General features: G+C 39.5%; 7 protein-coding genes across 8 annotated transcripts in view; 5 read left to right on the top strand and 2 right to left on the bottom strand.

Annotated features, from left to right (window-relative positions):
• Window positions 1-3,454: 3,454 nt before the first annotated feature.
• Window positions 3,455-8,853, top strand: LOC127356490 (uncharacterized). The gene is made up of 2 exons (XM_051388263.1): window positions 3,455-3,522; window positions 8,015-8,853. The coding sequence occupies exons 1-2, from the start codon at window positions 3,495-3,497 to the stop codon at window positions 8,833-8,835; spliced, it is 849 nt and encodes a 282-aa protein (XP_051244223.1). The 5' UTR covers window positions 3,455-3,494; the 3' UTR covers window positions 8,836-8,853.
• An 11,217-nt stretch (window positions 8,854-20,070) lies between these two features.
• LOC127356942 (GTPase IMAP family member 9-like) lies at window positions 20,071-24,414 on the bottom strand. Of its 2 annotated transcripts, none has more exons than XM_051389036.1 (2): window positions 24,320-24,414; window positions 20,071-21,016 (listed from the first exon to the last, which is right to left on the bottom strand). In XM_051389036.1, exons 1-2 carry the CDS (start codon window positions 24,342-24,344, stop codon window positions 20,151-20,153), a joined length of 891 nt encoding a protein of 296 aa, XP_051244996.1. In that variant the 5' UTR covers window positions 24,345-24,414; the 3' UTR covers window positions 20,071-20,150. The 2 variants fall into 2 exon arrangements, with proteins under 2 accessions (XP_051244996.1, XP_051244997.1); XM_051389037.1 differs by having other exon boundaries at window positions 20,071-21,013.
• Window positions 24,415-28,875: 4,461 nt separating this feature from the next.
• LOC127356943 (GTPase IMAP family member 9-like) lies at window positions 28,876-32,517 on the top strand. Its single transcript, XM_051389038.1, has 2 exons — window positions 28,876-28,943; window positions 30,968-32,517. Exons 1-2 carry the CDS (start codon window positions 28,916-28,918, stop codon window positions 31,813-31,815), a joined length of 876 nt encoding a protein of 291 aa, XP_051244998.1. The 5' UTR covers window positions 28,876-28,915; the 3' UTR covers window positions 31,816-32,517.
• A 15,463-nt stretch (window positions 32,518-47,980) lies between these two features.
• doc2a (double C2-like domains, alpha) lies at window positions 47,981-106,540 on the top strand. The gene is made up of 11 exons (XM_051388815.1): window positions 47,981-48,294; window positions 59,713-60,042; window positions 65,690-65,769; window positions 70,767-70,841; window positions 72,277-72,386; window positions 78,586-78,712; window positions 79,381-79,440; window positions 95,786-96,006; window positions 98,882-98,963; window positions 100,446-100,542; window positions 103,090-106,540. Exons 2-11 carry the CDS (start codon window positions 59,718-59,720, stop codon window positions 103,224-103,226), a joined length of 1,314 nt encoding a protein of 437 aa, XP_051244775.1. The 5' UTR covers window positions 47,981-48,294; window positions 59,713-59,717; the 3' UTR covers window positions 103,227-106,540.
• Window positions 106,541-108,811: 2,271 nt separating this feature from the next.
• On the bottom strand, window positions 108,812-113,928 carry LOC127356586 (chorion transcription factor Cf2-like). Its single transcript, XM_051388446.1, has 2 exons — window positions 113,689-113,928; window positions 108,812-113,051 (listed from the first exon to the last, which is right to left on the bottom strand). The coding sequence occupies exons 1-2, from the start codon at window positions 113,879-113,881 to the stop codon at window positions 112,021-112,023; spliced, it is 1,224 nt and encodes a 407-aa protein (XP_051244406.1). The 5' UTR covers window positions 113,882-113,928; the 3' UTR covers window positions 108,812-112,020.
• Window positions 113,929-116,508: 2,580 nt separating this feature from the next.
• On the top strand, window positions 116,509-130,266 carry LOC127356587 (trafficking regulator of GLUT4 1). Its single transcript, XM_051388447.1, has 5 exons — window positions 116,509-116,831; window positions 123,405-123,690; window positions 127,270-127,559; window positions 128,368-128,500; window positions 129,006-130,266. Exons 2-5 carry the CDS (start codon window positions 123,459-123,461, stop codon window positions 129,020-129,022), a joined length of 672 nt encoding a protein of 223 aa, XP_051244407.1. The 5' UTR covers window positions 116,509-116,831; window positions 123,405-123,458; the 3' UTR covers window positions 129,023-130,266.
• Window positions 130,267-141,925: 11,659 nt separating this feature from the next.
• LOC127356792 (glutathione hydrolase 5 proenzyme-like) overlaps window positions 141,926-144,179 on the top strand; it is a 6,916-nt gene continuing 4,662 nt past the window's right edge. The window contains exons 1-3 of the mRNA XM_051388814.1: window positions 141,926-141,932; window positions 143,589-143,717; window positions 143,800-143,895. Coding sequence (XP_051244774.1) covers window positions 141,926-141,932; window positions 143,589-143,717; window positions 143,800-143,895 — 232 coding nt within the window. The remainder of the gene's footprint in view (window positions 141,933-143,588; window positions 143,718-143,799; window positions 143,896-144,179) is intronic.

Here is a 144,179-nt window from a genome sequence, read left to right as displayed (position 1 = left end):
ATCTGGGGGGGGGGGTTACCATCTGTGGTTTATCTATCGATTAGACCACTTAAAATGTTTACCATCTGGAACCCTTGAAGTGATAGATTTTTTGATCGATTTGACCTTTTGACCTGGGACTGGAAAGGGGGCGTGGTACCTGTCACTTTTACAGTTTGACAAGAAGTGCATAGATCCTTCTCTCTCTGCTCCATCAGGAGACCTTGATCTGAAGGATCTCTACCGGAGTCAGTGGAAGCAGGTCCAGGGACTCGCTGATCCATTCTGGAAGCGATGGCGTCAAGAGTACCTGACGACACTCCAGCCAAGAAGGAAATGGCAAGGAGACCAACCTAACCTGCAAGTTGGAGACATCGTGCTCTTAAAGGACAGCCAAGCCAAACGAAATGAATGGCCTATGGGACTTATAGTTAACACCTTTCCTGGCCAGGACAACAGAGTCCGTAAAGTGGAAGTCAGAGTTGTTAAAGGTGGTTCCCCCAAGGCATATTCGAGACCCGCTACAGATGTAGTGTTACTACTTAAAGGTGCATAGTGGTATAGCATTATACCAGGCTGGGAGTGTGCTGCCCCTTTAAGGGTGTCGGGGAATGTTTAGGCTGCTGCACCGTTTGTTCCTGCAAGCTTACGGTAGTTCGTTCCAGCCTTCATGAAAGTTGTTATCTCCACTCACATTTCATTTTTCTTCCTGCTGTACTTAGAAGGGACATAAGTCTGTAAGTATATCGTTAGTGTGTGAAGTACATATGTGACTTACCTGGTGTCCCGTTTTGGTTTACTATCATTTGTGTGTAAAGTAGATATCGCGACCGATGCTAATGCGCTAGCCCGTCAATGGGTTTTTTTCATATTATGTTAGCACTGAGCTAAGCGCTACTCATTACCACTTCTGTTGTGTGGAGTAAATTATAACTTTGGTGTGTATCTATGTATGCGTGTGGTATTTATGAGTGTATAAGAAACAGACAAAACGAAGTCTGACATGCTTTTTTATTTTTTGTATTACAGTTTCACAGATATTCTCAAGTAAAACATCAAAAACCTACCTGAAGACTCTGCAGTGTTTTATCGAGAAACTGTTTAACTATCTGCCAAGCTAGAAGTCAGCCGCATTCTTGCAAGGGCAGAATAGAGTGTAGTCGAAGTAGATTTGAATGAATATGGATTGAGGAAAATGCAACAATATGAAAGATTGGAGTATTAAAGTCCTTAAAGAGTCTGATAGAAGTATATACTTATTAAATTGATAAAAGTAGCAGATGAGTCGCATCTTTAGCACAGCTAATGATTTAGAAAAAATCTTATTGAGATAGGTGGAACATTTTATAACCCAAATAGCATGCCAATAGCAATAAGTTTCATGTGAAGCAACAACACATGTATCCTAGCAAATAACAGAGATAGTAAAGTTTTGCAGACTTTAGATGAGTCATGAGTAAATAACAGGACCATACTAGATGTTTTTGATGACACCAACTGCTGTTGAGATAGCTGAGACGGAAATGTGGATCCATGCATCCGAGTGCAAATCTTTTCCCAATAAAGAGATTACCTAATTTATGCGAAATGGATAAGGAAGTGGGGTGTAAACCCTTAGATGCAAATTTTCATCTTTGGATTGGTTTCCCAATCCTGGACACCAATTCAGCAACAAGATAAGTGTTCCCACTAATCCAAAAGCCTGCAACAAATGGGGTCCAAAAGTTCCCATACGGGTTCCAACACCCAGTTGTGGTAATAAAAGAACTGTTAACATCGAGGGCACAAGAAGACACGGAGGGCAGAAGTGGCATTGGCATGTTACCTACGCAGGGTCAGGAGACCCCAGAAGAAGATGACATCACAACAACCATAATAGAGCAGTTGATCAGAGAAAAGGACAAATTCAATATATGATCAAATACCTCTAACATGAAGATTGTTAAACATTAACTTGAAAAGTCTTACCAAGTAACTGCGTACCCACTAATACATCATTAACTGAGTATTATGTGATTTTCCTAAATATATTGTGTTGACACGTTGTGTCAAAAGAGGGGAAAGACCGTACTCCTTATAAAACTATTTAAAAAGACCCAGCAGTTCCCTTGCACTTCAAAATAAAAGCATTTCCTGTTAACATGATTCGTAGTAGTAGTAAATGAATTACCATTAACACGTAAACATATTTTACTCACATATTTACTGTATATAGCCTAGTGTAAATAGTATGTTTTTAGCATTACTTTTAAACTAGTTAATCTAAACAACATGAATTAAATTATTTAATCAAAAAAATGATGACACAAGTTATATTTTTATGTTAAATAAAACACTTTTTTATTAAATAAACATTTAAAATATTTAAAACATTTTAAAATAAAAGTTTAATAAAATTATACCTAAAAGAAGACATAGAAAATGAGGCTGGCTTTGAACGACAACGATCTGAACACAAACCGCAAAAATCGGCGTTGCATTCCCACTTTTTATTCCGCGTTTAGACAAGCGTCTTTGGGGGGTAAATCTGCGTGCACACGGTGACTCAAAAGTGTGTGAAATTTGATGTAGTACGCATGCCAGGTGGCTAGGTGGTACGGTGAAGCACTGCCACACAACACCATCATGAGCGCGTGCATGCGTTGAAACTTCCTCTTACTTCTCTCCTTAGTAGCGCGAAATAGCCTACAGTCGAAAACCAACACAAACAATTGCCCTAATGCGCCTTCTCTGTTCTGTTATATTATCTGTGATTACTCGGCTTTACTGCTGAAATGACCCTGGATAGATATCAGAGCAGCTAGGGCAACTTGAATGTCCGACTGATGGAAATAATCCGACATGTTTGTTGTTGTTTGCCTGTACTGCACATGGATGTGACGTCAACACGTACGCGACGAGAGCCAGCGTGAGCAGATCAGAGCACACTTTTGCGTTGTTAACCCTTTAGAACGGTGGAGCGTTTTTAAGATTTCCACTCTGGAAGGTGGGTTCATTTTTTTGCGTTTTTAAGCGCCGAAAACGCCGTCGCCGTCTAAACATCTGATAAAATATTTTGGCGGTTTCACCCGGGAGCGTTGTCGTGTAAAGCCAGCCTGAGACACAAAGGCAAAATTTACTGCATTGTTTCTGTATTAAATTGTATTCCTGTTTTTCGTTTTACATGCCACATATTGAATTCTTCAGTCATTACTGTTGGAAAGAATAATGATGCTCTAAAATGCAGGTCCATGTGTGAATGCACTGACAAATGTATCTAGATAAACAGTTCTCAATAAATGTGGAAATATACTAAAACGTAATGTATTTGTGCTCAGCCCTCTGATTTGTTGCTTGTAGCTACAGTTTTAATCTGATCTGTGACTGGTCAGATTTTGGTTAGGAACAGGTGATGTGTAATCCAGGGGAGGGAACTAGAAGCAACCTAAACTATATAATGATAAGATGGAAATTACAATACTCAGAGCAAGACATCCACAGTGATATTAGAGTTGAGCTGACTTTACAGGGCAAAGATGATAAGTGAAGAACCTTACCTTCTTGGTAAGTATATTTCTTTAACAGTACTTATACTCAGGTTAGTGTTTGGGTTTGATATATGGTACAATAATCCTTTTTCTATAATATAAAGTTCAGATCCATGATGCGGGATCTTTTTCAGCTGTCAGTTGCCATAAATATTCAACACTACTACTACTACTACTACTTCTGTTAATTTGACTAAAAGTCAGTTTACCAATGCTTATACACTGATAAAAAAAAAACATTTATTCAACCTTTTTGTTGTGAAAACTTCCATAATTATACAAGATATCTGTCAGTTAACAAATTAACAAATCCATTAAAATTACACAAAAAATACTTTTTTTCACTAATTTTACATAATTTCAGAAATATATTAACACTATTAAACTTGAATTCAACAGTTTCCTCTATTAAATGAACAGCAAATTTCTGTAATTTGCAAATGTATTTTAATCTTCTTGTGTGAAAAACTGGAAATTTTCTTTAAATAAGCAGTAATTTTATGATTATTTACATTTACACATTTTTATGCTATTTTACATTAGACATGTAAATTCACAGGCTATCTTTACAATTTTATTAATATTTCCAGGAATTTAGACAACACAAAAAAAGAATCTGTCAAATAAAGGGGAATCTAAATTAAAAAACTTGTGTTTATTCAATGCAAGTATATTTAAATAGTACATTACACAGGCAATTTAAAGTGCTTTCCACAATGCATAAGATAATTTTAAAGGAAATTAAAAAGCTAAGAACTGAGATATAAATAAAATAAAATAACAATAAAAAATGAAAGATTTATAGACAAGCAGCAGCAACTTTATCCTGTGACACACTGCAAACCAGTGCAGAGACCTGAGAACTGGTGTGATGTGTTCACTGTTCTTGGTTTTTGTTAGGACTCTAGGTGCAGCTGAATGAATTGTCTGAAGATTTTTTGTCCTAAAAAGCTTTGTGGTAGAGCAAGTTACATTTTGGTTTTATTGTTTTTATCTAACGTGTTCTATAATGTAAGCATATTAAATAAAAGAGGAACAAACCACGGATTGAGCCTTGGGGAACTCCACACATAATTTTGGTCTGCCCAGATTTATCATTACCAAATGAGACCAAATAGTATCTGACCTAAACATAGGATTTGTTAACTGCACTTAAATCTAATAAGAGCTGAAATCTTGCCTGAATCAGTTTCTAAACACACAATCTTCAATTAAAGCTGCAAGCAGTGCTGAACGTGGCCTTGCATGTCGCCTGGATCTGATCAACCGGCTGGGTAGTAAAACATGTAATTTCCTGTTGCCAGTAGATGGCACTAAGAATATGACAGGAATATTGGTGTGTATGTGTTTAGCCTGGGACATGCCCCTTTAAAAACTCACACATAACAGAAATTTGAATCATGATCGTGTTTACATTAAATTCTCGAGGAGGAGTTTGTTAAAGTACATCGTAGCATTCCCTTGAATGGGCATGATCACGTACAAAGGTGTGGAGATGCAAGGTCTTTTGCCTTACCACTGGGAACCTCAGCGCTTTCACTACATTTTCAAGAATGAAGCTTATTTGGCTGCCTCCATCTAACAGACAGCATAAGATTTCTCTCCCTGCTAGGCCCACTGTCCAGGCTTTTACTGTGCTGGATACAGACCTTGTCTTCCCGTTCCTGGTTGTGTGGCATGTCTTGTTTTCTGTGCAGGTAGGGTGGCAAATTGGTCGTTAGCAAATTGGATACGCCTGAGGCCTGTGTGCCATGTGCCTTTAAAAACCCTCTGGGAGCTCAGTACTCTCTCTCTTTCCTCCCTGAGACAACTAACTGGTTGTTGGGTTTGATGGTTTGGATTGTATTGCTGCATCTTATTAAAACACAGCACTCATACACTCACTTACACCCCTGATCCTACTGATTTCACATACTACTGTTAGTTTAGTTCAAGTATTCTTTCCTTAATAAATCATTTTTTAATTGGATTTGTTGTGTGCGTCTTCCTCCTTTTTGTCATAGCCGTATGGCTCAATTTGTGACAAGTGGGGCTCGCCGGTTCAAATTTGAATTGTTTGTGGCCGTTATTTGGTTACCTGATTGATGTAGGGTATTTGTTTGCAACTGCATTGGTTTTTGCTGAGGCGTATGTTAAATTTGGCACATTCTTTGTTTGGGGAGATTTGGTTGACTTGTTTCAGTCAGGGGGAGTTTGGTCCTGCAGTTAGCAGGTGTTGCCATGAGTAGGCAGTTAGGAGCTAGCAGAAGTGATTGTTTGGTCCCCTAGTGTGGTATGCTTTGGCTTCTCTGGTTTCCCTGTTCAAGTATTAGCAACATGGTCCATTTCGGCTTGTTTTATTTTTTTTAGTTGTTTTCTGTGTGGTGTGCGGTCAGAGCAGTTGTCTCGGGGACACATCCATAGCTTTCAGGTGAATAACCAGCTTGCTGCCTGCCTGACCGGGCTATTGGTTTAAGTGTTTACATAGCCCACCGCTAATCTTCATGAAGACTAGGGTTTAGTGAGGTAGCTTAGTCTGTGGATAGGCAGTTTAGGTAGAGGGGGACTTCCACATTAGTTTTGGGGACACCATTAGTGTCTTGTTTGTGCATTAGTTGACTTATGCAATGCTTTCTGTTGGTTCTTGTGTTTTCTTCTGCTGGGGTCCATTGTCTGTGTTTAAGGATGAGTTAAAGCAATCAGATCCGCCCATCAATATTATTGACTATGTCAATGGGTTTAGGCATCGTCTATATGCTGCAGGGGAGTTGTCAAAACAAATGCTAGCTGTGTCCCAGGCTAGGATGAAGAAAAGGTATTACCGCTCTTTCTGTAAGAATATTTCTACAGTGGTGGCACCACTTAGAAGAAGAAGAAGAAGAAGAAGAAGAAGATATACTTTATTGATCCCCAGGGGAAACTGTTCTTTTCACATTTTTTTTTTTTTTTTACTGACTTGCTGAAGGCCAGGGCTCAGTTTGTGGCCAACCAAGTGCCAGGAAGCTTTTGATAATGTGAAGTCTCTTTTGTGTTCAGCACCAGTGCTGGCTGCACCCTCTTTTGACCATCCCTTTTTCTTACAGGTAGATGCGAGCAATGTAGGAGCAGGAGGAATGTTAATGTAGGCAGATGAGCAGGGAGTGGACAGGGCAGTAAGTTTGTTTTCTAATTCAATCGGTATCAGTTAAACTACTCAGTGATTGAAAAGGAGGCCCTTGCGTTAATCTGGGCCCTTCAGCATTTTGCAGTCTATGTGTGGTCTGGGGTGACACCAGTGGTGGTCTACACACAACCCACTCACCTTTCTGCACATTGCGATGCCCTAACCAAAGACTGATTAGGTGGTCACTGTTCCTGCAGTCTCATGATCTACACATTCGACAAATAAAAGGCTGTGATAACGTAGTTGCGGATGCACTGTCTCAGGCTCCCATTTTAGAGTAGTGGATAGAAAGTTGTTTATCTCCTGTGATTCCTCTTCCTCTACATTCCTTTAAGTTTGCTCCCTAAAGGTTGAGTGGTTGCTGGGGGGAATGGTTTTGGGACTGGAAGTTTATAGGACGTAAGTTTTGTTATTTACTTGAGTAAATTTTGGTGTTTTTGTTGTGTTGACAGAGATCCTGTGGGACCCCTGTCTAATGGGGGGGGTACTTTAAGTGGGCGTGGCAGAGGGTTGTCAGCAAATTGGACACACCTGAGGCCTGTGTGCCATGCGCCTTTAAAACACCAATGATCTTACTGATTTCACATACTACTGTTAGTTTAGTTTAAGTATTCTTTCCTTAATAAATAATTTCATTGGCTTTGTGTGCATCTCCCTCCATTTTGTCATGGCTGTATGGCCCGGTTTGTGACAACAGGGAACTGCAGGTTTTTACTTCCACGTTTACTTCATTTGAAGCCAGAGGTTGCTTCTTGTGCAGAATGACAAGAGAGCCAAAGAGAGCACATAACAGAGTCTCAGTTGGCTTCCAAACATCCGACTGCCACCTACTGACCCTTTTGGGTTTTGCACTAAAATAACAAAACTGAATAAACATCCTTCAAAACTTCAAAAATACCAACAACAAAAGCTGGGATACAAGTCCTACAAAATAAAATCAAAACAACAAAATATCTTGCTTGTCCATGCACTCAAGAAAAACAACACAAATTGTGACATCAATAAATACATTCTGTTCTGAATATTAACATGAATCAAATAAATGATCTGAGGGGAAATTGACGAGCTACTCAGCAATATATAAAATAATTAAAATTAGCTTCACCTTTATCAGCTGCAACATTAATGTGATGAACACGCGTCAATAACTATAAACCAAAAGTGTAAGACAGTGGGAACTGTTGGGTCTCAAAATTATTTTACAAAGGAGTACAGTCCAGCCCTGCTCTATTTGAGGGGTCCTTTTTTCAAATTTTATGTTTATTTTGATGCCTTTGCTTTGTACTTTTACTTAAGTAAATTTGCTACTTCGACTGCATTAAGAGATGTGAGTATCCACTGATGTCTTTATTATTTTTTCAAACAGATCCTTCAGAGCTGAGGATTGTGCTCGTTGGCAGGGGAAAAAATCGGATTACTTCAGTGAGGAAGATTCTCCTCGGGAGCTCAGAGGAAAATGAGAAATGTTCCTCTGGGACAAAAAAGTGTCAGAGGAAAGAAGTAAAGATCGGACAACAAAATGTTGTCATTGTTGAAACTGATCTGTGCAATTTGGAAAGAGTGAGTGGGGAGGAGGAGAAAGAGGAGGTGTTGTCCCATGCTGCTCCTGGTCCTCATGTCTTCCTCTTTGTGCTTTCCTGTAAAGACAGATTTACAACCCCGGAACAGAACGCAGTGGAAATGTTTAAGGAGACTTTCAGCAAAAACGTTACACTTTACACGATGGTTCTGTTCACCGGTGGAGAGGAACTGGAGGGAACCATAGAAGAGTTTGTTGGAGAAAGTGAACTCAAAAGCTTTGTTGATGACTGTAAAGGAAACTGCCATGTCATTAAGAACAATGATGAGAGTCCATCTCAACGCACTGAGCTTCTGCAGCACATCAACAATATGGTTCAGAAAAATGGAGAAAAGTTCTACACCAAGGAAATGCTCCAAGAGGCTGAGAAAGAGGGAAAAGGTTGGGGAGTTAGGAGGAAAGTCGCATTCTGTGTTGGTGCCTCTGCTCTAGGTGGAGCCACTCTTGGAGGAACAGCATTTCCTATGTTGAAGGTCCCATTTGCAGCTGCAATAGGTGTTCCAGTTGGAGCAGTAGCTGGAGGTCTGCTAGGAGGTGCAGGGATACTTGCAGTAGCACACATTAAGGCTAAGTTGCATAGGGCACAACAAACAAACACATCACCATGAGAATGCTTTGTCTGTCAAGTCACTACATTCACTTGCTGAGAGCCAATGTAATCAGTTCTATACCAAAAACAAAAAAGCCAATACTGATCAGTATTAACCCAAATACCAATCTCTGTGATCAGATATTAGCATGCTCTCTTTTATACACACAGTTATAAACAGTTACACGTGGCAGGTAGAAGGTGTTAATATTTAAAAACCAAATCTCTACGTAAAAACTAGTGTGTCAGCTGGAACCTGCTTTAATGTAGTGATGATAAAAATAAACTTGGAAAGTTAGAAACTGACGTTAGCACAAGGCTAGGTTTGACTGTGTCCTGATACTTTATGACAAATATATATTGTATTTACTTCTTTAATAAAAAAAGCACAGGCTTATCACTGACTACAGTTCAGTAACCTTTTTTTTTAACTAAATATAACATGCATTCAATTCTTTATGTTGATTTATTATGACTGACAGTGACCTAGATGAGAATCAACAGTAGTCGTGTGATGGACAACTACTGAAAAATGAGCTGGAACTTACTGTTGCAGATTAGTCTTGTCTATCACTACAATGACCAAACATTTTTTAATGAACAATGACCCTGAATGTATCGCATAACGTTCATCAACAACATATTTCTTTTTCCCTTCAATGTCCACTAATGGCAAAAAGCACTATCAACATTTCCTTAGGTTCCAGAAAGATCCTGTTCTTTATGAACTTCTTACTTTACCAATATTTCACCATGTTTCGCAAACGACACTATGGACTATATATGATTGTAAATGGATATTAGTAACAGTTTGTTTAATATTGGTAATGTGTGACAGTTTTTTCATTGCATTGCTTGTTTAAGAAAATGTTTTATAGGCTAGTATTTCACATTATTTTGATCCAGGTGGTTTTCAGAGCTTTATAGCCGACAACAGCTGCCTGCTGTGTCTGGAAACGATGCTAATCAGAGCGGTGAGAGTGAACCAAAACAGTAAAGTTGTGGACCATCAAACCAAAACAATAAGCTGAAAGATGCTAAAATGCTCCGTAGAGTTGAGGAGAGCTCAGGAGTCGACCCGAGTGGCCCTTTTCACATACAAGTAATCATTTGATTCATCGTAAATCTAAAATGATTGAATATAGCCGCTTTAAGTCATTTATCAAGCAGAAAATACCAAACATGTTACTGCTTTTAAAATCTGAGGATTTCTTTTTCTGTGTTTTACCTTTTAAAAGTATAATGTGAACTTTTAGGTTTCAGTTGGTCTCACCATTTGGGCTGTTCCCCCTCATCATCATATTGATTAACCCTCAAGGTTTTTTATTGAGTTTGAAGTCAGATTGGATTAAAGACAGTCGATTCTTTTATTATTGAATTATCTCATTAATTTGCTTTTCATCTCATCCCATGTAGTTCGTAGTAGTAGTAGAAGTAGTAGAAGTACTGTTGTTATTGTGTACTCTTTGATAGAGTTACAGTTTTATAGAAAAACTCATGGTTGTACTTTGTGATCAGTTCTTTGTATGAATAGATTAGAAACACAGTAATTATTTCACTTGTATAATCACCCTTTCGACATTGTATTTGTGTTTTTACATGTATATTCATTAACATTAAGTAACATCATAATCCTGTGGACATCATGTGTTACTGATCGGATTTCATTAAATATTACATTGTGTTTTTTTTAAACGGTGGTGGTTTAATCAACGAGGCCTTTCATTATGTTTGATTTCAGTACGACTTATATCCCAATAATAAAGACCTGTAACCCTCCACCAGACTGTGTCATCATTCAGATTAATGTCAGCATTACTGACTGGAACCAGATTCACTTTAGATCGATCTAGTTTATAACAGTCAGCGGATCCACCTCCAGTATCGACCTGCTGACTCCCTCAAACGCTCAGGTGGATCAGAACATCAGGTGTGTTAAAGTGCTGATAATGGAAGCTACTGTTTGTTGTGATAAGTAGTGTATATAGTATATAATGGTACAATAGAAGGCTATATAATCCACATTATAACATTACTACTGTCATCATTTTACTGTTCTGGAAGTCCAGTTTGATTCACAGATTAATAACTTTAAAGTGTTTTTTAATTCTCTGAATGTAACGCTAACTAGCTTAGCACGAGCCTGCCATCCATGAGGAGATGCACGCTTCCTTTTGGAAAGTGTGGTTTGATAAAAAGAAATTGTGTAATCATTGTCTCAGGAACATGATAACAGAAAAAACTCTCCCTTTATGAGTGTGTTGGCTACAGCTGTTTGCTTTTATGCCTCCACTATTGTTCAAATAAAACCTATGTCTGTCTGACCTGGTTTACTTTGATTGTTTGTTGATGTTGAACGCTGTTTATTAGTTTATGAGGAGTTTCTGGTGTTTTTATCTTCAGGTCTGTACCTGGCACTGACTCATAAAAACACAACATGCTTCACAAAGATCAATAATCAAACAGTGTTAGTGTGCTCACTACAGTATGTTCCTTGCACTGTAGCCTGTGTTGGTGGTGGTGTACATTTACTCACTCCTCCACTCAAAAATATACTTTGCTTCTCGTTCCTTTTTGTAGGTGTTGGATAAAGTTGAACTGTTGTCAGCATCCTGTTTCACACACTCTATACACAGTCCATAGGCCCGTCATGGCCAACAGTGACAAACACTGAACGCTGTAAAATAACTGACAGTGATATTTAGAATAATGTTCCTATCTGCAATGTTCCTATATTTCATTTGGACCATTAGCTCCATGCTACTGGCTAGCTCGCCATTTACAACCAACACCACGAAGCAACCAACGCCAGACCCACGCCGCGCAGCCAAGACACAGCCAGCCCGATTAGCTGGGGAAGCTAATGTTAGCCAACTAATATATCCATTCAGATAGTATTTTTGCTTAAGTTGGGAGGTCGTATCAAAGTGTAGCTCTCTAGCTCAGTTTGTTTCATTTGTCAGAGAATATTGTTTGGTTTTTTTTTCTCAATATTGCACCCTGTTTGTCCTTTTCAAGAATCATTATTTTGATTTTAATGGAAAATCCGAGCCTACAAACACATATAAATCAGTCAACAGGCAACAGAGGAAGTCTGGGGACGGTCTCATTATATATATATATATTATATATCATACACTAAAACACTCTGAAAGGAGGTTTTCTACATGATGTGTACTTTTACTTTCAGAAACTAAAGTATGAACAGGAAGGCAATCCAAACATTAAAAGGTCACTTTGTTTGATGAGAGGTTTTGTAAAGTGCAACAGATGTTGATTATCTTCTGACAGGAGAGTCTTTACCAGTTTGTTGCAGCCACAAATGACATCCACACAGCAAACCCATTTAGACACAATAACAGCAGCACTGTAAAACTGTGTGGGGCTGTGTAATGAAAGGCTGCCCTCCGGTGGCCAGAGGAGAAAATACATAGTGCATCTCAAATGGATCACACACACAAACACACACACACACACACTGCTTGCAGACATGTAAATGTTGAGAGATGGAGTGAAGGGCTGCAGCGGTGCCTCAGGAGCAGTTAGGGGTTTGGTGCCTTGCTCTTTGTTGGATTGTGAGTTTACATGTTGACTGTTCTCATCTTCACTGATACCTTAAAGATTAACTGTATTTTCTCCTGTGACCACCAGAGGGCAGAATCTCATTAAACAACCGCAGTGGAGCAGTCATCCTCAACTAGAATGTGAAGACACAAGTGTTTCTATTTAGTTCAAATAACATTAATATAAAATCAGATATAAACCCCTTTCTTTGTAAATTTGCTTTTGTTGAAGAAATCCTAAAAAGGCCCAAATGAAATGTCTGCATGGTTTGCATGTTGGATGTAATTTGTGGAAAATATTATCCCAATAAAGAACACAAACAATTTCTTATTTTAAATAAACCTCAGGTCCTTTTCTTCATTCATAATCTCATGTGCAATCTAAGTTTAACATTTAGTGAAAGAGATGAACCATCTTGTTTTCAAGGGAGGATACAGTACATAAAACAACTAAACAACACAGATACACTCAAACATACACAGACAACAACTGGCCCAGGTCTAGCCACTCCCACACACACTGACCATACACATACAGTAAATGTACCCATCCCATACAAATCTATATAGACATGAGGTAAAATTAGCAGGTTGTTTGAAGATCAGTCAAAATGGATGACTTATTGAATGAATAGATAATGAATTAGATAATAGATCAAACTGAACTGAGCAGGTTGTTCCAATCAGATAGAGCTTTGAATTTAAAGGCTCATTGCCCAATATATTTAAACAAAGAGAAAGGGAAGCTCAGTGTATCTTAAACTACAGGATGTCCTATATGGAATAAAAAGTTCAAGTAAGAAAGAAAGTTAAAGAAAATATATTTAGAAATTAAATCTGCAAGCAGCAATGAACGGGCCCTCGCACTCCAAGCAACTTGGGGTGTGCTGCGGCTGCGTCACGTGCCGTCGTAACACGTGTGGACCGCAACATGAAACTTTCACGTAAATCAGATCAAAATCGCCACGCAGCGCTTACTTCCTGTTCCTGTTGCCACTAGGTGGTGCTCTCTTTATTACTGTATATTATCACAGACGTGTTCAGAGTGGGACTCTTATGAAACGTGAAGTTTCATTGAGATCAGATCATGTATGCCACATTCATTACAGAATGTCGTAAATCGCACAACTTTAAATGGTGAATGACTTTAGATGGCTTTGTCCACGGTCAGTGCTCGAGCCCTATTAAATTGCAACCAGTGAAAATGTCTTAAGGATTTTGGTGTTAACCAATTTAACGACTCACACATAAGACAGTGATACAGGCCCGGCCCTAACCAATTTGGCGCCCCAGGCAAGATTTTAGGTGGCGCCCCCCTTGCGTCGCAATAAATTCCACTGGCGGTTATATACATACATATACTCACGCAAGAAACTGAATAGCTTTGTCTTTGACATTTTATTTTATTTTTAGAGAAACAAGTTGCTCAATTAAAACAGTTAACAAGAAAATAATAAATTCTTGCAGCAAAGTCATCTACAACATCATCATATGACAACTGATTTGAGACCACATGATTGATGTCCACTGAGTTCTTGCATCATAGTAGCTCTCAGGTAAGGTTTAATGAGTTTGAGCTTGGAGAAGCTTCTTTCAGCAGCAACCACTGTAACAGGAAGAGTTGGGTGTTACCTAAACCTAAGAGATGCATAACTTTCACTGTAATGTACATGAATGATATACAGTGAAATTTTTTCTGATATGCAAATTGGATTAGATTTAATGTTATTGTCATTACAGTGAAATGTTGATTAGCAGAATGCAAAGAAGCAGTAAACTGCAGTATAATATAACATATGGGAATGTATTAACATTAATGATGTGCACTTTAACATGGATGTAAAGTTTAACACTATAAACACACGTTAGACAATGCTGAACTGTAACACAACAAACAACAAGGCTTACAACTCTAATATATAAAGGTGTGTGAAAGGAATAGCATCTGACTGACTGTTACAAGCAGAGCAAACGTTAACTAATGCAGTTAAATTAATGTGGGCTTATTTTTTTCCATACTAAGAAATAATAGCAATAGTTTTTGTATAAAAATATTGAAAGTTGCACCTTTTTTTTTTTCTTCCCCCATTGTGGCGCCCCCTGTATGGACGGCGCCCTTAGCATTTGCCTATACTGCCTATGCCACGGGCCAGCATTGAAGCACCCTAATCTGAGAGAGGTAGTAAAAAAAACTCACACTGCAACTGAAAAACATTCAGACAAAACACAAGTAAATCAGGCAAGCATCTTCCCCAATTTGACAACACATGCTGCAGCATTTAGAAAAAGTGCTGAGAAGCAGAAAAACACAAATTAACTTATTGTTTTGAGGGCAGAAGCTTGCTGAGTGGCTGCCATGTGAAAAACTGACTGCCTATCTTGTGAGAATAAACTTTTGTCCTGCTGAGAGAAGACAGACATGATTATCGCAACACTGAATTAGTGTATGCAGCAACCGGTCAAAATCATGCATAGAAAAGAGACTTGGCTGTGAGAAAGATTGATAAGAGGCCGGACATATCGGAGGGTTTTTGTAATTTAGGAATAAAGAGGGATTTGTTGGAAGACAGGACAACTCAAAATGTCTCTGTACACATTTGAAACTTTTATTCACAGTTGAGTTCAGCTTTATTTCTAGAATTTCTCTACTAACTACTACAGGCTGCAACAGCTCAAAGTAGCTCAAAGTAGTCCTAATATCTCAGAATACACATCTGAACTTCTGCTGTAGGGGCTGAAGAGTCCAGCAGTGTCTCTGTGGTGGGTCGGTCCAACAAACACAATCTCTTGTTGCAGCTCACTGAAGTGATGTGTTGTTCTGTATCCAGGGAACAGTTAAAGGTTACCAACTTCATCAAATGTGTAGTTATGTCAACAGCTACACACAGTGCTATAATGATAACACATTTATTTAATCAATGATTGACAAAAGAATGATTACACTGTAACTATAACTGTAACTTATCTTGTGACATACCAAAAGCTTCCATATAAGTTCCTGGTGCAAACAGCCTAAGCTTCCAAGTGAGCCTTGGTGTTGGTTATAATACAATACAAGACGATACAACTAGGACATGTGACACAACTGCACCAATAGCATCAGTAATACTAGTATTGCAGTAATGCTTAACGTGTGTATCAGAAAGGTTTTATCAGCCTCAGCTTCACTTCACACACACTGCCTAGAGAGCCAGTACAACAGCTGGGTAATAATCAAATCAAAGTTACACAATGTCATCAGTTAAATAAATTAATATTTCTTTTTCACATCTAGCTATATTGATTCCTTCAGTGCACACCTATTAAATGAAGTTCAGCATAAAGACTGAGCTAATGTTAGCGCTGCAGTATAAAGTAACACAAAAAGCAATGTGTAAAAATAGTGACCGGTATCCAACCTACTACTCGTTATGATGGGAGGACGTTCAGACTTTGTGCCGGTCTGTGCAGCCAACTTCAGAGCAGTTGCAGTGTTTGGCTCCAGGCTTGTGGAGGGAAAATGGTGGACCTTTGTGAATGTGGTTCTCAGGCCGTGAGCGGAGGTTACTTAAATGGGGGGTGGTGGTACAATTCTCATGGGCACCAAGTACACGGACCAGTGTGCTTCTCCTTACCTTTGCTAGTCATCTGCCCACCTGGTTCTGACTTTCGTCTGTTTTTTGGTAGAAACATGAACTGTCATGCATCTGGGTTCAAACCTGTCTCCTTACTGAGACATTACAACAATCCTTTTATAGTAACGTATCCCTCCGACACTGACGCACTCATTTGTCTCCACTTTGTCTGCAGAAAACGTTACAGCTAGAAAACTTAAGTATGCTGCAGAGAAGTCAGAGGCTGTGTTTGTGTTTGTGTAGTCAGTGTCACTGTGGTGCTGATGACTAAAGAATGACACTGCATCTCAAAATTAAATTATTTGATTTGAGGGTAAGTCACACAATAAGGTGGAGGGTAGAGTCAATGGGTAAACAATCTTTACACACCCATTAGTTCACCAGAGAAGAAAATCGCTCCACTCCACATGGCTGCATATTATACATTCATCATTATATTTAAACAGAGGCTTGCAGATATACATGAAAGTGCCAAAACGCTGCATGTGAGCGCACTGAGATGTCATTATTTTTCTCAACCAGGAATTATCTGTATCCAATACAACTTTATTTGTTAAGCACTTTAAAACAACCAAAGATGACCAAAGTGCTGTACAGGAGAATAAATAAGACATTATAAATAAAAGACATAACAGCTCACATGAGTTAAAATTACATATAAAATACAACAATAAAATGCAAAGGCACGGTCCCCTCTGAGCTTCCACTTAGTTTTAGGCACGCTCAGGAGCAGCTGATCACCTGACCTGACGGGGCGGACGGGTATATAGGGGTGTAGAAGCTCAGAGAGGTAGGGCGGGGCAAGACCATTCAGGGACTTAAAAGCAAATAAAAGAATTTTAAAATGGATCCTAAATTGAATAGGCAGCCAGTGGAGTGAGGCTAAAATGGGGGAAATGTGCTCATGTTTACGTGTGCCAGTTAAAAGACGTGCAGCAGCATTCTGTACCATCTGGAGACGGGCGATGGAGGACCCACTAACCCCCACATACAGTGCATTACAGTAATCCAGCCGAGTGGTAACAAAGGCGTGGGTTACCGTCTCAAAGTGCTGCCTTGATAGAATTGGCTTTATTTTGGCCAGCTGCCTCAAATGGAAAAAGCTTGATTTGACAACAGCCTTGATCTGACTGTCAAACTTAAGCTCAGGGTCCACTTTAACCCCTAGGTTTGTGATGCTAGGTTTAATATACTGGGCCAAGGAACCCAGATCTACAGGGGGGGTCCCAGTGGTGGATTCACCAACACTCAGCCATGTCTCAGTCACACAGAGGAAATCCAATCCTCGGGACGTGAAGAAGTCCTTTAAGACAAAAGTCTTGTTCACTAGTGATCTAGCATTTACCAGGCCAATCCTGGCAGGAACCGGCGGGGCCGCGGCGTTGGCTGTCCGCATTGAGTCTAGTGTTTTATGTAACACGAGTGTTTGTGTTTGTGTTCAGCACTCTGACAGATGGCGATCACTGTTCAACGCTACGCTACATGCAAACATTGTGATAAACCTACCAGATATTCAGATCTTCACTGAGGTCGATGACGAGGCTTCCCATGATGCACTTCCCTCGGTGCTGATGTTGTCACATTAAACAGAAGTTAAAAATCAAGACAGAATTTAGACAATGTTGGGTTATTCTTAATTGATATGAATTTCTACTAACCGAGTATTTGATCACCAGGATGTCCATCCTTCACTCCTCCTCTGTTCTTGAAGATCTGAAGTGGTCCAGTGACTTTAACTGGAAAATATTAAATATTTACTTATTAGTTTTAGCAGATATGGATACAGGATTGGTGACAAATTCAAATTGCAGTTGTAAAGCTTTTAATCATCATGGACACTAATAATAACCACAACCACATTACTTACTTACCCCACTCTGCTGGAACGGGGCAGTTAACTTCAGCCTTCCTCGGTTTCTAGGTGTTGGCGTTAGTGAATATAACAGAGGAAACATTTAGAAAACAATCATTTTACAGCAACACTGACGTTACACATAACGGAGGTCAAATCATGAAAGCAAAAACATTTTACTCTCTAATTTTATATCAAAATCATAAATATCAGGTGATCATCTTGGTTAACAAGAATACTAACAACAATAATTTCATCTTAGCGTTTAAGTTTGCATCATGTTGGATTTACATTATAGAAAAAATATATTATAATGTGTTTATATACTGACACTTTGTTATTACAATATAATTATGCAGGTGTTTGTACAGGTTCAACTGTAATTCTCTGTGGTGGTGACATTGTTTGAATTAGATCAGGTCTGTTTCTGTTTGCATTGAACACAATGTGCAAGTAATATATAATGATATCAGTAAAACAATGTGCACATTTGAAATGCTTTATAAAAGAAACTAAATAAGTGCATTTAGCAGGAGGAAGAAATTCTGACAATTAGTTTGTCAACCAAATAAAATCTCCTTTGACACACATTTGGGGATAAATCCTCCTGGTTATTTATTACTTCACTATTTTAATTCTACTACTCTACCCAGCTGATCGGCGTTTACACAGAGCGCCGAAAACCCCCTGATATTGATCAGTGATCAATCAGTGTCCTGTTACCATGGTAACTCACTGCCGCGCCGGAGGAGAGAGCGCGGTCTTTAACGGGCATTAACGGTCTTTAACGGGCTTTACTCCCCGATGCTCTGAATAAGTCGGCAGACATGTTGTTAGTCGCCTCTCAGCTTCTCCACACTCCGGGGTTACACTTGATGTTAGCTGTAGCATTACGCTAGCGTGATGCAGCAATCATTTTAACAAACGCCCAAAAGTTTGTCTGTTAACAGAAAGTAAACTTGTTTTACAGCTGAAGAAACAAAAGCAGATTCTCACCTTATTCACTCTCTCACTCACACAGAGGAGTTAATAAACGCTCCCCAGATAGCGCTAACCGGCGGTCGCTGTCTGACGCTGCCGGACACGAGCAAAGCTGCTTTTGTACAGAAATAAAATCCCTAAGAGGGTCTGAGACATCTTATAGTCCGGGTCCACATCATAACCAGCCCAACTGAACTCCCACTCCTGTGGCGCCTGCCTCGGCACAGCTAGCTCGTTAGCCTGCTAACCCACTGACGGAGAAAGGTCCTACACCTGTTAGCCAATAGGAGTGCAGCATGACCACACTCCTGTGGCCCCAGCCAATGGGAGAGCAGCATGAGTTGTTCTGTCAGTACCTGTGCAGCCAATTTAAAGTTAAAGTTTGTACAGAGAGGGCGCTGCTGCACGTCAGCTGGTGTTTCACTTTAAAGCTGCAATAGGTCATTTTTATCAAAATAAAAAAAATATTTTTTTATTTGCATTATAGATAGTAGTACATGAGACATGAGCAACACAACTTTTATCACTGTACAAACAGACAACTTTACTAACACACACTCTCTCTCTCTCTCTCTCTCTCTCCCCACCCACCTAGGTTTCTGCCTTTTAACAGGCAGTGTTTCCTTGCCCTTGTCTCCAAGGTCTTGCTCATGGTGGGATTTCCCATGGTGCACTGGCTCCTCTCTTCCTCTCTCTTTCTGCACTCATTCATGTCCCATTACTGCATGTTACTAACTTCACTTCTTCCCCGGGGTTTTTTTGGTTTTTCTTCTGCAGGTTCTCATGGATCGGTGGGCCTCCTGCCATGGTCTGCTTGACGGCCATTGCAATAGTGTTGCTGTGCACCCGTATGTCTGTCTGTCTCTCTCTCTCTCTCTCTCTCTCTCTCTCTCTCTCTCTCTCTCTCTCTCTCTCACCCCAACTGGTCGAGACAGACGACCACCCACCTGGCCGGAGGATCTGTCCTGGTTTCTCTTTAAAGGCAGTGTCTCCCCCCCTGTCGCCAAGGTCTTGCTCATGGTGGTACTGTTGGGTCTCTGTAAATAATGTTTTAAAGAGTTCGGTCTAGACCTGCTCTATTTGAAAAGTGTCCTGAGATAACTTCTGTTATGAATTGGAGCTATACAAATAAAATTGAATTGAATTGAATTGTACAAACACACAACTTTAATATCACTGTACAGAGAAACAATTTTATTATATATATAGTATTATATATATTAGTAAAGCTTAGTCTACACATTTTAATCATTTTGAAAACAATGTATTGTTTAAGGTGCTTTCTGTGAAAATGACATGACATTAAATTTACACATTTTAACCACTAGTCATTTTTCGGTCTCATATGTTTTTTGGTTTGATGAGCTCCGACTACCCCAAAAGCTTCAGGTGGCATGCATTCATACGCCACCTGTTTCACTTTTTCAAGGAAACATGTCGCGCCTCTAAACAGACCTGGAGCTTGTCCCCCCATTAGAAATACACCCTTAGAGAGCAAGGCCTCCAAATATACTGTTGCTGCCTCTTTGGGATCAGTTGCCAGTTTTATCTCAGGACATTGCATCAATTCTTCTAAAGCAATCACAGCTTTTTTGAACATGTCATTGCTGTAGTAGCTTCTTTGATTTTTCCTGAGCATGCTGTTGATCGTCTGCAGCAGGCCGGTTACTTGAGTCTCATCCTTGACTTTGTTGTTGAATACGTGGTAAGCCTCACAGGACTCATTGATGAACATGTTCAGATATTTTTTGCTTTTGATAAAAGCTTTGCATTGCTCTTCAACCTCACATTGATCCCCATGGGTGAACAAGACAATAGTATGGCATTTTGCGTCTTGAAAGACTTTCTGGAAGGCCTCCAGCGTTTCTTTATCTTGTCTTGAGAAGGTACCTTGCCTCAGCACCAACAGGAACACATGAGGACCGGGCATAATCAGAGTGATGCTTTCTAGGATCTCTTTCATCACCTCGTCCTGACTTTTGTTAGTGTGAAACAGACCTGGAGTATCAACAATAGCAACAGTTTGTCCATCAAACTGTCTCGTCTTCCGGTCGCACTTTCCTGTCTCAGATGAAGAAGACAGTTTAGTCCTGAAGTCATCCCTCCCAAGGATGGTGTTTCCTGACGCACTCTTCCCGACTCCGGTCTTTCCCAAGAGCACAATCCTCACCTCCGACTCCTCTGACTCTGCTGGAAAGTTTTAAACAGATTTATTAATGTTGCATCAGCCATAACTACACACTCACCAGGCTAGTTTAAAATTCAAATACCAACCAGTCAATTATAGTATAATATAAACTAATTAATTTCACTTTTTGCACGTTGAGGAAAGGACAATTCAAAACTAGAAAATTCCTAAAGCAATTTTGATTGTGCCTTGCTCTGGCCCATATGTTAATACCATGTCTACGTGCTAACCGCTAATCGCTAGCTGTGCGCTAATCGCTAGCTAAGTGCTAACCGCTAGCTAAGTGCTAGCTTTGGTTAATGTTTGTTTGTTTGTTTGTTGCCTAATTATTTTGCTTTATTAATGCATTATAAAAAAAATGTGTTTAATTGTATTATGCTCCTGAAGGAGTGCTAATGTAAATTAAGGAATAGCTCATGGTAGGGTAGAATATTTAAGGTGTATTGAACTTATTTTGTGTTAATATTAAAATCATTCAGCTTTAAATTGTTTGCTTGTTAGCCACCTGATAATTATCTTTAGCTAGCCAGCTAGCGCTAGATTATTAATGCCATGTAATCCTCCCTATAGCATATTGATAACCTGTCATCCTCCTTAGCTAGCGCTAGCATATTAATATCATGTCATTCTCTTTAGCTAGCTAGCTAGAGCTAGCACACATAAACACATAAACCAAAGGTAGCGTTTAGCTACGTGCTAATCGCTAGCTACATGCTAATCGCTAGCTAAGCGCTAATCGCTAGCTAAGTGCTACCTTTGGTTAATGTGTTTAATTGTATTATGCTCCTGAAGGAGAGCTAATGTAAATTAAGGAACAGCTCATAGTAGGGTAAAATATTTAAGGTGTATTGTTCTTATTTTGTGTTAATATTAAAATCATTCAGCTTTAAATTGTTTGTTTGTTAGCCACCTGCTAATTATCTTTAGCTAGCCAGCTAGCGCTAGCTTATTAATGCCATATCATTCTCTTTAGCTAGCTAGCTAGAGCTAGCAAACATAAACACATAAACCAAAGCTAGCGCTTAGCTACGTGCTAATCGCTAGCTAAGCGCTAATCGCTAGCTAATCGCTAATCGCTAGCTAAGTGCTAGCTGTGGTCAATGTGTTTAATTGTATTATGCTCCTGAAGGAGTGCTAATGTAAATTAAGGAACAGCTCATAGTAGGGTAAAATATTTAAGGTGTATTGTTCTTATTTTGTGTTAATATTAAAATCATTCAGCTTTAAATTGTTTGCTTGTTAGCCGCCTGCTAATTATCTTTAGCTAGCCAGCTAGCGCTAGCTTATTAATGTCTTGTCATTCTCTGTAGCTAGCTGTGTGTGTGTGTGTGTGTGTGTGTGTGTGTGTGTGTGTGTGTGTGAGCAGGCTTTGGTTGTCATGGCAATCAGGGGAGCCCACAGCAGCTGCGCACGTTTCTCTGTCTCTAACTCCTCAGAGAGACAGAAAACAATTAAAATGAATCCCCTCAAAAGCATGGCCAGGAACGACCGAAATGAAAACCGAAAACACCGTGGGCGTCGTCATCTTGTTGACTATAGCGCTGCCGAGTTTCAGTGGCTAAAGTTAAAAAATGTGACCTGGGGAGATTGAGAGAGAAGAGGTTCAACGAGCGTTTTTCAAGATTTGTCCTCTAAAATTAACATGGGAGTAGATGGGGCTGTGAGAGGGAGTTGCTGGCGCATCAGTGCGTTTCTCGCCAAAACTATTTGTCTGACAGCTTCAGCAGTGGTATCACTGCGACCCCAACGAATTTACCTACGTTTCTATCTATAAATTATTTCTGTAGAGTGAAATTTGTGGCCGTGACAGCAGTTTACAAATTTATTTTTCGACAAATTTTTCTCTCTCCCCACACTCTAGCGATGATGTCACGCACTCTGGCAGTTTTTTTCAGTTGGAGGTTCTCGCAATACACACCCATTCATTTTTTGGACCGGTTTTTGGCGATTTACCGGCAAACCGTTTGGCGAAATTCTTAGAAAAGTCATAGCACACCATTCCCGGCCGAGCCGCACGTTTTGATACCTTTTTTGTGTATGTGCGACAAAAGCTGCGGGAGAAGAAGCGCGCCGAAAAACGTACGGAAGAATAATAATAAGTATGGGGAAGAGTAGTATTGTGCTTGCTTATGCAAGGCACAATAATAAGATATCTTCTTTGTCCACCTCACTTTCACATCAAAAGCATAATGAAGGATGTTTGATGATGTCCTAAAGTAGCTTGGGATCATGGGCGTTGTTGTTTTCATATTTTAGCAACCATCATTGCTGTTTGATCTGTCTGATGAGACTCAGGGAGAAATCATTTAGTTAGTTAACCCTGTGAAAAGAATTGAGGTACCCATTTAACATATAGGACTCTGCTAGCTTAAAGATTATCAGAATCACTTAGTGGAACTTTGTCTAGTATAAAGTATTACTAGTTAATGAGGCTTATCTTTCATTTTTTCTTTAGTTCAGATATTTTTCAGCTCTTTAAGTTCTCGTGGTTATATTTATTTTTAGTTCCAAACAGTACCCATAAACCCTTTTCCTTTGTGGGCTTTGCCTCAACTTTTTCAGTTTGTAAAAGATATCTGATTTCCTTAAAATAAATAACTTTGATTTACCATTAAACACTTAGTTTTATGTTGCTTCCCTTGCCCTTTAAGAGTTGGATCATAATATTGCTCACGGACAAGATCGTTGTATTATTCACATTTATTAATTCACATAATGGTTAATCATGTTTATTGACTTCCTTACTCGCTCTCTGACGTATCCGACGTATCCTGTGTTTGTCCTGAAGTTAAAGGCAGTTATAGTCATAGGCAAGAAGGAAACGCAGCGTTACCTGAATAAAATGACATATTTCTCTAAGTTTGAACATTGTTGTAAACTTTTGGTATAATGTAAGAACACAACTCAATTACATATAGAACCAAGAATAGTTTTTATTTAAACATTTTTTATTTTAAATCAAGTAAATTAGACATATTATTCTGGCAAACCCTATTTTCACCCGTTCTTTAGTCAAATACACAGAAGAAAAAACATTTAGACAGATTTCTCTTACTTGCCTCTCAGGGCTTCCATAGACGTCAAGACATATATATTATAAATACAATTTGTGAATTTTGTTATGAAGCCAAATGACTGTAGGAGACTGTAAAATTAACCAAAAGTGAAGCCTTATATGTGTTTATTGAGAGATTTCTTTGGAGCATAATTGATGTAAAAGATACATGAAAACAATAATAAGAAGAATAACATAAGTTTGATCAAACACTACCTGACTAAGAGTACTGTATATGAAATATACTTACCATGCTGAAGATGTGTGCAGGCCATCTTTGTCCTGTAAAAACAAACTGAGATGTCTTGTTGCTGAATAGTTGGTCATTTCAGCTGCGATCGGCTCAGGCTCTCTGCGACCCTGCAAAGGATAAGCAGTTATAGATCATGGATGGATAAAGTCTGTGTAGTTCCCTCCCCTCAAACACATGTCATCTGTTACCTAGAGAGTTTAAGGACAGAAAGCACAGCCAACCAGTCACAGATCAGAAACCAGAATGAAGCTGCAAGCAGCAAATCTGGAGTTGTGGTGATGTCATTGTTTACTATTTGTCTGTGCTTATGTTTTATTTTTAATGGTTCTTACATGTCATCAACCTGCCAGACACTGCTGATGGAAATGAGCCTTTAGGTCTAATTGCCCATGTTAATTAATGTGCAGCCTCCATTCTTACATAAAATACACATAAATCAGAGTCCACAGTTTAAGTGAATCAACAAAGTACACTTTATGGTTGGTTTGACCACTAGTTTAGTTTTATTTATTTATTTATTTATTTATTTATTTATTTATTTATTTATTTATTTATTCAGATTGCTTTAATAGTGGATTTGGTATTTATACTACTGTTTCCTTGCATGTAACTATTCACATAGTCTATGTGTGCGATGGCATTTTATTTAGGCCTACATAGAATCCAGCCAGACTAACAAAGGGTTCTGGGAAATGGGCTCTCGTAGAGAATATGTCTGGAGTTAGAAAGGCGACATAGATGTAGATAGGAAGATAAGGCAGCCTTTCTCAGCCACCACAGAGCGAGACTATTTTCTGGGCCTAAGTCATAGTAAACAATAATGGGAGATAAACAGCTGCTTAAATGGCTGGACATACCATCACCTATTATGCTCCAGTTCTATATTCTTAGTCTGAGACTCCACTAGAGTAGCATTGCATGATTCACTCACAAAACATCCTTATCTAATACTGGCCCTTCATGCAGCCCCTCAGTTCATCCTGTGTCTGAAACAAGCCACCCCCTTTCTTCTGATTGGCCAACTGGTGAACACGTAAGGGACAATGCCCTTCGAAATGTCCATTATCAAGAATTAATGGACAATGTGGAGGCAACCGTGGCCTAATTCCTAATAAATGGACACCTCAAGGGGCATTATCGAGCTTATACCATGGTAAAAAAGATTATTATTTTAAAGCATTTTTAATCAACAACATTTTTTTTTGTGTTTTTTACAAGCCAAAAGTCTGTTTCCCTGACAATACATTACCTTTTATACACTTTCAAATATATATAAAGAAATCCACAATGAGCTGATGTCGACTAGACACGTCATCTGGATAAAGACGTTTTGTCAACATTTGTCATTGTAACATTATATATATAACAGAAACTAAAGGAAACCATAATCCCGCCCCTTTTACGGTTCACTTCTTGGCCACACCTGAGTTGAAGGTAACCTAAAAAAACTGTCATGGAGAGGACTGAGAAGCATATCAAATCTGATGTATTTTGGAGGCTCGTCTATCAGTTTTTCCACACTGTTTTTGTAAACCTGTTTGCGGGTAAGTGCTGATGGCTTATTGTTTTTTTTTCCTCAGAGGACATGCTGGGAATTGTGTTTGTGATTGCACACTGTGTCATAGTAACTTTTATTTCTCTCCACATGTTCTTTGATGTTGACATTGCTGATGTGTTCTCCACACATGCGTGGTAAATGCCATGAATGGCCACTGGGCGGATCAGTATCTACCTGTAGCTGACTTTGAAACAGTATATTTGATGGGCTTCTACAGGGTCTTGATCTGCTTATTTTTCTTCTGCCATACTGGTTCACTGTGTGTTAATTAGCATGCATTCATCCATCCATTATTATGTCTCTCTCGCCAGAAACGGCTGGGAGATCGTGAGGTGTTCCCAGGCCAGATGATATCAATTATCCTGTGTGTGTGGGACAGGGTGGAACTGAGCCCACCAGCAGCGCACAACTGACAATGCTACGCCTGGAGCTAGCTGCACTGCACAGCTGTTACAGCTAGGCTGAGAAGAACTAACTGACATTTGGATCCACTTCAAATAGAATTATGGAGTTTCCTGAGAGGTATCTCCTGGTGATGTTGAAGTCTAGCGTAGCTATTGACTCCCAGGAACAAACTGAGTGACAACTACGAACAGGTATGTGACGACTAGAGAGACAGTTGGCAGCTTGGAAAGATGGAATCTGGGGCAGACAGGGTTATCAGCCCTCCGACTTTCATACAGTATTGCCTAAAAGAGACGGCAGAGTAAACAGAAATACTTTGGTAGACACAACGTATCGAGGGCAAGGTCTGCAAGAACTCGTTACGAACGAAGGACCTGATGCTTGGAGCAGGACAATAACAGATCATCCAAGACAATAAAAGAGTGCCAGAGAATTCTGCCCCAAGTGGAGTAGTAGAACATTGTTAGGTTACATCCAGACAACAAGCATGAGGCATGGCTGCAGTATGAGGAGGAGGCATTGGAGATTGTCATGCTGGAGGTCATGGGGGTAAGTGGACAGGCAGATCAAGACATACAAGTATGTGCGCACTATGTGGCTATGAGCTGTAGCAAGAGCTTAGAACCCTTACACTCCTGTATAAGGAAGCAAGGAAAGACAAGAAACCACCTTTAGCCATATTTTAAAACATCTTAAAGGAACAAAATCATCACCTGCGTGGATCAGAATGCCTCAGTAGATGAGCAAGGAAGCAAGCTGCCTTTATTGGGAATCCCTTCCAGTTCACTACAAAACTGCTAGGACAAAAGCACACTGTCCAGCTCAGCGGTTACAAAGAGAAGGTAGACTCCACTCATTGAGTGACCCATTCAGGGATCTTAGACTGCTAGGTGGTTGGAGCCAGTGGGGCCTTTTTAAAAAGCTCCCCAGCTTAAGAGTCAACTGGTGTAGAGGTGGGGTTGCAGACCAGTGGAGGTTTACAGAGAGTCCTGGGTTCCAAGAGGGAGAATGAACACCATTGAGCAGTTCAAAGCCATCTCCCTGCTTATCATACGTCATATGAGATAATGTTAGTACTTTCCAACCCTGTGTTTTCAGTTGTTGGGGAGTACTACTGCATATGTGAAAGAAGTTGTATAAAAGATTACAAGTTTGAATATAAAAAAATTGTTGGTTTGAAGTTAGAAAGACGTGAGCTTACCAGACCTCTGTGGCCCAGTCCTCATCTCTGCTGAAGTTTGGAGGCCACTACTAGCATAACTCACCCTAATCTGTGACTGAACCATTGGTAGTCATGTACTGTGGTTAATTTGACGCCAGATTTTTACAGGAAAGAAGGATATTTGGAATAATATATCCATCTATCCCTTTTCCACCATTTATAAGAAGCTGAGATGTGGTGGCCGCAGGCTAAGCAAGATAGTCTAGATGTCCCTCTCCCCATCAAACAACTCCTCCTGGGGGATCTTGAGGCATTTCCAAGCCAGGTGAGATATAAATAATCTGTCCAGTGTGTTCTGGGTCCCTAGGGTCTCATAACAGTTGTTCATGCCCGGCAAACCTCCAAAGGAAGGATTCTGATGATGCCCAAACCACCTCAACTGGCTCCTTTTGAGGCAAAAGTGCAACGGTTCTACTCCGCGTTCCCCCGGATGTCTGCGCTCCTCAGCCTACTGTATCTCTGAGGCTTCTGAACCCAGACATCCTACAGAATCTGTATCCGTGGTATCAGTCTTTCAGCCACAACCCACAGCTCATGACCACAGGAAAGAAATATCTCCATGGTCTGAGTGAATACTTTATTCTGATGGTTTCAAGACGCCATTAATTCCCGATGTAGGACACCTACTAAGAAATCTGTTCACCATTCTAAATGAAAGTGCTGGAACCAATCTGAATATGTTATTTACAACACTGAGTGTAGCCTTCAGTGCCTAATCCTCTGAACACCACAGGATGAAGACTGTCAACTTTGTATAATTCCTGATAATAGACCTCGTAGGGCATTATACCTTAGGTAGTGATTTATAATCTGCATTACAATTCAGTAATTCACAGAAATCAGCAGAAGAAGTGAAAAGCAGCATGTCCATAATGGCCCTAATGTAAAATTGCATTTTTGGAGAAAACAAAAAAGAAACAAGTATGTGCATCTATCTTTATATAGGTGTAATTTTATGTGATTATGAGTTTTATTTCCCTATTTAAATAAAACTACTTCTAATAAAGACACACCACATAACATAAACTTCACCAAGGCAGGATTTACTGCATTGCTCCTGTATTGGACTCTATTATATTCTATCTATACTGTATTATGTCATTGTACATCTTTGGATTATACTCCAAAGTGCACTTACAAATGTATATAGGTAGGTAAACAGTTTTCAATAACTGTAGAAATAAATTAAAACTTAATGTACTTCTGCTCTGATTTGTTGCTTGCAGATACATTTTCATTTCTGATCTGTGACTGGTCAGATTTTGGTTAGGAACAGGTGATGTGTATTCCAGGGGAGGGAACTAGAGGCAACCTATACTATATAATGATGAGATGGAAATTACAATGGTCAGAGCAAGACACCCACAAGGAAAAGACATCAGAGTTGAGCTGCGTTTACAAGACAAAGATGACGAGCAAAGAATCTGTACTGCCTCGTAAGTATATTTTCTAAACAGTACTTATATTCGATGTAGTTGTGTTCGGGTTTGATGTATGGCACAATAATAATTTTCTCTCTGTTTGCCAGCTCTAAGTTAAAAAAGTATTTAACCCTCCATTTCTATACATTTGACTAAACATCTGTCTGTAGTCTGTACAGAACCTATTTGCTATTATACATAACTTTAATGCTTATTTTGTATGATTATAAAACTAACATAGTTTTATGTCTTGATTACTTAACATAACAACTAACTTTGTGTTTTGGATAAAAACTGACTTGTGTGTGGGCTTTTAGTCAAATAAAAAACAGATTAAAAAAAATGAGATGACAGTAAAAACCTTGTTTAGGCAAGGCAAGTTTTGTAAAGCATATTTAATCAAGTGTTTTTAAAATTTATTTTACTTGTTAAAAGGCAGTCAGAGATCTTTTCTTTTTCCATTTTTAATTTAAAAATACTTTATTCGTTCCTCAAGGGGAAATTTTAGGCAAGCCAGTGTACAAACAGAAATACACAAGTCTTCGACTAACACACACAAAAGAATAATAATAATAATAATAATAATCTAAAACTACAAGTATGACATATTTTAGAGGACATACACAAGGAGCATCTATCGGTCTATACACAAGGTAAACTAACCCTTTCTTGTATTGTGACTGTTCACAAGTCTGATGGCTTCTGGAATAAAACCAGACTTCCTTCCATTTGTTTTACATACAGGCAGTCTAAAGCGCTTTCCTAATGGCAGCAGCTTAATAATTAATCTTGTATGCTTTTCTGAGGACTTCAGAATAAAGCTGTATCCGCAATGTTTGTGTTTATCATCAATCTCTTTGTCAAAAGAACCGACTGCAAGCTCTAAAATTATTGGTAAAGTTAAAATATTGTTACATTTTTTCTGATCTACTCCAAAGGAGTTTAGTTTACATAGGCAGAAAGAAACGCTGCTGAGTCTTTTTCACAATGACATCTGTATTTTCACTAAATCTCGATCTGGCGTCAAACACAGTTCCCAAGTATTTATAGGTCTGGACAATTTCAACATTTGTGCCATGAAAGACTGGACATTTTGTAATCCTAAACCACTGAGATCTTCAAATACAAGCAGAAGCACTTCAAGCTATTTTTCTTGTCTGACACATCAGAAACCAGTGCAGAGACCTGAGAACAGTTGTCTGAAGGTTTTTTGGCTAGACCTAAAAAGACCACTACTGTAACTTAACCTGGAAATTAAAGTATTGGATTAGTTTCTCAGTCTGGACATAAATCCTCTGATCCACATCCACAAACATCTCAGCCAATGGGATATATAAATGAATGGGTGTGGTATATGGTCACGTGACTCGTCCAAAAACACCGTTACAAACTGACACTTGACTGTTAAAGCAAGGTAAATTTGGGTGTTGTCTGCATAATTATGATCTAATGTGGTCTAATGGAATCATGTTAAATAGAAGAGGACCATGGAGTCAATCTTGGGGAACTCCATTTAACAAGCAAAAACTAAATATTATGTGCATGTTGACTCCTTGCTTCAGAATGGCGGGGGAAAAATTGCACAAAACAGAGTCCTGGTTGGCTGCCAAATGTCCTGCTGCCACCTACTGACCTTAGTCGGTATTACACCAAAATAAGTCCATAACGAACTGAATGAAATTTCTTCCAAACTTCAAATATACCAACAGCAAAAGCTGAAATACATACATTTCTCTACTTTAGAAGAAGATTAAACCAACCACATCCGGAGCTCAGGCTGGGTCAGGTCAGGGGTTGGGGTAGATAACGGTAGATAACGGTTGTACAAAGTGCAGATCTTCTGTTATTTCAGCACTTGGATCCCACTATTCAGTTTAAAACACAGTGGCTAATACAGGTATCAACAAGTCTTTAACTTTAACTTAAGTAAAAGTTTGAGTGCAGGAGTTTTACTTGTAACAGTATTTCTACACTATGGTATTGTTTTACTGCATTAAGAGATTATTTTTCCACCACTGATGTGTAATATTTCCCAACAGAGCATTCAGAACTGAGGATTGTGCTCGTTGGGAAGGTTGGAGCTGGAAAGACTTCGGTCATGAAGACTCTCCTGAGAAGCTCAGAGGAAAATGACAAACCTGACCTTGAAAGTCAAAACATGTTTCTCCCTGATACAGAGAAGTGTCAGAGGGGAAAAGTAAAGATCAGAGGACGAACGGTGGTTGTTGTTGACACTCCTGGTCTATGTAGCACGGAAAAAACAGACGAAGAGGTGATGGAGGAGGTCAAGCAATGTGTCTCACTTGCTGCGCCTGGTCCTCATGTGTTCCTATTTGTGCTTTCCTGTTTAGACAGATTTACAAAAGAAGACCAGGATGCTGTGGACATTATCAAGAAGACCTTTGGCGAAACTGTTACATGTTACACTATGGCTTTGTTCACCCATGGAGACGAGCTGAAGAACAACAGGAAAACCATACAAGAGTTCATCGAAGAAAACAATGATCTCAAAAACTTTGTCACTTACTGTAATGGGGGATCCCATGATATTGAGAATGAAGATCAGAGTCCATCTCAAGTCACCAAGCTTCTGCAGGAGATTAACGTCATGGTTCAGAAAAATGGAGGGAAGTGCTACACCGTTGAAATGCTCGTGGAGGCTGAGAAAAAAGGAAAAGGTTCTGGAGTTTGGAAGAGAATCACACTCTCTGTTAATGGCTCTGCTTTAGCTGGAGCCGGTCTCGGAGGAGCAGTATCTCACTTTGTTGGGAGCTCAGTTGGAATTCCAGCAGGAGTTGCAGTCGGTGCAGCAGTAGGAGGTGTGTTCGGAGCCGTAGGGATAGTTACAGCAGAACACATTAAGGCTAAAAGATGCGTGATACAGTGAATTATCATGATTATCATGATCATAGTGCTGTTTTATTAAAACAAAACTTTAAAGTTTTACCGAACAGAGGCGAGGACCGGGCTGCAGCAGCTCTTCATCCTTCCTAAGTTCTCATTAGGTTCTAACAAGTGGTTACTAAACAAGAATGCTTCATTATAAAACTAAATAAACTTTGCTAGTCTTTAGCGCTAATCAACTATATCAACAGGAAGTCACTGTAGCATCACAAGCCAGCACAACCAAAAATGTCTCAATATATATCTTTGCAAATAGAAAACAATTTATTGTTTATTTCTGTGTGCATACATAAAGAAATGTGTATGTTTTAAGGAGGTAAAATATCTGATTATGATAAGATAATATGTTATCAGAATGATGTTTTGTAAAATGAGATGTTGGGTTATTATTGAGACTCATTATTGTGTTCTCCACTGGCCGTGGCTGTATTCCAAACTGCCTAATATATACTACTGAATACTACACAGATCTCATAGGAAGACCCAAAACTCTATTGGATTAACTGCATTGAATAAAAGGGAAACATCTAATCACAGCTGATAGAAATGACTTGCACAATTATGAATCTTTAATACACCTGTTTGAAACTCCTTTGCCCACTCAGCAATTATCTGTGTATAAATGACGTCTGCTCTGTGTTGCTATCCGCAAGCATGGACCAAAGAGGCCCATATAGCACAATAAAATGTTTGTTTCTGAGTATTTCTGAGTTCTGGTGAAATTCTTTATTGGTTCATTGAAAAATAAATGCAATGCAAAAGCTTGTACCATAGTGAATGTTTGAATGTGTCTAACATGTCAGTTACAGTTAATGGGCTCAGAAAGAGCTGCACACAAGAAAAAAACAAAGAAAACTTTCTTAGAAAATGTCCCTATTTTTATTCTCAGTACTGCAGCCGGTCAGTGACAGAGGGTTTGTTATCTCTAGTAAAATCATTTTTGGAGAAAAGAAGACGAACCTGTGATTTGCTTGCACATATTTTGGCACAAACTATGTAAAGTATCAACAAATGGCTCAGGCAAGTAAATTAAGGTTGGACCGGCTCATATTCCTAATTGTGTTTTGTATTTTTTTGTCCATTATGTAATGATTAAAAGAGTATATTAGTGTGAGTGTTTGAGCATTTTGTGAACAAAATTAGTCATTTTAGCCAGAAACTTTCAGTTTTGTAACTTCTTGAGGAGCAAATGTGCATGTTCAGACTTTTTTGACTGGGGTGGCATAAAGTTTGTGTCTCAGCTTTCCAGTCACTCCCAATTTAATTCCAATACGGTTTATGGACCCCAATATGCAGAAATATTCAAATACACTAAAATAACACATTGATACCACATGCAAAAACATGTCTGTAAAGAAGAGACGCATGGGTTCCCATAGAACCAATTTTCCTTAAGATATCCTGAGGTCAGAGGTCAATGGATCCCTTTAAAAAAGTCCCTGCCAGTTGTTCCATCACCAAAATGTACCCTAACTTTGGAGCATTATTTATCTTCCTTGCTGACATGCTAACATGTCATGGTTGTGTCAATGGAGATGTTAGGTCATCTAGTTTCATATGATACCAGTATCTTTAAAACAGAGCCCACTACAGCCTCTGAAATAATGGAAGGAGGGAGGATAAATGGGCTGCACTTGGGGTGGGCCAATCAGATTTCAGGGGTGGCCCAGGCCCTCCCTCTGGACACGCCCCTCAAATTGTTCACATGAATAACAAAAGCTGTAATAACTTACTGTACGTTGGGCCGGACAGATAAACAATGAGATAAATGCCAGCACGCAAATGTGGATCTAGAATGTATTTTTACTTTATTCAACCATCGTTCATTGAGGTCCAGTGTGTAACATTCAGGAGGATCTATTGTCAGAAATGGAATATAATTGAAAGAAGAAGAGGACCCGCTTCCTCTGTAGATAAAAACGTCTCAACAAAAACACAAAGATTCTTATTTTCAGGTGATTATAAACTAATGAAAACATACCTATGGATATTACATTACCTTTCTGACAATAGATCCTCATAAGATCCCTACAGGAATAGGTGTTACTAGACATTTTAAAACAGATGTTGCCCTGTAGGCTGAAGTGAGTGGAGGTGGGGGACTGGTTCCTCCTTTCAGCTGCAGGGTGTGAAGTTTGGATCCACCAGCAGGTGGCAGCAACTGTCAAACATCCACAAAATAAATGTGAGAGTAAACTAACTGCATACAAAACAGCATCAACACATTAGTGTTTAGTGAGTTCATCATGCCAAGCTCACTCCGCCATGTTTTAACCACAGAGAGTCAAACCTTCCAGTTAACACACAGGAAGTATAAATGCTGCAGTTTTACTGGAGTTATATAACAAACTGCAGAGCTCAGACCGAACTTTGTTCAGTATGGATATTTCCTGATTCATATAAACACGGTGGCCATCAATTTGAACGTAATCCTACATTAAAGTTGTATTATGAGTTGTATTTGTGTATGTTAATGTACTTTGTTTGATTTTATAGTTTCATATAAAATAACACATTCATATGTTTCTATATTTCTCAATTCCAGCTTCCAGTACAGCCACAGCAGAAGCAGACCAAATGAAAAACCTCTTTTTAACCATTTAAGGTCACAATGCCAGTCATATTGTAGCACTACAATATGATTTTTCAACCAATAATATCAGACATTCACCTGTCAATCAATCTTCAAATCTTAACCACTCAGAGCGAAGACTAACTGCTAATGTAGTTGCAGTGAACACAACCTCTGAGACAGACAGGGGACAGTTTGGTGATTTATGGAGTTTCCAGATGGACTTGTTGCTATAAGTTGCTAACTATCGCTAGCATTAATGTTACCTGCTGCTAGCTAACAGAAAAACCACCTTGGTACTTTATTCGCTGTCGTCAAACTGTCCTCCGTCCTGACAGGGGCACGTAACACACATTCAGAGATATTGGCTACTATAATTAGCTTTTTAATAAATATGCTGAACCAAACATCGCTCTCAAGACAGCAGATATAAAATAATAATCAGAGAAAAGTGTTTACTGGCTGCCAGCATATGTAAAAACAAGCCCTGGTGTATTTCTGCTCAGGTCTGACCGAAGCACTGATACGAGACGTGACAGTGTCAGAAACCTTCTAGGCTCCATCGGTTTTCTGTTAAATAAACCGAGTGGAACATTACGTCTGTGGTCTTCTATCTGTGTCCGTACAGAACGAGACGGTCGATGAACCAAACACTTCAGGTTTACACTGCAGCTCATTGAAATTCAGCCACTGTCTGCTGAGGAGAGGCTGCAGCAGATGATCCTACAGATAGACTCAGTAATAAAAGCTTTATCAGGAAACAACAGTTACATAACGGTGTTAACAGTAGTTATCAGCAAATAATCGTCTGTGTAGTTTATGTTCTGGTAAAGAGAAGTACAATTAAAGGATTATTCATTAGTCAAATTAACAGAAAAAGGGAGGTTGGTATTTAGTTTGATTAAACTGTAGAATAAAATACCTGTCAAACACCAAATATCAAATACTATCAGAGGTACGCATGCTTTACATTACACAGTCCTTTTTAAATTACATTACAACCAGCACCAACCAGCAGATTACTTCTGCTCTCTCTTGCTGTTGTTGTTGTTGTTGTTTACTTTTTTGGTCCTGACCTGTGCATCATGTTAAATAATGTATCCACATCCATCTGCTGAGAAAGTCAGCCATCGACTCTCTCTTATGGTTTAAACTCTTCTAGGGAAGCTCCAGGAGCGCCGCTTTGGACCGTCAGCTCTGTCACAGCAGTGAATCCCACAGAGGAGTCTGTACAGAGGCACTCACCACCCCCACGCACGTCACCCTGTCTTTATCATTTGTCCTTCATGTCCTTTCTCATATAATACAGGGTGATGAGAAACTTAAACAATCAATAGTTACTCAATAAGTTGTGACGCAACGTTGGTTGACGCTTAGAAAAAATTATCTTGATCCAAAAAATATTAAATGATAATATAAATAAGGATGTCAATAATGAACTCATTAACATTTTAGAAAGCTGATGATGTTCAGGTTAGTATCCCACTCTCTCTCTCTCTCTCTCTCTCTCTCTCTCTCTCTCTCTCTCTCTCTCTCTCCAACATAGAGTCGAAGGGTCTGTCCGAGGTTTCTGCCTCTTAAAAGGACGTTTTTGCCGTCTCCAAGGTCTTACTCATGGTGGTACTGTTGGGTCTCTGTAATTAATGTTTTAAAGAGTTCAGTCTAGACCTGCTCTATTTGAAAAGTGTCCTGAGATAACTTCTGTTATGAATTGGCGCTATACAAATAAAATAAAATTGAATTGAATTGAATTGAATTGAATTACTGAAGCTCAGAGACAAACTGCAAGCTGTGGCATTAAACCCGTCAAAAAGTGAAAAACCTTAGATATATGTTTGATTTAGATTTTAGTTTTTAACCTCACAGTGGAGACGTTACTAAGAGTGTGACAATTTCTCTCTCAGGCCAACACAGAGACACTAATGTAGCCTGTGAACCCTCAGCTAGTGGACTCAATCAACCCTGAAGTCCTCAGTGAGGGATCTTTCTATCTCTTATTACTTATTTATTTGTCATTATTATTATTTATTATCATTATTTTTATACATTTTAATCTGTTTTATTACTTCATCTATTTATACGTGACTCAGTTTTATATCCTTTTCTTATGGTGAATAAAAGCTGCAATCGTTGTCACTGTGACTTCAGGTTGTGAGCCTCAGGCAGTCAGGTAAGTTTGCAGAACCTTTTTTAATAAGGTGCTTCGAGTGCAAGAAGATGGAAATACAAAAGGAAAAGAATCTATATGAGCATTATGGGAGCAATGAAACTGGATGAAGTTCAATCTATCAGGTCTCTACACTTCACTTGGATAAAGAGAACTTGACAGAACAAACTGGCTCTGTGGTGGTTAGTTATTATCTCTGTATTCCTCATGTTCCCCTATTGTACAAATACTGCACGTCATGGCTCGTGTCAGTATATTGTTGTGGTAAGATTATGAAACAGAATGACATAAATGTAAATATGTTCACATCTTGTGTTGAATCATGTTTTCTGTGTTTAACTTGAATTAAAGTAAGTCTATGAGTCTTTAGAATGACCGTTTGGAACCAGAGATAATGGAGTCGGGGGCTGGAACGTTCCGGAGAGAACCAGGACCAGGAGACCAGGTTCGGAGCACATGGAGAATAGAAAGTAAACGTATATCTGAGCAGCTGCAGTTCTGTCCAAAATATGAACACCAGTAGATTCAGCATGATGCTGACAGAAATGTGAACATGTCCATGCAAGATGTCTTCTTTTTTATCAATATGTGGTGGCTCAGCCAAAAGTAGGAGCTCAAATTCAGTGTGTGAGAGAGCTTTTAGAGCATAAAATCAGTCTCGTTCATATGTTTTTTTTGTTTTCTGCTTTTTGGACACAAACTCTTTCACATCAGATTCTGTTGTTTTTTTCCTCGTTACTTTCTGGACTCCAAAACATACTTTAAAAGTGTTTCTGGTAAATTGTTGGCAAGAGTTCCAGACCTTTTCCTGGCAAAGGTTTGGACATTTTTGCTCCAACATGTCCACAGGATCAGTAATTTCCACGCTTCCTTTTCATGTGAGCAGCCGTGCAATGCATTCTGGTAGTGAGGTGGTGCGTTTCACGTTTGCCACAATGCACCATTAATGAGTTGTTATGGACGCCAGAAGCCACGTAAGGAATTCAAACTTTCTTTTTGAAAGGCATTCTGCTGCACCAAGGTTATTATAGTTCACTAAAACTAAACTAAAAATATACAGGAAATGTCCGTTTTGTCAATTTGGTCAAATTTGTCTTCAAGTCTGAAGATGCATCTGTTTATTGAGACTGAGTTAATGTGTCTCTATTGTGATATCTATTCTGATGAATACATCATATTATAACAATAAAAACTAATAAAAACTAAAACTTTTTAAAATATGTTATGTAATATGTTATATAAATATTGTGTGACATGATGCAAACGTCACAAAAAGTAAAAGTTTGGAGTGACCCAACAGTTCCCACCATGAGCAAGCATTGACTTGTATAACCTTTCAGTTGAGGTTGTACAGATTTTAGGGAAACAAATCATTTCCAGAAATAACATTACAATAAGTAACAATGTAAGCAAAGGATTAAGAGGCAAAAACTTTGAGCAGACCCCGACTCTAGGTGGGCGTCTGCCTCGACTAGTTGGGGCAGTTATTTAACTTCAGCCCGGCCTTGAGCCCGGAGACATTCAGAGGAATGAACAGCTCGCAGTGATCTGAACCAGCTCATCAGTCTATTTCTGTTTAATCCTGACTTTGGCTCGCAGTGTTTGGCAGAGCGTTGTACTGATGCTGTTGAGGAAATCTGCTGCTGCTCGACAAACAGGAAGCAGAACGGGTTCGAATCCCCCGTTCACCTGCAGCCAGCAGGATCTGGCTCTGAGGCTCGAAGCGGGGATCAGGAATATTTATAGTCAATCCCACACGCCGGCTTCAAGTGTTACATAATCAGCTTCAAACTCAACATCCAATTCAATGTTTCTGTACCACTGTCACTCCCCCTCCTCCCCCTCTGCAGAGGAGATACCAGTGCTTTTAGAAACTCCCCTGGTTGCTTAGCAACTAGTCCTCAGGATTGCCAAAAGAGGGATCACAGATCATTTGTCTGTTATGAGAGTGTAATATGATATGCTGTGTGTGTGTGTGTGTGTGTGTGTGTGTGTGTGTGTGTGTATGTATGTGTGTGTGTATGTATGTGTGTGATTCTCTGATAGTATGTCTCATGTACGGTGTCTCACAGTGGACACACTTCCTGTTGAGATAAAGACACACATTAACAGATGGTAATGAGTTCCCAGCTCAAGTTGTGGATGTTTTTTTTTTGTTTTTGTTTTTTCCTTTTGAGTATTAAATCATGTCTCAACTAATGTTCCTCAAACAAAGGAAGGACATTCTTCAGAAAGGAACCTATTTACAGATAACTTCAATATCTGACTGTAACATTAATTTAAACATAGATTTTATGTAATACTTTGGCAGATATTGTTCTCTGTAATTTATTATTCTCACATTCTTATATTCAAATAAGATGTGACATCCAAATGATGTAGTTACAGAGGTTTTTATCCGGCTCTGAATATCTACCAACAAACTTTCTGGCGTCGACTCTAAAATGACTAATATTCTGTCTGTACTTTTGGTTTCCGTACAACAAATAATAAAATCCAGTTTAAGCTCTAGTTTAATTTCTACATAAATATCACATGACGTCATGTTTCTGAGCCGACTGTTGCACGAACTCCTTCAGCTTCTGTTCAACAGTTAGTTTCAACCAGTCGATGTCGTTGCACCACGTTCATCCAGAATCAGCTCATCCTGCAGCAGTTAAACCTGTATCATCTACGCTGAGCAAACACTTGTACATTATTGGACTGAGTTCAGCACTGTAACGCAAACCCTGAGCGGGCCCTGCAGTTAACTCTGAGCGGGCCCCTGCCCCTGCAGTTAACCCTGAGTGGGCCCCTTACAGATCTGGTTTTGTTTTTACACCAGTATACCGTATATCATGATATGCATCCTATGTAATGTGATTCTTATTGGGGATGGCACGATCAAGTTTGTTTAGCCTCTAATCCGATCCAAGTGATTTAACATTGAATATCGATACCGAGTCCTGATCCGATACTTTTCCGATATATATGTTTCAGATAATACAGTCGACACTTCAAGTACATTTAAGTTATTTAAATCCAATGTCTATGATTGATGTTTAAATCACTCTGCATTAAGGTTGGGGTTAGTATTTCTTTAAAGAATACTTTTCATGTTCCTTTGTTTGTACTTCTAATAATTATTGATTAATAGACTAATGGTTTCAGCTGTACTTCTATAAACTGTTGGGTAATCTAATTTATAACAAAACATTTTATAAACTCTTCGTATGAAATCTTATTCTGTCAGATAAATGTAGTGCAGTAGATCATAAAGACTCAAAAAAAGTACCTCATATTTGTACTCAAGTACAGTACTTGAGTAAAAGTACTCAGTTACATTCAACCGCTGGTGGCCACATACGAACAGGTTTTATATAAAGAGTCAGAAACCTGCTGAAGAACGGAGCAACAGATCTGATCTGAGGTCGCTTTATTAAAGTAAATATGAATGTGTGTCGACCTGCAGGTATTACAGGTCGGTCACATCCTGTAATGTAACTGTCACTCATACTGTGTGTGTGTGTGTGTGTGTGTGTGTGTGTGTGTGTGTGTGTGTGAGGATCTATCACAAAAAGCTGAATGCTGCAGGACAGTTTGTATGTATCGTTGTTGGGTTGGAAAGACAACATGAGAGAGACTCCAAGCAGCCACAGAGACAGATTACTCAGATTTAACATCTTCACAAACTGTAGCATCAGTCAGTGGAGCTGAGAGTTGACCAAAATAACATTTATACCATTTTAATCTAAACAGTAACCCGGTTCCTGTCCAAATGTGTCACAAAATGTAACTGAAATTTAACAAAAGAAAAAGTGAATGGATGCTTGTTTCCATCCACCACAGTTATGTGATTATTAGGAGTTGGTTCATCGAGTTAAACAGTAGTAGTAGTATGTCATTGCAGAAGGAGGGGGCGCAACAAGTTGACAGAAAATGGTGGAAAACAGTGTAGAAAATGATGAAACACATTGTTCCTTAATGTGTTTATATGAACGTATACTCTTAAATTTTATGCTGCATTCACGTGAATTCAGGCTGACAAATAAATCATCTGATGGAATGACGGGATGGCAAAACGTGACGATTCTTGCTCAATATATTAACATAGTTTCATCTATTCTATGTAATTTATTAATTATTAGCTTCTCGTTGTCCACATTCTTTTTGTGTGATGGAGCTAAATAACATCCAGTTGTAAATTCTGTTGTGAAGGATGAAAACTGTTCAAATATTTGTGTCTTCTGCCCATTTTATGGATTAGATTAGGAGTCAGGAGCTCCAAGATGGCGACAGTCAGAGCTGACCACACAGAGCTTCACACCGACTCTTCACCAACCTACGGCGGACGTCACAAATCAAATTAAAATGTGTTAATAAACTGAAAGTATGAAATCTCCCACACTTGTTAAACGTGTTTAATGTGTCGGCAGGACTGTAACAGAAACAAACGAGGCTCATCCGCAGACACACTGAGACCCAGTGATGTGTGTATGATGATGATGATAATGATGATTACAACAATAAAGAAAGCTAACAGTTGTATCACTTCAAGCTTCCGTAGTAAAACACCAACAATCCTGCTTTAAACTGCACTCGTTCTGCTTCACACACTGAATTATAAAACGCGCAGACCCAAAACATCCCATTAGTTGTGAAGCGGAGACACTGGAGACTTCATGAAAACATGATTAAAGTCAAACAGAGCGGTGAAGAACAAGTGGAAAATATTAAAAAAAGACAAAGTGAGGCAGATATTCAGTAGCTATGGGCTCATGTTGGCCTCCGTACAGTTTAACTCAATCTGAATGTGGGTGAAAGTCATTTGTTGCTCTCATTTACATATGATAGTGAAAATCATAAATCTGTCCCTGAACACACCATGGAAACATGAAAGAGGAGAGAGATTTATTACTGGGGAGAGAAATCTAATCACACTGTAACTGGTGTTGTACACTGGTGTTTAACTGGGATTTGTTGCACTATCTGGAAGGACGATTAAAAACATAAATCTGCATCTGGAAATCAATGAGGCCAATATGCAGTTTGTCTGTAAGATTAACATCACTGCAAAGGGTCACCAGTGTGATACTTAAGATACAGACCTCCTGAATCTGTGTGTATTTTATATTTGAGTGAAACTACGGACACTGACACTGTACAGGATGTACGCTGCATTAGACCTCTGCAGTAAAATGTTCCTCCAGTGCCTACATCGGCATCGGAGTATCTTGAAATGATTCATATCCTTCAAATCTGTACAACCTCAGCTAGAAGGTGGTATAAGTAAATAAAGCATAAAAACTATAAGTATTGAAGTTGACTCATAAATAAAACCAAAACACAAAAATTGGACCTGTTTTATTAAATAAAAACAAAAAACAGTGATTCAAGGGATTTTTAAATGTAGAAACATTAACAAATATTTACAGCAGCTCTCCTCTGCGCCAATCAGCTGCCGCTACCGCCACGTTTTACACGTAAGGTAACGCAACATAGTGACATCACCCTGAGCGCACAACGTGATGATGTTAAAGACCGACGCCTCGGCTTTCTGCTGCAAAAAGAATGAAAGCTCAAGGTATTATAGTCGGCCGTCAGCAGGAGGTCGGCTTTTAGAGGCACTGTAGTTTCTGCTGTATGAAAGGAGAGGGTGAAGCGAGGGAGCTGTGATGTGCAATTACATGACAAAACAGGTGTCAAGACCACGCCCCCACCTGTCCTTTGCAGGTGTATCTGATGTATATTTTATTTGCTGAGAGGAAGGGAGCGAGCGGAACTGAGTGGTGTAATTACACTTTAATAACCAGAGTCTGTAATTAAATCTAAATTTACCACAGAAATATAATTACTACTATAACTGTGTTACGATCAGCAGCTGTAACAGTGTCAGATTGTTCTCTGATGTAAATGTAAAATGTTTTTGACCAAATAAGAATAAGTGTCACCCATCGGTTTGTGGAGAACCGGTCTGACGCCTCAAAAATCGGCTTTCTTGCCGCAGCCATGACAGTTAGACGGTATCAGGAAACAATGGCGGGTCGCCTGGTCGCACAGGATGTAGTATTCTGGATAAACAGTTAAATATGTTTGTGAACAGATTAGAGGAGAGAAATAGTCAACAACAGAATCTGAATCCATATCTGATCAGCACTGTTTGACAGTTTGATCTGACGGAGATATCCCCCCCACTGACAGGAGCCCTGATCCGCAGATAATCAGCGTTATTCACTGTCAGTCCTCACTGTGTTCGGGTTGATCACTATGTATACTGTCAATGGTTTTGACAGGAAGTTATGATGAAATGCAGTTTTCTTTAAAGTGATAATTACGTTCAGGTTGCTTCAGAAGATCTCTGAGGTACAAAGAGCAGAACAGAGAGAGAGAGTAAACGAGGCTCAGAGAGCAAACACTTCACCTTCAAACACCACTTACTCACAAGTACATAATTACACTGACGCACACGCACATTACAAATGAACACCCACAGATTATTGACTAATGTCAGATAAATTAAGGGTTCATTAGATTATTATCACCTGTTTAATCTGCAAAGGGCAGAGTGTCCACCCCCGGCTGGTAAAACAGGAGAAAGACCAGCTTTTGTGTTTGTAGTCTGCAGGAACAGAAGAGCTGAAAGTAAAGCCGAGGACATCAGTGTCGTTTATTCCTGCTGTGACGGGACAAAATGTCTGCTGCCTGTTTATGTTGACCACTCAGGTTTTAGTCATAAATCAAGTCATTAAGTCATTCATTGACTGTTACTCTGCTGCCACATTTCCTGGTACTTCTTCACAGACAGTTTGTCCCGTCTTTCTCTCAACTCAACGCTGCAGATGATTTAAAACTTTACAATAAAAACCAACATTTGGTTTGACAGCAACAAGCTAATCCCCTCTGAAACATAAAATCCCCTCAGACTAAAACACTTCACAACATTTCCATTTGGATGCCAGGAAGGGCTTTCTGAGCTTAATGTAACAATAACAGCAAACTTCTGGACACTTATAATCTCCCATCTCCGTGATGACGGTACATGAAACATGTTTGTTAATGCCTTTATAATTATTTTCCCTCAGCTCAGAAAGAAACAGACTGATGGAGTCTTACATGGAAATGCAATTTAAACTTAGAGAGTGAGTGACATCTTAGAGGATGAAACGTTTCACAAACATGAGCTTAATGCACAAAAGCTCACATTTATTTTTGTAGTTTTGATGACTCTAACGTGCACCAGAGATTTAAGAGAGAGTCGACAGTGATGTCTGTCTTGTTTTGTCTTTGTCTCGTGTATCTCAACTGAAACATTCATTGTTGTAAACTGTTTGGTAAAGGACAGACAGGTGATTGGATGAACCATGAGGTCCAGCTCACTACTGCCTTAAGAGAGGTGAGTGTGATTACTCAATGAGTACCAGCTGAGATCATCAGCTCACCTGGCGCTGCTCTCACAAGCCTTCCCTACACCTCGCTCTCTCCTGTGGCTGATTGTAAACCACACCCACCTCCACAGCAGTCAAACTCTTACTGAATCCAGTCGGGAGAAGACCGAAAACATCTTTTCCATCTGCGGGAAACTTTAACTGAAGTTGGATTTCCAAAGAGAAGAAGAAGTAAAAGAACCTCACTGACCCCGACCTCAAAATCCAAGATGGCTGCTCCATCTGTAAAAAAACGAGTAATATTCTGTTTGTTAGCACTACACACGGTATTGTCACACAGCGTAATGCCTTGTTATGAACTTGTACTGCTAACGACAGCTAATGGCTGGAGATTGGTTTTCCGACCTGTCATAATGGATCAAGCTCAGGTGTGATGTCATTTCCAGCTCCGACTTCCAAGTAAATGAAAAGCAGCATTATTATTTACACTCTGTGTTTGTCGTAGATCTTCCCGAGGAGCTCTCGAAGTGAGCGATGAGTTTTGGGGAACTAACGAATCCCTTTGAAGATTTACTGTTTCCTGAGTTTTAGCAGATTTAAAATCAAGTGACGTCTTCAGGGTGATAAATGTGATAAAAACCGGGTGATGAGAATTAATCAGGAGTGAACTGAACATCATGAATAACTGATGATGTCGCACAGAGTTGAAGGTTTGGGCTGTTCCTGGGGGCACTGCTGCCTGCCGATGATGATGATGATTGATGGTGAAGAGGGGAGGAAGTGCAGAAGGACCCACGAGAATGGCGCTTTCAAAGAAACACGTGATGAGAAAGTGGGTGCTGATGTTTCGGTGACGTGAGTTGAATCAGCAACAAACTGAAATTCAGGTGAGATCCAGACACTCCTGCCCCGCAGTAACTGACCTCCGCCCACCAGCATATATATACAGTGTACTGCCCCCGATTTCCACTCCTTCCCGAGAGACTGTCCACTGTGCTTACCCTCCTCACCCCGTTTGTCCTGTATGTTCATTCCTGCCCCTCAGACCCCTCTGTGGATACGTTTGCCTTGTTTTGACCATAAAAGTTGTCAAACATTTGAAAATATAAAGCTGAAATGAACCTCATGTCTATACACCGACTCTGAAACATTCATTGGTCTTTCAAGTTGCTAGAACAAGAGTCTGCAGCAACAAATAGAATAATAAAGCACATCAGAGAGCGAGGTCTCTGCGTAAGGATTCAGTCGGTGGGTTGATTAATGTAACGCATACAAAAAATACGGACTCAGTGGGCAAAGAAAGTACAAGTGTGCCTGAATTTATACTCTTTAGAAAAGCCAAGAAGAGGATTTTTTTTAATTACCAGGTCATCAACTTGTCATATCGGTCTACTCTGAATGTGTTTTCATTTCATTTTCTGTCACCAGCAGCCAGATTTCTTTAGTTGCAATTTCACTATATGCAGATTAGTACCTGCGTTAGAAGGAGTTAACAGTAATGAAGGCGGGGGGCAACAAAGGGCGAGAGTGGACGGGGCCGCAGTGGACGCTGGACGCCGAGAGGACGAACAGTCTGTAATGCAAATGGAATTAGACCTGAATGGTTATTGTCTCATTTCTTTCGGGCCATTAGGGTTAATAACACTCAATCTGCATAATACATGAGCGGTTCTCTGGCAGCACATATCTCTGAGGCAAAGAACGGAGGAGGCAGTTAACATTTTCAATTATCTGACTCATTATCATCAATAATTAACGGGGTGGTGAGCGTTCGGTTGGGCATGAAAATAAGCTGCTCACAGTAAACCAGAAAGAGGTCATTTTAGATTTGTATTACACTTTTGCCCATTAGAGGGCAGCAGAATGTGCTTATGAATACTTTATTGTCTCTGTTGTGGAAAGCACATGAGATCACAGGGGAAAAAAACTGCGATGAAGTTCCACTTTCAACGGGAAACCGTCACGAGCAACGATAAATAACAAAACAGGAAGTGTGATGAGGTGGTGAAGCCGTGTTGGATCATGGGAGTTGTTGTCTTCACCACCATTGGTGTCATTGCAGTCAGCTTCTCCCGGTTAGGTTTCCTTCAGTGTTCATGGTTCAGGAGGTTTCTACCATCTTTGTGTGACAGCTCCTGGAAACGTTACAGATTATAACTTTTACTAATCATAACTCGTATTCTCGTCTGTTTCTGAGTCTTGTTGTGTTAGTTTGTGACTTTCCTGCTCAGAATTTAAACATCGGGTGAAATGAAGAAGAGTTGAAGAAGAGTTTCAGGCAAACACAGCACATGGTTCAGAAAATGGCCCCTGAGAGACCGCTCAGCTGGTCAGTGATGAATGAATGGAGGAGGCAGAGTGGGGGGGTCCAACAGCTAACAGCTAACAGTGGCTACGTGTTCCTACAGAGACACCTGGAGGGAAACCTCAGACATTCCTGATTATAACAGCTACACATCCATCTATGCAACAAACAGCACGTTTATTAAAGTTTGTTTTATAAAAACATTGAATGTCGTAGTTTATTCTGTAAAACAGTGGGACAGTGTCTGTGGTGAGTTCACTGTCTGTAATAAGAGTGGGACAGTGTCTGTGGTGAGTTCACTGTCTGTAATAACAGTGGGACAGTGTCTGTGGTGAGTTCACCGTCTGTAATAACAGTGGGACAGTGTCTGTGGTGAGTTCACCGTCTGTAATAACAGTGGGACAGTGTCTGTGGTGAGTTCACCGTCTGTAATAACAGTGGGACAGTGTCTGTGGTGAGTTCACCGTCTGTAATAACAGTGGGAAGATAGAGCATCTGTGGTTTAATTATCAGAACTTCTTTGTATTTATAGTTAATCTCATATCTCATAAAAAGACGCTGGAGTTCAACATCCCTTTCATTGACTTTAAAGCTCTGAAGATTCAAACACAACATAATCTCTCTTCAGAAGGGAATTACAAATTAAATTTCAGGTTGAGTGAATTACTGTAACAATCAAGGTTTGTCGTTCCTGTTTTTGTACTCCAGTTATTACAGACAGCACACTGCAGCCAGTTTCACCAGAGTTAGATTAACTTAAATGTATATAAATGTAGGATATACTGAATATCCGACACCTACACACTCGTATTTCATCATCTTGATGGGATCCGTTTTCCTGCAGATGTCACCCACCCACTCTCAGCAAACACGGCTTCTCTTAACCAACAAAAGTTCATGTTTTCATTATTAAAAAACAAAAAACACCTCCTCAGACCTGCTTTTAGAAAGCAATGTTCACTTCTTCTGACCACGACTCGGTGATGTGTTTACCCCAAAGCAGACACAGTGAGAGGTTTACTGTCAGCTGCTGGAAGAATTATTCCATGTGGGCTTTACGAGACAGAAAGCAACAACAGCAGCAGCAGCAGCGGTGGTATTTTTTATTTCCCTCTGAAGGGGCCTGCGGGGCTTTTGTATCACAGGAGATCAGAGATGGAAAGAGAACAGAGGTATCGATGAAAAATGTGTCCGGGGGGGGGACTCAGGGTTTCCTTGTCCATTTGGCATGCATGGACGGGTAGAGAGAGAGAGAGAGTGTGTGGGTGGATGAGATGCAGAGAGGAGAAGAGGAGGAGGGAGGAGGAGGAGGAGGAGGAGGAGGAGGAGGATGGACAGTTTTTTTTTTTTTTTTTTTTTTTAACGAGGGGTTCCTTCACCCCAGGGACACCTATCTGTCTGTCCACGGGAGGGAAGGAGAAGAGGAGGAACAAAAGGTTGACGAGGGGGAAAAATGAAGGAGGGAAAGGAGGGATGGGGGGGTCAGATCATCTACACCCTTTCCTGGAAAGGAGGAGTAAAAAAGAAAAATAAACAGCTTTGCATGGATGTGTGATTGTATAGCCTATGTGAGCTGGATGCACACATGTATCATTAGGCGTCATTAACCACAAATTATACAGAGAGGAAGAGAGAGACAGATGCTGCTGTTGGCACATTATTTTCCTCCAGTCCCCCCCCCCAAACCAACCACCCTGCAATCTGCAGGAAGAAGGGAGAGAAGGAGGGAGAGAGAGTGAGGGAGAGTTAATCTAATACATGTGTAGTGTGATTAAAGAAAGAGCTTCATTGCTGTTGACATTTCAGATGAATGTGAGGCTTCAGCGAGAGGATATTAAACACACAGAAACAGCAAAAAGCAGGAGAAGGAGGAGAAAGGGTTAACAGTCCAAATCTATCAGAGGGAGATCTCTCTCTCTCTCCTCCCCCCCTACCTCTCTCGACCACTCGGCTGCTCTCCTCCTCTCTCTCTCTCACCACCTGTTAGTGCGGACCCCTTGCGCACTGACATCCACCTGTTTGTGTAGGAATCTGCTCCACTCACACAATCAAAGGTAGGAACAATTAATACTTTCATTCTGTTTCTCTTCACGCTTTTTCTAAAAATTTTCTTTGCTTTTTTTTTGTGTTTTATCCTCCCTGCGTACTCCACCTCTCCTCTCATCTGTTTCTCTTTTCACATCCAGTATGTGGACAATACAGTTTTTTTACTTGCCTGAATTTGGGTGTTTTTATTCCATTTTCATACTTCCAGCACATGATGTGGAAGCTCTGTTATAGTTAGATTTTAGATTTTCATCCAAAACATGAAAAAACTAACAAATGAAACAAAAAAGTAAAGAAAACAAAGATCTTAGCTCTTCTACTGTAGCTTTTTAAAAGAAATACACTTTAAATTGTTCATTTGGGAGAGTTTCAGTTTTAATAATAATCTTATTGAGTTTGATTGCAGTTATTTTCAGTCAAAATAATTTCATGTAATATAATGATCTGATAAAATGTGATGCATTGCTTGATTTATTTATTTAATGTCTTTTACAGTACTTAAAGTACAGTCCATTGAATGTTTCCAGTCAGTTGAAGTGTGAAGCTGCAGTGTGAGGTTTTAACCACTAGGGGTTGCTTTTTATAATTTTCCAGAAAAACACATGAAGAACATTTGGTCAGGAATTTCAGATCTTAATATTTTTTTGATACACATATATTCTGGACTGTTGCAATACTTAAAATATAGATTCATTAAGAAACATAATTACTTAATTTTGTCCGGTATTCCCACTGTGCATTATGCAGACTGGTATATGAAGGTATATGCAGCATTTTTCAGTCAGCATCAGTATTTCTAAATCTTCTCACATCTTTCACTAGTTTTCAAGCGGTGACATGAAGTCAGTAAACTGTGTTTCTCAAACACCCCTAGGGGGACTTTGGAGTACTGCAGTACTATAAAAAAAATATATACTTAAAAAACATCAGTAATGCACAATTCCTAAAATAATTTCAATAAAAGATTTTAATGTAAGTTGCATGAACCACATTTTATATTCAATGTTAATATTTTCAATGCAATCATTAACAAACAAGCTCATGTTTCTCACTAAATTATAAGAACAACTTGTGAACAAAGTGTTTTCCAGTTATTACGTGATGTGTTTCAGTGATGGATTCTGAACATTTGAGATGACGATGGTGCAGCAGGGTTCTACCTCTTTATTTGGGCTTTTTTATTTTCTACCAAAAATGTTTTGCGCTCGTCAGTGGGAACTTTTGGGGGACATTTGCAAAATTACGCAAATTGCATAATTGTGTAGTTTTCTCTCCTGTGACTAATGTTGATTTCATAATTATCTTTACTGCCTGAAGTCAAGCAGCAGAAGTAACAATGTGAAAATACAACGCGCTCAATCCTGTTGGCCAACACAGGATTTTTATCTTTTACCGGACGGCCGCTTTCAAAAGATTGGGACATAAATTAAAAGTATCACCACTCCTCCATGTTCCACTACACCACTGGGTTGGTCTACAACTTTATGGCCAGAATGAAAAACAACAGAGAGAATAGTTACTGCAGCTTTGAGTACATTGTTGTGGTTCTTTAAGGGATTATTCCTCAATCTAGAAACTGCTCCAAAGTCTCCTCCCAGTTGAGAGAAAGTAGATTAAACAGTAGCTTCAATAATTAAAATGAACTCCTCCTCGACCGGTTTCATTATTATAATACTTCTCATGTTTCAGTGCATCAGCTACAATAATCCAATCATAAAATATACAATATTGCAACACTTGCAACAATCCATTCTGTATAATGAGTTTATCATTTATCTTTTCATTTCAATTAAAAAAATTAATTTAAATTCTGTTTCTTCAAACTGTCCAGACATTTTTACAACATGAGTTGAGAAAATCTTCCAGGTTTTAGCTTCGTGGATGGTTTTATTTTAAGGTTTTTAATTGTCTAAACCAAAAAAATCCTAAAACATAAAACTAACCATATGGGAGATACATGGTTTTGAAAAGGTTGAAAGTCTTCGTATATTTCCTACTTGCAGTAGATTTTTCTTATAATGTCGTTACATTGTTTTACATGTATGATGCTCATGGATGTTCACAGCCCAGAGTTAATCCACAGAAGATTATAGTTCATCCATACGTCTCTCTGGTTTCTTTTGCAATGCGTGTCGTTTCAGTTTCAGCTCGATTGATCTTGAATATTAGCAGCTGGAAGAAATATTCAAATCCTTTAAGCAGCAACAAGGAACTGTCATTTTGTGTTGATTCTGGCGCATCCTGTGGACTAAAGCGGTAGTGTTTATAACCCCTTGTTTCACTGATTTCATTCTACTACACAGATGATGATGTTTGCTTATGTCGGTCATTTAGAGGCATTAGTATGAAACTGAGACTGTTTATAACCAGTTACAGATTCAAGTAAAAATACCAATATTATGCTGTAAAAACACTCAATCATCAAAATTACTTAAAGGTCCAGTGTGTAGGATTTAGTGGTATCTGGCGGTAAAGTGTCCAGCCAGGGGCGTGTCCAAAGGGGGGGGCCTGAGGCAGCACCTGAAGTCTGATTGGCCACCCCATTATCCTCCCCCCTTCTCGTCTTTCAGAGGCTTCAGCAAGCTCAGGTTTAAAGATAGGATGAAGATATGAAACTAGGTAACCTAACGAATGCATCGGTACCAATCATGTTATGATAGTACGTTGGAAGGAGTCTTAATAACGCTCCAAAACTGTCTTTATGTCAGCACGTTTTTAATATTTAATAATCAGTTGATAACATATATCAATAAAAGCCTAATTTTACACATGATCCATGGTGATGAATATACAAAACAATAGAAATATGTGGCAAAAAATATCACATTTACAACAAATAAGAGACCCCAAAAGATTTCACAGACTTAAGGGGAGCTCATGTTAAATTAAGGCTCCCCTGTAGTTTGAACCTTGGTACTGAGCTCTTCAAGTGTGTTGGAGAAACTACGGTGGCCGCGAATGTTGAGTCCCAATATAGAGTCAGTGTTAGTTTTGTCCGTTCTGGGCTACTGTAGAAACACTCCACCACTAGAAGAGGACCCGCTTCCTCTGTAGATAAAAAACGTCTCATTCTAAGGTAACAAAAACACAATGATTCTTATTATCAGCTGATTGAACACTAATGAAACATACCTATGGATATTATATAACATTTCTGGCAATAGAAATGTGTGAATGTGTAAATTTTATCTTTTCTACGCTGCCTGGAAAACATTTCTGCCAGCAAATAAACTCTTTTATCTTTTAGACACTGTGTAATTTGTGTGTCACAGTAAACAATGAAGACCTCAACGTCTTTAACTCGTAAATGAATTTAGTGCAGAAATACTTCCCTCTGAAATGTAGTAGACATTATAGTTGTAGAGACTGGAAATACAAGTAAAGTGAAAGTAATACGTAGTGTTTGACGTATTTAACTTTAATTACAGTCACTGGATTTCTTTTTTGGATGAACTTTGAGGCTGTTTATTGATTTGTTTTGAGTCATATTCTCCGATCCATCCTTAGAAAATGACACTTCCTCACTTTGTCTCTCAGTAACATCAGATCTCCGTCAGTGCTGAGACAGTATTGATTTACATGCAGCTGTTGGTGGGTATGAATTATAATGTTCTGTTTTGGTGACTAGAGGTTTTCACAGGAACAGAAAGCATTTTGGCAAGAGAATTGTTTTTCCTCTTTTCTGCAACATGTGGCTGATTATCCGGTAAACGAGGCAGTGAACTGTGTGAGTGTGGAACAGCATGATGGTGGAGATTCTCCCTAAAAACTAACTGCTAGCTAGTTAAGATGCTGCTGAGCTCCAAGCAAATCAACCAAATCAGTAACCCTCATTTCCACGAGACAACTTGAGCCTCAAGCTCTTTTTTTTCACAAAGTCGTCTGCTATAATTAACTCATTAGCTCATTCTTAAGGCAATTATCAATTTGTTCACAGGTCGGGTTGGCAGTAAAGTGATCAAGGTTAAACGGGCCATTTTTCAACCATTAATTTAGCTCGACAGAAGCGTTTTCGGGCTGTTGGCCACCAAACAATGTGGCTTATGTTGGAATTAAAATGAATTACAATCCTGGACGAGCCCCCATGTATGTTACAACCCAGAAAGGGAAGTAAAATCAAACCGATGTCCTCAGACGTTAGTTGTTATTTATTGCTGGTACTCTAATAAATGATGTGAAAACATTTGATTCTACCAGGAATAGCTCTATCTTCCACACTGTGCAGGAAAGATAGTTAGCGGAGGTAAAGCGAATGGTTTGAGGTAGATTAACCGGTTCCGTCAACAGTCAACAATAAATAATCTAATTATTAGAAATAAACCTGCCTCCTGCTGAACAGTCTGTCGCTGAATAGGCGATTGTAGCTGAATTGTATATAAATTGAAGGTCCGTTATAATGGTGGCGCTTGGAGAGCTTGATATCTTCTCAGGTGGTAGGCGGTGCAAAAAGAAAAAAAAAGAAACAGTGCAATCAGAAGGTTGGTGGTTCGATCCCTCTGCATGTGGAAGTGTCGTCGTGCAAAAGGCTGAACCCCAAATTTCTCCCAATCCTTTGCCATCAGTGTGAATGTGACATGGTTAGAATTATAACTATATAAGTACAGACCATTATGATTTTAGCTTTACTTGTCTAAAGGGTTTAATTTATAACAAAACATCATAGTTTATACTGTATACTGCTATAATACAAATAATCAGGTTCACATTTGCAGCAGAGTGCTGCTATCTAATAAATAAACAGTAAATATCAGTAAAAAATTATAGGTTTGCAAAAGTATTTAACTTCATTTAATTTTCTTATAATAATCATTAATTATTTGATTATTTATAGATCTTTCATGTTTAAACATACAAATTCACAGGATATTTCTGTAATTTAATTAATATTTTCATTTATTTTAAAAATACTGAATAAATATGTAAAATAAAAAGTTCCCACTGATCAACAGCTGCCTGCTGAAAGGATCAGTTAAGTAATAATCAATAATTTCAGGTATTATATGTGAGGCTGTGATCAGTCAGGGATCCTCACCCTTTCCTCTCACCTGTATTCAAAGTGACCAGTGAGTCACCTCCCCAGAGAGAGTGAGGGAGGGAGGGAGATAGGGGGAGACTGTTAATGTCGAGCAACATGAAGACGGTGACATATCTGCAGACGGAAAAGACAAAAACAAGCAACAGAGAAGGGATGAAAGAGGAGGGAGAGACACCAGGGTGAGAATAAAGACTGCAGGAGTGAGTGGCAGGTGAGATAGGACAGTGAAGGAGAGAGGGGGTGAGGTAGAGGGGTGAGGAGCATTTTCTGTGTCTTCATTAGCATACTCCACTGTGCTTTTCCCTCAGCTTAACTCTCCAGCGCTGAGTCTCGCCTGTAATCCCACTGTGACTGAATATCAGTCACTGGACGAGCACCAGATTTCACTTTCAAGTGGGAGAATGTTTCCACTGATAAATGTTGCTTCCCCCTGAATTAAACATGACTACAGCGGCTCCACAGTGCAGCAGCAGCCAGCTGAAACTCCCACAGAATGAATGCACTCACTGTAGCCAGGAATAATGAAAGACAGTGAGACTGCTGCCAAACGTATGGGCCTCTTCATTATCCCTTTATTGTATCTTAATTATACTTGGCAGTTAGAGATCAGGATTTATTATCTCCTAACTATGATTCATGATTTAATATTCTTATAATTACAGAAAACTTGGTGATTTATAATTTTTATATATATATATATGGTCTTATTATTATTACGTATTATATCTTATATGAAGTCACACTTTAGACTTTGTGTTGCATAATATGGCTTCCAAATCATGACTAATGTCACTGATTCAAGAAATTGCCAAGAAATTCAAAGTAATTTTATATTTTCTAACCTAACCTAACGCTACCTTATATTTTTGTCCAAGAAGCCATAATTAGTAGATAAAAGAGACTTTTTATCTCATAATTTTGTCTTAACATGAACATTTTTTCATCAAGGGAAAGTTTTCATCTCCTTTTTTTATTTTTCTGGCAGATTCCAGATTCCTCCCCAGGAGGACACAAACGCTGCCTTCAATGAACCCGGGATTTCTTGCTGCACCATTTTAGCTAGGCTACCATCTACGAGAGCTAACATTAGCAGTGCAGGGCGGCTGTGGCTCAGAGGAGGAGCGGGTCGTTCCTTAATCGGAAGGTTGTGGGTTTGATCCCCAGCTCCTGGTGTTGAAGTATCCTTGAGCAAGATACTGAACCCCAAATTGCTCCCGATGCCGTGCATCGGTGTATGAATGTGTATGAATGTTAGTTTCTGTTTGATGGACTTTGCCATCACTGAGTGAATGTCTCACGTAGTGTAAAAGCGCTTTGAGTGGTCAGAAGACTAGAAAGGCGCTATACAAGTACAGGTCCATTTACCATTTACCATTACCAGTGACTGACTGAGCCAGTAGCTTCACTGCTTGCTGCCTCTGTGTTTGAAAATTTGAAAAAAAAAATTACTTTTTAGAAGTTGTGAATCCACTTGTTAGAATTTTAGTTTTCATGTGAAGAGATTTCCCTCCACCCCCTAGTGATTTTATTCTCCCTGGAACAAGTTAGCTTTCGATTTCTAATTAATTATACAAGTAATAAAATGTTCACTTTCTCTCACAATTTTATTACAAGAAAAATACCTAAAAACATCAGAACATCCATACAGATATTTTAGGATGCATAGTACCCTATTACCCCACTAGAACACTACGTTCTCTGAATGCTGGGCTACTTGTGGTTCCTATAGTCTCTAAAAGTAGAACAGGAGCCAGAGCCTTCAGTTACCAAGCTCCTCTCCTGTGGAACCAGCTTCCAGTTGTGGTTCGGGAGGCAGACACCCTCTCCACATTCAAGAGTAGGCTTAAGACATTCCTCTTTGATAAAGCTTATAGTTAGGGCTGGATCAGGTGAGTCCTGAACCATCCCTTAGTTATGCTGCTATAGGCCTAGACTATCGGGGGATTTCCCATGGTGCACTGAGCTACTCTCTTCCTCTCTCTTTCTGCACTCATTCATGTCCCATTAATGCATGTTACTAACTTCACTTCTTCCCCGGAGTTCTTGTGCTTTCTCGTCTCGCAGGTTCTTATCGATCCTGGTGGAGCCTCCTGCCATGGTCCTGCTAGATTGCCGTTGCCAATACTGTTGTTGCTGTGCACCTGTCTGTCTGTCTGTCTGTCTGTCTGTGTCTCTCTCTCTCTCTCTCTCTCTCTCACCCCAGCTGGTCGAGACAGACGACCACCCACCTAGAGCCGAAGGATCTGTCCTAGGTTTCTGCCTTTTAACCGGCAGTTTTTCCATTTTCTGTTACTTTCTACCAGTCTGACAGTTTTAATTATGATTACTATTCTGATTCTGAAAGATTAACCTTTAAGACGACGTCCAACAGTTTTGGCTTGTAGCTTCTTACAGCAACAAGAAGACATAATAATGTCTATTATCTAATTCATCTGCAGTTTATCTGGTGACACTTTGGGGGTTACGTTCCTTGTAGCAGCTTTAAGTAAAAGATCTGAATACTTGGTGACTTATGAGTTTATTATTATGACTCAGGTTGGCACAAACTCCTACATTCCTGATGGATTACCAAATAACGCTGAATTTCTCCTGTTGACCTCCGAGTCGAGGAGAAAAATCTAATGTTTGCCACTGTGATGACTCTCCGGAGGTGTGAAGTCCTGTCTCATGTCTCATACATTACTGTGCAGTGTTTCAGTGTCTGTAACTCAACCTGCTTTTATTTTCTCAGCAGCGCCTGCAGACAAACACCTGTGTGGTCGTTTGCAGCCGACTGATGGTTAACACTAACATTAATGGGAGAATTTATTTCCTTAATTTTATCTTGGAGTACGGCAGGATGCATGAATCAGCTGTTCTCCTTCTGCTCACAGCAGCACATCCAAAGCCTCTGAGGGGAGAATCCAGCAAAACACAGCACATTTCAGCTTAATACGCCGCATCCTGACACACAAACATACACAAGAAGTTCTTATTAACTGCACACAAAGTAAGCAAGCAACAAATCCTCCAAAAACAAAGTGGCCATTACATAAATGATTCATATCTAATCTGGTGCGTAGAGTCATTCTGCAGTCTGATCAGCCTCCTCGCTCTCTTCACACTCTTCACTTTAGATATTAGGCTGTACTTCAGCGTCGTTATGGACCCCCGCAGAGCTTTTTAAACAGGAAACACTTACACACACAGAGTATCTCCACCCACCATCACTTTCTCACACTGCTTTAACGTCTTCACTTCCTTCAACATTTGATTTGTTCTCTCCCTTCATGATCACCGCAGACGAAGGTCTTCAGGTTGAAACTCGTCTGATAGTTGAAGTTTAACATTTAGACCAACGAGGAGTTCACTTCCCTTTAACACCTTCAGGATACATTTAAATGGTCTGACAGCAATGCTCTTTCAGTGTTGCTGAGATTGTTCTGCCTCCATTTACTCAAGTACAAATCTGAACTTTATTACACTGTAAAACAACACGTCTTAATAAAAGATCAAGTGAACATAAACTCATTCACATAAAACCCAACTCATAATTAATTGTTGAAGTAACTCAGTTGCTTTGAGTGAACTTATCCGCCGATACTCGATCAGTCGATCAGATGATGCATTTATTTTATTCCAGCGTTCAGCAGACAGTCCGCTATGTTAATGGGAGTTACGTCTCGTGGGCGACTTTATGAAACTGCAGACCAACAAACTAACAGAGCAGACACACACAGCCTGAGTTACGTAATCACGATACAAGAAAAAAGTAACTGTAATCTATTACAGAGAAGGAGGAAAAAACCAAGTGCATAAAGTATCAAGTATAAAATAAGTTACTGCACTATAAACAGAAGGCTCACAGTATTGTGATTAATTGTACGCACTCTAAAAAATGATTCAGAGGTCCTGTTGTCACTACTTAAATAAATGCCTGGTTGAAAGATAAAACCTGATTTACTGATGTCGATTTATATCTTTTTAAGTTGCAAACATTTAGAGTAGCTTAATCAACTTAAAAACTTTATGCTACTGATTATTAAGTTATTCAAAAATACCTTTAATTGTAAGGCAAAAGCTAATTGAACAGTTGCCACAACTCAAAAAGATTGATGCATTCATTGTTTCTCTGACTGGGGTTCGGCACCCTGAGCTGTACGCTGGATGTCTCCGTGCAGGTGAAGCAGGTGGAAATCTTTTCCTCTCAGAGGTTTGAGTGTTCAGGCTGGAGGCTGCAGGGAGTGCAGGAATATGGAAACCTCATTAGGGAGATGTGTTTGCACCCTTTGGTGGTTCAGGTCCAGTATTTGACTCCTGTATCTATAGTTATATCTCCACAGTGTTTGTTAAACTGCCTGCGATGGCCCTGGCCCCTGTGATTCCCACACACATTCAATTTCTTTCCTCTTTTCATGTGTCGGACACTCACATGCCCAGTCCTCATTAAACACCTGCTGTCAGTTACCTGCAGCCGGCTGTCGAGGCTGCTGTCGGGGATAAATTGTGTCAGACCTGCTGGAAGAAAGGAAATAAGCCTGACTGTGTGTTTCCATTAACATCAGGAATCGAACGGTCGAGTCAGAGCGAGCGCAGGTTTCCCGTAATGACTCCCAGCTGCTGCAGAGACAGTTTGGTGAGAAAGAGAGAGAAATGTTCTATTGTCAGATTTACACAAACATGATGTGTCTGCTTGGCTTTGAGCTTCCAGTCGGGGTGATTCTCTATCTTCTTGCTCTGTGCCACAGAGCTCCACTGTCCATTAAAAACAATCAGTGTTCCTTCACCATGATCACACTGGAGTTTATTTCTACACCGTCCTGCTGCCACAGGAGCAGTGGCTAGAAAACATAAAAAATATACACAGTAGGCTTATATGTCAGAGTTTGTTTCACTTCTGTGAAGAAAAAGAAATGTCAACTGTCTAATAGAACACTGTCAGGGACAAGACAACACTGAACCTGTCGAAAAAGAAGCCTATGAAGTCTGTTTGATGTATGAAAATGATACAAATACAGAATACAGACAGAGAATTGTATAAAAAGTTCCCTAAACAGGAAATAATCTGCTCAGAATTCATCCAAATCTCTGGTTTTACACAAACTTCCTGCAGTTACTGAGTTCCCTGATTGGGTTCATTGTACAGTTTTTAATATAATATGAAATATCCATCAAATATGTTACTGAGTCAGTTTAATACATGATAGAAAAGGCGTCCTTTAAGGAGAAAGGTTGTGAACCGCTGCAGTAAAGCACCAAATGTGGATTCATCCGCCGCGGAAAATAGTCCCCAACAGACGGACTATTTCCTACTACAGTGAGCAACGGTTTTAACCCTTTAAAAGAAAATACAACTATATATTTGTGAGGTGTTTTTAAAGATTGACATTATTAGGGGGGGGAGGACTTACTCAAAACACATCCATTATTACAAGCCTGTACGCCTACTTGCATTATGTCAGCACATATAAGCACATATCACATCCAACCTCCACACACGCATCTGAATCAAATCTAAAGCAAAACCAAAACATGCCAGTCTGGTTACAAGGAATCAAGTCCGCATTAACATGTGCAAAATAACCTCTGAAATACTATAACACGCATCAACAAACCAACCAATGACACCACTCACGCATGACCATCATAATTTAAAATAAACGGCCAAGCTGCCTACAGGAGAACCAATCCTCAGCAACATCATATACAACACAGTGCTAACAATTAATAATACAGTTTATACAGATTACTGCGTCTTCGGAGCACTCAGCATCAACTTCATGTTGTTCTTCTGGGGAGTCACTGGGTGGGAGAGGATCCTCTGTTCTGGTAGCGAGTGGGCCCACTGTGCTAGCTGCACCAGCATCGTCTTTCTCTCGTGCCTCTTCATCTCTGAGTGTATTTCGCACACTGATTTGAGCTAACATAGTCAGTGGGTTATAAAAGCTCTGAGGTTGACACGAGCTGGAGAGATCGTCACTTTCCGTTCTACGACTCGAGGCTTCAAAGCGGTTCTCCACAAACTGATGTGTTACATTACAGCTGGTCCTGATACCTGAGTGGATCGAAGAGGAGCTCTGACCTTCGTCAGTGTTTAGTGTTTTGAGGCAGACGTAGTTTCTGAACTGTTGCTGCTCTTTTCATTGTGGCTGTTGGTTAGTTGGTGGAGCCTGTTGCTGCTGACAGTGTTGCTGTTCAGGTCCATCACATTCTGGATCAGGTCTAATTATCTCTGTTTGCCTCTGACCCAAAGTAATTAGACCTGATAGACCGAAACCTAAACTAGAACAACTCTGAAACTTAACTCACAAAACAGAACTGAAACTCTCTCTTCTGTCTTTATCTGCTGATGAAGCTCGTGTGATTCGATGGAAAGCTCCGCCCACTAAACTGACCTCTGTCTTGGTTTCAGACTCTATGACGGTGCGGAGGGGAAAGAAGCTCAGCATCTCCATCCAGGAACACATGGCCATTGACGTCTGCCCCGGCCCCATCAGACCCATCCGACAGATCTCCGCCTACTTCCCCCGTCTGTCCCCCACCTCCCCCGGCCCCGTGTCCCCGAACCCTGCCTCCTCCCCTCTGGCCCTCAGCCCCGGCTCCGTGGCCTCCGGGATGGGCGGGGCTCACCTGCTGTCCCCTCTGCTGGCCCACGGCAGGCCGGGCGGGGGCGGGTCTTTGTCTCTGACCAGCAGCATGGACACGTCGGTGGAGATCAACAGCTCCGACAGTGACGACTGCAGTGAGCCTCGCTGTTGGCATGTGTCTGTGTTCCTGTTACACATCTGCAGAAAACATCCGACTGTTAGCGTCTCTGTGCATGACGCAGCATGACACTTCACCTCAGGGCCGGTTGACTGATCGGAAGTTGTTTAGACGTTCCTCTGAAATCAGATTTTTATAACTTTATTTGATTATATTTCATACATACAACGTCTCAGATGTTAGCGGTAGCTCTCAGCTGACCCAGAATTATGGTTCCTGCTTCGTTTTTGCCAGAATGTTGCTTTTCATATTAGTATAAAATTGTTGAACTGAAATTAAATATAGAAATAGGTTGGGACAAGACCTGTGCTTTAATAGTGATATCCTCCAATAGCCTCTAAAAACAGATAAATACAAATACAAACATTTACCTGAGAGATAGCATACTGGAACCATTGTTGCATCATGTAACGGGTTATGAAATGTAATAGCCAATGTTTTGCTAGCATTAGTTAACTTAAGATGCAACTATATTTTTACGATCTTTAAAATGTGGTTGTCTTACTAAAATAGAATAGCCTAGCACGTAGCATTTATAAGCACAGGAAAGGAGGAAGTTGACCGAGACTTGCTCAACTGTGATTGGAGCCCAGAGCAAAAAGGGGCGGGGCTTATGAAGAGTCAACTGAGCCTTTTGAATAAAAGTTGTTATATTTACTCGTACGTTATCTGTAGGATTCTCATTTCAGATGAGCTCAACCATAAAATAAAATAAATTTGCCTTAATAATAATAATAATCTGATTAAATGTGAACTTTTGTTTGTTATTTTATACTTTAAACACCCTCAGTATCTCTAACAGCCTAACTATGATCCCGACCTGCTTCAGTCTGAGGGGACGTAAAGATGTTGCTTTACAGTCCGATTTATCCGACCGGCCAAAACACCGACTCACAGTCCTTCACCTGATTACCCCAGAGTTCACTCCAGAGGATGAATAATTCACGTCGTTATGCGTAAATAACATTAATAATGCAGCACACAGCACAGAGTGAGAATACCTTCACACCTCGAGTGGATTACAGACACTTACAGTGTTTGATGAGGCAGCAGGTAAAACACAATCTACGCTTCAGAGACGCCACAAATGTGTTTGAATTGGCTTCATCCCACAAAAGAAGAGTGATGAGCTCTGTGAGAGGTGACTGAGAGCAGGAAGAGATCACTCCTTCGTGCTCTCCATCTGCTTCAAAGGAGAACAAATTGTGATGAATGACTCTGGCTGAATGTTTTCTGGCTCCTCTGTGGCTCAGATCCGCCCTAAAGTAAAGACTAATTAGAGGATTTTTATTACCTCGTTAACAAAAGTTTATAATCAGATTTGTTTTGCCGTCACCGGTTGATGACTTTTTATGTTTTCTAATAAAAACATTGATCGGAGCAGAAAAGCCTGAGAGAGGAGCAGAGTTTGACAGCCCGTCTCATGTAACTAAAAGACTTTGATCAAACATAAAAAGACACTTTCAATAACAAAGAACCTTGTTTTTATCAGTTTTATTCTTTGTGCAGAGATTTCTTCCTCAGGCTCAGATTTCATCACTGTGGATGATTATTACAGTGTAGTGACGTCTTTAGGGCAGGGCTCCAGAGTGCGACTAATAATTATTCTAGGTCGCACTGGTGCACCTGATGCTGCCCGGGTGAAAACTTTTCGCAAGCGCATCATCTCTCTGTGTTCTCCTGTGAGCGAACTCACACACTCATGGTAGGATCATATCGTGTTCTAAACCAATAAGAGACAGAGCTCGGGCGGGTCTTTGCCTCTGATTGGCTGTGGTCCTGTTCACCGCGCTACATTGTGTGTGTTTAAAAATTGGAGGAGACAACCATGTCTGGGATAGAGCCCGGCTCCGAGACCCAAATTAAAAAGGTCAAAATATATTCCTTCAGACAGGACTGGCTGAAACAGTTTCCCTGGCTGAGGTTCAACAAAGGACGTAACGCAACGCACTGCGTGTACTGTCAGGAGTGCGGTCAGAATATGGCCAGAAATAGTGCATTCGTGAGCGGGTCAACAACGTTTCGTATCAAACTTTTATTTGGAAATGTTTCATTTTGCTTAGTGTTTTAGTTTGAAATTTAGTTTCAATTTCTGCTCAGTGAAGCACTTTAAACACTTTATTTTTCTTTTTATATATAATTGTGCTTCAAATAAAGACAAGCATTTCTCTACACCTTATTCTTCTTTAAAAATCATTCACATTATATAAAAGTTATGGAGAGCGATAAAAAGGTGACCTTATGGCGTTAAAGACGACGCAATGAAAAATTTGGGTGCACCTACATTTTGTGCTGGTGCACCTAAAAAAAAGAAGTTAGGCGCACCAGTGCAACCAATGCAAAAAGTTAGTCTGGAGCCCTGCTTTAGGTTGTAAGTGCCGCATGTTTCTACTGCGATGTTACAGCAGCCGACTGTCTCTCCCCCGAGCTGCTGTAAGTCAGTGCAGGTGGGTGGAATCAGCCACGTTCACAACAACCTGCATTAAAACACCCAAACAGGAAGAACTTATTGATTATTTTACATTTTGTGTTCAGGACTGCAGTTGAGTCAACAGAGAGAGTTTATCTGTTCAATGTACTCTTTTGGTTAGATTCTATGGAAGCTAATTTCTGCCAAAGTGACGGGAAAAAAAAAAAAAAAAGATTCAGTAGAAGTGATTTTAATGAGAAAGTTTCTCTAGAATCTTAAAATAATGACTTTGTGATACTAAGTCAAAATATTGAAAACATTTCTCATTATAATGACTAACAGATTTTTTTTTTTTTCTCATCCCTTTGGCAGAAATGGGCTGAGTTTTTTTCCCGCCCTTTTTCCGAACAGTGCTGTCAAACAAAAGATCTTCCGCAGTCAGGTTAGTTCTGTAGCTCATTAGCTAGCTAATTAGCTTCTGTTTTGCTAACATTAGCTATCAGATATAACTAGCTAACTAATTTAAATCAAATTATCTGGATTAATAAAACCTCTTAAAGCTTAAGCGAGTTTTAAGCTGCCTACACAGATATAAATGTTTAAACTGCCACAGTGACCTCCTGTCTCTCCTCCTGTTTCTCCTCCTTTTAATCCGTCCTTGTGCTTTAAATCGGATCTCTGAGTTTTTTGTTTGTCCTTCTACTTTATTTTTAATTGAACAAACAAACTTCTGTCTGATGGAAAACAGTCCAAACAGTGGCGCTGACAAAGAGGCTCAGTTAGCAGATTCTGGTTGCTATGGAAACCGAGGCTTCAACTAACTAAAGTTGAACCGTTTTTAACAAACGAGGTCTGAAACAGTCGACTACATTGTGAATAATGGCCACTAATAAATGAGTGTGTTTCATTGGTCGAGACAGATTTTGACACAGAGGACCACAATAAGAAATTTAAATATTATTCATAAAAAACTGCTGTAATTTATAAAAACTAAAACAGAGTAAGTTGCAGAGATCCCGACACATTGTCGTATACCGTCTCGTTCAGACGCACAAGGTGCCCAATACAACGACGATGAGGTCTCAGTGTGACTGCACGATGATAACAAATGAACATTAATTCAGTTTGTGTTTCTTTGATTCATTTTTGGTCTTCTGTGAATGTTTCGTGCTACTTTGTGATAGTAATGAGATGTAACGCTATCAAACAGACAACAACTTTACTTTTCCACAAGCACAGGAAGTCCGCCACGTTTTCAGCATCCAGTGATGCTTTTTGCAGTTTGTTAATACCTCACAGCCACCGTAGTTCAGCATGCAAACAGTTGCTTATTATAAGTAAGAGAAGAGTCCAGCTGAGGCTGATGGGAATGTCACTAATTCTGCAGGTATTGGGTCCTAAACTAAAATAATGTTGACCTGATGATGGCGCAAGATGGAAAACTCAGAGGATCAATAACGTTGTTACAATTCATTTAAATGTATTGTAACCTCAAACTGTTGAAAGTACATGTGAGAAGTTCAGAGGAGAAATGTTTCTTCCTGATAACAACTCAGAGACTGTGAGGCAACTTTATTTGTAAAGCACATTTCATACACCGGGGCAATTCAGTGTGCTTTTACCGGGCAATAAACGTGGAGAAAAGATTACATATTTAAGAGCAAAAGTACATGTAAGTGACACAAGAAATAAAATATAGAAAGTAAACGAGTGCAGGTTAAATCGATGGAAATAAAAACCAAAATATTCCCACATAGATGCATGATTTAATTAAAATTAAAACAAATAAAAACAATAAAAATGAAGCCTATTTACAAATTAACTAAATATAGAATGGGAACCGTTTTTTAAATTCTTTAGCTATACATATAAATGTGTTGTAGTAAGGGCTGAAATGTAAGGAAAAGGTAACATAAAATACACAGGTATGACTAAATCTCTAATAAATAATACATTCACTGTACTTTCCACCTTTGTGTAACCACTAACATCTCTCTGGGTTTTCCCGCCTACGTTCAGTACATATCGGACTCGCTGGAGCAGGACTGAAGCTGCTGCTGCTGTTTCTGATGTAGAGCCGGTGTTTTGGAAATAAAATGCAAATGATGTGAAGTGTCTCTCAGACAGCAGCTGTGATACTGACATCCATTTCATTTCATTTCACTCACTTACGGAGGAGAAATAACAGCAGCTTGTTGCAGCTTCCACAGCTCTTCCATGAGAGCTGACAGGAGACCCCCAACCCCCCAACATAAGAGACATAAGACCCCCAGACTGAAACAGACCATTAGATTACAAATCAGGTTTTAAACCTCCTCGTGGTCGTTTGATTTTTGTCCCTTTGTTGCGAGTTTCCATCAGCGTGTGGTTGTTTTGTCTCTTCAGTGTAGTTTTTTTCTCTTTGTGGTGTTTTGTGTCTTTTTGTGGTTCATTTAGGTCTCTATCTAGTTTTGCATCTTGTGTGGATCTTACTTTGTCTCACTTTCCTTCCCTTTGTGGTCGTCCATTTGGACATCTCTTTGTAGTGGTTTTGTGTCTCTGTGTCAGATGCTTTATGTGCTCGTTTGCAGGAGACTGACTGACTGACTTTCTAACATTAAACGGAAACAGTCTCCTCAGACAGGCCTGTTTGAGTGCGACAGAAGCTGAGCAGGATGTGGAACAGACTCAGTGTGCTGGTTGATCTCACTGTAGCTTACAGTGGATTATAGTTTAACATAAAAATACAATATGTTATGTAAGCTGTGTTTGTTGGTATTTATGAGAGCTGATGCATATAAATACATATTTGTTCTAATCCGTGTGAATCATATCCTGTACATATCGTCTTCTATAAGAACAGAAGGTTGTGTGTGTGTGTGTGTGTGTGTGTGTGTGTGTGTGTGTTATTTGTATGAACATGTTTGTGCCTTTTTGCGCCGTATGTTTGCATGGTTGTAACAAGCCCTGACGAATGTGTTTGCTATCCTTTTAAGAGGATTTTCCGTGTTGACATGTGATGTGTTGTGTTCAGATTCATGTGACAGGTGCTGCTCCACTAAATTGGATTTCCATCTCCTGAACGCATGGTGTTCCTGAGATATCTCTCTGTTCCCTTGCATGCTTTCAATTTATCCTGACAGATTCTCAACAATGTCATTTTTCCTGTCTACTGAAGCACCGGTCATAAATCATGTTGTTTTAAATTGTCTCTGTCCTCTCTGTGTGGTTTCAGCTGCTCTGGGAACGCTGGAGTTCGAGCTGCGGTACGAGCAGAGCTCCAGTGAGCTGCACTGCACGGTGCTCCGGGCCAAGGTAAGGACGCTTTCCGCACCACGGGTATTAATGTGCCGCTGCGTCAGCCTCCACTCCTCCGGTTCCAGGCTTTCCACCAGAAGCCTGACTGCAGGGATTCGTTCCCTTTCAATCCCAAGTGCTTTCAGTATGTTTCAGATCAACAACAGTTTTGTCTTAATATCACTGTGTGCTGCAGCGTTAGATTTATCTTTCCTGCAACGAAAGAAACCAAACCAGGAGAAACGTACATTTGCACCAACGAGGATTCATGTAAACTGAAATAGTGGAATAATCTGCCGGAAATATCAAGAATAACAGGACGCTGAAAGAAACTCACACACACAGGTTGTAACAGCAGAAATTGTTGCCCAGATACCATGCCATGCCATCAGACTGAGCCCAACCTGTCTTGAGTTGGTTGAGCGGTACACCTGCTGTGAATGGATGCTGAGCTTTTGCCTCTCAACTCAACCGTATCGTTTGGATCATGTAGGATCATATAGCAGCCGTACAACCGGGCTCGATACGATTGACGTGTTAGTAATAAACAACGAGTACTGAGGAAACCAGCATGGCTGTGTCTTTGACCACTCTCTTCAAGCTAACCCCCAAATTCCACCGGACACCGCAAAAATGTGTTCTGGCTCCGATGACCAGAGCTGATGGCGCCCGCTCTAGGCGCTCTGAGACTACTCCGTGTAGAATATACACCTATCTATTTTTTACAAAAGCTGCAACCCACTCACGTCAAGCAGCACAGAGCAGATCACACTGACAGGAAGTCAGCCACAGGTTTCAATCAATCAGTTTTCAAAATAAAATGCCACGTACAGACTCCAGATCGAATTTCACTCTACATCAACATTGTGGCACCAGACAGGAAGTCAGTCGGTCAGTCAGAGATTTTAAGCAGAGAAACACATCGTTCTGCTTCCTTTTTAACACATAATAACTTTATAGAAATCTTCTCTCTGATGGTTTTGTTTGTTTCTGTAGCTCATATAGAGGCTTCAGTTTATAACCAGATGAAATCTCCTTTTGGTACCTTAGTGAGTCAAATATCTGAATACTTCCACCACTGGAATCAGAGATGTAACACACTCAAAAGCTGCTATATAGATCCAAAACTGCAGATTGCTCAGTTGAGCTTCTGTGTATGTAACTTCATTTTCCCAGTAAGCATCCTTATAAACAGTCTTGTACCTCTGACTTGTTTTTAAAGAACTGGCCTTTGTAGTTCCTGTAACACCTCACAGCTGCGGAGTCAGCCTGCTGTCTCCCGCCAGGAGTCCAATCCAGCTTTATGTGAAGCTACTGGGATCAAATAAAAGTGTCTTTGGGACTCTCTCCACCAGGACGACAGCACAATGAGAAGATATTCACAAAGATTTACAGGTGTTTGTAACATGATTCAGAGCAAACTGCCACACAGGAGACTAATTTAAGTGTCAGAGAGCATAAGGACTATAAATAGACAACAAGCTGCACCACCGCAACTCTACACTCAACTCAGCAGCCGGCTGATATAACCGACTGTCCTCAGTGCGCAGGTATCTGTCATCATCCAGGAGGTTCAGCAGTGATTTCTCTCTCCAACAAACTCTTCTCATCACTTCCTCTTCGCACCAAACCCACACAGTCTCACTCTCAACTCCTCAAATACAGCCGCTCTCTCAGTGGCTGCTGCCGCTTCAGAATCTGTAGGTCTCCTCTGGTGGCACTTCTGGATGTGCAGGGGGAGTTATTATAGTGCACTAAATCTAAAGTAGGAACTAAAACTACTGTAGGTGTGAAAAATACATTTTAGTCAACTGAAATAAAAAATAAAAAGTAGACTTAGTTGACTTTTGGTCAAATGTTTCAACAGAGTTCATATTTATTGAGACTGCATGTTTGTATTGTTTTTGTATTTTAATACTTGTTATTTGTTGAAATTTGACCCCTAACAGTAGTTTATTTTCATAAAAGTAAAACAAAGAAATAAACAACCATTTGTATATGTTAGTAACTACTGTAAATTCCTTCCCTCCACAATCCCAACCTCTCAAAACAACAACAATAATAGTGCAGATTTATTGAATAGGTTAATAAGTAAAATAAGGTCAATATTGGCGTGTTTGTTTTGTAATACCTCTTCTGAACTTTTTAATACTTGACAAATACCCCCCATATTATCATAAAATAAACACTGAAATGGATCAAAACTGAACTGAAAACAAAATTAGTTTGAAAAAAATGTTAACTTACAGACGTCAGTTTTTGTTCACTTTTGGCCTCACACGGGGCACCAGCAGGGTTAAAGTCCTGTTTGTTTCCACCTCCATATGAGGACTTTCTCACTCTTTAAACTACGTCACCTGACTTCAACGTCCAGAAATGACACTAGAGGGATACTTACAGTCATATTTTGAAGTGTAGGACTAAGTGGCAGTATTTGACAACCAACATCCCAACATTTAACACCTGCTGGGACTCAACAGGTCAATGAGACAGACCGTCTCCAGAAAGCAGACTGAACCAGACAGTTTGCTGACAGCAGTGCAGATTTACTGTCATAAGACCTGCAGTATTTGTTCCATCCTCTGTGTTTCAGTGAAATTTACCGACCGAATAGCACATTACTCTGTGCAGAAGACTGAAATGTCACAGCTCTGATGAGTGCCTCAGTGAGTCTGGATTTTCAGTGAAACACTATTATGGATTTTATTAGTATTTCACAACACAGCCTCCATAATTCTCCACTCGGTGGAATAAAGTAAAAACAAACCCAAGTGATTTACAGAAGATGAGAGCAGATTTAATTTATGATCAGAGGAGAGAATCTCCAGGTGAAAATATTTCTCTTTGAGAGCAGCTTCAAATATAGAAAACACTATATTTCTTCTTAGCAGTACTACTCATTAGGGCTGAAAACATTTTCCCAGTCGACTAGTTGTTGCATGTTTATAATATTCATTTAATGATTTAAAGCTCTATATTTTAACTCAAGTCTCAAAACATGGAAGGTGAGTGGTATTCAGTTGGTTGTAATCTACAACCTCACCACTGGTCCTTTAAAGCTGCAGTAAGTTGTTTCTTTTCTTGGCTCTGATTGGTTGTTTTCGTTCGGGCCCGGTGGATTCTTGCAAACACCCTTTGGAGCTCTAGGAGGAGCCAGAGGAACCAGATTTTTTCACAGATTATCTGTCTCATGTTCTACTGTCATTCAGTAAAGGTTTCAGCAAATATGACAAAAAGATATTTTCACAAAAATTACCTACTGCCGCTTTAAGCATTTAAAACTTTCCTTCACAACAGGCAGTTCTTCTCTCTGAGGCGATGCCAGGGGGGAAATGATTTACATTCAAGTAGCTCCTCAAATAAAGAAAACAGAGGACAGAAATCTCACTGACAGCAGGTGCTCCGATTAGCTCCCATCCCTGAGATAATGAAGCAATTTAAACCTTACGTCTGTTTCTATCAGCATGCCTTCTGTAATGTTCTTCCTCTTTGTGATACTGTATACGTCTGTTGTAACAAACTACAGCTGCAGTGTGAGTAACATCGGATTATATTTGTGTCATGATGATCTTAGAAGAGTCATATTGTGGAGTAATACTGCTGCTTTTACAGACACCAAGTCCAGGTTATCAACTATACTTGAAGAAGCACATGTTGCTGTACTGAGACCAAACTTCTAATTAAATAAATAAGACCTGAACACAGTCTACATTCACAGAGCCTTCAGTCTCTAATCAACAGCCTCGTCCTGCATTAGAAAACAACCAAAGAGCTGATAGAACAATGAGAAGAAAACACTGAATCTGTAACTGAAGTCTGTATCATTGTTATAAATTGTTTAAAATCCTAAAACTCATCTCTGATCAACATTCACAGGAAATAGTCAAATCTCTGGTTTTACACAAACGTCCTGCAGTTATTGTGTTCACTGTTTGTGTTCATTGTTCAGTTTATCAGCTGTTCTCTGCTGTTTTTGATATGTTTTCATTATAATATCAATCATACCTAGCAGATAAAACCGATAGCTGCTAACTTATAAATGTAATTTACATGATATTATAGTTGTGTATCTTTCCTCCATCACATGTAAGATTTAATTTTACACCCGTCTGTCTATAAGGTCGAAGTCTGTTTCCTCAAACTCATTAAAAAAGCTGTTAGTGGAAAAAACACTACAGAAAAAAACATCACATCTTTGCAGCCGTCGCTGCAAATGTCAAAGCTGTTGAAAGAATTTAAGGAGCAATTTCTCACGATGATCTGTGTGCCGCTGATGAGGTCAACAGATTGAAATCAAGTGTTTGGTTTGATCCGTTGGCCGTGTGAGAATCCCGCTGTCTCTTTTAGTCTTTATGCTCTTGAATCATTTAACACACATCAGTGAAGAAGATCTGTGAGCTGGGAAAAGGTCAGGAAGTGATTGATAGAGATCTGATTACACAACGGGGGGCTGCGATCTGTCTATACTGATGGATTTATCACAAAACTTAGTAAATACATAGAAAAGTTAATAATTTAATCAATGAATTAATTAATGTAAAGATGTAGATATTGAACATTCACCAGGTCCCCTTGAGGTAGCTCACCTGAATCACAAATGCACACTGTAAAAAATGTCTGTAAACATTGACAGTAAAAGACTGTAAACTCTAAAGAAGTTAAATACAGTTTCTGTAACAGTAAAACAACATTATATTTCATGACAAAAACTTTATTTATACAGCATTTTAAATGAATTTATACAAAATAAAGTTGTTTTTTTATACAACAGGCTGTAATTGTACAGAAAACCATCATCATAGCTTTTTTTATGTGACAAAACTGTTTCTTTTAATGGTAAAAACTTATACACTAAAATATGGAATAAAACTGCAGCTTTAACCATAAAATCAACAAACAAACATTTACTGTAACAGTAGAAAGGTAATTTGTTTTAATCTTTAAATTTTACAGTGCAGTCATTGTCAGTCGTCATTTAAAGTGAACTGTTGTTGTTTTGTTGTTTTTGTGTACAGGGTCTGAAGCCGATGGACTTCAACGGTTTGGCCGACCCGTACGTCAAACTGCACCTGCTGCCTGGAGCCTGTAAGGTGAGACAACCATGTTATTATCAGCTGTTGTTGTAAAACTTCAGTTTAGTTTTTATTGTTTAAAAATGCAGTATTAGTTTTAGGTTTTTACTTTAATAAAATAATGGGGGTATAAGTCAGAATAGGTATTACAATTGATCCCTCCTAAGCCCCGCCTCTTTTTGCTCTGTGCTCCAATAACAGTTGAGCTAGCCTCGGTCAACCAATGTTCAAAAGTCCATATTTCGAGAGCAAAATCTTCAAATACCTAAATAACAATTGTTGTAAATAACAATAGTTGTAAATAACAATTGTTGTAAATAACAATTGTTGAAAATAACAATTGTTGTAAATTGCAAGTTAGTTAGTGTTTCACTCTATAACATTAGCTTCCAGATGTAGCTATATTTAGAAGACAACCACATTTTGAAGATGGTTAAAAGACAAGAGAGACATATATAAATACATATATATAGTCATATCTTAAGTTACCTAATGTCAGGAAAATAACTAGCTAATGATGATGTAACCAAGCTAGGTATAGTTAGTTCGTGTTTTGTTCTGTAGCAAATCAGCTAGCCTTTTTTCTAACATTAGCTAACTTAAGATGTGACTATATATATTATATATCTTCTTATATATCTCTTTTATCTTTTGACCATCTTCAAAATGTGATTGTCTTTCCAACATAGATTAGCCTAGCACGTAGCATATCTAAGTACAGGAAAGGAGGAGGGTCAATACAAACACATTGACTCACAGTTGTTGTGTTGACCAATTAGATGAAAAACATAAAGACATTTCCTGTATATTTTTGTTTCAGTTAGTTTTGTTAGGTACGAAATATTGTTTCAGCTAGTTTTCAATCTTTTTTTAAAAGTCCAGTTTGTGTTTTTTTAATTTCAGTTACCTAAAATGTTTTTCATTAGTTTTAATTAACTGTAATAACCTTGGTTTGCAGTGGACTGACTGAACAGTGTGAATTCATCTGATATCAGATCAGAGATTTCAGAGTTCATTTGACGTCATGAAATTAAATTGTGGACGTGTGGAGCAAAAGCATAAAAGAAACAAGATTGCTGTTCTGGTTATGATGATAAAAAGTGAAATGTGTTTTTATGGAACTCATTTTCAAGATCAAATTGGGACAGTTTCACAAATTAAACTGAACCAACTGACAGTTCAAAATTAATCTTTTGTGATAGGGTTTAAATACGAGTCTGCAGCGTTGGTGCAACCTGACGAGACTTAAACTGAACATCAACTGAGTTATAAACCTCGATTACATTCAAATATAAATTCACTTTGGATTAGATTTCATTCAGGTTTAACAAAACTCAATGAGAGAAATATCAAAAGGATTATCACACATTGGGAGCATTTTCTGGAGCTGCAGAGTGTGAAATGCCAAACTAAAATCAATATGTATCAATATGTCTGTCTGTGTGTCCTCCAGGCCAATAAGCTGAAAACGAAGACGATTCGTAACTCTCTGAATCCGGTGTGGAATGAAACGCTGACTTATGTCGGGATCACAGAAGAAGACATGCACAGGAAGACGCTCAGGTGTGTGTGTGTGTGTGTGTGTGTGTGTGTGTGTGTGTGTGTGTGTGTGTGTGCGTGTGTGTGTGTGTGTGTGTGTGTGTGAGCGTGTGTGTGTGTGTGTGTGTGTGTGTGTGTGTGTGTGTGTGAGCGTGTGTGTGTGAGCGTGTGTGTGCGTGAGCGTGTGTGTGTGTGTGAGCGTGTATGTGTGTGTGTGTGTGTGTGTGAGCGTGTATGTGGGTGTGTGTGTGTGTGTGTGTGTGTGTGTGTGGTTCATGGCCGGTTTCATCGGATCTCATTTCGGACTGATTACACTTACAGCCATTAATCAAGTGCAGGGACATCTTGACATTCAGATATGAAGCTCAGTTGTCATTTTTAATTCATTTAACTGTCAGAGTAGAGAGCTGCTGTGTGAAAACTGGAACGTAACTCATGAGCCGGAGTGATCTTTTTACTGTTTCCTCCTCTGTTCTCTCTTGTAAACGCTGGCAATAAACAGCCATCAGCTCAGACTGAAGTGCAACATAATCAGCTCTTTTTTCAAAGAGGTCTGGTATGGGGGTTTTTTTCCTACGTGCTGCACCCAGCATGCAGTCGGAAAAGAAGCTTGGCACATGTCGATGTGTTTTCCACCCTTTAATGATGAATTAATGTTTCCACCATTGAAAGCACAGAGGGGGGGTGCAACCGGAGGAGCGTGTCCGTAATCGAAAGAAGTGTGAAATAACAGAGCGGAAAGCCTTTAATTACTGAAGTCCGGGAGCAAACATTTAATCTAAACTAAACATGTAGCAAAGCCAGCGTGTAATTGTGAACAAACCTCTAAGGGTAATGTAAGAAAGAGTGTGCAACACTGGCCAAGCAGCATCGTCTGTATAACGGTCGCTGTGAAGGATAATAATCAGTAACAGTTTGTCCTGAAGTGGATCTGAGACCTTTCAGACTGACTCCTTTAAAGGCATCGTCCACCTGAAATCCAGCAGTGGAAGACGTATTCAGACTCTTTACTTAATTATTTCATTTCTTTTATTATCAATCACTTTTTTTTATAAATCTCAGTCTGATACACATCTCTGTTCAAGGTCACCAATAGTGACATACATTTTAATTCTCTTTGTCTTCAGCTCAGTGTTTGGACCAAGCAGTGCTGTGTTACAAGAGAAAAGGTCCATCTTGCAACAGTCCCTCATACTTCCATCCAAGTGATAAGCTCCTGAACGGAGTTAACATTGGGGGGGGGGCGTCGACTAAGACTCTTCTCATTGACAGACAATTTAGTCATTTGTAATGTTTCTCCACTCATTCATTCAGGTTTTTCCTTTAATTTATCTCGTCTGTACATGCTATCTTTTGGGGCAAATGATGCGTAGGCATAATATTGATTTTAATTACTATGCAGATGATACACCACGGTATGTCCCAATAAAGCTTGATACCACCAATTAATCCTGTATTAAGTCCTGCCTTGTTGAAATTAAGATTTGCATGTCTAAAAATAACTCCAAATCAGAAATAATTTGAATGAACCTTCAGCAGCAGGAGCATTAACAATCTCTCTTCTCTTCTGGGTGTCTTATCTAATAATGTTAAAATAAAGGCAGTAACCTGGGTGTGTTATTTGAGTTCTTTGATGATGAGGTCACTAAAGTGCTGCAGTCCTTCATCCAACTGTGACACTGAAGCAAGATCAGGTTGTTCCTTTCATCTGCAGATCTAGAAAAGCTCACTCATGTTTTCATCTCCTCCACTTTATTCTGATGTCAGCAGGTGAAACATCCAAAGACTGCAGCTGATACAAAACTCTGCTGTCAGGCTTTTAACTCGTTCTGAGAGAATATCACATCGATCTGTACTTCACTGGTTACCTGTGAGGTTGTGATTGATTTTTAAAAGTTTGTTGTTATTAAAGTATTGAATGGTGGAACTCCTGTCTGTATCTGTGACTCCTGATGAGCCTGATGGCTGCTGGAGATCCTCTGGCAGAGACCCAGTAATGGTTCCTAAATCTCAACTTGTCATTAAAGCTGACGGGCTGTGAATGTATCAGTATTCATCTCTTCTTAGACTTTACTTTTATCTATCTTACTTGCTTTGATATGGCTTTTTCTTAACCAGTTTCTTTTTTCTTCTTTTTATGAAAAATTTTAACAGAGAAAATTATTTAAAACATTGAGGAAAACATGAATGAATGAATGAGGCTCATTGTCACTTCTGAGCTGAATGCTGCTCTTAGAACCTAGACAATGGTACGGGGATCAGTACAGCGAGCACTGCTTACATGCAGATTGCATCAGGTTTCACAAATGTTTGTTGCTCACAGTTGTAAATAAATGAGAGCTGATTGCTGCCGTTCTAGACACTTATGATTCCACCAGCAGTATGTTTCATATTGATTGGGGATACTTTTATGGCACTACCCAAATTTCACACCACCAAGTATCAAAAAAAAAGGCTTGACATTCAGTACCAAATTCGGACACCAATGGAGTAAAAGCAGAGACAACTGAGTGAACTTTGTGTTGATTGTAAGCTAGATTGTTGTCGGACCCGAGGTAGCCTTCTATTTTTTGCAGATCGAGCTGGCAGGTAATCAGACACAGAAATGGCATAGAGATTCCAGCTAATTTAAAAAATATTTAAAACAGGCACTAATAACCAAAAAACAGCCACTGCTAGTCAGAGCAGCACTTTGACCAAAATACACAATGAAAACAGCGAAGACATGTTCACCAGTGTGTGTGAGCTGGTGCATATATATCAACAGATGGTACAAATTACTGTCTAACAGGAAACTGGCAACAAAAACTGTTCAATTATATTTATCCCGTAGACAAATTTCACATTTCACAAAATCCAGCAACCAGGCAGCTTTATAACAATATAATATAAATATACATATTTAGAGAAACTGATAAACGCTCCATGTTGCCTGTTCATAGATTAGAGTCTGGATGTCCCAGTGGAAGTTGTGGCTATTCAGCAGGTTTATGTTTTGTCACCAAGCTGATTATTAGTGACTGAAATAATTCCAACCAGTATCAGGTTAAATTTTTCACCTTTAAAACAAACAAATCTCCATGAAAATCGGTTCAGAATTCTGTGAGTTAAGGTCAATGTTGTAGTGAAGTCTTGATCTCTCAGTATTGTTACCTAGCGGATCTGACATACAAATGGATCGCAGTATCTATGTTTCTATACCTGCGCTCCTTTCCTCGCCCAGAGGGTTTTATTAACTTGCTCAGATTTAGTTTATTTGGTCAATTTTGTTTCTACTGATGGGTAAATAGACAATGTAGTTAAAAAGTTTCTGTTTTTACAGTCGGGGGTCTGTGCAGGGTGTTTTATTTTGAATCTCTGTGCCGTTTCTGTGTCTGACTTTCTGTCAGTTTGATTTGCTCTGTGCAACTTCTATCAAAAATAGACCCACTACATATTCTCTGCAATGCTTATGAAACACTACGGCAAGATATCATAAAAATGTTTTGTTACCAATAACTTGACTTCAATACTGGCTCTCGAACGATTTACACTTCACAACAAAATGACCTAATGTAACATTGAAAACCTCCCTACAGCCTCCCCTTACTTTTACAGTGCCGTCATAAGAACAACTCACTTCCTGGGTCAGACAGAAACAGTGGACGTAATCCAGGCAGCAATTATCTTCCCTTCAAAACAAGTCTGATAAAGCTAATTAATGATATCTACAGCGAATGTGAGAGGCAGGGTTGCCCCGCGTTGAGCTTCACTGCCTCCTCAGACCTTTGTGCCAACATTCAGGTTCCAGGTTCCTCTGGGACTTCACTTTTTCTCTCCTCTTCAGCTTCAAAACAAAAGTGAGAAAAATACATTTTGCGGTTGATCCCGAGGGCCGAGTGTGTGTGAGAGTGCTTGTATTTCTGTCTCAGTGAGAACCAGTTTTGGACCATGACAGTGAAGATGAAGAGCTGTTTGACACTTCTGGTAAAAGCAAACTGAAATCTGAATCCCCCATTTATTGTGTAGGGAAATAGGAACTATAACAATGCTGCCTAAAACAGTTAATGGACATGTTTGAGGAAAAAGCCTTAAGCTTCAGGATGAGCGTTTCCATGGCAATGACTGACTGACAACTGAGAGCGGTTGTTGCTAGGAGACTCACGTCAACCTCTATGGTGACTGGTCACAACCTCTTACAGTCTACGGAGGATAATATAAAGAGAAAAACGTCTGTCTCTGTAATATATGTAACGGATAATACAGACGAGTCCATTATCAGGAATTAACAGACGGTGTGGAGGTCAGAACCGTCCAACACGTGGAAACATTGCTCCAGTGAATAGGACGAACTGAAGATACAACTTGGCAACAGGACATATTATTTCATACAATTTAACTGTAAAAGTTTAGGTCAGTTTGTTTCACTTTTTACATTTGCACGACTGCCACTTGATATGGTAGAAACTGGACATTTCAGCCATTTATTTCACCATTTTTGCAAAAACTTCTAGCTAACTATTCCAACTGTTTATTACTTAAAGCAATCTACACTATTTTAACCATTACTTTAGGTCCTTCATGAATTTTTGTAATACTTTTAGCTAACAATTCTAACAATTTATCAATTTCTTCTTTACTATTTGAACAATTGAAAAATTAAAATATTATAAAGATATAATAGAAAATATAAAAACTGTAATGAAAATATATTAACTATATGCAGTAAGACAGTGTATATGTATATGTAACAGTTTATAACTGACTGATAGCTGAAATACAGTAAGTTCATAATTAGTTATCCATCTCAACCATTCATTCTCTGTTTACTAGCTATGTAATGTTAGTGTTACATTTTTATATAATCAGTCAAACTCATATTAATGTTATCTTCAGTTTGGCTTTAAGGTTCATAGAAAACTTTATGTGGAGAGAAACTGGAGCTCAGCACACTGCTAACCTTTAAATAAATTTGCCTCAAACGACTCGATTTCATTCTGATCCAGTTCATAAATGATAAAACTAGTTTCTGGATGGATGCCAGAGGTCAGTCTGTCAGTGAACACTCTTCTTTCCGTCAGTCTTTGCAGGGCTTCATGTGAATACATTGTCTGTGATATAATGTATTTAAATGTATACAGTACATTTTCTGCCAGCTGTTGGTGACACTCTGTCGTTCTTTGTTCTCTCCGTCTCTCGACCTTTCCCCGTCAGTGTCTCCACATTGTTTACCTCCACATTTAATATGCTGTTTGTGTTTGCTTTAATCCGGAGCTCCTGACTGTGTTGTGACTGTTTTAATAGTCTGTCTCTGGTGAACCACGGCGCTGTTATTGGCTCCACACACAGAACAGAGCTGCCTCCTCTTGGACCTGAGTCGGTTTATTGAAAAGCAGAAACGACTCTGTTGTTTAGTTTTGTTTTCTCGTGTTCAACCTCGTCAGTTCAGCCGACAGCAGGGACGGTGGTAGGTAGGGGACAGGTGGAGACAGACAGCTTCAAACTCACCTGACAGAAACCCAAACTGACCACACTCAAACACACAGACCTCTGTACTTGTGAGGACGCAAACCCTAAACATATTCTAACCTTAACCCTCACACCAAGTCCTCGCTTTCTAAAAATGTTCCCACTTTACAAACATGTCCATACTTTCTATAAAGGGTAAGAAGAGACCGACTGATTGCTAAAGAACTGTTTCCATATAGCTCTTTTTAAGCCCTAATGAACCAATTAAACACAAGCATGGTAGCGAATATAAAGACCAGGTTCAGGAGAAGAACTGTTGGTGCCATATGTGAGTGCTGTTCTTTGATCCAACGTCCTGAACAGAATCTGACATTTCACTGTGAGAACGACAGCTTCTGCAGTTTGATCTTCATCACATCAGCGACCTTTTTGTGATGAGAACTCGTCAGCGGGAGGATTTCCTCCACCGCCCGCTGACAAAGGCTTTACCATGTCGGGAGGAAAAGACTGATTCAGTGTGGAAATCCCAGAGGAAGTGTCTTCCTCATCTTCTCTGTTTATACTGAGGTCAAACATCCAGCTCGGGTCTTCAGTAGTGATTCAGGAAATCTCTCAGGCCCAGGCAGCTCTTATGGATGTTTTCTATAGACACGCACATATACACACAGAGGAAACTAAAGGTTTTATATTTTTAATAAACAAATTTCACTTAAAATATTTCCTTGTTTCCTCTCTTTTCTCCTGTTTCCTCTCCTGTTTCCTGTTTCCTGTGCAGGTTGACTGTGTGTGACGAGGACAAGCTGACTCATAATGAGTTAATTGGAGAGTCCCGGGTGCCTCTGAAACGTGTGAAACCCGACCAGACCAAACATTTCCACACCTGCCTGGAGCATCCACCACCGGTAACACACACACACACACACACAGTATTGCATTAACTCAACCTCTGAGGAAATAAACTGCACTGATCCTTCAAGTGATGGATGGTCGGCCACAACTTCGGTCCACACTGAAACATCTCTACTACTAGGTGGATTGTCATCCTCCTGTTTGTTCTCTAGTTTCCACTCTCATCTTCTTCCCTCTCGTTTCATCTTTTTTCTCCTGTTTCCTCTATCTTTTTGTTTCCTTTCCTATTTCTTGTCTTCTTCCCTCTCCTGTTCCCCCTCTTTTTTCTATGTTCTGTTCTGTTTCCTCTCTCCTTTTTTGTGCCCTCTTTTGTTTCCTCTCCTACTTCCTTTCTTCTTCCCTGTCCTGTTTCCTCTCTCATCTTGTTTCCTCTGGTGTTTCCTCTCCTCTCTCAGGATATAATGTGTAAAATAACAGAATTTGTTTTGTAAGGGTTTGAAGCGACTCTGAACACTAAATTCAGCCATAAGCTGCAGCAGTCATTGGTGCACCGATGGTTTAAATGCTAATGTAGTTCAGATCAGAGCCTTTGTCTGCGTTCCAGACTGTAAAGAAGTTTTGTAGTTGTTGTTTTCTGTAGCAGTTTGACTCTTTGAACAGAAATACAGGAAAGAAGCCTCGTCACTGTAACTGCTCTTTCTCTTTGTGTTTCCTCACCCAGCTCCCCTCTCCTACTGCCATGGGTGTAGCCCTTCGAGGAATATCCTGCTACCTAAGAGAGGTAGGACTCCATCCATCAATCTGTCTATAAGTGCAGGTCACCGAGTTCGCTGTCACTTTCACATTCAGCACTGACCGCTCTGATGTGGTGACACCTGACGAAAGGTCATGGGGGCTACCTAAATCAACAAGTTTCTTGCTCATGAGAGTGACAGACAAACTGTGATTACACGGCACTCTGCTCCTCGCTGGTAAGAGAGCTTCTTTAAAGATTTATGGATCCGAGAGGTCAGGTTGAGGTTTGACAACCACTGGACTGACTTTCGAATTTATTAGAAATGATGCATTATTTTTATGTAACGGCTGAATATATTCATATACTGAAATATCCTCATTCTTACTGGCTGAGTTTAGAACATTAGTGAGGTAAATATTCAATGAATCAGTTGTTTTAAACACGTTGAGCTGCTGTCATTAGATATAAATGTAATTTTGCAGACTAATGCTGCAGTAAAATATTTACTTGCTTACTATACTTACGTATATTTTAACCATCTTCAAAATGTAGTTGTATTTTAGACACATAGCATATCTAAGTACAGACAAAGTCTGAATTAAGTTTGTTTTACAATGATCTGAGGGTAAAATGAGTGTTTTTGTCTCTGGAGTCTGGTGGAGAGTGATAGTGATATTACGGCTGTTTGTGGTTAAACTAAAGGTCTATCTCTGTAGGGATCCTTTCCATAATGCTGTCAGACACTGACAATAACAACCTGAGTCTGTCAGTGGCAGAAACTACTACTGTTAGTGGAACAAACAACTACTACTGTTAGTGGAACAAACAACGACTACTGTTAGTGGAACAAACAACTACTGTTAGTGGAACAAATAACTAATGTTAGTGGAACAAACAACTACTGTTAGTGGAACAAATAACTAATGTTAGTGGAACAAACAACTACTGTTAGTGGAACAAATAACTAATGTTAGTGGAACAAACAACGACTACTGTTAGTGGAACAAATAACTAATGTTAGTGGGACAAACAACTACTGTTAGTGGAACAAATAACTAATGTTAGTGGAACAAACCATGACTACTGTTAGTGGAACAAACAACAACTACTGTTAGTGGAACAAACAACGACTACTGTTAGTGGAACAAACAACGACTACTGTTAGTGGACGGATTTTGAAGTATAGCCATAGCAGCCGTTTGGGGTTAAGGGTTTATTTCAACCAGAGTTGGTTATAGTTGTTGGAACGACTAACAAAAATGGTTTCTGCCGAGTTTTAATGAAATGTGTTTACGAACTGGGAGGTTAAATTTGTGTTTTTGTCAATGGAGTCTGGCAGGTCTGAGATGCTGCCGCTCTAGTGCGACGTCTCTGAAAGTCGTGTACAGCACGTTTAATGTTGCTGTTTGCAAATCATTATTAATAACACGAGTTATCTCATTGTTAATCTTATCAGTTACACCTCGTTAGTAATGTTACTAATTACACCTCTGCAATAATACGCATAGATACATCTCATTATCAGTGTTTTTGTTACAACAAGTTGCACCTCATTATTAATGTTGTTGGTTGCAGCTGAAATATGTTTGCTGTGATGAAGGTCTGTCAAATTTCGAACAGATGTGAGAACAATTTTTAGGACCGTTGCTGTGGCAAATAAATCTCCACTGCATGAATCATGAATTAATGAATGAGGAGAATCCACTTCTTCTGTGTATTGAGCAGAAACTGAATGTGACCTGCAGTCTGAGACGAAGTCAGAAAGGATTATCTTTTATGCTAATGAATGATTAGAGACCAAGAAAGGCTGGAAGAATTGATATTTTAATTGGCCTCTTGCTGTTGTTTTTCCATACATATTTATTTTTTTCATCTGAGTCAGAATATGTGTGCCACCGTTTCAGTCAGGCCAATTAATACATTAAGTTAGAGGAAATACAATCTGCATGCCGAGCAGAGAAACCTCTTTTAAATGATATCTGATGATAAGTGGACTCAATGTCTCTGGATCCTGTGAAGTTTAAACCCATAAGAGTTAGTTAAGTGGCACTCGTGGTTCTTGTTTCAGCAGCATTGTGTGCTGAGAGGACACTTCACATGAGGAGCCAGTTCAAGCTTTCCCTCGAGTGGTCAGTGGAAGTGATTCCAATTATATATTCTAGTTCATTGTCCTACAACATCCAATCTACGCACCAGGGGCCTGATTTATAACACAGACTTAAGATCAATGTTAGGTTAGGTTAAGTTAGGTAAGTTTTATTTTTCCGATCATTTAAAAAATTAATTCACAATAATTTCCATGAATAATTTCTTGAACAGATGTTCATACAAACAAAACAAAAGAAACAACAAAGATAAGAGAAAAAGGTAATAATACATATAAGCAAAACAATTAATATATCATCATTCTTTCCTCAGCCCTATATGTTTATCTTACAAATTATTTATTTTCTATATTATTCACTTTTGTTTTCTTTGACCGAAAAAAAGGTGTAGACTGAAGCTTAAGCTTATTTTGTCCTTTTTTAAAACATGAATAAATATTAAAAAACTTACATCAATAGCAATGACTTTTCAACATGACAAAGTAAAATAAATTAACAATTTTAGTTCTCATAACAAACTAAAAACATTATTATCCAGATACCTGATTTCAAAAATTCACAAATTCACAAATCCCCACATTCACTTCTTACATAACTTTCTGTTTTAGTTTTAAATAATTTCTTAAATGAACCCATATTTTTACTTTCTTTCAATTCAATGTCACAATCATTCCATAACTTCACTACTGACACACATCTACTTTTCCTATTAGTTCTTGCCCATTTCCTTTCAAAAATGAAATTTCCCCTCAGTGGATAAGTGCTTGTCCTCTTTGTGAATAACCCTTGGATACAGTCTGGAAGTGTTTTACAATGTGCTCTATACATTAACTGTAATGTTTTAAAGTTAACCAAATCCTTAAACTTCAAATTTTGAGAGTGCATGAATAACATATTGGTGGGGTGTGTATATTCAACCTTGTTAAACGGTCTTATAGCTCTTTTTTGCAACAAAAAAATGCAATTTGTATTAGTTTTGTAAGTATTTCCACATATCTCTATACAGTATGTAATGTAAGGAAGAATGAGTGAGGAATACAAAATTAATAATGATTTATGGTCCAAGATGTCCTTAGTTTTATGGAGTATTGCAATAGATTTAGATATTTTAGATTTAATGTAGTTTATGTGGGTTTCCAGTTTAATTTATGGTCTATCATTACACCCAGGAATTTGTTTTCATACACTCTCTCTATTTCTACTTTGTTAATCCTGAGTTTAACCTCATTGTTTATTTTTTTTATTTCCAAACACTATGAATTTTGTCTTACTTAAATTCAGTAACAGTTTGTTCACATCAAACCATTTTTTCAAATTATACAATTCACTTTCGACTATATCCAAAAGCTCATTCAGAACTTTATGTGAACAAAACAAATTAGTGTCATCAGCAAAAATAACAAAATGTAGCAGCTCTGATGCTCTGCAAATATCATTTAGATAGAGATTGAAAAGTTTGGGTCCAAGGACTGACCCTTGGGGTACCCCACAGGTGACCTTTTGAAGCTCTGAATTTTCAGTGTTAACATTTACATACTGGTACCGGTTATCCAGATAGCTCTTCAGCCAGGAATATGCTACACCTCCAATGCCATAGTTTTCCAGCTTACTCATTAATATCTTGTGATCTATTGTATCGAAAGCTTTTTTGAGGTCGATAAATACCCCCACTGTATACTCTATGTTATCTATTGATGAAGACATTTTTTCAACCAGTTCCATTATAGCCTGTGTGGTTGATCTATTGGCTCGAAATCCATGTTGTTGCTCACTTAATACATTTTCCGCCAAAATTATCCAGTCTTTTTACAAATATCTTTTCTAAAAATCTTAGAAATTTGATGTTGATTGGATTTACGTAGAAGTAGTTTATAAAACCTTTGTTGGACATGATCTTCTCTCTTGTGTAGGGGTATTGCAGCCTGTGATAGGCCTGCGACCTAGGTATAGTGAAAAGTGGAAGTGCAAGATTATGCCTGGCCAATTTTCATTCAATAAACACCTGAAAGTGCCAATTCCTGCAATATAGAACCTTCAATTGTGGTCAATAAAGCTGATTATTGACTCTAAAGTTCAGTTTATTTCTCCATTATTTATAAAATATTAGTTTTTCACTGTGTTATGTACCTTCAGCAGTGAGTAACCAGCACACAAAGGACACCCACTTACCGAACTCCCTTTAAGAAATATACAATTTTAACAATTCCTAACATGTCCGTAACAACACGTAACTCTAGAAACACAAGCTTAAGTCCCATGTCGATGGTCTTCTTTCTTTCTAATTCGGCACCAATGTAATAATAAAAATAAAATAAAATAAAGATGAACTATACTCTGTAAAACTTTATATTTTGTCTCTGCTGGTTGGTGGATCAGATACACGCCAAATTAAACACCAACTCATAACACTGTTAATTCACCATCTGTTGCCTGGCAGGCCTGACAAAACCCTCATTTGTGCTAGAATAATGTTAGGGGACATCACGAAGGAACAGTGCTCAGTATGTTTTATAAATCAAGCGTAAGCATACCATCAGAAATGACCTTAAGTTCAAGTATAAATCTAAGAACATATTTATAAATGAGACCAGAGAGATCAGCTCAGGTTTAAGACTAGCACCGTGGTGAACGGCAGCACTTCAGCTATTTAAGGTAATTTTTAATAGAAAATAAAATCTGTGATCCAAATGGAAACAAAATTATAAATTTAAAATTAAGTTTTAGATTTTTATTATATTTTCATATAATGACTCTGAAACTAAATCTACATCAATGTTCGTGAAGCCATAAAACAGACCATAATCTGTTCAGAAACATTCAAAAGTAGCTATTAGTAATTATAATATATATATATATATATATATATATATATAAGTAATTAGTAATTATTTAAGGATAAGGGTGAATATAGCATAAATGTTATTTCACACTCAGCTATGAATGTTGTTCACCTCTGGATTTCTCTACTGTACAGAAATGTACAGACAAAAAGCTTCATCCAGATCTTTTCCTCGTTTTCTTAAAGTGTTCCTCTTGCAGTGAAACAAGCAGCTGGTCTGACAGGAAAGCAGCTTGAGTGACAGATGGTGCTGGTAGGCTACTTGGTCAAAATGTTCACTTCAATGACTAAAAAATAGATGTTTGGAGAAAAGTACTGGTTACGTGTTCCCCACAGTTAGAAAGTGTCCATAAACACTGTTAACTGTCGTGACAAGGGCGCAGATCTCCTAACAACATTGGGGGAGGTGGGGTCAACAATATACTTTAATTTGAAGGCCCAGTGTGTAGGAATTAGTGGCATGTAGCAGTGTAGCTGCTGGTTGCATCGCCCTGAACTCCCCCTCCAATTACAAGCGTGCTGGAGAAACTTGCAAACTAGAGTCAGTGTTTGGTTTGTCGATGGGTAGACTTTATCTTTCTTTGAACAAAATGACTTACAAGGCATTAGTTACAGTCAACAGTCACTAGACTGTCGAGACCGATTCAGGGACGATGCATTTTAATATGGAACAATTCGGTGCGATTCAATGCGTTACGATGCAGTCTGGTACAGCTCATTACGTATATAGCTTTTCCAACAGACACAGACAAAGACTTGCCGTGATTACCTTAGACATCATCCAGTTTGAAACACAAGTATCAGTAAATCTTATACTATATTTCCCAAATTCCCACTCCCTTTAGTAAATGCAACAGATACTTTAAGTGTGTTTTGATGCCAATACTTAAGTACTTTTATTTTTACCAGAGTATTTCTACACAAGTAAAAGATCTGAGAGCTTCCTCCACCACAGTGCAGAACTATATGTGCAGTCTGATACACATCCAAATCAATATTTCATTAATCTCTCACAGTGTGACATGCACCGTATTATTGATCAGTGTGAACCTCCACAGGCCGAGACCTGAGCCAGGTTTAAACCAAAGACTTCCTGTTGTGATGCCTCTCCAGCTGTAGTGCACCCAGGGAAGGTCATTAATTTGATTTTTCTCAGGCACAGTGGCAGTAATGTGATTTTGCCCGTGCACATCCCATGACGGTGAAATAAGGTGGCGTGGTAATTCAGGGACAGGCCACACAATGTCACCCAGCAGCTGAGACCTAATGTGGTCTCTGTAATCCAGATGTGGTCCATGTTATCAAAGTCAGGTCGGATTCCTATTATACATTTTTTATTTTTCGTCTAAATATTAGTTTTATTTTGAAATGAATAGATTTGTTTAAACAGCATTCTTGTTTTGAGTGTTTTTATCGTTTGTTTTTTCACTTTTTGAGTAAATTCAGAAATCTTATGTTGATTATATGAATGTAAAAGGTTGAATTTCAAGGAGTTAAAATTAAAAAAAGTGTTATGTGTAATGTAAAATATTTTAAATTGGAGGTAAAACATTTTGGAGCTCTCGACCTGGAAGTTGCACGCAATCAGCTCTGATTTTATCCACAGATAAACAAGACTTTAGCTGCTAACTAGCTTTTCACAGTGAAGCACTAACATTGTGCTGTTGTGTTAACAGACAAAGTTTTCATTTAGTTTCTGCTTTAAATGATCACAAACTTTGGACATGTTCTGTACTTTTCTCGTCTGTCTCTTCTCTTCGACACTAGTTATTAGAAACTGCATCGATGATTTTTAGTAATTGAGTTCCCCGAGTAACTCGAGGAATCGTTTCGTTAACGTTGGTAAGAGTTCGCCTGAATGTGAAACACAAATCATCCTGAATATGCTGTCAACATAGTTTTGGTTCTTTAAGAGCTGAAACTGATGAGCAAAATCTTAATCTGAAACATAACAAACCATATAGTTACTGTGCAGATGAACCTGAGTTTATTGAGAGAACAGATCTGAACCCACTGCTGGAGCTTTCTCACATAAAAGAAACTGATGCTATCGATAGTGAGGTCGGACAGCATGAATCCGGACCAGAGAGACATCCGGATAAATGATAACTCATCAGAGGAGCGGTGAGTGACAGCTGGAGGACAAAGCGATTCAGTCTGTGTGAACAGAGAAGGAGTGACTGATGATGAAGAAGAGTTTCAGCCCAAAGCAGATGAGATGGTCTGCAGGGAGCAGAGAATGACAAACAGGAGGACTTTTTCAGTTTGGAGATAAGTAAACATTTTGAACAGGGACTCTTCTCCCCTGCTGCGCTCACAGTTCAGACTGAGAATATAAAGTCGCGTCACGTAGCTTCAAACTTTTATTTTAAAGGCTTGTGGAGATCTTCACACATACAGAGTCTGTCTGGCTGAAGTGCAGAGAGAGTAAAAGGATGCAGAAAACCTACAAGAATGCATCATTTGGGATTTTAAATGTTTCGGAAAAGCATAAAAATGACACTAAAGTGACTGAAACAAGAATATATTACAATGGCTTAATGGTCCAATGTCTAACGTTTAGGAGGATTTATTCTCAGAAATGGAATATAATATTTATGGGTAGGTTTTCATTTCTGTATAACTGAATAGATTTAATTTAAAAAAATCCTAACAACAAAGTGTATTGAGACCCTAAATATCACAAATAAATGACAAAATTAAGTTAGTATAAAACACTGCAGTGGAAGGAGAGGAGTTCAGTGGTTAAAGATTAAACTGTAGCTAACAGTGCCACCAGTGGCCGTTCAGTGAACTGCAGTCAGCGTCCTGTTGTGTCATCCTGGCCGTCGGCCAACACGACAAACACTGAACGCTGTAAAATAACTGACAATATCAAGAATAACGTTACTATCTGCAATGTTCCTATATTTTATTTGGACCGTTAGCTCCATGCTACTAACTAGCTCGCCATTTACAAATCACCCATCAGCCAACACCACGAAGCAACCGACACCAGACCCACATATTTTTGGACCCGCTGTGTCTACATCACAGGTTATGCAAGTGGACGTAATCTTTGTATATATTTGTGAGAAAAACTGTGAAAATACAGTTGGTGAAATTGCCCTGGAAGACTTCAAGGTGCCATCACAGCTCAGTCCAGCACCCTTATACACCTGCCTGGAGGATTTAAGGTCCTTGAAGTGTCCCACAGATGGGGTTTTTCCATTTCTAGGAGGGATTAGGTGGAAACTCACTGAGCTCAGGGTTCAAATAACAGAAAAGAAGCCATTTTATTTGGAGAAGTAATCAGATATGCTTCAGTTTGTCCATTCAACAGTTTCTAGTGTGGCCGAATACCTCCAGCACAAACAGTCAATGTTGAAACGGTTTCTGAGTCGCAGGTAAATTGAGCCATAAAATATTCATCAGGGTTGACGCTACAGGCCTGTTTGGACCCGGTTAGTGTTTCATGTTAAACTTCGTACTTTAATTGATGCCTGGAGGCCATTTTGTGTATGTTTGTGTGTGTGTGGATAGGATCAAAGACGATCATCTGAAGTTTAATCATATAAAATCTGATCTGAATATGATTTATATGTTTCCTCGAGCTCCTGATTTGTTTTTCTTTGTTTTACAGCTTCAACTATCAAAAGTAGGACAAGTCCTCAGAGCTTTAGCTTCAGTTTGAGGAATAGTTTTAGAGAACACACTTTTATCTTTCTTTCTCAGAGTGAGACATTCAGATGGGTATCATGGAGTCACAATGGGGTTAGCATAGCTTAGCATAAAGACTGGAAGCAGGGGGAAACAGCTAGCGTCATCTCCAAAACAAACAGACCCTCTGATTAAAGCAGTTCCGCCTTAAAAATCATTGTTTCTCCGATACTGCAAAGGACATCTGGATATCTTAGCTAGCTTAGCTTAGCAGTAAAACTGGGAGTAGAGGGAAACTTCTATCCAGCTGTAGCCAGAAAACAGCTAGCATAAACGTTACATTAGTTTATACCCAACAGAGCTACAAACAGTTAGCATATTCCGTATTCTGCTTGCTGTATGTAGCTAGCTGATGTTATGGTTTAATAGCAGATGTGTGTACTGTTTGTCAGGTTGGAGCTATAGCTCCATAACGAGACTGCTATGTTGTTTTATACTTGACATTGTGTTCATCTTAGTTCATTTGTTATTAGGGAAGGAGTCTAATTTAAGTGTTACTTCTATAAACTGACAAACAACAACACGTCCAGCTGTTCAGTGATTATAGATTATTGATTGAATCAGCTACATATAGAACATAGCTCTAGAGTTATACACTGTTTAATGTTACAGTTTGATCTGTAACATCTTTACAGGTGTTGGTAGATGTATTTGTGAGCTCTGGACCGGCTAGCTGTTTCCCTTTGCTTCCGGTCTTTATGCTAAGCTAAGCTAACACATCCTCTTTCCAGCTCATTACTGAACACACAGACTTCTCAGAAAGAGAGAGCATAAGATGATTTCCCTAAATGATGTATTTAAAGGTTCATTTATCTCAGAGAGAAACGTGAGCAATGTGTAACTGAAGTGGATCAAAGTGGACCCTAAAGAGACGCACAGAGTATTTTTAGATTTCTTTTAGTCCCGGAGATCCTCAGAAGGAGCTTCTGTTGTCATCAGTTCAGACTTCCTCCGCTCCATGTGGGAAGATAACAGTGGCAGAGTGGAGTGAAACCTATTATCTGAATTAGTCCTTATTATGCTCCCTCTAACTGGGATCATTTCCAGTAAATTAAACTGTTAGGAGATGAAACTACTTCTCATTTTTCTAGACGACTGCTAGACCTCTTAAAGACCTCTGGGAGTCTCTGAACTGCAGGTTAGACAATCTCACCGCGACAGGGAGGCCTCGTGTTCGTCTCTCGGAACGTCAGGATGAGATTGGATGTTCTATTATTAGTCAGTCAAATCCATTTACCAAACTACACCTCAACACGTCCACAGGGACGGATAACTGACCTGCATGTGTTTATTCCTGCCCACTGGATCATTTGTAGCTTATGAAAGCAAATTCATTCAAAACATTTTCTCTTAATTTCTGATCTAAAACATTTCGTTTTTTTCGTTTTTTAAAAAATTAGTGAGAAACAAATTGCTCAAAGTCCGTTTGATGCTCAAGAGATAAAACATTAGTGAGTTGTTTGGTCTCATTGGTCTTGGTTTTGGTCTTGATCTGGGACTTTTTGGTCTCTACTTGGTTCACGGTCTTGATTTAGGTCTTGAGGTGGGACTTGGTTTTGATTTGGGACTTGTTGGTCCGGACTTGGGACTTGTAAGTCTTCGGTTTGGACTTCTTGGTCCTGACACTCGTGGTTTGAAAGAACAACCTGTATTCATATTCTCTGTTTGTCGTCTGTTTCTGACTTTTTTGAAACAAAACAAAAATGTGTTTCCACAGCAACGCCCCCCCACCAGGTGCTGCACAGCGGTACCGTCACCTGCAGAGAACCTGTCCCAGGTGTTTGGACTGTCTCTGTCTTTTATTAGCAACATGTCCCATCAGCTGATTCTGTCAATAGTTTGAAGAATAAAAGACTTCAGGGTCCAATTAGACACTTTTATAGATTTGTTTAGATTCCCGTGGTTCGTATGACGCAGGCGGAGATAATCCTCGGGCTGCTCTGTCGGCGCTGCTGTGGTTTTTAAACCGATGTGAGCTCATTTAGCCGCCTGCCATTACCTCAGCAGTCGTACAGGTGTTTTAACAAAGACGGAGGCAGGGGAGGTGTTTTATTGTGGCAGATATCCCTCTGGTGTTTTGAACCAATTGACCTCAGTGTGGTGACAAACAGGAGCTTTACTTAATGACTCACCTTCACTGATCTGAGAGCTGCCGGCTGTAAAACACAAACCTGAAAACAAACTCAGTCTGTTGGAGTGTTTCTCTGCTCATTAGAGGACAGATACGTCTTCAATTTTCACTCTTTCTCCATCTATACTGCAAATGTTTTAATACTTTTTAGCAGCTATAGATGAACATGTTTAATTTTGGGAGTAACAGATTACATTGAACAGTTTAATTAAAAGATTACATTTACATTGTAAATTACATTTAGTAAAAATGGGATTATTATCAGAATTAGGATTTTGAAAATTCAGTTTAAACTTGTCAATACTTTTTCTTGTCTTTATTTGTATAAAAAACTACATAAAGTAATCAAGTTTACTTTAAAGTGTGTATTTGAACCAACAGTGACAAAAAAGTCATTTTCAGATATTTGATATAGAGTTTCTTGAAAAACAATAAAAAGTTGTCAATGACTCCTCCTGCACTCGGGGGCACATAGATGTACAGACCGCTCTGTCCTCACTGATGACTGTACAGAAGCTCAGCTTTCTAACTGGATTCAGTGATTTTGGTGAAACTGGATCAGATTTTATGGAGAAAATATTTCCTGGTTTTCCCTCTGACGTCCTGCGGCTGCTCAGCTTCAACTCTCTGTGATTTATAGAGTTTCCTGATGGACAGATAGCTTTAGCTAAAGTAGCTAACCGCTCATAAACTGCTGCTAACTGTATCTGTCCGTCAGCAGGCATCAGAACCGGGCTCAGCAGCCAGACCGGAATCAAACACAGCCTCTGAGACCGGCAGGGAATAACGTTACAGTACCGAGGTCATTTACTGAGTTTCTGATGGACAGATTGATTGATAACGGCTGTTAGCTCGGTCAGCTAACCTAACTGACTCAAGGATGCTAGGAGCCAAACCACTTTGGTACTGGATTCCCTGTCAGACTAGCACCCGGAAGGTAGATGACGCTAGCTCATAGGGCTGTTTACAGATTGTTTACAGATTGTTGACAGATTGTAAAGAGCAATCAATCTCTGCAACACGTCCGTCAGTAGCTACAGGAAACACATAAATAAGAGCAAACAGCTTCCTGTTTCATTAGGACTTCAGGTTACTGACCACACTGAATATTGATCCCGTTCAACACGTGTAGGAGAAACAAACGGTGGCCGCAAAACACAAAAGGCCGTATCTAGAGCCAGTGATTGGGTTGTCCGTTCTGGGCTACTGTAGAAACATGGTGGTTCAACATGGCGGCCTCCGTAGAAGAGGACCCGCTCATTCTTATTTGATTTTTATTTTCAGGTGATTCTACACTAATGAAAACATACATCTGAATATTATATTCCATTTCTGACAATAGATCCTCCTCAATGTTACATATTGAACCTTTAATAATGAAGAAATTTAACTAACGTATAGCAGATCAAAAAGTACAAAATGTGTCTGAAATGTAGTGGAAGTATAAAGTTAAATAAAAATTGACATATTTAAGTACAAGAACCCCAAAAGTACAGTACTGGAGTAAATGAACTTTATCATGCTGCTGGCAGGAAACAAACATTCTGCCGTCTCAATCTCACGCTGTCTGTCAGGTAAACAACACGTAGAAACGTCTCTTGAGTCTGAACGGAGAATGAAGCCGCCGCCTCTGTTTGCAGAATCCGACCTTCCTGCGAGGTCATCCGTCTCTGGATGGAGTTTAACCCTTTACTCTTCAAACACGAGGACAGAGCTTGAACACGGCGCCGGCTGTCCGTCAGCCGCTCACCTGGAACCCGAACCCGCTGCCTGATGACATTTTCCGCGGCAGTATTGAAGTTAGGATTGGGGCAGATATCTGGGGCTGGACTGATGGCTTATTTCATTTCAGAGAGGCTGACTTTGTAAATGTTACTGAGCTGAAATCTCATCCAGTGCAGGGTTCATCTACAAAGTGCCTTTCCCACCAATTGGAGGTGGGCGGGAGAGAGATCCTGCCAAGCGGCACTGACTCCCGCTAGAAGCCTTCGATCTGCCTTTTTTCTGACCTTTTTTTTTTCTTTTATTAGCTGCAGTTTAATGTGAAGGATGGTGGGAAACAGGCTCTCTGGAGCTGAACGCCCAACTGAATTTGTAGGAAGCTTTTAATATAAATAACCTAAATTACATTTTCACCTTTACTTCTTTTGTTCAAAGCTGAAGGCTTCGGGTGCTTTTTGGAAGCAACAGAAGGTCAAAGTGTGACGATGGGTGCGTTGATCAAAGTGAGAGACACAGGTGGTAAACTGTGAGCGTTGTCTGTAATGAGGATCTGTGGGGTGATGGGGTGAGATAGTGGAGGAGAAACACTAATAGGGACATCGCAGAAGGGGGGAGGAAGAGAGTAAAGGCGGAGAGACAAAGATGGAGGATTAAACCATCGATCTTCTCACCCTCAAAGATCAAATCAAAGACCAGCTGTAGGAAGAGTTTTAATGAGCTTCTGCCAGTGCTGGAATGTAACTAAATAAGGTTATACATACAGATATAAGATACATATATGAGATTTAAGACATTAATATAGCAGCTAACATTATATTCTCTATATACAGACACAGAGTCACATGGTGTCTCTCTCCCTCTGCCTGTGTTGTATCGTAGCCGGTCTGCTCCGACTGAAACTGCTGTTTTTATCATCTACGTCGGTGAATTAAGGATTTATTTCCACCAAACCAGAGTTGGTGATTATTGGAAACACTAACAGAGACGCTTTTAATGAGTTTTATTCTATTTCTGTCCACTTTGAATGAAGTTACGATGATCTGAAGGTAAAATCAGTGTTTGTGTCTCTGGAGTCTGGTGGAGAGTGATAGTGATATTACGGCTGTTTGTGGTTAAACTAAAGGTCTATCTCTGTAGGGATCCTTTCCATAATGCTGTCAGACACTGACAATAACAACCTGAGTCTGTCAGTGGCAGAAACTACTACTGTTAGTGGAGTTGGTAATCGTTAGAAAGACTAACAAAGACGGTTTTAGTGAGTTTTATTGTGTTTCTGGTCTGAGATTCTGGTGCTCTACTTGCAGTGGCAAGTAAATTTTGTCCATATAACCTCGAGGTACTTGTGCTGTTCTAGAGTCTTTCTACTTTTACTCCAACACATCTCAGTGTGAAATATTCTACTATTGACTACATTTATCTACTACAGCTTTATAAATGAACACACAACAACATATGATGTTGTTATAAATGAAACTACCATCAGTTTATTTAAATACAGCTGAAACCATTAATCAGTGAACTCATTTTTCAGCTTCATAAACATGAACATTTTCACTTTTTCCTTGCAATGATTGTAATAATTTGAATGTAATTGTAATAATTGTGAGGTTTGGACTGTTGGTTGTGAGGGTGTCACTTCGAACTAATTGTGACGATATTTTTTTGTATTTTCACAATTTTTACAAAGCAATCAATCAATGGAAAATAATCATTAGTTTAAGTCCTCAACCAACTCCAACAGTAAAATCCTGCTTTCACATTAGTGCACGAGTCAGAAAAATCTGATATTATATATAATAGTACAACACCTTAATACTTTAACTTCATTTTACTCATTATACGCACATACTTCCACTGTAGTGAACGGTCGGAAAACCGCTGCTTTACACACATGATCTTTGTGGGAACTGTTTGGGCTGAAATTAAATTTGCAGCTCCTCAGTAGAAAATGAGATTATAGTTGGACTGAAAAGGCTCAACTCCCACAGGCTGCTGGGTTATTTTCAGATGAAAAAAATATAAGACTGTCTTTATCCAGTCATGGCTGACACTTTGAGTCCTACCTGTACACTCAGGACTTACAGGTAACACAGAAGCTGGATGGATGATGATGATGACGTTATAGAATTAGGCTTATTTTTAATGCGTTAAAAACAATAAAGACAAAATAAATAGTCTCTCAGACACGAGTTGACTCCAATCGTTCACAGACAACACATCACTGACGTGTTCTTTATTGTTGAATATCAGCAAAACAAGGGACCGTTCATTACAGACATGAACTCACACAATCGGTGCATTCTTTACATCTTAACAGTGTTGAATTAAACAGTAGTCTACTGTATTGTCTTTTATTGCCCAGTGTTTGGCACACACAGTGAATCCACAGTTTCAGGATTTAATCCATTTCTACTCGCTTCAAAAGCACCAATGTGAATTAGTCTGCAGCACCCATAAAATCTGACATAATGAAAGCCATTAATTAAAAAGCCAAAAAAACTTCAAACCTATAATGATTTTGTCCTTTTTTACTGGGATTTGGCAGGAAAGACGTTTCGGTTTGTTTTATTCATTTAAGATTTGTGTAAAATGTTTAAAATGATTAGGTTGGCTATTTAAAGGCCTTTCAAATGAATGCAAAAACCATGAACGTGGTGAATTTAGCATTTAGTGTGACGTCATTATTTACACAGACTTTCTGTCAGCACTTAAAGAGCCCAAAGCTTATTATTAATTATCACTGGCTGCATTAATATCATTAATAATTAACTGTGGTACTTTCTAGTCAACCCGCTCTGACTCTCCCTCTCTTCTGAACTGAATCCTCTGATCGGTGGTCCTTCTTGTGGGAGGAAACAATCTTTGAAAACCTGGTTTTGTAATTCATCCAGAGAGAACGAGTGTCCACACACACAGATAGAAACCTGCTGGCAGAGTGTTTTGATGTCCTCACCTGTGGGACTGACACTGATCACTGAATGTGAAATGCTGGAATGTTTTAAACTGCCTGAAGCACAAACGCTGCTAAAGACACCAGAGACAATCCTGTCCTGATGTTAGCACAGGAAAAAATAAAATGCACCAAAATGGACCCAAAACCTCTGATAATAGAGTTTGTTGTTTTATGTTTTGAATCTGTGCAGCTGTGGGGTCGGTACTGAGCAGTGAACTTAAACATGACGCTGTCCATATTCTATCTATAAATGAATCTGTCAGATCAGGAGAGATATCAGGTGTGTGACGTTGGCGTCCTGTCCAGATGTCGGCGCAAGAGGAAGTAATTGAGTTCATCCTCAGGTTCTGCATATTAGCTACATGCTAATATTAGCATTCTATGTTCACATCAAACTATAGTGATTATTTTAGAGGACTTGGACCTGTTGATGGCATCAGATGAAGTCAGAGGATTGTCAGCAGGATTCATCCTCTGGCGGAGTTCCTACTCATCCTGGAAAACCTGGACATTTAAAGACTAGTTTTCCAGGCGTGGAAACACCTGGAAATTGATTAAAATGACGAGTGGCCTGGAAAAGTTTGAATGCACTTGTATTGTACTGCCCCTGATTCAGATACATATAAACCTACTGTAGGTGCACATTTAGTTTGAGCAGGTTTATCAAACACTCAGTCTGTTACTCAGACCTGTGGAAGCTCAGTGGAAATGCTAACTACATGCATACGGCCTATTAATGATCAAATACATTTGTTGTGGTTGATAAATACATGATCAGTAAACCAATACTAAACTAATCTGACTGAGCTAATGAGTCTAAAATAATCAAGGTCTAATCTAATTGTTCTTGATTAAACTAATCCGACTAAGCTAATTAATTAAACTTATCTAATCAAACTGATCTGATCTAATCAATCTGATTGATCTGACTTTGTCCGCAGTGGGAGAACGAGCAGCTGCACAGTCTGGAGGAGCGAGGTCGTCTTCTTCTCTCGCTGCAGTTTCTGCCTCCGCTCAGTTCGGAGGAAAAAGACGCAGAGCGCGGAGGAGGAGCAGGAGGAGCTGAAGGGCGTCGCAGCGGAGGTCTCTGTGTGGGCGTGAGGCGCTGCGCTCACCTGGCCGCCATGGACGTCAACGGATTCTCTGACCCCTACGTCAAAATGTAAGAACAGAGCTAACGTTAGCATGCTAATATCTTACAAACATGATGCTAATAACAAAACTAAGAACCAAATACTGTTTTAATTTGCTCACTCACACAGATCTCGACATGGAGGAGGATATAATGAGTCAGACACACATTAACAAAGAACTTCTGATTGGACAGGACTTCATTTCATTTTGTCCGACTGTATCTATCCCTCATTCTTTGGTTCCTGCTGTCCAGCTTCCAGTTCATTTCAGCCGGTTAGAGGATCATTCAGATCACCTGTTGTGTGCTGTGGGGACCGACTCCTGATCAATGATTGAGAGCAGCTTAGTAAATCCTCTCTCGGCCAATCAGAGTGTGATGCAGCCGGTTCTTTAGGGCATAAGAGAGGAGAGGAGCTGCACACTGCTTCCTCAACTCTCTGCAGACCTTACTTTATGGGATATTATCAGCTGCTAACTCTGACCTTTTCAGAATTCTTCTGTTTTCTGACTGAAAGGGATTTTATTGTTCTGAAACTGAACCCTGAGTGAATATTAAAGAACCCGTTTCCACTAGATTACCTGAATCAAGGCAGATTTTAAAGTAGCTGTGCAATAGTTTTGTTTGCTTAACGATTACCTGCAGGCTTTATTGTGTTTATTAGCAACCACTCCGAGGACCCTATCGTAACTGAAGGAATTATCCTTGTGCCAAACGTGCTCCAAACCTCACCAAACACTGCACACGTCAGCGGTGGTGAAAGCTTGTGTAACAAGTTGTTGTAAATACTTCAACAAAGCACATTTCACGTACACACACAAAAATCTGTAGGCACATGTATCCTGCCCCAACATTCAAAAACCCTCTTAGACCCATACCCCAAACCCAAAGAGTCAGCAATTTTAAACTTAATGGTCATTTTAGGCGTCTTTTTATTTTATTTTTTTAGGCGTTGTCCTTCATCAACCTCCTCATACATAATTCCTCAACTTGACTTCAGATTAGGTCAGCAGCATCTAAAGACCTTCACGATGAAAAGTTTCGCTTTTTTTAGCTTTCGTCAAACACCAAACTTTATACGTCTGATAACAGTTGTGGCCTGAACGGTGGTCTGTGTTTATCACTGCTTGCAGCTTTAACTTTCACTGAATCCCCCTAATACTCACTTCATTTTTAAGGGAATTGGTTAATTGTTGATAAATAAATTAAACAATGAGCAGAGAAACACAAAGTCACAATTAATTTCTGTCTACTTGGATTAACTGTATAAATGTAAATTAGTGTATAAAAGTGCTTTAGAAGTAAAGTTTTAGAGGATTACTGCTGTTAAAACAATAACCTCTTTAAATAATGCTCAGCTGTTCAAATACAAACTTTACAATGTTCATTCAAATGGACACAAATGTGTTGGAGCCGAACCTGAACTCCTCCTGCACTGAGGATGTCTACTGAATACTGGACTTCAGCACTAATGAGACAAATAAAAGCTGGAGTTTTGCCAACTCATTAACTTTACTAATCAATGATGCAATTGTTGTTAAAGTTGCACCATCTGTTTCCTAGCAGGAAGGATAATCAGTTAGGAGAAGGAAACAGTGAGCGGAGCAGTGCTCTGTCAGAGGAAACACTCGGGGCCAGAGTCGGGGATTTAAGGCTTTAGCTGGCTTTTGAAGAGGACAAGAGTTTTCTGTTGCACGACGTCAGAATACAAACTGAGTCTGAAGCAGAACAAAAAGGCAACTGGCAGCCAAGGGGTCAAGTGAACTCCGATTTACCAGTTTTTAAAATCACTACGGAGTCCAGAATATCAGCATGCTGCGTCACGACTCGCTTTCAGCCAATACATCACTTTATAGAAGGTCAATATTCCTTTTAAAAACCAGACAGTCGGCGTCATCACCTGTTCCTCTCAATCAGTCTGTGTCTGGATTTATTATCTTCAAATCCAACTAGATAAATCTATCGACTTTGTGGTGGTAATCCTTTCCTGATAAGTTTCAAACCTGCGGTGAAAGTATGACATTAGTTTGACTGAATCCAAACCTGTATCAGACTTAAACGACTCTCCTACCTGTGACTTACGGAGGACTAAAGCTGCCATTATAATTAATAACTTAAATTAATGAAATAATGGCCGGATTGTAGAAATAAAAGCCTCAATTATCAATTAACTGTGCAGGTTAATTTAAAGGTAATAAGATTTAAAGATAATTTAACTTATTTGATAAAACACCTTGGCAAAACACATCAGGAAAAACAGCTGAATGGAGATGAAATTATTGAATCTTGTAGCACTTCTCAACTCTCCAAATGTTATCAGACCAAACAAATCATTTCGTGGAGGGGTTGATGCAAAAGAAATGTATCCACCATTTTACAGCAGCTTCTTTAACAATGTAAACTCAGGAAAAAGTGTTAATAGTAGATAGATAGATAGATTGATAGATAGATAGATAGAGTTTCTGTGGAAGCTGTATCTGTCTCTATCAAATATACATTGAATGACATGAGACTAAGCTAAAGCAAAGTGCTTTCTAAAACAGTCACAACTGCAAAATACATGGAAGTGGATATAAAATACAAAAACAAGCACAATTAAAATGACAAACACCATAAAAGTAATGTGAAAAGGAAATATGAAGGTAATATAATTGAACATTAACTGTACGACATCTTTTCAGGACATCAGGTCAGTCATTTTGCCGATGATACTCACATTTACTTGAAGATTTTGAAAGCAGTACTTTTACATTTAGTGGAGTTTTCCACAATGTGGTATTAAAGTATCTGAATACTTCTTCCTGCAGTGATGTACAGGTGTACTCCAGTACACTGTGACCTCACAGTTGGCTGTGGTCAGTTAAACACAGTCTCTAAATCTGCTCTTCTCTCCCTCTGCTGTCAGATACCTGAAGCCTGACATACAGAAGAAATCCAAGCACAAAACAACAGTGATGAAAAAGACCCTCAACCCCGAATTCAATGAGGTAAAAACCCTGAGCTCCTCCTCCTCCTCCTCCTCCTCAGGCTGCCACAGCAGGTCCAACGCCGGCCCAGAGCTTCACACACAGCTCAGGGCCTTCACTTCTGGTCTCTCTGAGACGCAACCTTAATGAGCTCAGTCTCTTTTATTGCAGGCTAATATCTCTGCTCAGTGTAAAGGAAAATGAACTGCTTCATCTTGTTTTTCTGAATAACTGAAACATCTCCAATTGTTCTCCCACATAAATGAAAACCAGAATATCTGAACAGCTGTCAGAAACTTTTTCTTTCCTGAACTAAATTAGATTTTCACCTTTTAAAAACTAGAGAACCAGAAAAAGCGCTTGTCTGTGTTGATTATCATTAGTATCACATTGTCGTTTTTAAAAATACATTATAAAAATTATTATAATTATTGTCACTTTAAAGACATTTTTTATTGTAGTTTCAGGCTTCTACAGGCTGTAGTTACACTTTGCTACACTTTGAATATGTTAGTTTGTGTGTTTAATGTTTCATATGTGACCTGTTGGACTAGATTTTCTGTACCTAATCCAGAAAAATTAAAACTGATGAGAACTACTGTTTGAGTCCAGATTAAATGAAAAATGCCTCTTTAACCACTTTAGATTACTTCCTCAGTCATATTGTACCCGTTAAACAATGTATGCCAAAAACCTTTCAATTTCAAATCTTTTTTTGTTTATATCAAAATTCAATCTTCCCTGAAAATTAAAATGTGACGCATGCTTACATCATCATGAATTAACTGATTCCAACCAATAATATCCTGACATTCACCCGTCAATCAATCTTCAACTTTTAGCCACACAGCGTGAAGATTCATTAGTTGGCTAGCTAGCTAACAGCATGGCTAGCTACCGGAGCTCACCGATTACTGTAAAAACACTACTTTCTAAAATATCATCCAGTTTCACCCAAATCACTGGTATTGTCTGGTTTTCCCTCTGGCGTCCTCCAGCTGCTCTGTCTCAGCTCAGCTAACAGCTGCTGCTGTTGACAGACGGAGGACAGTTCTACAAAAGCATTGAGACGTGATTACTGGAGTTTTCAGATGGACTTTTACTGCTACTAACGGTAATGTTAGCTGCCGTTTAGCCAGTTAGCTTGTGCAGCTAACAGTAGCTGACTCAGCCCTGGGCTTCCCAGAGCCAAAACGAGCAAAAAAAACCACCTCAGTAGTCAAACTGTCCTCCGTCAGCATCAGATGCTGCATTCAGTCCCGGTCTGGTTGTGGTGTTCACTGGGAGCTCCCAGTCCAACAGAGTCAGCTAATGGATCCACTATAGGTGAAGATATATTTGTCACACATACACAATATTTGTTAGTCGGGTCGGAAGGAAAGTAAAGAATATTACCGGACCTGAATATTCTCCAAATAAAACCGAGGCAGCACAACGTGAAATTGTTTGTTTTTGCACCTCACAGACCTGTACTCTGCTTCTCTCTGTGTCTGATGACTGCAGGAGTTTTTCTATGAGATCTCGCTGTCTGAGCTCGCCAACAAGACGCTGGAGGTGACTGTGTGGGACTACGACCTGGGACGCTCCAACGACTTCATAGGTGAGACACCCTTGCAGCTCATCGTGATCACTGAAACCTCCTCTCAGCCTGTCGGTGGAACTGGTTCCTGAACCCTGAGTGCTCTTTGTCTCAAGGACATGTTTTATGGTTGCGTGGAGAATATCTGAGTAAATAATCACATAATGAGCTGAAAATGTTTGACAGGATCGTCGTCTTGTTCAGCTGAGAGGAAACGATGTAAATATTAATGAATCTGACACATGCTGCTCGTTAGCGTCGGCAAAGCTGTTCAGCCAAAGCTTTGTTTGTTATGATTATGAATGAATTTTTATCAGTCCCACCATCTGTATTACTGATCGGGCTCCCTTTCCTCCTTTAGTTCTGATAATTACAGTTTCTGTGTGTTATTATATTAATATTGTTAAATATGGAAAAATCAAAGCGCTGCTGGTTGCCAATAATTCATCTCAAGAGCACGGCTTATTTAATGTTGAGCAGCGTGTTTGCTGCTGTTTGTGAGGCAAAAGTCACGGTGTTCTACAACTGTAGCTTTACACACGCAAAAAAATGTACCCTGTTTTTTAACCTTACATCTAACACGGAACATATTCCCTCCACATCTTAAAAAACAGAAATAAAATGAATAGATAATCATTTACCAAAAACAGGTTCATACAACAAGGGTAATCATACTGAAGGGATAATGGCATATTAGACATTAGAATAAGCACCCTTATAGAGCCCCCTCTGCAGGGCCCCATCATCCCCAATATAGTCCAGAAAGAGGGCCCAGATATTAAGAAACGTAGATGTTTTTTGTACTTGAGCCAGAAGCTTATTGCTTCTAAAGGAATAAGTTTCCTAACACTCTGAATCCAATGTGAGACCGTAGGGAGTCTGAAATCCACTGAAGATCGTCACAACTCCTTGAACTAAAATCTATTCACCTTATGCAGCTCCAGTGAAAAACAGGTTTATTTTTCTGAGCTATATTATTGATTTCTTTACACACTTTGAGCCAGAAGTCATTAATATGAACCCTCAGTAGTTTAGCACTTATTACAGTAGCAAAGGATTAAACATGTATGTTTCACTGGATATTCACACTGAATACTAATGTCAGCCCTGAGCAAAGAGTTGACCCTGGGATAATGCACACAGTTAACCCCGGTTTAACATAAAGCCAGGGCTATACGATTATCAGAGTTAAAAGCCCTTTGCCCTGGGGTTAGGGGTCTGTTAGCCCCAGGATAGATTACATTAGATTAGGTTAGATTAGATAGATACTTTATCCATCCCCAAGGGGAAATTCAGTTTCAAGCAGTATCCACAGACTGATAATAATAACAATAACAACAACAAGAGGTCAAATGCAAAAGAACTAATAAAATAAAATAAAATAAAATAAAATAAAATAAAATGAAATGAAATGACATAAAATAACAAGCACTGGGTAATTGTCCTAAGGTGCATGGTCAAATCCAGTGCTTCAAAGGCCTAAGGTACATAAGTAGTGTCAGTCAGTCAGTGGTCACATAATGCAGGGTGCACTGCGTCAGGTGGTATAGTTAACTAAAGGGCAGACATATTGGAGTTTTGAGTTTCTCTCCCCTGGGTGGAGTTGAAGAGCCTGATGGCGTGGGGGAGGAACGGTCTCCTCAGTCTTTCAGTGGAACAGGACAGTGACAGCAGCCTGTCGCTGAAGCTGCTCCTCTGCCTGTAGATGGTGCTGTGCAGTGGATGCAGTGGATTGTCTCTGCCTGTAGATGGTGCTGTGCAGCGGATGCAGTGGATTGTCCATGACTGACAGGAGCCTGTTCAGCGCCCGTCGCTCTGCCACAGATGTCAGGCATGTCATAGTGAGGGTTCATAGAATACTTTTATCTCTGGGCTAATGCTTCTGCTAGCTCTGGGTTAAATGTCTGCTGGAACACGTGACTGATGTTTACATTTGTCTTTAGCCCCGTCTCTCAAAGTTGGAGCTCTGGAGCAGGGTCAGCAACAGCAAGCCCTCGGGTAAAGTCCAGGTTATAATGTACCAGTGTGAAAGCTCCCTTAGCCTGGTGCTTACAGATCCCATAGCCTGGTGCTACTAGAGTTCTTCGAAAGCTGCGACCCACTTGCATGAAACCGCACAGATCAGAGCAGATCACAGTGAGTGGAAGTATAGAGAATTCAGTCAATTTTCAAAATAAAATGCCACATGCAGATTCCAGATTGAATTTCAAGCTAGATCAATATTGTGGCACAAGGCCAGAAGTCACTTTCAAATTCTTTTTAAAGGATAAAATATACAAGAAAACAACAAAGCAGCAACCCGCTCTGAATACTCTCGGTGAGATTTGAGGATCTCAGAACCAAACGTTATAAAGCCGTGCCGGGTGGACTCTGATGTTAGCATAGCTCCAGTCAACAGTTTAAAGGACAGACTCACATTCTCAAAGCGATCCCTTCATAATGTTCTTCCAGTGGACAAAATCCTCCCACTGTGCAGAAATATGTTCCAAGTTTACTTCAATTACTTTTGTCTGTAACTAGTAATGTAACTAATTTTAACGTGAGACTTTCTGTTTGTCGCCCGTTCAGGCGGCGTCTGTCTGAGCTGTCACTCACAGGGCGACGCCCTCCGGCACTGGATGGACTGCCTGAAGAACAAGGGCAGGCGGGTGGAGCGGTGGCACATCCTGACCAACGAGCTGCCACGAACCCTCAGCCACGACTAAACCCAGCAGCCTCAGCACGTGCGGACGGGCGCCGTCGGGGACCGCAGGCAGCCTCTGCGTACTTCACGGGATGGACTCAAGCAACTTCACCACAGGAATCAGCAGAGAGGGAAAGTGTATTATAATTAGAGCCACCATGGTCGGAGCAGAATGGTGGTGTGCCTTCATTATTGATCATCACACCTGCACTCAGCACCAGGTTACATCCACTGCAGGCCGACACTTATGAGGGGTGGAACTCACATTCAGTAGAAACCACAGCTGCAGACGGTTGCATGTCTTCTTTCTTCTACAGATTTTAGTCCCATGCTCTCTTTAAAAGAAAAACCAGCTCCCAAATTTGTTATGTTTTTGTTGTCACCATGCCTCCCGTCAGTGCATGTTCCCGTCAGAGCAGCAGTATTTTCTCCGTCTGCGTAGACAGAACTTCTCTGCGTTCAGTCTAAACCCAGTTTGTTCCTCTCATGTTTATACAGCTCAGCTTCTGTTCTAACTAAAGAGGTGGTTTACTAACTGCTGTTGTTAAGATATTTCCTGAATAGATGACTCAGTCCCTCCAGGATTCAGCAGGCTTTTCTGGGGACTGTTGAGACCTAAAATGGCTGATTTTACATCAGCTTTTCTCAAATGTTGTGATGGTTACTTTTCTGAGTTAGAAAAACAAGAGTCTTTAAATTTGAGAAACAAACCATTTCAGAAATTGTTCAGAAAAGTCATTAAAGTGGGAATTAGTGAATAAAGTATTTAATTTTCAAACACCCACATAAACAAAATTCTGGTTCACTGTGATGTGAATGTTAAAATGTTTGTTTCTAAGATTACCTCAACAACAAATTATTAGTACATTGGCAAAACTTTTTTTTGTTTATTTCAAAACTTAAAACTTTAAAGTTAAGACAGTTGCCTTTTAAATTATGAGTTTAGTCAACAGTCAACCAAAAAAATAGCTGATTTGTTTGTTTGTTTTTGTTTTGTAAACCATAAAACTTTAATAGCCCAGGTTTTTATTTGCTTCAGTCAGTGAACTCAACCTGCCTTTATTTGAGACAGGCCTTTAATTCCTTTTTGTAAAGGAGACCTGCGTTCAATTGAGGTTTTATGGTACTATATTAAAAATCGAAGGCAACTTGTTCCAGTGAGAATAAAATCACTAGTAGTTTAACTATTTGTGTGGGGGGGACTGCTATGATTGGTCAAATTTGTGGAAGATTTGCAGTGACTGGACAAAATTGAGAGGTGCAACTTCCTGGAGGGACTGTGGATGGTAACTTTGTGCAGGACCCCCCCCCTTCATAATGTAGATGCTTTGGTTTTTAGTGTCTGGCTCTGATTGGATGGAGGTTCCTCCATCACTACAGCTACCACTGTTGGCAGATTCTCCTGATCAATGGACAACTTTTTATGTAAAAATGGACCGGGACAGCCAACAACAGATCAACAGAAATAAATGTAATTTAATTAAGTTACAACTCAGTTGAAAATGACTTTAAATGAATATTCTGTCATTGTGAAACAGATCTCAGCTGTGGTTTTAAGCTCAGTTATACAGAGAAGACCATCTGTTATTCTTCTTCTTGCACTCATATTCAGATACTGAATATAACAGGGAGGCTCGAGGCAATTGGGTAATTTTCATGATGATTGCGCGGCTTCGTGGCTTTGATTAGGTCAAATTTGGAAACACTGACGGCTACAGAAAAAACAGTCAGAAAAAGCTGCAGACGTGTAACTTGATTTATTCCTGCAACTGTTCAGTCTTGTTTGATTTTTCTGTATGAAGTATTTCAGTGAAATGTTCCAGGGTTTGAATAGATGGAGGGTCAGTCTTCAAAGGTGCTAACAGTGAAGGAATCTCAGTGTGGTGAAGTTTAATGTCCACTGATTTAAATATTGTTTCACAGGCTGCTCCACACCGACAGGAATACTGAATCCCTAAACGTTCGCTAAGCCCCACTTTAGCCCCCGCTGACCGTACAACACAGAACAGGAAACGAGACAGATTTGAAACAATAGCTCCTTAATATCAGACAGAAGCAGTTTCAGTGACTGGAAAGACAACCTTTGATAGCAGATTTACCAGCTGTCAGTTGAGCTAACGTTAGCTCCACGATGCACCTGAAGATGCTGTCTTTGTCTGAGTCCTAACGTTTACAGCTAAATACCTTTCTTAAAATGTAAACCCTGTAAAATAACTTTAGCTTCCGTCTGTTAGCATTGGTATCATGTATGTAGCCATCAAGTGCGAACTAGCAGGTTCCAGGTCATGATGCCATGCTAACAGACAGTTTGTTTTCACTTTCAGGATGAGGACTGATGTAACGCTAGCTCACGTAGCATTTACTGGGGTTGCTGGATTATAAACGACCTAAAATCCAACCAAGAGCCGCTAAAGTTAGTTTAAACTCTGATAGCATTCAGGACCATCAACACTAGTGGCGAACTGTTACAGGTTACATTAGAACAGATAAACCCACCAATGCATCATTTAAACCTATGTTTAAATAACAAAGCACATTTTTCTCTCGATGAGATTACAAAGTCAATACAAAGACGGAAATTGGACAAATACGCAAATTTGTGAGAGTTAAAAATATTCAGGTGAGAGGAAACTTTGCTCGAATCACGGTGCGAAAATTTGCTTCGTGTTTGTTGTGAACACACCATAAAAACCAGCCTCCACACTTGTGTGCCTAGTTACGGTTGCTAAGCTATGATTGGACAATCACTGACTGCGGGGGAGGGGTTTAGCGAACATTTGGAGGCATAAAAAGAACGTCTGCAGAAAATATAAACCGTCAGCAGCTGTGTTGGTCTCATCTTTCAAACGTATCGGTAAAATAATCAGAATTTCCTTCGTATCATTTCTCTGATATTTGCTCTGTAACGCACGGATCACTTCTCTATTGCACTCCTTAATACAACTGTGAAAAACAAACTGCATCCTATTGTTGCCATGACTGATGATGATGATGATGATGATGATGATGATATCAATATCAATACAAGTGGTTCTTCCTCGTTGTTGCATGATGCAATATGTTGATATACTTCTTTATATCTCTATACTCCCCCTGCCTGTTTTCTAATTCAAAGCGTTGAAGTGAGACATGATGAAACATTCAGGTACACCTCATGTTGAATTTCTTGTTTACAGTGTTATTGTTCATCTTTTATGCACGACTGAATGTACGAATGTGGCTTTCTATACGATATTGTTGAACTGTTGTTTACACTGATCTTGTGCTTTACAGTTACATTTCTATCAGGTGTTTTATGTACAATGATGCAACAATAAATTTGGAATGCAACAGACAGATCAGTGAGTGTGTTTATGGTTCTTTACCTGTGAGTGGGCCACTACTGCCCCCTACAGCCCGAGCAGAGCACTACAACTGCACCTTCACAGCACAGTCGGACTGGTTTTAAAGTCTCCTCCAGTCAGTTAGGGGGTCAATGTATATAACTTCTACAGTGCGATCCACCAGTGACACTGAGAATGGACCTTCAGTGAAGGAAGAGACATCTTGTGTCCAGCAGGAAATATGTGGTTCATTTCTAATGCTGTAGATTAGCATTTCCTGAAGAAGCCACTGCTTGCATCCACAGCTCACAGAAAGAAGTGTTGGTTATTCACATCTAATGGTAACCCCCAAAATCAGTTGTAATTAAATAGTGTGTTCAGATTATACTCCACTAAAACTTGTGAAATAAAGTTTATAATAACAGTACTGACTTGTGCCCTGTATCTACAGCACTGACAGCTGACCTGTAGCCGTCCTACGTGTACTGTACTTTTTTACTTTTACTTGAGTAAAAAAGTTTCAGATTCAGTTTTAAAATTCGGTCCTTCTACTTTTATAGTAAATGTAAGATGAGATAGAAGATTCACCTGCACTGAAATTCAGCCTATAATCCTGCATATTATTTTATAAACGGGTCAAATATTTTTGTCTAAAATCTTACTCTGAAGGCTGTAAAATAAATGTAAATATACAATATTTCATGTAAAAGCATAGCATAAGATATGAGGTAATATATAATTCACATGCACCAAAATTCAGTGTACAGTAATTTTTGTATGTCAGGAAATATAATAAAGTATAAATTCTGGTGATTTATGATGACAAATTGTAACAAGTATTTGACATTACAGGAAGCTCTGGTGGATATTTGGTGATATATTGATTATTATAATTATTGTTGGTTTATTGATTCTTCAGTCAGGTGAGAAGTTCTCACCGTCCATCATCACACAGGCCCATAAGGTCACTGTACGCCTCCTGAAACAGGAAATGAACTAATCAATACACACCATAAGTAAACAATCAATACTGTAAAGTCCTGAAAACAAACTGCAGACCTCATACAGATGAGTTTGCAGTACCTTTACCCGAGTGCTGTTCTTAAATCTAAGGAGTCTTTTCTTTAATAATAATAATAATAATAATCTCAGAAAAAATAAAACTTATAAAATCAATAAAATTTCAACCAGATAAAAGAAGAAAAACATTTCGGAAAGAAACGATAAGAAAATTAGAGTAAAATCAAGAAAGACTACGATACATACGAAATATGTTTTAAGAAGGGAGATCACTGACTCAGCCGACCTGATTTCCTCGGGCAGATTGTTCCAGAGCCTCGGGGTCCTGACAGCAAACGCTCTGCCCCCTTTCAGCCGGGGCCTCTGGGACTGACAACAGACTTCTGCCCGAGGAAGTACGGTACTGGATTCATTCCAGATGAACTGGACAGTGGACGAGATCAGGCGCCAGCAGCAGGAGGCGACAAAAGACTGCAGTCAGTCAAAGTCAGATTTTACATCCTGTTAGATCATCTGTCGGCTGCCTGGAGTTTGCAGACTGTGTTCGGATAATAAATAAACTTTATTGTTATTATCAACCTCTCAAGATGTGTGTTAACAGATTAAACCTTCATTGATTCATTCTTCTGTTCAGATCAGTTTCGCATCCAATAACACACATTTTCTTTTGTCAATGTGATCCTTTGTTACCGTCAGTTCACATTCTGTACAAATCTTCTTTTTCTTTTCGCCATTTCTCCTCAAAACGTTTCTAAACACTGATCCATCGTATGCAGATCAGGCAGTAGGGACATTTCAACCCATTTAAAGTAAACTTTGGGAACGGTCAGAAGGAGGATTAAGATGTGTGAAGGAAAAACATGTAGGAACAAACGTAGGCGAGGTTTTATTAATCTGATGAAAAGACTGCGAATGCATGTTTCCTGTTTTGTGTGTACACAGATTTTAACACCTGCACAGGGTTTTATGCATCTGGCCCCATGTGTTTGTACATGCTTCCTCTTGGGCACATTATTCAAAGAACCAAAAATGGGTCCCAAGTCCGACCCCTGAGGCACACCGTTCTTATATAAAGAGATATAATTATTCAGAACCTCCACCCAGTGTCTCAGTCTATCTGCACTCGTTACTCCGACAGCTTTAGTTACTTTACAAATTAACATTTTTTTTAAACATGAAGAACTTTAATAAAAAAATGTGTTTTGTTATAAATCAAACTGCAGATTTTGCAGCAAGTGATTTTATAATCAAACATTTCAGAAGCTTGACAGTTTCACTGAACATTTATTTTGCCTAAAAAAAAAAACCAAGATGTTTCACATCAATACAAAATACTGATAATCACAGAGACTCTGCTCACAAACCTGCACTCAGTTTCCCATCATGCCTCACAGTCAGCTGCCTCCAAAAGTATGATCATATGAGAGAGATTGAAGCCTTCTAACACTGATAAAAGAAAATAAATATTATTCTATATTCAGTATTGCAGCGAGCAGTCCCAACACCCGTCACCTGGACAGGAAGTGACACAACCGTTATTGATCCGACGAGCTCAAACACCTGAAGTTTAAAACAGCGTCCACGAACTGAGTCATCGCTTTATCAGGAACAGAGCGACTAACAGACGTCTTAATAAAGTTCATTTAGTGGCTGCTCTGGAGCTTTCAGCCGCAGCTTCTTCTGCTGATGAACATAGTTTCTTTATTTTCTGAGCAACCTGAAGAACTTCTGTTCGCTTAAAGGTCCACATTAACTGACTGCAGAGGAAGACTTTGTCATATGATGGAAAGCTCCAGAACAGCTAGTAAATGGACCCTTTGCTGAGTGAAATATTTATTATTCACAAGATCACAAATACTTTTCCATCAGTTTCCCACTACTACCGATAAACGCTCATCTGTTCCTGATAAACTGGTGACTCAGTGAAATGTGGAGTTATTACGGTAATTAAATTATCTATTTTAGTGACGTTTCAGGAGACAACAATCAGGGATGCACGTCGTATATCAGGACTGATAAATAATCAGCCAATAATTGGATTTTTTTTTTATTACATTTTTCTTGTTCCAGACTGAATAAAATGTGAAATTATCAGCTGAAATAGATCCATATGGTGCATCCCCAGTAAGAATGAGACTGAACTAGAATATCAGTCATATGACAGTATTGATAAGGTATTGATAACTTATTGATTTCTGCTGAAGAGTCCTCCAGAATCTGTGATTGAAGCTTTGACCTGCAGGAGGTTCGAGGACTTCAGAGCCAGTTCAGCAACACGTTTCTCATTTCAGGCAAAGTGCAAAAGGAATACGATTTTGAATTCCTCGCAGTATTTCTCCAAGTCCTCGTCCCCGATTCTCCTCACTGTTTCCATCAATGTGTTTAGAAGAATCTTATTAGAAAAGTTTGATGGAAACAGCTAAATTTGCCTTCATTTTTCACTCTTTCAAGGTGTTTTTTAGAAAAAGAGTAAATGCTGCTGACGGGAGATGGACACTGTTTCTGAATGACGTAGCGAACACTGAACTCACTGAAAACTTCCTCACATTAAAACATGAACCTCCACTGCCACTCTTTTAATGACATCATCTTGTTGCAATCTCTTCTTCTGGTTTCCTGACTGCTTATTACTAACTCCTAATATTCACATAACGGTAGTCAGATAGAAACAAGCCGTTGTTATTATTATTATTATTATTATTATTATTATTATCATTAGTCTGCCAAAGAAGCTCAAATTCCAGCCCAGGAATGAGCTAGAAAAAGACACTTTGGCCAGATGGTGGCACTATGCCCCTCCCCTCTGACTGACTTGAGATTGGACACACGAGTCCAGCTCAATGTGCTCAACAAAAACTCCTCTTGGACCATAAAAGTCCACTAGGTTATATTTTCCCCATTTTACATTTTTTGAAAAACATTTTTGAACCGTCGGTCAGATCGCTACCAGATCTTCTGCAGATCATCATCGGATGAAGCTGATCAACAGATGTAATAGGGCTGGGCGATAAATCAATTTTGTCCATTAACTCAAATTTGTTGTTAAACACGACTTATTTTTAGTTAAAATCTCTTTTCTCTTGAACTTCCACAACACCGGCGCTCCCTTTGGGCTCCCGTAGGTCAGAGTGCGCTGACCCCTCCCCCCGCCTCTCCACAGATAAACACAACATGGCAGCAAGCCAGGATGAGCTCGTCCCCAAAAAAGGCACAGTGTCGTCGGTTGTTTGGAACTGGTTTGGTTTTGTGGCGTCCGACAGCGAACAAACCACGACCCACTGCAAAGTTTGTTTGAAAGCTGTTGCAACCAAAGGTAATAGTACGACCAATTTATTCCAGCACCTCAAGCAGAGGCATGCAGCCGAGTGGGAGAAATGTTGCTCTCTGCGAGATATACAGGACCGCAGCCCACAAACACCTGCTAAAAAAACAGTCAAAAAAATCGATTAAAATCGTAAATCGGGTTTGGTGTGAAAAAATCTGAGATTTTATTTTTAAGCCATATCGCCCAGCCCTAAGATGTAATAAGGCTTATTGATATCTTATTTAGTTGTAAAGTTTCTGACCAATGAGCTTCAGAAGTTCATTCAAATCCACCACCAGGGGGCGCAACAAAAACGACACAAATCAGAGTATAAATCCTAAATTGTTTGTCCAATTGACCCAAAACTGGCAGGAGATGTTTCAGATGTTTGGCTCGAATCAAGAAATATTATATTTCACATTTTCTTTTGCCAAATTACTCAAATGGGTGGAAACACGGTTACTGTCGTGTGCTGAGTGTTTGTCTCTCTGTTGATGAATCCTCAGCGTCCAGGAAGGAAAACTCCCGAGATGAAAGAAAATAAATAAATAAATAAATAAGAAGATAAAGTGTAGCTGCCTATAAACTGCACCCCGTCCCGTTCGAGGAAACACAGAGAACCTTAAAGACGCTCGGCGGGAATGTGAAAGCTCGTTTGTCGTTGCTGTCCGCCGCGGTTCCCACAGGTGACAGGTGCTGCTCGTCCTCCAGAGTTCAAACACAGTTTTTACTGCAAGAATAACAACGGAGCCACATCAGAGCCAGCAGGTTGTAAACAAACAGCTTCTTGTGTTTATCGCAACATCTCTACGTCTTTACACGCAAAATGATCACTTCTAAAAGATAAAGTGTTCATGAAACATAGTTGATTGTAGAGTCTCACTCTCAGTTTCTCTGCTCTGATTGGTTGTTTTCGTTCAGGAACCACAGGAACCGGATTCTTTCACAGATTATCTGTCTCATGTTCTACTGTCAGGACAGAAGTTATCTTTATAAAAGTTACCTGCAGCAGCTTTAACTGTGCAGTTTATTGTGTAAAGACGTTCAGATTTTGGATGTTAACACTGATAAACTACATATTTATTATATATTTGTATGAATGCACATCCTCCTGGCTTGTGACGCGCTCATTCTTTCATTAAAATAAACATTCTGATGCGTGAACTCAATCAGGCATTCGCCACGAAGCACATGTCCTTCTTCAGGTGTATCTGCAGGCCGCTGGCGCTGGTGAAGGTCTTGGAGCACTGAGCGCAGCGGTACGGTTTCTCTCCCGAATGCGTGCGTTTGTGTTTCTTCATGGTATCGCCGTCGCTGAAGGTGCGGCAGCAGTACGGGCAGCTGTACGGACGCTCCCCTGTGTGGATGCGCAGGTGTCGACGCAGGTTCCCTCTCTGGCTGAAGCTCTTGGAGCAGAAGGTGCAGCGGTGCGGTCTCTCGCCGGTGTGCGTGCGCAGGTGACGCCGCAGGTCGGCTGACTGCGCAAAGGACTTGCAGCACCATTCGCAGGCGTACGTCTTTCTCTTCTGCTCCAGGTGCAGGCGGAGGCTGCTGGCCTGGCCGAACGTCTCACCGCAGCGGGGGCAGCGGTGGATAAGCTCGGGGGCGTAAGCGGCAGCGGTGGCATCGTCGGCTGTGACCTTCTCCTGAGAGGACTTCCTGTTGGCGTGAGCTTCACGCCGCTCTGCACGCACAACTACCGTCCTGACCGCATCCGCCCTGTTTGTGAACTGCTCCTGTGTGACAGGAGGCGCCGTCAGAGAGTCCGTGAGACCTTCAGGTTCAGTCACTTTGTATTCCTCAGGTTCAGTCTTGATGAGAGCAGAGGGGGCCGGGGGCCGGGGCTCCTCTCTCAGAGCGGGAACTTCAACGTGGACTTTGGGGACAGGGGCGGGGAGGGAGGGAGGACTCAGGGAGGAGTGAGAAGGAAGAGGCAAAGCTTTCCCAAACGCCTCCTTCTGAAGGTCGGGCTTCAGCGCCGGCTCCCAGGCCTCCACAGGCTTCTCGTCCGCCGGCAGGAGCACCGGCCCCGGGGACGGGTGGCTCTGCACCGACAGCAACTGCACAGAAACAACCTGCTCATGTGGCGGCTGTCTTGGCTGGTTCAGGGTGGAGTCTGGCTCCTCAGAGCGGGGCCTCAGCTCCGGATCACAGGGAGGCTGATCAGGAGCCGCAAAACCAAGGCGGGAACTGGTCGACCCTGGAACAGGAGAGATACAGTTCATACAGCAGAATTTAGAAAAAACATACAATATAACAAATACAAAATCTTTGATTTCAGAGGTAAATGTTACACTTAATCAGCTCTACTCTTTATATGTTTTGAACCTAAGTTTGTTCCAAAACTCCGAAGATCTCCTGTGTAGAGAAAACATCACACTAGACTCCATTAGATAATGTGGTTATTTAAAGTAATGTTGTTTTACTTCTAAACATAGAGCAGATAAACTTAAGTTTTTTAATTCTGTAACAATACATTGCAAAGGTTAATTCGGCACATTGGTCGATGATCTAAACAGCAACTCTTCTCACTTCCAACAGTTAAAATCTACTCTCGGAACCTCAGCTGTTACTGGGTGGAAAAAGAGGAAGTAACAGGCAGAAAGGCCATGAAAAGTCACATTTGTCATACAATGCCGACAGAGTTGGTGTATTTCACTAAAGCCGAATTTAGAAACGGGTCCTTGACAACATCTACAAACTTTGAACTCCGTCTTTTAACCGATATTTAAAGTGAATTCCCTTTAAAGATTTAAACCGGACATATTTTAAGCGCAGTTTGGAACGCTGTCCTGTCACAGCTCGCCTCGGAGCTAGCTGACTAGCTCGGCCCTTACTCAGCCACTCCGTCTCGGCCTCCAGCAGCAGGATGTCCCGCAGCTGCCTCCGGAGGCTCTCGTTCTCCCGCTTGGTCCTGGCGGTCTCCTCCCGGTACTCGGTCACCGTGTCCTCCACCACGTCCAGGATCTCCTTCACCACCACCGTCAGCCGCTCCGTCAGGTAGGCGTTCAGTAGCTGCAGTTTGGTCATTTTGGAACCATAAACAGCTGCGGCCGCATCCACACCGGAAACACAGCACGACAACAACAAACGAAACCGGAAACGGCACCGTGCTCCTTCAGAATAAAGGTGATTTCTTCTGCTTTTTAGATCATCGACCAATGTGCCGAATTAACCTTTGAGGTGTTTTATTAGGAATTAAATAATTTATATTTATGTGCTCATTCTTTCTTTAACGTAAAACAACAACATTACCTTAAATTGCCACATTATCTGAGGGAGTCTGGTGTGACCTCCACACAGGAGCTCTTCTTTATGGGACTTTATCAAACTTTCATTCAGTCAGTTTATTTTATTTATTTACATTATTGTTCACAGCTCAGCACAAATTAATGTTTGAATAAATGGAAAAAATTAAACTTTCAAAAATCTTACAGTAAAGGAATCAGTGATTATAATTTAAGAATGTCTCCAACAGTTTAATATTTATTTAAATGCAACTTTAACAACAAACCCCAGAGGCAAATTTATTTTTTATCTTTTGCATTTTAATATGGGCCCTTATAGAGACTGACTCACCTGTGGAGCCAGCCTCTAGTGGCCGTTAGAGGAACTGCAGATACACTTCACTGTATTTACTGTTGGATTATCTGAGTGTCTGAACTGTGAGTGTGTGAATGTATGAGGTCGTTTTAATCTGCTCCTCTGACACTACTGTACATTAACTCATCAGTATTAATAATCTAATAAAGTAAAATATAATAACATGTAATTAACAGAACTTTTACTTTTAATCCTTTAAGTAAATGTGTATTATAATACTAATGTACTTTTACTTAAGGAACATTTAATGACTTGAACTTGTAACACTTTGAAGTATTTGTGCTAAACAAGTTCAGGTGAAAGGAAGAAAACTCAATTTATTAAATAAACCGTAAAATCTGTAAGTTTACAGGTTGTGTCAGTATTATTATTATTATTATTATTATTATTATTACTATTATTATTATTATTATAATACTCAAAAAATCTGTAACTGTAAATCATAAAATTAGTGCTTATTTAAAGAAAAAATACTTTTTTCACATAAAAAGATTTAAATACATAAATATTTGCTGTTTATTTAATAGATTAAACAGTTAAATTCAATTTTAATACTGTTAATACTTAACTTACTAAAATGATGTAAAATTAGTGACAATTAACGGTTAAAAAATGATTAGTTGGTTAACTGACAGATATGTTGTATAATGATGGAAGTTGAATAAATGTTGTTTATCAGTGTATAAGGTAAACTGTCCAAATACAGTTGTTATCAGTGTAAACAGCAATAATTACTGTAATCTCACAGATAATGACTTTTATTACACTTCTATAACTTTTAACATTCACATTCAAATAATAACAATCCAATAATAACAGCACTCTGCTGTAAATGTAAGTCTGATTATTGTATTATAGCAGAGTTCACCTGGATTTATAGATCATTGTTTACACTGTAAATATCTTTAATTAAACATTAAAAATATTTAATGTAAAATTAAAGCTTTTCTTTTTACAGTGTATTGTCTGGAAGTACTGATCAATGATGGTTATTGAACGTGGTTCATGTTATCAATTAAATACAAATATTAAGTGTGTGTGTGTGTGTGTGTTGTAGTTCCTCCCTGTGACCACTGGGGGGCAGCAAACACTCACAACCCCACCAGACCATAATACTTCTGCTCAACCTTTCAAAATAAAACGATAAAATGAGACATATTCTGTCCAATGTTCACATTGTTGTATTTATATGTTTATTTGATGACACAGGGTTGATATTATATGTGTATTATTAATAGATATTAAGCATTAATCCTGGTGTGAATATCATTAATGAAGCTGTTAATAACATTAATAATAATGAGTTTAAGTGAAGGAAGTGTTGGACTGTAACTGGTGCATTGTTGGGATTGTGCTCCGTCAGCAGAAACTCAGCAGGATGGGGACAGAAAAAGACTCGTAAAGTTTTCCACATTTAACCGAAACTATACAGGAAATGGGCTCATTTTCCTCCAAAATAAGAGTATAGCTGTCACATGCTCGTAGACTGAATATAAAATTACATTTCCAAAAAGAAAACATTTTATTGCAATGTTCCCTACAAATGCCAATTATATATCTCTATATGTATATATCTCTATATCTGTATTTATGTATTGAAAAAGCAAAAACAAAGTGGATGAAAAAAACTAAAGAAGTGATGGTTGAGTAGGGGAGAAAAACATCGCAATTTTCTTTTGAAAATCCGCTGTGAAATCAGAGATTTTAGGCCTCAACAATCACAAACAGTAGTGAAATCCTGGAGGAGGAGGAGGAGGAGGAGGAGGAGTGATTGTTTCTCACCACTTCGAATGTGAGGAGTGACACAAGGGGTTGCAATTACACCACAAGATGCCTCTAATTCCAACACACTGGTCCTTTCAAATATATGAACCTCATTGAATTTATAAACAATGAGCAGATTTATGTTTAACTCTGTCAGGCTTTTATTGTGAAAGTTTAAACAGGCATTGCTGTTAACATCAGTTGGCTTCACACACTGGAAGAAGGAGAGGAAAGGAGCTACTGGACTACACACACTCTCTCTCACACACACACACACACACACACACACACACACACACACACTCTCTCACTCACACACACACGCACACACACACACACACCCCTCCCTCCCTGTTGCAGTACAGCAGACAGGGAGCTGCTGCAGCGACATCCAACCACTCTGCATCATCACACAGCAACATAACCAGCTGAAGACATTTCCCAGCATTCATTAGAGCTCTGAGCGGCTGTTTGAGCTTCAGTCCTGTCCAGCTCAGTTCATATTTTCCAGCTCTGCAGCTTCAAGCTCGCAGCCCTGGACTGTTCCTCCTCCGTTACCTCCTGCAGAGACACCATGAACATCAGCCTGCAGCTTCCTGTGGACTAGGACCAGGTAGGACCTTTATTCCACATGTTTAAAAGAGGAGTGAACTCAGTGGGTGTGTCGGCCTGCATCACTCACATCTGTTCCTTTTGTCTGCATTTGGTGCATCTGTACTGTGTGTGTGTGTGTGTGTGTGTGTGTGTGTGTGTGTGTGTGTTCATGCATCAGTGTGTTTGTTATATATTAAATACAGTTGGAGTCTCAGTCTTCGAGCTCCGCTGCTTCACAAACGGTCATTTTATTATTCTTATATTTTTGTCGCAACTGATGGATTCGTTTTCTAGAACAATGGTTTTGGAAAATGGGGGGGGGGGTCTCCTAGGGGTCCAAGGGGGGTCCCCAGAAAAGAGGAGAATCATTCCTTTTCACTATAAATCCATAAGAATGCTGTTTCTATAACACCACGTCTAAAAGCAAGAATCTTGGCACGAGATGTAATAAAATGGGGTAAAATCGACCTTCTGTCTGTCGGGATCTCCTCAGCATCTAAACCACGTCCTCTCTCCATGTGGAAATATTACATAATGATCAGATTAAAGCTGCAGTTTCCATCCTCCAATGTCTGAACGACACAAATATTCAATCAGCAGATAGATTCTACTCTGGATTATTAAATCTATAATCAATAATCTGTTTCCTCTTTAAACTGTGTATAAACTCTAAAGCATGTTTACGATGTTTCTCACGTTTATTTTACAATATATGGAAAAATTAATTAAATTACAAAAATAACCTATAAATTTATGTCTGATGTAAAATAACGTGAAAAATCTGTAACTGTAAATCATTTTTACTTTTCTGGGGGTTTTTTTACAGTGTAGTTTGAATCAATCAATAATCTATAATCATTAAACAGTGTATAAACTCTATGTTCTGTATGTAGTTTGAATCAATCAATAATCAATAATCATTAAACAGTGTATAAACTCTGGCTCTATGATCTATATGTAGTTAAGTTCTTACATTATCCTAAATGTTTCCAACAATGTTCAAACTCTAAACTATTCAGAGTTTATAAACTGTCTAATGATTATAGATTATTGATTTATAGATTTAAAGTTATGTTTTGCCTACAATAACCTCTGGGTGCTATTTTAAGACAGTAAATAAACAAATGGATTCTGTTCAGTGTTTTCTTTCACTGGGTAGACGTAGATATGTTGGGTTTCACTGAGTTTCTCCCATAGGCCTCGATACAACTGGAACCAAACAGCAGTTGGATCATTATGAAAATAACATTAGACTCCAGGCTGAAACTACACAATGAGGCATTCTGAGTTCCTTAATCCATTCAGTCATGAAAATTGGACATTGAGTATGTCAGGCCTTCGCCATCCTAGGAAAAATAACCCGCCTGCAGAACAGAACTGAATAATGTTGAAACCCAGAGCAGAGTTCTGTGTTCTGTAGACCTGCAGCACAGCTCGGATTAAAACTGGATGAGGACAGAAATCCTCTCCAGCTGTTCGGAGCAGAATCAGGTGTTCAGATTCAAAAGATTAAAAATATGAACAGAGACGCCGTCTGAAGAATGAACGTCTGAGTTTAAGTAAATAGATCAAAGAAGTGACAGATTCAGGCTGAGTCACAATGAGGATTAAAGTGTTTGCAGCTACAGTAACAACATGGCTGCTCTCAGTGTGTGTGTGTGTGTGTGTGCGTGTGATGAAGCTGAGGTGGCAGCAGGACGAAGGTCTTCACTTTGGACACAAACAAACACAGATGATCTTTTTCAGACATCATTTTTTCTTCCTCCTCCGACCAAAACAGTTAGTTCCCGTCATCAGATGTGACGTTTCAACCAATCACTGTGAGTTCTGTGAGAACTTCAGCACCGCCTGAACTGGACCAAAAAAGGAGTCCAAAGTTCCCTAATTCACCCCAACGCTGAATCTGATGGAGTTTTTAATCCTTCTGAACATTTTCAGTGCTGTTTCTTACTGTTAAACCGGCTGTGTGTTTACACTGAGACGCAGTTCTGTGGGCGTTTCCCTCACCAGCACTGCTGTACGCAGGGTTTTAGAGATACCGAGGTCCAGAACCTGAACTTGCTGGGGGAGTTTGGGGGCATCAAAGTCATTTTTAGGCAATTATTTCACCGAGAAAAGACACAGAGGTCAGGTGACCTCAGTGGTGGAGACAGCTGTGCTCCCAGAGGTGGCGGTACTTAATGAGAGGTAAGGGCGCTCATGTGGACAAAAATCAGACGTGGCAGTACTGAATACTGACCCATCTCAGACTCTGGTCCAATCACAGCAACCTTTGCTCAAATGTCACCAATTAAAGTCAATTATACAATATTGACTTTCTTATGGAAGCTCGTTTCTGCCGATGTGATGGAAAAAAAGATTCTGTAAATTATAATAATGAGAAAGTTTCTCTTTATAAAGAAGTGTGATAAGTGAATGTGAACATCAGAACAGAACGGGCTGTTTTTTTGGACTGGATTGTTTCTATTATCAATTTATCTGTCGATCGTTTTCTTGATTATTTGATTAGTTTGTTCAATAAAATGTCAGTAAATCGGGAAAACTGTTGACCAAGGTAACGTCCTCAAATGTCTTAATATGTCCACCACCCAAAAATATTCAGTTTACTGTCACAGAGGACGAAATAAAAGCAGAAAATATTCACACTGGAGAAACTGAAATCAGATAATTTTTCATACAAAATTACTCAAGAAGATGAATTAATTATATTAATAGTCAAATGATTTTTGCAGCTCTCCTATTTGCACTGAAGCTTGAAGTTTTCCTGTTTGAATAAAAGTCCGACATCAGATAGCTGAGCCTTAAAAATAGTTTCCTATTGTTGACCAGACACTCAATCACAGAACCAGTTGAGAACTCTGGTTTACAGGGTTAGAAATGCAGTTGGCTCATATTCTGGGTCCCTGCAGCAGGGCCGTTGTGGTCTAACTGGAGTCCTCAGTCAGATCTGAAAATGCTGATAACGCTGTTTGAAGATTAGCTTCAGATCTGTAAACTCACCAGAGTCCATCTGTTAGTTCCTGATGTCACTGAATCATCAGTGAAGGTTCCCAACGTGTCAAACGTTATAAAATATCTGAGTTAAAGAGTCAAACGCAACAGAAATGTAGGTTTTTCTGCATTTTGAAGTCTTACTGCACAACCAGCATAAAACAAAGGAAATTGATCGTTGTGCTTGAACAGGTGGTCTGAGCTGGCTAGAAATATGCTTCTGCAATATGCATGAGTGTGTGTGTTTTATTTATTTCCCTCTGGCTGTCATGTTCCTGCTTGGTGCCCAGAGAATTTGCCCAAACTGCCTCTCTTCAGCTCTGGTCCTTATAATGATTCAGCAGAGCTCACAGAGATAAAAATCGGTTTCTTTTCTTGATTTGACCGAAAGTAAATTGGTTCGGAACCTATAAAGTTGATTCCCAGCTGGCATCGCCCTCTGTACCATCATCGATTACAACGGTTCTGCTTAAAACTGATGGAAACGAGTACTGGTTCCATAGAGAGCACCAAGGTCCAAGAAACATGAATGCAACCAGTTCAAGAACCAGAGCTAACAGGCCTTTTTCACAGCATTTTGAGATGAAATAGTAGGATAAACACAGGCGTCACCAATGATACTAATTAAGCTTCTGTTCCAAAATGGCTGCTGTGAAAAAAGGTCACTGTTGTCAGCAAAATCTTTCACTTTTAGGACTAAACATAATAAATAACAGCTGATAGTTAATATTTTGAGATAATATCCAAAATATTCCTAAAACTGATGAAATGAACACATGAATATTCCTGGAATATAAATCCACATAAACCATCCAAACTCCTCCGGTTTTACAGACTCACACTGACCATCCAGTATTTAATAACAGGTCTGTATCAAGTCAGTACATCAGCTAACTGATGGTCTGACCACGGCATGAAATAAACATTATCAAAGCCCAGAGTCATTACGCTGCTGCTGCAGAGCTAAAAACAACAGACTGTGATGGCTTTAATGGGCCTGCTAATTTCCCCCCCGACTGCTAAGTGTCTGACGCAGCCGACGCTAATCCGGCCTCTTACTGTAAAAAGAACGAACGCAACATCAGGTTAATTGCTGTGGGAGTCGTCTGTTTAGACCCCTAACCCCCTTTAAAGATCCTTTTCATTACAGACATTTCACCTTTTCTTCAGCTCCCAGTGTCAGTAAGAAGTAAAGGGGAAAACTAGCTGACGTACCAAAACTTTAACTCCTTCAAACCCTTACTGAAGTAAAAGTTTGTGAATATTATAAAGTATTAGATGTTCCTTGTCAGCATTGTACTCTTATATCTGATGTTTTGGATTCATATTACTGCTGCATTACTGTGTGTGTTGCATATTACTGCAGTAGATGCTGAAGGTGGAGCTCATTTGAACTACTTTATATACTGTTGGTAGTTTAATCTACAGCAGTGCATCATATTCTATAAGATCATCGTATGTTTGTGCTGCTGATCCTACTGAGCATCAACTGGCTGTCCTGTGATAACCACGTAAAATCAAAGAGTCAAACGCAACAGAAATGTAGGTTTTTCTGCATTTTGAAGTCTAACTGCACAACCGCCATAAAGGCTTCATTCAGCTCCACCTCTTCAGGAACCTTTTTATTCATACTGTCCATGATTACGACTTGTTTAGGACTTTCAAAACAATGACTTGGTCCCACCTCTGTTACACTATGTCTTGTGTTTCTATGATGAGTAACGATTTGAGAAAAAATTCCAGCGGGGTAAATATTCACCTTTTCAGCAGCTTCTCGCACTTTTCACCTCTATAAAAGTTTAATATCTTCATCTTCTAACACATCTCTGACTGTGATTGATAGAAGACAGTTCTGGGTCTCTCTGACGGATAAAGAATCAAATATGTTGAAAAATATATCAGTCTTTTTCTGCATCGTCACCTAAAAGCAATGAATGCGTCAGCTGTCCACCCCTGATGTTAACAAGAAGTCTGGCTTTGATAGGTTTTCGCAGAGGTCCTTTGAAGAACGCTTGTATCCTGTAACATGTTTTAAATTACACTGCAGCTCAAAGCCCCTCGGACTGCTGTAACAGAACACACACAGTATTATAGAGTGAGACAAGACTGCGTCCGTCAGCTTTTACCAAGCGAAGCAGCGCCGCAGCGTTTCGGTGCTCTGGGGGAAACGGTACGAGTCATCCATCGAGTCCTGGCAGGTCATTATAATATTCAGTGTGTGGAGGTGCTGCAGCTGAGCTCTTTAAGAAGCTATTGGTCCTCCAGGCTGTCGATCAGATCAATGAGTCTCTGCCTCTGCAGCAGCATCCTCACTGCTGAGAGAGGAACAAACAGCTGATCACAAGAACTTTTATTTATGTCAAAAAAATACAAGATCGATGGAAGAAGACGTAGCCGTGTGGAGCTGCAACAATAAGTCCATTGACAGAAAATTAGATAAAAAATATGATTTATTGAGTTTTGTACATGAGAACCAATTTGAAGACCTCATTTCAGGATCTGGGAAATTGACCCTTCCTTAGTTACCTTCTCCTTTTCTTCTCTACTGTACTTAGATATGCTATATGCTAGGCTAATCTATGTTGAAAAGACAATGACATTTTGAAGATGGATTAAAAGATAAAACCAACATATGTAGTCACATTTTAAGTTAGCTAATGTTAGCAAAATGCTAGCTATCTAGAGAGCTAATTTACATTCAGCAAGCTAATCCTCACAAACACTACAGATCTCAATAATCTTGTAAAAAATAAATATTCCTGCTTACAGTGACAGTATTCAATCTCTACAATTACTAGAAGTTACTCTTTTAATTTCTTAACAATCTCCTGTAACTTTCCAACAGAGAACTATATCATTTGGTGTATTGTTGTGTAACAGAACACACACCAAGAGACAACTTGATATCCCTTTTCAGTTTCACTGTGCAAGACTGTGAATATCTGCAGCTGATTAATGGTTTTATAGTTTAATTCTGGTTTAAAGAGGCGTTCAGTAAGTCTAAATAAACTCCATCAGTGATCAGTGGGACTTAAATCAAATACTGACTGAGCTCATGTCCACCTACACAAAAAGACCAGGAGCCATAAACCTCAGCAGCTGGCAGTAACAAGCTGTTGAGTCAGTGGAATAAATCAACGACCTTCAACCCACTCAGATAAATCTGTTTTATATTTATTTTGTGCTCGAGGAACAAACACGTTCTCGCTCTTTTATAAAACCAAGATGGTAAATCGTGCTCCAAGTTTTTGTGACTCATTATAGATCATAACTTGACATCTTGGAACAATCTCACCACAATGTCCTCTGGGTAGCGGTTCTGGAGCTCAAGAGCACCAGCATCTCCGACCAAAACAATGAGACCAAAACAAATCAAACTCTTTAAAAGCGTCTCTGTTAGTGTTTCCAACAATCACCAACTCTGGTTTGGTGGAAATAAATCCTTAATTCACCGACGTAGATGATAAAAACAGCAGTTTCAGTCGGAGCAGACCGGCTATGGAAACAAACCACAGAGAGGCTGCGATACAATTTTTATTGCGATTTTTAATGTTTATATCTCATGTATAACCTTTAAATCTCCGTCTCTTCTCCATTTCAGAAAGCTCCCTGCCTTCAGCTTTTCTTCAGCACTTTTCTTTATCTTCACCGTCTGATGGCCACCAGTCCCAGTGTCGCCCAGCCGTCCAGCAGCATGGAGGAGTCCCAGCAGCCAGACCAGCCAATCAGCACGCAGCATGACGGACAAGCCAGCCACGCTGCCGTGACTTCTCAACCGGTCAGTGCAGAACAACAAGCCCCGGCCCCGACAACAGACGCTCCTGGTGCCAAACAAACAGTGGACAGAGACATCGACCACCTGACAGTCATCAGTGACAACATGGAGAGTAAGTACCAATAAATACTACACCTGTACTGTACCTGTGCAAGACCCTCGATGGACACACTTATAATCGTTAGTTGTAGTCCCACATGGCAGGAAATGTCTTTTCATTGTTTTAATTGATGTATTTATAATATAAGGCCGTCAAGCAACCGCCTTTTTTAAAACATGTTCTAATACTTTCGTACTTTTACTTGTAGTGGAGTACGTTTTCCTTGAGGTGTTAGTACCATAATTAGTAAAAGATCCAAATACTTCTGCCACCGCTGAAAACTGTTCAACATAGCATCAAGATTTTCTACCGGGGCAAAGCTACTGCTTACTGGACTTTTTGATTTACCAATACACAACCACTTTGACGTAAAAGAAGTAACTTCAGAATAGTTGATGATTTAGAAAGTCAAAACTCTTTTTATGGATCAATTGAAATTTCAGACTTTGTCAGAAAACGAACAACAGGAATTGGATCACAGTCTAACAACGAAGGAATAAGCAGAGGCCGTTCAGGGTATGCACAGTGGGAAAGCACCAGGGCCGGATGGCTTTCCAATTTAATTTTACAAGAGATTTGGGGAGAAACTTCTGGTCCCACTATTGGACATGTATAAGGAATCCTATACAAAAGGAATACTCCCTCGATCTTTGAGACTTGCAATAATAACCTTAATTCTGAAACCAAACAAAGCACCAAATGAATGCTCCTCTTTCTGGCCTATTAGTTTGATGGGGTGTGACATTAAAATACTCTGCAAGGCCTTGGCCAGAAGACTGGAGTTGTATCTTCCACATCTTGTTGGTAATGATCAAAATGGCTTTGTCAAAAATAGACACGGATTTCATAATATCCGGCGTGTTCTAAACATATTGTATGAAAAACACAACTCTAGAGATACAGCTGTGTTATCCTTAGACGCACGCCAAGCCTTTGATAGGATCGAGTGGGGCTTCCTTTTTAAGGTGCTCCCGCGGTTTGGAATTGGCACAAATTTTCTGAGATGGATAAAACTCTTGTATACAAACCCAACCGCCGAAATACTGACCAATAATAATGTCTCTAAACCATTTACGCTCCACCGATCAACCAGACAAGGGTGTCCGTTATCGCCTTTGCTATTTGTGTTGGCTATTGAGCCCTTGGCTATGGCCATATGAGCTCACAAAGGCATCACTGGTATAACTATTGGAGGATATGAACATCACATAGCTTTATACACGGATGACATCATTCTTTTTTTTAACAAACTTAACAGATAGTATTCCCCAATTAGTGAATTTAGTTGAAACATTTGGAAACATATCAGGGTATGAAATAAACAATTCCAAATCTGCATTAATGTTTTTGAATGAAAATGAAAGACTGCAACCTATTATAGATACACCATTCACAACCACTAAAGAAGGTTTTACATATTTAGGGGTCAAAATTAGTCCTGATGTGAAAAAATTAGATTTTTAAATTATGACCCCCTGGTGGACGGAGTGAGGGAGATGCTAAACCGATGGACTAAAATGCCTATATCTATGATTGGTCGCATAAACATAATTAAAAAGATGGTCTTACCAAAGTTTCTGTATCTATTTCAGTCACTTCCGCTTCCTTTAGACAACACCTTTTTTCATAACATCAATAACATGCTGAATCAATTCATTTGGAATGATAAAAAGGCTAGATTACAACTAAGGCTATTATGTCTACCATATGAAAGAGGGGGGGCTTCGGCTCCCCAATCTAAAACTGTATTACTGGGCCGCACAGTTAAGGAAAGCAATGTATTATTTTTCAGTGGCTTCCCTTCCAGCTTGGGTGACTATAGAGGAGACATCAACACTAGGGCTTCCTCTGAAGCTTTATTTATATTCTGCAAGTGTCAGTAAGCTGGTTAAGCAAACAAAAAATCCCTTTCTTCGAAGTACCATTTCAGTGTGGTACTCTACACACCAATATGTTGGAGACACACCAGCATTATCACAGTTTACCCCTATATGGGGCAATAATTATTTTATACCGGGGTGAGCAGATGGAGGATTTAAGATGTGGTTTAACAAAGGTGTTGCAAAAATTTCAGATTTATATGCAGAAGGCAACTTGATGTCATATAGTCAACTGTGTGAGAAATATGATATTCCAAGAAAAAACTGTCTTCTGTACCTCCACTATCTAAAATTGAGCAATTGACTCTATCGCACTTGAATGGCAGAGGACAGTTTTCATTGTTCTATGAGGTAATGTTAACACATTCAAAAAGATGGAGGCATGGATAATTGATATAAAGGAGGACACTCAGGAAGCTGACTGGGAAGAGCTTGTTTTAAGGCTCAGACCCTGTCTGTTAACACTAACTTTAAGTTGCTACAATATGAATGGCTGATGCACACCTACCTTACACCTTGCAGGTTGAATTACATATACCCTCATGTATCGGATATTTGTGTGAAATGCAGAGACGCAAAAGGTACGTTAATTCATTGCTTATGAGAGTGTCTAAAGATACACCAATTCTGGAAAAGTGTATTACACTGTATGGGTCTCATAATTGGAAGGGAAGTTCCTTTGCGAGCCAAAATATGTTTACTGGGAATATACCCTGAGAACTTTGTTGTGTCTCAGCAACAGTCACTGCTTATTGACTTTGGACTCTTACAAGCCAGGAGGATAATCGCATTACTGTGGAAAGGTATGGACACACCTTCTACCGGAATGTGGACAAGGGAACTGATGACCTCTCTAGCTTTGGAGAGACTAACATATATTGTAAAAGAGAGGGAATAGAACATTGTTCACCTATGGAGACCTTACGTGGACTTTATGGAAACTCACAACCTTCGATTGTGATTAATTGTACAATTTATGTAATTTATGCCCTGCTGTGATCTTATTTGACTCATTTCTTTCTACTTTATTAGTATTGTTTTTTTTAATTTTTGCCAGATTGGGGGATAACATATTCATGTTGTTAGTTAAAATGTCCATGTTTAAATCAATGTGAAAAAATCAATAAAAATATGTTTAAAAAAAACCCAAAAAACTTCAGAATAGTTTTTACAATATTGCCACCATACTAATGCATTTGACTTTGTCTATTAAAACATCTTTGATGCCATGTTTAGGAACATCAGTTTTCAAATGTTATGTGCAGAATTTATCAGACTGTTGATTCACAGTGGGATCAGCAGTACAAACTGCGATAGATAGATAGATAGATAGATAGATAGATAGTTTTCATGATAATGCACATTATCATTTCTAGTGCTGATTCTAATATTGTTTATACATACAAATGTGCTGTTTTGGGATTATTTTTTAACCTTTATTTAAAAAAATAAGGTTAGCATTATTCTATCTTCTCCTTTATCTTCTTTCAACAAATCTCAGGAAAAGACAACAAGCAACATTGGTTTCTGTGACTCTCAGCTCCAAGCCCATTGGTCCCAACTGAAGACATAAATCTTTAAAAACACCTCACAAATATACAGTTTAAAGGGATTAGTAATTGAGTTGCAAAACTTACTCAAACAGAGTAACTTTTGCACAGTCGTCCCTTAGGAATGTAATTTTTCCATCTCTGCTAATTTTCTCCTCCAGGTAATGGTATCGGTCCTGTGAGGGTCGACTCATCTCCCACAGTGTCCTCTGTGTCGCCCAAGCTGCACGCTAAACCAATCGGTCATGTTAACGGTCGGCCTGGTTTGGGCAGCCGGTCCGGCTCGTTGGCGGCGGGCTCACCCCGGCCCTCGCTCACCCGCCAGCCCAGCGCAATCACAGAGGCCACTGTGGACGGGTCCAAGCCGAGGGACTACCTGATCCTGGCCATCCTGTCCTGCTTCTGCCCACTGTGGCCCATCAACATCGTAGCCCTCACCTTCTCCGTGATGGTATGACTTTAGGATTGTGTCTTTTGATATTTGAACAAAAACTGATTAGACTACAAAACAATAAAATTCTCCATTGACAAGAGCAACAGCAAATTCTGCCTGGATTATGTTTTAATCAGGAGGAAACATTATGAATTTATCTGTACTATATTATCATGATTTTTCAAGAGAAATAAATGTTGAAAAGACAAAAACAACAACAAAAACTTCTACTACTGTACTTTCACTACTGCTAACAGCAGATATACAAACTTGTGTGGAAGCCAATTAAAATGTCTTTATTTAGGTTAAAGCAGCAAGTGAAATGTTGAAAGGTGGATTTTGTTACCTTTGGACAGAGCTAGGCTAGCTGTTTCCTACTGTTTCCAGTCTTAATGCTAAGCTAAGCTACATTTAACAGATGGATATGAAAGTGGTATCAATCAGAATATTCAGCTCTCTGTCAGAAAACAAATAAGCGTTTTTCTCCCAAAACAGTGAAATTAAATCTGCATTAATCTTTTGTGCATAGTTTAGATTTAGATTAGCGCCGTTAACCTTTTAGGAAACCCTCTTGATCTTTGAGGGAAATAACAGTCATAAGGACTTTTAAAATGATAATGATTAATTATCTTGTTTACACGTGAAAACCAACTGTTACTGTCACTTATTTTATTCATAGAGTGCTTTTCATGATCCTCGAAGAAGTACAGATGTGAATATGAATTTATTCTGTAGATATAAAAGCTGGTTTACAAGTAGATGAGTTTCAGTTTTGAACACATCCCAACGTAAACATTTCTTCACTTTCCTCCTTTAATCTGTTTAGTCCCGAAACAGTCTGCAGCAGGGCAACATCGACGGAGCTCGCCGTCTGGGCCGTAATGCTATGGTTCTGTCCGTTGTCTCCATCTTGGGAGGAATCGCCATCATTACTGCCGCCATCGCCCTCAACTGGGGATGTAAGTAAACGCCTCCCGAAGGATTCACCATTCTGTATCAATCAGTCAATATATTATTTGTTCTTATGAAACAATAAAGGAAACGTTGGGATCTCCACTAGAATTAAACAGACTTCATTTACGTAGCCAGACTTGGCATTTACAGTAAAATGGCTCAAGGGACTTTAGACTCATTTTAAAGTTGGTCTGTCAGTTATCCATCTCTTATTTATTCATTCACTGAGGTCGGAAAAAGCCAAAGGGCCATTTACTGAATTTAAACACTGCTTTGGTAGCCGTAGCCACAATATCTTCAGCTCTTAAAACTGCTTCTGTGGTCTAGGCTCAGATCAAAGCTCTAATGTCTCGACATGTGAACACCAGATTGTAGTAGATCACATCTCATATAACCAGTTGACCCAAAATCTTCAGTCAGAAAAAAACTGTGCATGTGAGTCATTTTAATCTTTGTTTTAATGTCCAAGATGTGTTTAAATATCTGTGAAACTATTTCTTCTGTCTCCAGTGATATTAAAATACTGATGAAAAACGGCTGGAAAAGATGAGACGGACTTCACGACAACATCTGACCGACACGACACCGCTCCCTCCGATCTCCTGAAGCACTATTATTCTCAAGCGCCTGCACCGGATGAAAAATAAATCTGTTCCTGTTATTTGCTGTTGTTTCTTGCTGCACGACGAGCATGGTCTGCCTGACGCTCTACCTCCGACACGACCCACCGACCGACCCACCGACCGACCGACCCACTCCCGACACAGACGCCCGATGGAACAGGAGAGAAGGATGGATCACAAGATTTCATTTTGTGGTAGCAGCATATCTCCTCCGCAAGACCACTTTTCTTCTCATCGATGAACAAGTGTGTCTGTTGTCATGGAAACGGACATTTGTCTCTATGGAACTGGGATTATTCCGATGTGTTAGATTTCCAGTAACGGTGCAAACTGGAGGACGTGGTTTCCATTTTTTAATGCCAAAAAATTTGAAACTTAGCTGAACTGAAACTGCTGCTGTGACGGTTCAACACGAACTGAAGGCAGGAGAGAAAAACACTGAGTGACCTGTTTCCTGAGAAAGTGGTGGATGGTTTCATCATCCATCTGTTCCTGTTGGTGTTTATGGCGCACACACACACACAAAGGTGGACACACACACATGCTGCTGCTGTATGGTGGTCATAGAGAGCCCCAGTACTGATGTTCTACTAACATCTGGCACTCAAAACCACCTCCCATTCAGGTTTTCTTGTGAAAAAGTTTTATTAACCACAGTTATTACTTCATATCCACGACATCATCAACACTCTCCTCTAATGTCATCTCGCGACTGTCAATCAGACTGAATTATAGCCGTTCTGTCTGATATTGTGTTCATGTTAGCTGACTTCTGTTTGGGATTTTGTTTTGTTTTGTCCTAACCAACTGACCCTACCTAAGCCCCGCCCCTTTTTGCTCTGTGCTCCAATAACAGTTGAGCAAGCCTCAGACAACTTCCTTCTTTCCTGTACTTAGATATGCAACATGCTAGGCTAATCTATGTTGAAAAACAACCACATTTTAAAGATGGTTATAAGATAAAAGAGACTATATATATATATATATATATATAGTCACATCATGAAAAAAAACTAGCTAACTAATCTACATCTAATCTACGTGGCTGTTTCATTCAGCTCCACCCCTTTACAAACCTATGGGGGACGTTATGGAGACTACCTCCATTCTTTGATTAAACAGTCTATGGTCTACATACATGGTGCTTTTATTTTACCTTAAATGTGGTGTTTTTAAATGATTAGTCTGGTGTCTCGGACGGAGGGGTTGACCAGGCTCTGCTCACTGGGGGCTGGACTCGGATGTCCCATCTGCTTCGATTGTGATTGACACACCTCCTTTGTTTGGTTTTGAATGGGTGTTTTGAGAACCTGGAAGTTCTGGTTTACTTTGCCTCCAGTTTCAGTATCTGTCTGGTGGCAGCTTGTGTGACAGTGTTTGTTAAAGCTGCTAAACCATAAATATTGAATGATATTACATCTTTGAGTTAAAGACACTGACCTTTAATCACAACATCCCTAAATGTAGTCCGACTGAAGACGCCATCAGTCCTCACTCCTCTTATTTCTGATCATCTCTCGGCTATCTTAAGATTCGGCAAACACTGTTGGGAATATCTGAAGTATTTACTGTGGCTCTCTATAACTCCCAGACTGAGTGTGTGAGGAGAGAGATGAAGTGTGTGTGCTCAGCTGTGGTTGTTGGGATGTCTGAGTGCAGATATTTGCCTGTAACTGAGTCCAGCTGAGTCCCTCTGATTCAAACATAATTAATTATTCTCTCTGACCGCGGAAGGCGAAGTGTTTCCCACTTAATGGACATAAAGTGATGGGCAGTTGGATAGTATTCTCTGTGATCTCCAGGCCTTCCAGCATAACACAAAATTCAAGACCCTGTACATAGACATTCCCTACAGGTCACAAATCTATTCATTGTAATGTCTCCACATGTGAGGCCCTGTATACTCAATCCCTGCCCCCCCCTCCTCAGTCCGACACCCCTGAGGCCTTCTATTCATTTGGGCGAGTAAGGTTACACCACAGATCTCGACTCCCTGTGACTGTTCACGTGCCCACAATGTGATCTAATGTGAGGTTTATTTTTCTTGATTGTGTTCTCTGTCTAGCTTTTTAATTCAAGCCTCACTCTGTTTATCCTCAATGACCATGCGATTGTTGACTACGTTTACATGCACAAAATATTCAGTTTTTTTTCCGAAAAAGACAATATTCCCACTAAACTGTTTATGTGGCTAATGAAAATGAATATTCCTGTTAATGTGCGGCTGTTTATTACGTACTTTACATTATTTTCTAACTTCAGTCGTGGTAAAAGTGGAGTTCACCATCATTGCTGTCATTGCAGTCAGTTAGGATTCCTTCAGTGTTCATCGTTCAAAAGGTTTCTACCAGGAGTCCAATTATCCACAGATACAGGGCAGAGGTCAGTTTTAGTCCAATAACTGTGACACTAATTGTGTGATTGCTGCAAGGAGGTTTTCTAGCGGGAGCCCAATTATCCACAGAGGCCTCCTCCTCTCCAAAACAAACAGAGCCGCTGATTAAAACCACTAAAAACACTGAATAAAGCGACCGTGAAACGCAGCGTTACCTGAATAAAATAACAGAGTTCTCTGAGTTTGAACATTTGGGATGATGGAAAAACTCAACTACATATAGAGCATAGAGCTTATTCACTGATTAATGAGGAAATGTTACATATTATAGCTTTTAAAGTAGGTGTGTTTCTCCTTCCGACCAGAAATGTGGGCTAGACATCTTCCAAAGATTGCTCCGAAAACCAACATATTCCACAAGTCTTAATCAGAAAATGCTCCATTCAGAATGAGGCCTATTTAGAAATGTGCTGACCCATCAAATGCAGATAAATAATTAGTGTGTCTGTAAACGTAGTCAGACTTCTGTGTTTGAGTTGAATCCTCAGTATTTAAAATGTAGGTACGGTCCTGGGAAAGGCTAATTTTAACTGGGTGGGTGTAGCTTTGGCTATGATGCGACACTGTTTGGGGTTTACTGGCTGATTAACAGCTTGATTTTTACACCTGTGCCAAACACCTGAGCGTGTGCCAACCTGCACAGGAACAGCCCTCTCTCTTAGCCTGTCTCTGTTTAAATACGGACTAACAGACACTTTGTGGGCACTTTGAGGAAATAAGCTGTTGTTATGGAACTAAATCAGCCCTTCATACACTATAACCTGTGCATGTTTACAGTATTTATTACCGGATGCTTTTACATAAGACTGTAGCCTCATTTAGCCGCAGAGCTAACTGAGTAGCACTTTGTAAATAAATAATATGAGAAATTGTAATATTTCCGCCCAGTAAAAAAAATATCCAGTTATTTTTCTCTTCGCGTTGTCATGGAGACAGAACTGACCCACAATGACGCCAAAAATGTACACGAATCGCGCGGGGGGGCTTTTTTTAGGATAAAGCTCGGCTCGAAAAGGTTCAAAGCGGCGACTCGTCTGAACTTTGCACCAATCAGACGGCGTCTCTGCGGAGAGGTGAGGTCAGGTGAGGTCAGGCTCACAGGTGGGGGAGGAAGGGAGGGTCCTGTCCTCCGTCCCCCGCTCACACCTTCACTCCACCCACTCCTGTACTGTATGTAGCATGCCTGTTTACTAATCACATTATGCAAAAGAAATGGTCCCAGCTCGATGTACGAATGCTAGCTCCCCTGATTTCCGCTATGGTTGTGTACTCGTACACGGTTTTTCGTATGGAATTTGCTTGCGCTACCTCTCAGAGTTGCCTACAGTGTTTTATCAACTGCGCCTCACATTGTTTCACTTTGATGATTTTAAGGGACTGTTAAATCTCTTGTGCTATCGTTTGTATTTTTGCTCTGTGGGGTTACTATTGGAGAGTTTAACTGCTGATGTTCTAACTATGATATTAATGTGCAGGATTTTTAATTGTGAACACATTCCCACAAATCTATAGTCGTCATCTGTAATTCAACTGGCACAAGTTCTGTAAATAAGAGTTGTCGAGTTGTCTCAGACTAAGAAATGAACAGTTCTGAGGAAGATTTTTGGTAATCAGCAGAGACGTTCAAACATTTAGTGAAACCCTCCTGAGACGATGGATTTTATTTGGATATATTTTATATGAAATTCAACTCCAATGTGGGGAAATGTGTTATTAATCTAATTCAAAATTAACAAATATCCTAAAGCTAGCCACAAGTTACAGTCAAGAGTGAACAGTGAACAAAGTAGGCGGTTGTTGTTAATCCAACGTGATGGAAACTAGCTAGCATACGACATACTAACTGTAAATCTGTTACAATATACTGTTTATGCATTTATTAAAACTAGCTAGTCTTTGTCACAGTATACTGTTTGTAGTTAGTATAAAAGAAAATCAACACTTTACATCGTGTACTAACAGCGAGCCGTGTGGAACAGACGAACACGATACCAAACCAACTTTAAAGTAATGTATGAAAGTTGGATTTCACAGTTAATTTTCAGTTTGAGGCTGTTACCTGACTTTGTAAAATGTAGCTGCCTCACAGCAACGTTAGCTGTGAGATAACGGAGATAAAGTGAATCAATTCCTGCACCGTAATTCAGCTCGTTGGCTACCAATTGATATTGGTTGATCAGAATTTGATATATTAACTAGAAAACAAGACTAAGAGTAAGATAACGACACTTTAACGATTGATAATATTCTACTCGTAATAAGTAAACTGATTTGGCTCAACACTAATCAATAGGATTCATCCTCTGGTGATCAATCAATTCTACAACATAAATGATAAAAATGATAAATCTGCTTCTGAACAACTCTTAGTGTGTTCAATATTTAAATTTCAGTTTATGCTCATATTCTAACAATCAATAACAAACTCTACAATCAATTAATATTTACTTTATTATCATATTGTTCAATGCCTCAAAGGGAGTTACCGTCCCATATTCCTAACCAACCCACGCTCAAGGAAAACTAAAAGCACAAAATAAAACGCATGAAAACTAAAAAATGCGCACGAATGAATAAATTGTGGAACTGAAAAATTTAATAGTTTGTTAAAAACCACTTGGATCAGTTTTGTTTTGACTGCAGAGATCCGTACGTATACTTCGGATTTACCCATTGAATGTTATCTTTAACAACCATTTTAAAATGCTTTATTCTGTTAATTCACCTCATAATTAACTGTATTAATTTAAGCTTCAAAATTTAATGATTTTTCACAATTCTTTTAAAATAAAATTGAGAACAAAACGAGGAGAGACAGAAGATAATAAAGGTGCAATAGGAGCTGTAGATGTAGTAATAATTAAAACATAAGGTTGTTGCACTCAATAGATAAATAATGGATTTACTATCAGTTATATAGTTTACCAGTAAATATAATATAGAGAGATATAATTTATAGAGAAGCTTTGTGCTGGAAATCTTCCGTAGGACTTCTCATTTCCCTCAGTCTACTGTACCTGCTGTATAGATGCTGTATTTATGAAGCCGGTTCATTTGATGTTCACATTTTAATTTCCTCCTGACAGAAAGAAACTAATCTTCTTTGGTTTATCGTTGTTTTTTTCCCCACTTCTGTTCATTATTTTCATTTCTTTTGTAAATGCTCTTTTGACACCTGATCTTTGTATTTTTATATTTCTATTCCCATTCTCTTGATCTCTTTTGTATGATAACCTCCTGTTTGTGACGCTCAGTATAACCTGCTTCCTGCTTGGTTGTGTTTTTTAAATGGCGAGGTGTGGGGACGCTGTAAGCATGAGCAACTTTATTATGTCATTCTCTTAATATTGATTGCTATCTCATGACACCGGACTCTTTTTGTGCCTGTGCATGCCTTAAATTGACTGCTTTATAAAGCATACAGAATGAATTATGGGTGTACACAATACATTTATCAAAGACACTGTTGATCTTGACAACTGATGTTGAGTATCATGTTTGAAGGGAATAAATCCCAGTTAAATACAACCTCCTCCGAGTCTGCAGGCTCATGAATCACACATTCACTGGTGGCAATGTTGGAAGGAGATTAAAGGTTGGTACAGACAGTATTTTTATTATTATTTCATATAGGAAGGAGGATGTCATTAATGTTTACTAGGGATGAGCTAGTACATTAATATCTGTGGCTGTGTTTGAAATCCCATACTAACGTCAGTACGTACTGCATATTGCAGAGTTTATACGACTGTATCAGTCACAATAAGACCGCGCTGTGGGGACTGATCACAACATTACAGCCTGAGCTACCGCTGGATGGAAATACTTTATCACAAATGTAAATCTTCCTCTCACACTGTAATAATCTGCAGAGAGGAGCACTGAAGCTACTGTTAGTGGTTTGATTAAAATAAGAATAAAGAATGAAGGTAAATAAAATATCACAGATGGAACGAGCAGCAACCGTCTACATATATATATATATATTATATATATTATTATTATTTATATATATTACAGAGAAGCAGAAGAGGAGGCTGCTGAGCTGAGGAAGAAGGTTATTTTTGTCTCTGGCTGTAAATTATTTTATAAAGTTTACCTAAAGCAGTTCCTATCTAGCCAGAATAAATACAGAACAGTAGATAGAAATGTTGCTGCGTCTGTGGGACTGTCAGGGGGGGTCGGAGAGTTGACTGACAAATGACCGAAAATGTTTGAGCACTTTCTCGATTCAACATCAATTTTAATAAAACTGCCGATATTTGAAATCTGCACAGTTGATTTCTCGATTCCGATATTCTCAAAAGTGAATTTTAAGATGAAATAATGTGCGGAAATAGTAAAAATAACATAGAACGACCGATATCTTCAAAACTCAGCAACTCACACCAAAACAATCTAGATGGAGAAATAGCACCAAAGGTAAGAGGAAATATAACTATATCATTTAGATTTTGCTTTGTTGTAAGTGCAGCCTCACAGAGCTGCTAGTATGGACTCTGGTGATCCTGCTTCTGTCTGATGTCTGATGATGAACCAACATGTGAATCTAATATCTTTACAGACTGTGCTGCTCTGCTTTATTTCCCTGCAGGCTGTTGGGCTGTTGGCACACATTTATCATTCCAGGTAGAAAGCAGACGGGATCAGGAAACAAGCTTCTTGGAGATTCAGGTTCAATATATCATTGCAACATGAAGCATTAAGGTCGCAGCTATACACCAATCCGACGATCAGTTTGTGTGGTTCAACATCAAGAGGCGCCGCCATTACTGTGGTGGTAACTCTGGGTCCGCCACATTGTGCAACGCTACTGTGGCTAGCTTAATCAATCAATCAATCAATCAATCAAGAGTTGCGTTTAATCGTCACAGATCAGTTATATTAGAAAAAACAAACATGATTCAGTCAAACAGATAATGTAATATCTGGTATACTATATGGCCAAAAGTATGTGGACAGAAAGATTCTCTTGGTATTTCTACACCAAACTCCATTCAGTTTTTATCTAATTTTAATGAAATCTCTGAACACTTTTAGGTTTTTTTACCCATTTGCTGAAATTAAAAAGTGTGACAGAGGTGTAATATCCGGTGTGCTATACCGTGGACATTTGTTAAGATAATATCTCACACTCACAGCCACATTTCACCTGATGCATTGTGTGGTATTACTGCACTAGCTAGCCTAATCAGACAAGAGTTGCATTTACCAATTCACAGTCTTCTCTGAGGCAGAAGTACAATTGTCTTTGTGTGTAACGTAGAGCCAGGCTATAATATTCAATATGATCAGAAAGGCCACAAAGAAATAATGTTCAGGTGTTTAAATACTGTCTGAAATCTGCACAGAACCCTTTTAAAAACCTTTAAATTACAAATGATCTCAGCCGGCAGAAAATGCTTTTATTTTCTTAAATGTTAGTGTGCTCCAGGTCTGTGCTTTAATTTGGCAGGTTTTTTGTTTTTTTGGTAACATGACAGCAGGAAATTAAGAGAGAAAAAGAAGGAGACATAACGACGGCTTCGTTCCTTATTTTCTCGTTTCTAGGACGAGAGCGCAGGTTGTCATGGCAACTGTCGGCAAGGGAGTGAGGGGCAGCCAGGGATGCTGGGACAGGACATAGACAGAGAGAGAGAGAGAAAGAGAGAGAGAGATTGGTCTGATTCCTCACTGTTAATAAACGATCTTCTCTCTCTCTCTCTCTCTCTCTGGGCTTCATTTGAATTTTAGATTCTTATAAATTATTAAGAGATGCAACCACAGAGACTACGAGAGGACAGATCAAGAGATGGAGCAATGGCGGGGGGGGGTATGAAGGAGATAAAGGAGGAAGGAGCTGCAGAGAGGAGAGATAATGAAAGAGGAGAATGAAGAAGTGTGTGTCTCATGTGTGCGTGGGTGAGAGAAGTGGAGGATGAACTGAGACGGATGGAGGCGTCTCTGGGTGTTTGCAGGAGGAAACAAAAGGCGGAGACGCATCCAGACACAGATGAACATGGATGGGGGGTGGGGGGGGGTCTCATAATGCAGCTCAGTGTAGCGGAGGAAGAGGAGGAGGAGGAGGAAGAGGCAACAGAAGGGAGAAAGCAGCTTAATGACTGTAAACAGTGAGACACATACGATACAGAGGAAACTGAGTCTGTTTATTATCTGTCAGCAGGAGAGAGACAACAAATATAACACAGTGAGTGAGGAAGAGGAGGAGGAAGAGGAGGAGGAAGATGTGTAGAGACAGAAACAGAAACATGTAATTACAACCATAATGAAGGTTGTAAGAGTCTTCATCAGAGCTGGGTGCTGCAGAATGGAGGAAGAGGAGGAGAAAGAAGACGAGGAAGAAGGATGAGGAGGAGATGAAAGAGGAAAAATAGGAGAAGGAACATGAGGAGGAGGAAGTTCAATAGAATAAGGAGGAAGAGTAGGAGAGAAAAGAGAAATAGGATGAAGAGGAAGATGAGTATGAGGAGAGGAGGAAGAGCTGTGTGCTGCAGAATGGAGGAAGAGGAGGAGAAAGAAGACAAGGAAGAAGGATAAGTAGGAGGAGGAAGAGGAGCAGTGTGAGGTGGAGCTAGAGAAAGAGGAGGAGGAAGATGAGGAGGAGGAAGATGAGGAGGATTTTGAGAGATGTCTCCTCCTTCAGTGTAAAGTTCATTCTCAGTGCTCTGATGGATCAGCAGTCAGTTATCTCCTGTTTTACTTTGAAAGAGTCCTTCCTGTCTCTGTTTGATGCTCTGATTAGTTTTCATTGTCCCTGAGTTTTCTTTTGGTTTCGCTCTGTCCCCTGAACCTGAACCTGTCTGTCTGTCTGTTACCTGTCTACCTGCCAGAAAGATATTTTCATCCAGTTAACCACTGAAGTCTTCCTGCTGCTGTTTGTCTGCGTCACTCAAACCCCAAAGATCCAGTTTAATATTAACATATAATGTTTAATATTAATATATAATGTTTAATATTAACATATAATGTTTAATATTAACATATAATGTTTAATATTAATATATAATGTTTAATATTAAAGAAGACCAGTAAATATTCCCGTTAACGAGATGACTCAGCAGGTGCTTCACATTATGCTGCATACTAGAACCACATGATGCTCACGAGAGAGGAATCTTCCTCCTTTTTAATCAAATCAGCATCTCTCTGGAAAAACCCTTTCCTGAGGACTGGCAGGAAATCATTCTGCTGGAGGGACAACGGGGGACGTCTCTACCAGGACAACACTGTAAAATGCTTTGAGACCTTGATCAATCAGTTCTGGAGAAATCTCCAACTCCGTCTGCTTAAAGTCTGTGAAATGTATTCAGTGTAACATTTTGAACAGAGTTTCCCTCCAGCAGGGTTACAGGACTGATACCATCCGTTATTTAGTGTGTTTGTTTTTTGGACATCGATGGCTATCAGTCCAAGTTTGGGTTGTACTCAGACTCTGGAAGGAGACCGAACCCCTGGATGATCCAGAATGGCTGAATACGCTGGCAGGAACAGCTCCATATGACCCGTTCCTGACACATTACAGCCCATTACAGGTCACAGCCGGGGGTTCAGACAGGTGGTGTTAGTTCGGGGAAAGAAGGAGTAAATACAAAATATTGCAACCTTTTTGTTGATTTATTCTCTGTTTAATTAGGGATGAAGGGGACAGGAGTTGATGCTGTGAGCTTGTTGCATGATCTCTTGTCATTTTTCTTTTTCTTTACTATTTTTTGTTCTATTTGTTGTATGTTTTATCTGTTATCTGTATGAACATTTTACTATAAGACTTGTTAGTTGCCGTTTGAGCTCCAGTAGCTCGTCTGTTGGATCCGACCACACAGGCCCGCCTTCACTCCCCCCTCGGACCACTTTAGATGTTCTGACCCAGTCGTCCATCACAATGTGGTTCTTATCAAAGTGGCTCAGATCCTCATGCTGCCCATTTTTCCTGCTTCTAACACATCAACTCTGTTCACTGTCTGCCTGATACCCCCCCCCACACACACACACACACTGCCAGGAGCCCTGATACCCAGATAATCAGAGTAACTGGCAGAGCTCACAGTGTTAGGGCTGATTGGAAACCGAGCACCCGCAGAGGGAGAACGTCCTGTCAGTCACTGCGTCTGTGTTGTTGTTTTTAGGGGAGCAGCCTCTGGATTCAGTGATTCTGGTGAAACTGGATCAGATTTTATGGCGAAGATATTTCCTGGTTGTCCCTCTGACGTCCTCCGGCTGCTCAGTTTCAACTCTCTGTGATTCATTGAGTTTCCTGATGGACAGATAGCTTTAGCTAAAGTATCTGCCGTTAGTGGCCTCCGAGACCGACGGGTAGTAACGTTACAGTACGGAGGTAAAAAACACAAACAATTAAAAGCCAGACTAAAACTGTAAGTCTTGGGTTCGAGACTTTAGGATCGGTGTAATATGCGCTCTCTTTCTCGTCCTCGTCAACACACGTGCAGCTGAGTTTTGAAGTGAAAGTTCTGATCTTCTTAGGGAGAGCAGAAAGTAGAGCTTCACAGTAATCAATCCTGCAGGTAATAAAAGCACTAATGTCTCTCTTGGCCTGAGAAAGAAACAGATTTTAAGATGATAAAAGGTTTTAGTTATCTTTCTAATGCAAGGTTAAAAACTAAAATCTGACTCAAAGATAACTGCAAGGTTTTTTACTTGTTCCCAGGGATTTAATGTCAGTGACAGGACTTCAGTTTTGTCTTGACCATTGCCTGACATCTAAAAACACAGTTAAAAAGGGCATCTATTGGCCCCGAGTGATCAGCAGACGCAGCTACGTACAGCTGAGTGTCATCAGCATAGCAATGGAAACTGATGACCTTTCCAAATGTCAGCATGTAAAGGTTAAATAGGGTGGGACCTAAAATTGAACCCTCTGTTATTGTTAACCATCTTCAAAATGTGTCTGTCTTTTCAACATAGATTAGCTTAGCATATAGCATATCTCAGTACAGGAAAGTAGGAAGTTGACCAAAAGGGGCGGGGCTTATAAGGTCAATACATTTTCTGTCATTTGATTAACTCATTTCATCCCATTTCAGATCAGTCGTTACTCAGTTACAGGAAGCACTGATGATTATTTTCATTGTACATTCATTTGTTGCTAATGTTTATTAAATGTAATTACATGTTATTAATGGTTTAGTTATATAAATACAGATCAACAATATGAACCTCTTGAGTCAGTGCAGTTTTCTGTGATGGACCTTTATATTTAATCTGGTTTACTGACACAAACAGGAAAAAAAGCAGAATCGAGGAAGAGGAGGAGAAGAGGAAGATAAGTAGGAGGAGGAAGAGGAGCAGTGTGAGGAGGAGCTAGAGAAAGAGGAGGAAGATGAGAAGGATTTTGAGAGATGTCTCCTCCTTCACTGTAAAGTTCATTCTCAGTGCTCTGATGGATCAGCAGTCAGTGATTTCCTGTTTTACTTTGAAAGAGTCCTTCCTGTCTCTGTTTGATCTGCTCTGATTAGTTTCATTGCTGTCTGCTCGCTTTGAGTTTTCTTTTGGTTTCGCTCCAGAGTTTCTGTCCCTCACACCTGGACCTGAACCTGTCGGTCTGCCTGTTACCTGTCTACCTGCCAGGAAGATATTTTCTTCCAGTGAACCACTGAAGTCTTCCTGCTACTTGTTTATCTGCATCACTCAAACCCCAAAGATCCAGTTTAATATCACAGAAGACAAAGACCAGTAAATATTCCAGTTTAAGAAATTTCCTCATCTTGCTTTAACAAAATGATTTAATGGATCTGTGCTCCAATAAGAGTTAAGTAAGCCTCCGTCAACGTTCTCCTTTCACCCGTCCTGTATGTCGATGGTGCCAACCATGTACATTTTGGTGATGTGAAAACTGGCATGACCATGAGGCTCTCTCTGAAAATGGGCTCTATGGAACCCACGAGTCTCCCCTTTACAAACACTTTATGCTAGTTGGATGCAGTTTTGAGCAAAAACCATGTTGTTTTTTTTACATATAGTATACATGTGGTATCTTCGACACACTCTGTTATTTATAGGACTGTAAACAACAGGTCGAGTTTTAAGTTATCAGCAAAGTTGTGCATTTTTAAACTGATCATGAAATGTGAAGCTGCTGCTGGATAAAGGCCTCAAACTGTTGTCACTGAGTTATCTGAAACATTGTGTAAACCTGTTTTTCTTAAGCATTCACATTTCTGACACACCTGTGAAACAATTGTTGCGTTTAGTTTGTTTGTGTAGATTGATAGAGATAGTTCCAGTTGCGTGACTACTAGCTGTAAAGGTGGAGTCTCAAAGACTACAGTTACTACATTAACCTCAGTTAATCAAATCAACATCACAATACCACAGTAACCTGAATAAAACACATCAATAACATAAACAATAATTAAACAGTCCTTGTTTAGCCGTTAACTCTGTTAAGTTGTCTGTCTATGCCCAGTACGTTACCAACAGTCCAATTGAGATGAAAAAGAGTTTCGGGTGAGTTATCTGGCGGGCGTGTTTCCTTTGTCTTCAGACTACTACAACAAAGGTTTTACAGCTTCCATACAGGCCTCAAGAGTTTCTGAGCACATGGCCATATTCCAACATGTTCCTTTGTGTTTCAGTTAAACACTTCAAATGAACAAACGAAGTTCATATTTAAAGGTATCCTTGGATCCCAACATCATTGTTTTCTGTTTAAATTTGTGCTTTTTATAATTTGGGTCAATTGGGGTCCTGCGCAGCCCAGTCAAAGAAACCAATTTCACTGTGCAGTTTTAATAGATGTTTGAGTTCATTTGTGCCATGGGTTTTACGTAACACATACTGTCATTTCGAAGGAGACAGACAGATTTACATATGTGCTCTTTTTAAGGTTTACACAGCTTGCAAATTAATTGCAACTTTACTTAAATAATGATAGTAATAATAATAATCATCATCATCTGTGTTCTTTAATTAGAAAATTGTTTTTAAAAAATTGTTACGGTCCAGGTGGAATGTGGGGCAAGGCTGTGCTGTGCCCGCCCATTTCGTAGAGCCATTGTGCTGCCAGTTTGTCAGTTGGTTTGTTCAGTGGAAACTTCCCAGCGGAGGTGTTGGATAGTAACAGCCATGTTGACGGAAAAAAAAATTTCTATTGGAGCGATCACAGTCTCTCTGTTTATTTTGATTGTGACTTTTTTAAGTCCGTGCAAAAATGGCTGTTATCGAAGTGGTTCCGTGGCTGCAGACACTGAGGATTGTTCAGTGGTTGGAGTGTGAGTGCCATTTTACACTTTTCTTGTGGTTATGAAAGAAATGTACACAGCAGTAGATTTGATTTTATGCACAACACACGCTGTCTATTTTTTGTAAATGTTAGCACTTTCTATCTTGGAGATCTGCTTAAACTGCATGAATAAAATGTAACTAAAATATTAAACTTACACTTACAGAACTATTCATATAACTGGGGTTGTCCCGAACAAGAATTTTTAGCCTTGGATCCAAGTTATTTAATATTGAGTATCTGCTGATACAAAGTCCTGCCAATACTTTGCACACTTTACGTACATAAAGTACATTAATGTTATGAAAATCAATCCAATGTGCAGGCTTCAGAATTAATTGCTCTGCATTGCCTTAAGAAACAAAATGCATTAAACCTGTTCCTTAATGGTTTTTAAAATATTTTCGACATAAAGTATAAAATAACAAACCCTCTGTAATCTTTTTTGTCTTGTCGCTGTTTGGAGAGAGTTTCTCTCTCCAGTGTTGCTTCAGTGCAGCTTTTACCTGAGTTACCTGAACAAACTGTATTGAGCTTTATTTCCATCATCCATACATCTTTTGCACGGATTACATTAATGGCTTTTATTAATTGGCTTTTTGTTCGTGGGACTGTTCCGATTGGATCAATACATCTCAACACAGCTGATACCGATCAGTTAAAAAATGCCTTGACTGGCACCAAGACAGATCATTAAGTTTGGATCAGGACATCCCTACTTATAACTATAGTAAGACCTCAGTAATGAGGTTACCCCTTAAATGAATAAACAAATATGCCTCATTTAACATTTCAAATGAAATTAAATGTGTGACAGTGATTGTTGTGAAATATTGCAGGAAAATCCTCAAAAAAAGGAGGCTCAGCGGTAGATGCTGCCATCGCTGCGCTGATTTGCACCTCCTTCTTTAACCCACAGAGTATGGGCATCGGAGGGGGGTCCATATTCACAGTGATGGAGAGCTCTGGTAACAGCCACATAGGTCTAACACAGTAAAACTTACCTGCTGTGGAGACAAAGCCTATTAATAATATCTCCTCTTTTCAAAGGCAAAGTCACAACTATCAACTCCAGAGAGACTGTACCCAGGAATGTGAAATCTGACCTGCTGGATTTGTGTCCAGATGAAGCCTCAAAGACATCAAGTACTGCAACAGTTCATCATCGTTATCTTTTCCTCATTCTTGAAACCTTTCTTGTTGTTCTTGTTCTGTTTGTTGTGTTAGCTATTAGGTTGCTGTGTTACTTGGCTCCCACTGGAGGAGGAAGTGGGGGCAAACCTAAAAACCTTGATTTAGTACAGTTCACATGTGGAGAACTTTATTTACCACATAAGGACGCAAAGTTAAAAGATTTATGTCATCCTGAAGATACTGTTAGTCCTTTGTTGGATATTTGTCCCACTTGTTGTATACACACCAGGGGCCAA

This window comes from Dicentrarchus labrax, unplaced genomic scaffold (genome assembly GCF_905237075.1).
Source record: "Dicentrarchus labrax unplaced genomic scaffold, dlabrax2021, whole genome shotgun sequence".
NCBI classification, from domain to species: domain Eukaryota; kingdom Metazoa; phylum Chordata; class Actinopteri; family Moronidae; genus Dicentrarchus; species Dicentrarchus labrax.
This window is presented reverse-complemented; position numbering and strand designations above follow the sequence as displayed.

Excerpts from the sequence above, each read along its gene's own strand:
- LOC127356490 (XM_051388263.1), top strand. The coding sequence starts at position 3,495 with ATGATAAGTGAAGAACCTTACCTTCTTG. Across the intron at positions 3,523-8,014 it reads TGAAGAACCTTACCTTCTTG|ATCCTTCAGAGCTGAGGATT; the intron begins GTAAGTATATTT and ends TTTTTCAAACAG.
- LOC127356942 (XM_051389036.1), bottom strand. The coding sequence starts at position 24,344 with ATGGCCTGCACACATCTTCAGCATG. Across the intron at positions 21,017-24,319 it reads CTGCACACATCTTCAGCATG|CAGAGTCAGAGGAGTCGGAG; the intron begins GTAAGTATATTT and ends AAAACTTTCCAG.
- LOC127356943 (XM_051389038.1), top strand. The coding sequence starts at position 28,916 with ATGACGAGCAAAGAATCTGTACTGCCTC. Across the intron at positions 28,944-30,967 it reads CAAAGAATCTGTACTGCCTC|AGCATTCAGAACTGAGGATT; the intron begins GTAAGTATATTT and ends ATTTCCCAACAG.
- doc2a (XM_051388815.1), top strand. The coding sequence starts at position 59,718 with ATGACGGTGCGGAGGGGAAAGAAGCTCAGCATCTCCATCCAGGAACAC. Across the intron at positions 78,713-79,380 it reads GCCTGGAGCATCCACCACCG|CTCCCCTCTCCTACTGCCAT; the intron begins GTAACACACACA and ends TTCCTCACCCAG. Across the intron at positions 96,007-98,881 it reads TCTGACCCCTACGTCAAAAT|ATACCTGAAGCCTGACATAC; the intron begins GTAAGAACAGAG and ends CTCTGCTGTCAG.
- LOC127356586 (XM_051388446.1), bottom strand. The coding sequence starts at position 113,881 with ATGACCAAACTGCAGCTACTGAACGCCTACCTGACGGAGCGGCTGACG. Across the intron at positions 113,052-113,688 it reads GGCCGAGACGGAGTGGCTGA|GGTCGACCAGTTCCCGCCTT; the intron begins GTAAGGGCCGAG and ends CTCCTGTTCCAG.
- LOC127356587 (XM_051388447.1), top strand. The coding sequence starts at position 123,459 with ATGGCCACCAGTCCCAGTGTCGCCCAGCCGTCCAGCAGCATGGAGGAG. Across the intron at positions 123,691-127,269 it reads CATCAGTGACAACATGGAGA|GTAATGGTATCGGTCCTGTG; the intron begins GTAAGTACCAAT and ends TTTCTCCTCCAG. Across the intron at positions 127,560-128,367 it reads CCCTCACCTTCTCCGTGATG|TCCCGAAACAGTCTGCAGCA; the intron begins GTATGACTTTAG and ends TAATCTGTTTAG.